At 46.5% G+C, this 144,179-nt stretch overlaps 1 protein-coding gene across 5 annotated transcripts; it reads right to left on the reverse strand.

Moving 5' to 3' along the window:
* Positions 1-1,127: 1,127 nt before the first annotated feature.
* On the reverse strand, positions 1,128-98,722 carry LOC144806533 (uncharacterized). 5 transcript variants are annotated; one of them, XM_078672873.1, is made up of 5 exons: positions 98,572-98,688; positions 85,347-85,455; positions 85,117-85,211; positions 84,905-85,000; positions 1,128-5,813 (listed from the first exon to the last, which is right to left on the reverse strand). In XM_078672873.1, exon 5 carries the CDS (start codon positions 5,173-5,175, stop codon positions 4,066-4,068), a length of 1,110 nt encoding a protein of 369 aa, XP_078528999.1. In that variant the 5' UTR covers positions 5,176-5,813; positions 84,905-85,000; positions 85,117-85,211; positions 85,347-85,455; positions 98,572-98,688; the 3' UTR covers positions 1,128-4,065. The 5 variants fall into 5 exon arrangements, with proteins under 5 accessions (XP_078528999.1, XP_078529000.1, XP_078529001.1 ...); XM_078672874.1 differs by lacking the exon at positions 84,905-85,000 and having other exon boundaries at positions 98,572-98,722; XM_078672875.1 differs by lacking the exon at positions 85,347-85,455 and having other exon boundaries at positions 98,572-98,682.
* Between the last annotated feature and the right edge of the window lie 45,457 nt (positions 98,723-144,179).

The following is a 144,179-nucleotide window of genomic DNA, read 5'->3' on the forward strand; positions in this document are numbered from 1 at the left end:
GCATTTAGTGTTTGTGGGCAAATACCTGTGGTAGTCATGTGTGGATGTGTAGCCAGAGCAGCCCCGCAGGTTTGACTGTCAATGTTCTCATTATGTATTGTGTTAGATTTCTGTATATTTTTACTAAATCTCTGTAAAGTTTGCACATTCCCGCCAATGTTAAAGCAGCAATGTTTGGATGGGGTGTGTATGAAGCTAAGACCAGCCAGGTCGCTCCTTCTCTGCTGAGCGGACCGAGTCTCAAATGTTTTGTGGAATGGGGTTGGGTGCCTTTAAACCAATTAATGTGCTCTTGGTAAGTTTATAGGACTTCTAAGTCCCCATATGGGAAATACTCATCAGGTGGTTCATCTTCAATGTATTCATGAAACAACCATGTGCATGCATCTGCAGGTGGGAATTTAACCCAAGAACAGAATACCTCTGTTCTGTAAGCTTCCTGTGCCTCAACCAGCAAGGTAACATCTCCATTTGTTGCCGGAAGGCCATGTTGTAACAATTTCATAGTAACTGCCTGTCTGCAATTTTCTGTAATATTTAGTCCAACTATCTGTTCTTCAATGTTTTCATCCTGTTCAGTCATTGTCACAGCATTAGTATTTAACTGATATTTTATAGAGATTGTTGTTTCACAATGCGGGAACTTTAAATCCTCCAAGCTTGATTTAACCTACAGCCAATACATAGGGTATACCTACTCCGCTGAGACGGATATGTTTCCCTTTCCACTAGGGGCGAATCCGGTTAAAATGTAAGTAGGGATCTCTGAGAAAGATCGACAGAACTACTCAGATTTGACCATTAAATAAGAGCCTAACTGATGTACGTGGTGCCATTTTGTGTTGTTCCTACCAATCTGTAGGACCCGCGCATTGTTTGGGAAACATGAACTAAGAGTAAGTTGTCAAGACTGATTCCGGACACCCCCGCAGGACATGTTTGACTATAGACCAGCTAGCTCACAGTGCCACAGTAAGCCTCTCTTACCGTACCAGGGAGCGAATGGTTTCTGGTAACCACTGAACATGACAACCCTGACTCTTCAGGGATCGTGGAAAGAGTTCAATACCTTTCACTCAGTCACTGTTGCTTACTTGTTCTCAGAGAAACATACAGAGAATACACAGTTTGACATTTTCAATAATATTTATTGAACCAACGTTATTTTTGCATAAAATGTGTACTGCAATGATTATGACAGAAGTAGATAAACGTGATTACAAGAAACAAAAGAGTAAATAGTAGATATAGTTCTACCATGGTGCTAAACAATTGTATATATACAGGCATATAAATAGGCAGTAAACTAGCATACTCCTACTATGTGAACACTACTCTAAGTGTACCTAAAGTGTGTGTAGGTCTAGAGCCAAGAATTCCCCCCAAGGGATGATCCAACCCATTACCTGATGGGATAAGGTGACGGACCCCATGGGGGCGTGGCTAGGTGCCGAACATGGCAGTCGTACTGTAGCGGAGCTCCCAGCCGGGACTTGAGTCATCCTGATATCCCCGTTGACCCTGGGAGTCTCCCTGCTGCAGAAGCTCTCCGCCAGCTTGCGAAATCCACTGGGGTCTCCTACCTGCAACGACAGGGCTGCAAATCCCCGGGAGGGCTGAGATCTGCATTTTTGGACGTTGTCGGCGCTCCTCGCCCCTGCGTCATCAGAGGAGAGGGCCGCTGGGGGCCGGCGCCTGGGAGCCAGCTGCCATCACTGCCTGCCGTGAAGGCGACCGAGGACATGCGCCCGGCCCCACATTGCCACAGTAGGGGGTGCGGATCGGCATTGGAATGGGGGCCCCGGAGGCAGAGGGCCCCAGCTTCCATACGAGGGCCTTCTGAATTGCGGAGTGCCGACTGCCCTGCTTGCGAGCCTGGCTCGAGAGGTTGGAGCGGCGTGGGGTGCCTTGCTGTGCGGCCTCTGCATCTGCCTTCTGTGAGGGTGCTGTGCCCTGGGCCCCGACCGCTGGACGGCCGGGTGTGTGGCAGCCACGCTGCTTGTTGGCTGCGTCACTGGGAGTGGCTGCTGTGTCCGCCCTGGGGCTGCTGTCGGTGCTCCCAAGGCTGCGTGGCTGGAGCCACTCTACAACGCGCTGAAAAACCCATTCGACCCTGGATGAGGGGAGGGGCCCGCCAGCTGGACATGGGCTGTAGTTGCAGTGAGCAGGCTCTATGGTCTGATGGCGGACTAGATGCACGCACAGCCGGACGGCCAGAATTGAGGACCTGTGCTGCGCTGAATGTGATCAGGGCCCTACGCTTGTCCCCCTGCATGGACGCGGACACACAGACTGGGACTGGTCACAGTGAGTACTGCTCGCGCTCTCCCTGACGTCTGCTCTTGCTCCTGGCTGGAGTACATCTCCTCGCCTGTTTGCGGCCTACAGACTGCTTCCACGCGGGCTGCCCACTTGCCCAGTGGTACATAGACTTGTTGTGTTGGGTGTGACGACTGCTGCTGACGCCTGTTGGTCCTCTCACTTCCTCTTCTCGCCATTGTCCACGTTGCCATGGGGCGCCAGCGGGGAAAGCAACTGGAGGGGCCCGGCACTGAGGATCCACATCAGGGGGCTGCAGACTAGGCCTCCCAGGCTTCCTCGATAAGCTGCGTATTTTTAGGTGAATACAAATGACCTGCTGTTCCTCCTCCTTCCATTTTGCTCTTTTTCTCCCCCTTTCTTTGTCTCTCTCGCTCTCTTTATCCCTCCCCCTCTCTATCTCCCACACATTCCTGAAACCTTCAGCTTCATAAATGTCACTGCCACTTCTGGCACTCATACGACAAATCCTTCCGAACATTTGAGGACAAGGGACAATCAGTGTGGAAGACGAATTGCTGGGAGTGCAACTGATTGTCCTACTCCATACATGCCTTTGATGTGGGATTTCACTATTTCACCACATTCTTCAAACAGTCTGCTACTTACAGTGGCTCAATTCTGGTAAAAAGAAGAGTTTGGCAAGGCACAAAATGAATAGGGAGAGTCAAGTTGGAGAGGAGCCACAGGTCACACTTTGTTATAAGGTCCGAGGCACGAGCTGATCCATTAACCAAACACAGTCTGTAAAAGATGCAGCAAATGTTTCTTAAAAACAAGGTATATGTTCTTTTATATCTAAAAACAGGTTATTTCTTGAACACCTGTGTGTCGCTTTAGTTCATTACATATACTGCAGTGGCATTTGTTAATAGTAATACATACATTTTACCAATGAAGTTTCCCATCTCCACAGCCGTGACAACATATCCACTCTGGGTGTGTTGGGTTTATAGGTTTTATCACTAATCCGACAAGTTAGCTGAAAGTACCGTTGTTAGTTCCAGTATTGTTCAGTGTTGCTTTTAGTGGTAGTGTGATCAGGTACGATAGAATGTTTTTCTTTGTATTTCTTCTTCACCAAATAAAAATCAAGAATGTTTCTTTTCTTTTCAACCACATTGTGCTAGCCTCCCACTGTGTATCCTGGTGCATCATGTCGCTTTGCTATGTGTACATTAGTGAACAATCACTGGAAACAAACGCTTCTATAATTCTGCAAATACTGTTATCTGTTTTTCTTCTTTACTGCTAGTCCGGTCTTCTATCATCTGGTATTTCATTGTCCCACATAATTAGAATTTTATCTTTTTCCGTAATTCATTCCTCTCACAATAACTGCACTGTTCTGCTCTTATCTATGTCCTCACAAGGGTTAATATTATGTTTGATGTTTTTAAGATCTCTCCGGAGTCTCTGCATCTCTAGGATTATTTCCATGTGAGTTAAATGAAGGAGTGTATTCACTAAGGGCTGTGTGGGATCGAAAATTGACAAAAGCCCTTCATACTTTCAGTGCCCTTATATGTTTTCCCCCTGTGTGTTCGCTGATGACTTTGTAGCTCTGATAATGGACTAAAGCTCTTCCCACATTCACTGCACTTGAATGGCTTTTTTTCCCCGTGTGTTTGTTGATGTCTTCGTAGGTTTGAAAACAGACTAAAGCTCTTCCAACATTCACAGCAATCATATGGTTTTTCCCGTGTGTATTCGCTGATGTGTTTGGAGGTTTGATAACTGACTAAATCACTTTGCACATTTACTGCCCTTGAATGTTTTTTCCCTTGCGTGTGTTTGAGTATGCGTTTGAAGGCGCATTAACCGACTAAAGCACTTTGCACATTTACTGCACTTGAATGGTTTTTCCCCTGTGTGTATTCGCTGATGTGTTTGCAGGTTTGATAAGTGACTAAAGCACTTTGGACATTCACTGCACTGGTATGGTTTTTCCCCTGTGTGTGTTCGCTGATGTCTTTGTAGGTTTTCTAATCGACTACAGCTCTTCCCACATTCACTGCACTGGTATGGTTTTTCCTCAGTGTGTGTTCGCTGATGTCTTCGTAAGTGATATAATCGACTAAAGCTCTTCACACATTCACTGCACTTCAATGGTTTTTCTCCTGTGTGTGTTCGATGGTGTCTTTGTAGTTCTGATAACCACCTAAAGCTCTTCACACATTCACTGCACTTGAATGGTTTTTCCCCTGTGTGTATTCGCTGATGTGTTTGGAGGCTTGATAACCCATTAAAGCTCTTCACACATTCACTGCACTTGAATGGTTTTTCTCCTGTGTGATTTCGCTGATGACTTTGTAGGTCTGATAACCTCCTAAAGCTCTTCACACATTCACTGCACTTGAATGGTTTTTCCCCTGTGTGTATTCGCTGATGTGTTTGGAGGCTTGATAACCCACTAAAGCTCTTCACACATTCACTGCACTTGAATGGTTTTTCCCCTGTGTGTATTCGCTGATGTGTTTGAAGATTTGCTAAGTGACTAAAGCACTTTGCACATTCACTGCACTTGAATGTTTTTTCCCCTGTGTGTATTTGCTGGTGTCTTAGTAGGTTTGATAGCCTATTAAAGCTCTTCACACATTCACTGCACTTGAATGGTTTTTCCCCTATGTGTATTCGCTGATGTATTTGAAGATTTGATAAGTTACTAAAGCTTTTCCTACATTCACTGCACTTGAATGGTTTTTGTCCTGTGTACGGGTGCTGATGAAGCTTGAGTAGTGATGACAAACTAAAGCTTTTGCTGCATGCGTATGATTCTTCTTTCTTGGTTAGTGTCTGCGGGTCGGGTATATATTGGTCTACATCCCATGACTGTATTTCCTGATGGGCCAACATGGCCCATCACTTTGTGGAGTATTTTGCACGTTTGTTTTCTGTTTTAACAATACATTGCAATAGCCACCAAATATTTGCCACACTATAAGGTGTCTTTGTAGGTGATTGTGCCTTTAGATTGGATTATGGCTATGCACGCAAATTGGGGCAGTCTTTTGTATTGTAGATAGAAGAAGTCCTCTTTACCCATCAGTTGTCCGGCTCCGCTCTTTTGGGCTTTTCTCTGGTTACTGTGGTCTGGCCAGAAATAGTTTACAATTCACCTAGAGCATGGAAAGATAGCTTGTCGTCATTTTAGAAAACAGAGCACTGCGATATTCACATCATACCGCTCCCATGATCAAAGCTGGTGTTAGGCACTTGTTTATATAGGAGGCGGTTTGTTATTGTTGTTGCCTTAATTTTCCTAAGATCATTTCTTCATCTCGTCGCATGGAGGTGCACAGCTCAGCCTCTTGCAATCACTGAACTGCCCTTGATGCTTGATCCGGGATCTGTCAGTTTGTGTGCAGGTTCATCTGTCGCTGACTGCGCTGATGTTTTGCTGAATACTGTAGCTCATTATTTCTGCTAATATTGAAGATTTACAGCATTAGCTTCATTATAGATGGTCATTTCATACATTCGAGGCTTGTTTTCTGTTGGATGTAAAGATATTTAACATTAATAAATTGAAACATAATGGAATGAGAATTCACAATGTTTAATTGGTTTTAAAAGACATTTCGGGGGAGATTTACCAAATTTCCACGCAATGCAGCTTGAGGCTGCACTGCGTTGCGTGACAGGGAGGGAGCAGGAGAGCACCATATTTTCAAAGATATGGCTCTATCCTTCCCTTCCCCTTGTGCCGGCACTGATTACAGCAGCCCTGCGCCATGCAAACACCTTAGCACCAGAGCGCTAGGGTGTGTGTGTGAATCCAGCATAGGTTTTGTACAGGACGGACACCCTTCCTGTACTAACTACTATGCCAGACACGAGGGAAAGCTTTTCCCATTTTGTATGCGTGTTTCACATTGCAGCAAGCATGCAAAGTCAGATAAGGAAAGAGAAATGAAAGCATTTCTCTTTCCTTGCGCCTAGTTTAAAAGGGTGCAGTTTTCTCACGCTAAAACCCAATCTACTGTATTTGGTATATTGGGTTTAGCGTGAGAAGCCTTGGGTGGTTGCACGGGAACACCCATGCACCACCCTTGGCAGGCCCCCATGGCACAAAGTAATCCGACGCAGTGCTATGCAATACTTCACATTGCTTTTACATTATTTGCTTGAAAGTAAATTAGGAAAAACTGATTTTGCACTGTTTTGTGCCACTTTTGTGACGCAAATATGGCGCAAAATCTTAGTATATCTCCCCCTTCTTCTTTACAGCCTTTGAAACTTAGCAAGGAATTTTTCATCATACACCGATATTTAACTAAAAGTTCTGTTGATCAGGTGATATCTTATTAATGTCTGAAAAGGAGGTGATTTACCAGTGTTCACAGAGTAACTTAGCACAGTAAGGGTGCTCACGGAGCACCCAAGTGCTTAGAGATATAGCTTAAGACAGACGCATATGGTCAAGATTTAATTTTAACTACAATAGATTTGAGAAAAAGCGATAGATCAGGTTGGGCTGCAACATTTCCAGTAACTCTTTACGAAGTATACAACAAAAGTAACTCCAGTCACACACTTCTTCTCGTTCCTTTGCTATTCACTTAAGATCATCTCAAATACCATCTCCTGTCTTTACCTCGCTGTTCATAAGTCACCTTTGACACTTTCAACAGCTCTCTTGGTTCAAGCATTTCTGGTTTCTTTGTACCTGGAAGACTAACATTATTGTGAGTTGAGAGGGGTTTCCTATCGCCATAACATCTGTCCATCTCCCTGAAACTAGTGCAGCCTACAGCATCCGGTTCTGGCCCTGAAAGACAACTTTAAAAAGCAAGTCTTTAGTTCTTCCTAAAGTAGATAAAGTTCTGTAAGTTGCAGCTCCTTCCGGGGCTTTTGTGTAAATCAGAGCGAGGTGTTCACTGTAAGGCCCATCCTATGCATTATAAGCGCAGATAAGGCAAACAAACGTTGATTCATATAATTTAATATTTAACAATATCAGTCATTTAGTATTTATAGAGAATCCATCACAACAAATAATTTACCTGACATATCCCCACAGCAGATGTGTGCATATTACTCTTTTTCCCCCCCTTTCCACCAATACATGGCATATGGCATGATGTTGTCCGTTTGGGGCCCTGGATGCCACTTTGTGACTGGATCGGCATTTGGAAGATCGGGAGGAGGTGTCCGTTATCCACAGGTGATGCAGCATTTCTATCTTCCCATATTTCTCATTTTCAAGTTTACTAATTTCCTGTCCTTCGCGCCCCTACTGCCCGGTGGCTGCCCACTCACTCTGTGGGGTTCATCAGAAGTCAGATAATGGCCTGATAGTCAGAAGGCCATGAATCTCACTTCTTCTACAACACTTATTGCAGACATAGGGCCTAGTTAGGAGATTGTCCAACAGATTAATGCCTCAAAACTAGGGGCGGTGGAAGATTTCCGCTCTGCCGGGGGAGCTTGCGAAGTTTTGCCCACAGGTGCGGAGTTCCAAAAACCTCCACAAAGTGATGCAGAACTGTGTTTTATTTCTCAAGCGGTTCTCCAACGGTAAGGTGGCGAACGCTTGTGAGAAAATATAATGCGCTAGACCTCCTCCTAACGAGATTGCTCATTGTGGGAGGTCGCGACCACTTGAGTGTAGAAATCTGCTATTCACGTTGATGAAGCGGCCACTCAATTAGAATGTCAATTCGAGCGGCAGAAAGCAGCAGCGCCCTCTGGCGTGACGCATAGTTCCGTTCATGCTGATATTACAATGCGGGACAAACTCCTGGCACTAAAGATCAGTGAGAGCAGCGCAACTTAACAAACTCTGCCACTTGCGGAAGTCCGCAGAGTGTGGAGTTTCGTGGAGTTCCGCAGAGTAAAACTCTGTGAACTACACCAAGGCCTATCAAAAAGTGACAGATATCCTGTCTGCCTTATTATAATTGCCACAGGATGTAATGCATTTTAATGGGGCGGGAAGGATACCTGTCACATTTGTGATGGAATAAACCATCCGCTGAAATCTAAATCAGGCCTTTGATGTACATTGTGTCCAGTATGGCTAGCTGGGCTTGAAGGATCTTGTGGTTTGTGGGTGTCTCACTGCTTTGAAGTCACCGCCAGGCAGAACGTCTGTCAGCAGTGACTTGTGCCGATCTTCCTTCCAGGCAGGACTTCTGTCAGCTGTGCCGTGTGCAGATCTTCCTTTCTATGAATAAACAAAGCAAATGCCAGTGCTGCAACAATGATATGAACAAATGCTGAATGGCAATGACTGAAACAATTGCCCTCAAGAAACCACTTTTTCCGTTTCATACAAAAGTCAAAAACTTTATTTATTTTTTAATTTCTATTTTCTTTCTTTAGAATGTATTTTTTATATAGGTCAAGAAACACAACAATTTTTTCTTTTTGTGCTTTTGAAAGCCCCTTTAGACACTCTGAAACATTCAACCTCTAAAATTTCTGAAAACCAAAACAACATCAATCATACTGTGTCAGAATCATTCACCTATTCTCTTCCTCTACACACACCTCTACTGTGCCCAATCACACTTCACTCATACACTGCCCACCCTAGTGTCCCTTATTAGAGAACAATTATTCTTTTTGGTGAGTCAAAGGAAAAATCGACGTGTTTTCACACATCTATATACACAAACAATGTATGTACAAGAACAGCAGGCCATCCTAACTATTTCCTGAATTTCATTCAAAAACCACTAAAAAAAACAAATTCTTAAACACAGATAAGCCTTAACAAGAATAGTCTACGCGTTTCGAATCACCCCTAATGTGGGGATTCTCCTCAGGACCCAAAAATTCTGAAAGACAAAAGAATGGAAACATGTCTTACTTCGCTTATTCACAATAATCACACTCAACTGCTCGACTAATCCTTAATGCAGGCTGAAAACAGAAGGAGGTCTTACTTATGTTTTGCTTGCATTCTGAGTCACAGGTGTGCAGGTCATCACCAAGTGCCGTTCTGTGGCTGTCAAAGTTAGAGAGAATATTTGGCTATTGGATTAAAGAACAACATATTTTCCATATTTTTCATACAATGCGTAGTATTTTTCATCAAGATTCCCCTAAATAACTACAATTCCCAGCATGCCTGTAATACGGCACTTTTTAAGCGCGTCACGATTTGACCGAGGGACGCGACTCCCCTAAATGTTTCCCGGTACTGAGAACCGCAAGGAGTCATCTGGATGCCCCAGCGTCTAAATTAAGGTAAGAATCATCGCACCCCAGCGATTCCACGTCGCAAGAGCGCTTTGTAAGAGGCGACTCAGTGTTCTTCCACTATTTCTAACGGTTGATTCGCAGCCCGCTAAGTTTTGAGAATCGGCGCATTTCACAGGCAATTTTGGTGCATATTGGCACTATGTTCGAAGATGTTCAAAGCATGATGCATTATGGCAGAAAGTTCAACGACGAATGTGGATTCGTTGAGGGCTGTTCCGGTAACTTTAGCCAAATACGACGCACAGCGCTATCTGTAGAAGACTAGACCGGCCTGATTAACTCAAAGGATATTATAATTTCTTTATAGACAGGGCTTCCACCCCCTCATTTTGGAAACGATATATTGAGCAAAGGATTTACACCAGAAGTTTCCAGGTACCCCAATTTTTGGTTTATTTGCTCCTATGCGGAAAATATGTTGGTCTTTAAACCGATAGCCAAATATTCTCTCTAACTTTGACAGCCACAGAACGGCACTTGGTGATGACCTGCACACCTGTGACTCCGAATGCAAGCAAAACTTAAGTAAGACATCCTTCTGTTTTCAGCCTGCATTAATGATTAGAGATTCAGTCCAACTTCCTTCTCACGAGTTTCTTTTACCAACAGACCTTGACAGAGTTTTGCCTGTATGAACGTTAAGGCAAGACGCCAATGTGTACAGAGTCGAGCAGTTGAGTGTGATTATTGTGAATAAGCGAAGTAAGACATGTTTCCATTCTTTTGTCTTTCAGAATTTTTGGGTCCTGAGGAGAATCCCCACATTAGGGGTTATTCAAAACGCATAGACTATTCTTGTTCAGGCTTATCTGTGTTTAAAAGAATTTCTTTTTTTAGTGGTTTTTGAAATACAGGAAATAGTTAAGATGGCCTGATGTTCTTGTACATACATTGATTGTGTATATAGATGTGTGAAAACACGCAGATTTTTCCTTTGACTCACCAAAAAGAATAGTTGTTCTCTAATAAGATACACTAGGGTGGGCAGTGTATGACTGAAGTGTGATTGGGTGCATGGATGGGTCTGTAGAGGAATAGAATAAAAAATACATTCTAAAGAAAGAGAATAGAAATGAAAAAACAAATAACGTTTTTGACTTTTGTATGAAACGGAAAAAGTGGTTTCTTGAGGGCAATTGTTTCAGTCATTGCTATTCAGCATTTGTTCATATCATTGTTGCAGTACTGGCATTTGCTTTGTTTATTCATGTAATGGTGCAGCCTTGATGCATTTAAGCCAAACCCTTGTTGTTGTTTCGATCTTCCTTGCTAGGCAGGGACTTCTGTCAGCTGTGCCATGATCTTCCTGCCAGGCAGGACTTCTGTCAGCTGTGCCGTGTGCAGATCTTCCTTTCTAGGCAGGGACTTCTGTCAGCTGCACCTTGTGCAGATCTTCCTTCCAGGCAGGACTTCTGTCAGCTGCGCCTTCTGCAGATCTTCCTTTCAGGCAGGACTTCTGTCAGCTGTGCCGTGTGCAGATCTTCCTCCCAGGCAGGGTCTTCTGTCAGCTGCACCTTGTGTAGATCTTCCTTCCAGGCAGGTCTTCTGTCAGCTGCGCCTTCTGCAGATCTTCCTTTCAGGCAGGACTTCTGTCAGCTGTGCTGTGTGCAGATCTTCCTTTCTAGGCAGGGACTTCTGTCAGCTGCACCTTGTGCAGATCTTCCTTCCAGGCAGGACTTCTGTCAGCTGCGCCTTCTGCAGATCTTCCTTTCAGGCAGGACTTCTGTCAGCTGCGCCTTCTGCAGATCTTCCTTTCAGGCAGGATTTCAGTCAGCTGCACCTTGTGCAGATCTTCCTTCCAGGCAGGACTTCTGTCAGCTGCGCCTTCTGCAGATCTTCCTTTCAGGCAGGACTTCTGTCAGCTGTGCCGTATGCAGATCTTCCTCCCAGGCAGGGTCTTCTGTCAGCTGCACCTTGTGCAGATCTTCCTTCCAGGCAGGGCTTCTGTCAGCTGCGCCTTCTGCAGATCTTCCTCCCAGGCAGGGTCTTCTGTCAGCTGCACCTTGTGCAGATCTTCCTCCCAGGCAGGGTCTTCTGTCAGCTGCACCTTGTGCAGATTTTCCTTCCAGGCAGGACCTCAGTCAGCTGCTCCTTGTGCAGATCTTCCTTCCAGGCGGGACTTCTGTCAGCTGCACCTTGTGCAGATCTTCCTTCCAGGCAGGACTTCTGTCAGCTGCGCCTTCTGCAGATCTTCCTTTCAGGCAGGATTTCAGTCAGCTGCGCCTTGGGCAGATCATCCTTCCAGGCAGGACTTCTGTCAGCTGTGCCTTGTGTAGATCTGCTTTCCAGGCAGGGGCTTCTTTCGTCCATGATCAGTTCAAAGGTCAGGAGAGGTGGAACTGGTCTAGGTCATCTTCTTTATTGCAGTTCTACTGGTCAAGCCACAGAGCTCGAGCTCTGAGATGAAGGAGAGTCTGGATTTTCTGAGCTCTGTAGAGCATTGAGACAGTTCTACCCCATCCAGCACATACCACAAGATTCCAAAAGTCAACACTACAAGTGCTGCTCCAAAGTTTATTTCAACCACCGTTTCTGAACAACCCGTGCAGGAAGCTTTTCAAAACTAGAGGTACCTGGGCTTTCTCTCAGTGGCGGCTGGTGACATTTGAAAGTGGTGTGGCATAAAACAATTGTTGTACTTCACTGTGACGAGCGAGCAAGACTGAACCACATACAGGGGGTGCAAATGGTAAATTTTCAAGCAAATTTAAGAGTGTAATCCCACTATTTGGACTCCTGCCTCATATTCGTCATTCCTACTGACGCACTGCACCAAAACACGGACAGACCACACCTACCCTACATTAAGATTAGGCCTTCCGCTACTACCACACACTACAAAGAGACAGATCCCACATACTACGTCACAACAAGTGATACCCGTAGAGTCCATGTTCAATGGCTTCCAGCATGCATAGACAAGCATGGGGGCAAATTCAAAGACAGAGCCGTATCGAACAGAAGAAAATATTTTTAAAACATGATTTTTTTAAAATGAGACCTGCCAGTTCCCATTCACTCAGCTTTTAGATGAGCCTCGGTGTGAGAAAACAAAATCCTAGCCAATGAATGAAAAGTTTTTCTGATGAATTGGTGTTATTCCCGACGTCATTGCGGGGCAGTTACAAAGACACGATTTATATTTCACAGACCAAAGTTGAATACATCGACAACTCCCTGGTATACAGAGGAGCTTAGGATGGAAAAAGCCAAATGCAGGCGATTAGAAAGAACCTGGCGGGCAAGCAAGGCTCAGGTAAATAAACTACTGTACAGACAGTCTCTGGCCAGATATCATCTGAACCTGAAAGCAGCGAGACGCACTTTCATTATCAAATAGATAGAACAAGCCAGTAACTCCTCGAAAACCCTGTTCAGTATAGTAAAAGACTTTTCATCCCCTAAAGCCTGTCACCAATCTCCACCCGAATCTCAGGACCTATGCAACTCCCTGGCAACCTATTTCCAGGATAAGATATCCAGAATCTACGATAACGTCCCTCAGATAACCCCCTCAGCCTCCAAAATTCTGTCAAATCTTGAGGACAGGGGAAGGGTAATAAACAGCTCCTTGGAGAGCTTTGAACTAACCACCATTGAAGAGGTCTTAAAAGGCCTCTCAAATGCAAAATCTGGGTCACCGAAGGACTTGTGCCCTCCAAAAATCATGGCTCTCTTAGCTACGAGCTGTACTCCTGCAATCTGTGATATCTTTAACAGCTCTATAACAACTGGTATCATTCCCCGTGCATGGAAAGAGGCGTCTGTTCACCCTATGTTAAAGAAGCCCACAGCAGACCCCTCAATCCTTAGCAACTACCGGCCTATTTCCCTGTTGCCACTCTTGGGAAAATTGCTGGAAAGCATCATCAACAGACAGCTAAGTTCCTATTTGAAACTAAATGAAATCTTGGACCCATCCCAATCGGGGTTTCGACCGGGTTTCAGCACGGAAATCGCCATACTGGCAGTGACAGATTCCTTCAGACAGACAATAGATGCAGGGGGCTCGTCGATACTGATTCTCTTAGATCTCTCCGCTGCTTTTGATACCATCTCTCATATAAAGATAGCGGAGAGATTATCCTATTGTGGTGTCGGGGGGACAGCCCTGAAGTGGTTACAGCATGTTCTGTCGGAGAGAACCCAAACTGTCAGTCTAGGCCCCTATTCCTCATCTAAAATGTCTCTGGAGAAAGGTGTCCTGCAGGGCTCCTGCCTAAACCCTACCCTTTTTGTAATATATACATGGCCCCCCTGGCGAGGATAGTGGAGCAGTTGGGCTTCGAGATCATCTCATATGCAGATTACACGCAGCTTATGTTCAACATCGGAAAAAATCCTGAGCAAGAAAAAATCCGTTTTGCCACTGGTATGAAGGCTATCTCTGACTGGATGACTGGAAACTGCCTTCAACTAAATCCAGACAAAAACAGAGATCATGCTGATGGGGACAGCCTCGGACATCTGGTCAGATGAATGGCGTCCCATCCAACTTGGCTCAGCTCCTACCCCCAAACTGTCAGTGAAAAACTTGGGTATAAAAGTAGATCAACAGCTATCCATGAAGGACCACATTGCAGCCACGACCAGCGCATGCTATTATAGCATACGACTCTTGCGAAAAACTCTTCCATTCATACCTACCCTGCATCGAAGGACACTAGTGCAGGCGATGGTAACTAGCCGCCTGGATTACGGCAATGCTCTGCTGGCAGAAGTAGGGCAAACACACCTGGCTAAACTCCAAGTGGTCCAAAACACAGCAGCTAGAATGATCCTAAACCGCCCTGCTGGCACCCCTTCGATTCCGTTGCTCAGAGAATTACACTGGCTATCGGGGAAAAAACTATCTGTTTTGAAAATCTGCTGCCTAACCTTCAATGCCTTGAATAACAGAGGTCCCCTCTACTTCAAAAGAAAACTCTTCAAATACTGCCCCTCTAGGAGACTTAGATCCAGCTTGCGGGGTCTTCTTCAGGTTCCCTGAATTCGCCTTACTCAGACTGGCAGAAGAGCCTTCTCATTTCTTGCTCCAAAATATTGGAACCAGCTCCCCCAAACTCTACGAGAAATCCCTAGTTACGGTATTTTCAGAAAATAACTGAAAGCCTTTTTGTTTTAACCCACTTTCCATCCCCTCCGTGCTCCCTTCACAGAATCATATTCTTCTAGTCAGCGCCGAGATGCCCCAGGGTGAGTTGAGCGCTCTATAAACGAATTAACATAAAATAACAAAGAAGTTAATAATTAATGAAGTAAGAACTGATTAAACAATTACAGACAAAGGTCGTTTCTGGTTTGGTAACACCTGTCACAATGCAGCCCCGATTTAAAAAAATTAACTCTTCACCGTTTGTACAACACAATAGCAGATGAAAATGATGTTTAATAAAACAAACACTTATGATTCTTATGTACGTACGCAGCCGGCGGTGTGATTCTTAAGCACGCAGCCAGCTCCGATACATGTCTGTTGAAAGAAGTGCGAATGCCAAGAGTAATGTGGTAGCTACGTTAAAAAAAAAACAGTCTTGAACTGACCCATCTCTTTGAACGATATGGGAAGTGAAAAACACTCGTATTCATGACTAACCTTCACGATTCCCACTGCTTTCGTACATTCCCTGCTGCTACTACACCAGGAAAAAGCCAAGATAAAAGTAGCCCAAACCCATGGTTATGTGCTCCGGTTCGGGAAGCCCCACAGAGGTCTTCTGGTGCCTCTGCAGCCTCTGTGAATGAGAGTCTAGCCACACAGCGTGTTAACAGGAAAAGAATAACAAAGTTCACATTCGTAAAGATTAAGGACTGAGCCACACATAACAGGCAGTGAGAGGGTGAGATGCCTCCTGCTTGTCTGGCATCTGGTCGACGACACTGCAGGGAAGACAATCCCTGGTGCACAGAGAGGTCCCTGGCAGAGTGGACTGGAGGACGGGTCATTTTGATCGCATTCCCAAGCAGGGGAGGCTATTAAGATATTATCAACATAAAACACGGCAGCATCTTTAAAACGGCAGATAATATGGAGAGAGATGCCGATTTCCAAGCAGGAACACAAGCAGCTTGGAGGGAATCAGAAAACAGGCAGAGGTTCTTGCAGGCCAGGACAGGCACTTCAGCGCTAAACCCTCTTATGACTCCTGAAAAGCCTGTCATCAGAATGGAATAGCGTTTGCAGGACACAACAGATCAGTAAATATGCACATGCTATGTATATTGTATTCAAGTTTGATTTGTTTTGCTCGGTTTTACAGTGCAGAGACTGTAGGATTTAGGATGCTAACGGTAATCCACAGTTCAGACCTTAGTAAAGAACTTTCTAAAAGTGCGGTTCTCGAACACAGGATTTAAAAAACACCTTTCCTAAAAGATCGGTTATCAAATTCTGAGTTCAGGGATACTAGAATTTTATGTCCTACCTCCCTCCTATGGGAAGATAGGCTGGTAGCCACGGTAGCCAGCCTCCCCCATGATAGCCTATGGAGCAAGATAGCCTTTCGATAGTGAACAACAAAGATGGCGGTCATTCACTACCAGAGCATGCCACTTGCACATACACATGCTCTACCTTCCACATACACTGCACCCTGGCCAAGGGGGGTACCTTGGGCCTTCCATAGGGGTGACTAATGTGTACCGAAAGGGAAGGGTTAGACCCGGTCAGTGGGGACACCGACCGGGTTGACACGGTAGTTCGCGGACTGCACACAAACACTGCGGTGGCAGGCAGATAACTGCACTAGATGTTGATAAAACCGTATCGTCTACCCTGGGTGGGCGGCTTTATGTGCACCATGTTTGAGTCTCACAGACTATCTTTATTAACCAATACTCAACTTGGGAAAATGCCATCTTTTTATTCCGGGGTTGTTAGAACTGGGGGTCTCTAGTTGGCACAGGTTTGGTACTTGTGACAAGTAGGCACAGGTTTGGTACTTGTGACAAGTAGGGTCCCTTGCTTCTAGTCAGGGCAAGGAGGAAACCCTCTGAGATAACCCCTGCTCACCCCCTCGGTAGCTTGGCACGAGCAGTCAAGGCTATTCAGAGACAATGTGTAAAGTATTTATACCAAGACGCACAGTAATACAGTGAAAACACCACAAATGGACTCAACAACAGTTTAGAAAAATAAAGGTATTTAATCTAAACTACACAAGACCAAAACGATAAAAATCCAACATACACGGCTTAAGATTACGGTCGCAAAAAGAGTTCTTGATGTTAAAGTTGTTACAATCCACAGTTGCTTGAAAAGTTCAAGGTTGCGGCACGGTTAGCCAACAGTACCTTTGGGTACGACAAAGTTCCTTAAAGTAGAAGCTGGTGCGGTGGAAAACAAGCGATATGTTGCTCCTGAGTCAGCCCCGTTGCCGTAGCGGGCGTGTTGCGACGTGTCCAGTCTGTACGGGCAGGAAGGCCACTTGTATGGATTCCTTTGCAGAGGTTCTGTAGGAAGTCTGTTCTTTGCACAGGTACGATGCGATGACTTCGTAGGGCTGCGAGGACCTCCGGAGCTCCGATGTGCGATCGAACGGTGATCTCTCTCTCACAGCTCTCAATGTGATGGCTCTGCGACAATATTCGCAGCGACGTGATGCGGCCCACAAGTGAGCGACGTGATACCTTTACGATAGTAGAAAGTTTCTCAAATCTTAGTTTCCCGCTTCCCAACATGGGTACACTTCCAGAGGCACCCAACGTGGGCCACGCACTACGGGAAGGACAGAGCTCTCTCATTGGAGCTCAGGGAAGCAGGGGGTGAAGTCCTTTTGGTCCTGGGACTTCGAAACAGCGAGCCAGCTCTTCTCAGGCCCTTGGAGATTCCTTCGAGTAGGGGACACAGTCACCAAGCAAAGTCCTTCCCCTCTCCTTGGCAGTAAAGCGACAGCAGGGCAATCCGGCGTAGTAACAGCGGGACAATCTTCCTTCTTCCGTCTTCAGCTTTCTCCTCGGCAGAAGTTCCTTCTCGATTCCAGGACGATCTAATTTCCTGTAGTCCAGGATCCTGTACTTATATCCCTAAAAGTCTTTGATCCCTTTGTGCAAGAGGGCCCGGAGCCCGGTCCGAACCAGTTCTAGGTGTTTCTTGAGCACTTTGTTTTCCTGGCTTCTCCTTTCCTTTCAGAGTGAGGGGCAGGGTCGTCAGCCGCCCAGCAGGAGGTGGAGCCAGCATTGTGGGAGGCAGGCACAGCCCTATTCAGGCCCAGGTGCGATCCCCTCCCACCACTCAAGATGCAGATACAGTCATTCAGACTAGGGCTGACTCAGCCAGCCTCCTGGGGCATCCCCGGCCCAGCTCACTCTCAAACCAGACAGTCAATCCACAAACCAGGCCAAGGCACACAGAAAGGTCTGTGAAATAACGAGGCAGGCGCTGGTAACAGGAAGGCGAGGAACACGTTTATTGCTCCAGAGGAGAATACATCACATCAGACACCGGGGCTATCGTCAGGAGGTGCTCTAACTGCATCTCTGTGGCCTGGCCTTTTATACTATTTTCTATCATTTATTACATGGTCAAACATTCCTGATATCAGTTTATTGCATATTCAAACATCCTTGGTATCCCCGCCTTAAGCTAGTTCCCACACAAACCTAGCAGCAATCGACCCCCACCCAGATGTAACAGATGATCGCTATCTAGCAACTGGACATTCCGACAGTATCTAAAAGCATGTGGGATCGGTCAGATCTAAGGGTTTGGGTTATTGATTAAGTCAGGCTCCTTTGTTGGTGAAGCAAGCCCTGCCATGTGTAGGCAATAAACAATGTCCACAGGGGTCGGTTAGTGCCTGGGACCGGACTGAGTGGCCAGGTGCAGGGAAGGGGGTTATAAAAGGGGGCTTGCCTGTGCATGGAGGATGAAAGGACAAGTGGGTTTGGCGCGGGAAGTAACTCCGGAGCATTGTCATGCTGACAAGGTTTTACAACCCTAGTACGTGTGTTTAGGCTTAGTCAGAGCGCAGGGGATGATGGCATATTCAGGGTGACACACAGGTGACCAGCAGTGTACGAAATGGCCGCGGTATCTAAAATGGTTGCCGTTTACGCGCTCGCAGAGGCCTACGTTACGCAAGATGGCGGGGGCAATGTTCACATTATTATTTCATTTTTAACAGTCACCACTTTGAACATTCCTAGCCAGCTTATCAGTTCACATTTATGTCCATAATGTCCTGTATCTCTCTATCATACATTTCTTTCATATTTTTGAATCGAGTGTCCAAAGTCTTTAGGCATAAAGAGTTCAAGCAGAGCGAACACAAGGTCGGTATGCATTGTATCCCCAAACAGCAACTACATACTACAAAAAATGGGACCAAGAGAAACATTGACATTTTCCAACCCCAGTCCTTCAAGATGTCTTATAGCTAAACATGTAGTTGGGCAGATTATTGTAGTTTTTGGTGGCATACATGTTGTACAGGCAGGTATACAGACAGTAGGAGAAGAAGATCGTTATCAGTACAAACAGCATTGTCAATAACTTATGCAGTGAGGGCAACAAACTGGGAGATGGTTCATACAAAAAGGGATTGGCTGTACCACAGTTTAAACTTGGTGATGAGCACAATTCTTAGATGAGGCGGTAAATTCTTTGTAACACAAAAATCAGTTTATCATACTTGTTGTTTCGAATGATCGGGACCATTGCATATATTTTTGAAAACTGCACTGTGGGGGGCAGGGGGGACAAAACTAATAAGCATATTCATGATGGCAATTGGCGTTGTATAATCCTTGTGATACATAGTTTACTTTTTCTTCCATATGGCATGACATTCCTATGCTATCATTAATACAAGGACACTACGAATGCGAGTGATGTAGAATTTCACAGAAAAACTTTTTCTTGTCCATTTGGGGCACAACTAATACATGGTGATTGGGAGAGAATTTTAATCTAATATAATCAATGAGCTCTTCTTTCCAGTGTCTTTTTACAGCGAGCCATCACTGGTAGGCTCCCAATGTTCATCTTAGCGATGGCGCTGTTGAGCACCGGCGATGGAGCTATGCGTCCAGCTCGGATCCAGATTCCACGTTGCAGGGCAGGGTCGTTCTTTCTCAGAGGTCACAATCCCTCTTCCCTGTTTAATACCTAATCTATCGCTGGTACCTTAGACAGGGTACCCGCACTCTATTCTTTATCCGTGAAGTCCATCCCTACTAACCCTATCCTATCTTTGTCCATTGTTCCTGCATCAATTTGATAAAAACCCCATGTGAAAAAAGGGGGGTTTGGGAGAGCCAGAAGAAGAGAGGGTGGAGTGGGGGTCAGACTGGAGATGGACCAAGGGGGACAGAGATTCCGCACAAGTGAGCCCACCAATTGGGCCCACTGGGTCGAGACTTCAGGCACAAGTAGACCAACAGGCTGGGGGCTTCTGAATAGCCCTTCTTTCTTTCTTTCTTTCTTGTCGGTGTTAGTGCCTCGTCCAGATTCTTGGCTCTGTGGCTCCGCCTTGGTTGTAGTCATAGGTGTTCCACTCCTTCCAGTCAGGCTGTGCATCGCGTCCGACCTCTCTATTCCAATGACTGGAGGGCATTCTTGAATCTAGCATTGAGTATAAAACTAATTTTTAGAGAACTGGCAGGAGAAGATGTTACACAATTTAGTTTTCTCTCCCAAGCAGCTGAGGAAATGCGTATCATTCACTATAAAGGAAGATAATGCGGATACTCCGAGTCTCTTTGTGTATATTTATTTTATTCCTAACTTTTACTGTTGTGCAGGTCTACGAACACCTATGGGAATTATAATCGTACATATTATCCTTTGTGTCCTATTTCTTTCACAAATGTGGTTGTGGCGGGAAATCTCAAATAATTAATCATATGGTCTGTCAAATTCAAACTAACTTTTCCAGGAAAAAACGTTGTTACAAAACAAATTCCTGCAGGGTTGCGTTTTCTTCAAGATTTGTTAACCACAATAAAAGGTGTGATGCGTTATTATCATGGGCCTACAGGTACCCTTCCTAGTATTGTGCACCATAATAGTACACAAGCTGAGCGTTGTCCCATCCTGTCAATGTTTCTTACTTTTAACAAAAGGACATTTCACAAAATTGGGAGAAGGACTACTATTTTACTTCGGGCGATGAGTGCGCTCCTTAGCAGAGAGTTACAGAACAGTCAGTAAGAACATACATAAAATGGCGATTTTTAAATTTGGTAGCTTGCCTGCTAATCACATTGTTTCCTGGAAACAATTGCTAACTATCCCTGTTTTGTAGAACGAGAAAAACACCTCCCAGCAATTTTAGTCGATTATCTTTAAAAACCAGGACATTTCTCGAAAAAAAAAAATTCTGGGACAGCTGGTTAAAAACTGGGACCATCCTGGGAAAACGGGGACGTTTGGTCACTCTACTTATGGGCAATGTGTGTGGTAACATGAACGATGATGGTGGTGCTACTAAGGTATTTTAAAACAAAAACGCCACAGACATATAGTTCCCCTTTTAAGGGCCAGATTAGGGGACATCAGTCGTCTTACCCGTCCTTTCATTTTCAGGCAATCAAATTCCATAATTTTTCACAGAGAGGAGGAGTAGTAACATGGCAAAATATGGTATTTCGTTTCTGTCAATTTTTTCAAACACTGTTGTGTTGAAGCCAATTAGACGTGTACTTGTGAGGTACAGTGTTGTCATTTATTCAAAAGCAAATTCACAGCATTCTTGTGAAGTGAACGGCTAAAAGTGAGTCCACCCAGTTGTCATGTGGAATTGATCCCATCATGGTCATTCCTGGACAGCGTAGGTAGGCTCAAAAGAGAGAGAGAGAGAGTGAGTGCACTACGACAAGTGTATCCAGTGCACTTACCACGTAGAACAGTACAGGACAATTCGTACATTTAAGCACATAAATCAAAGAAAAACTTAAAACGCACAGTCTCTGTACACACACAATACGCAATAGGACGTGAAAAACGCACCGTTAGTTACACAAAAAGGGACTTTTTCGTGCGCGACGCGCATCGCATGGCTTATCTCAATTTACCCAGGGGCCTGGCTCCTTCCTTCCCCTTTTGACCGTAGAGGATCTAAGCAGATGACCTGAAAATACGTACTTTCTTTTCCTGATGACTACACACAAGTGCAGTCGCACTAATACTTACAGTGGGGTCCCCCAATACCTAGCAGCGATAGTTCGAGTTGATGTAAAGGCGTAAGTAGGGGTACCAGTCAGATGTACAATGGCACAGCTTTTACATTTCTATGTGGATGGAAGAAGAAGAGGTAAATCTCAAACATGACAATGTTTCTAGCTTCTAGTTGGTGGGAGATAGTACGAACCCAAGCTCAGGGGCCCTTCATTTCTTCATTTGGTCAGTTCATAAATCGAAATTCATCATTCTCGCTAATGCACGTCACATTGTTAGCAGACCAGTCATACAAAAGCATTCTCACATGGGCCCATACGTACATGACACAAACACATGCATACTATACAAACATTTCACGCACTAAGATAGTCCCTACACACAAAGCGCAATTTCATAACACTAGCCTATTTTCGCCTAATGGACAGTGTGCTAAGCCTTTCCAACTTTCAGTTGAAACACCGCTATAACCTAAAGAAAAAGGGTGCGAGGGGCCAGCATCTAAAACGCATCAATACTCGTGATGACGAATATTTTTATCCCACCATGAATCAGACTCATCATATGAGATGCAGTCTTTGGCACGTGGGTATTGAAGCCCGGAAAGATTCAGTGCGGCAAGGTTAACTAATGGCGGAACGTTCACCACATGGATTATTCAAAGGGCAGCATTACAGACCGCGTTGTAGGAAAAGGTCAGATGTCAGATGCATTCAGTATAAAGTAGGGGAGGGGGGATGTATTAATGCTGTCATTAAAAACGATCTACGGCGGTTTGGGGTTGTCCCCATCCGCAAAAATAGGGAAACTATAGGAGGTGGCAATTTTCATTGGTTGTATCCTTGTTTTTAAGGATGCGCATCTTTGTTACAGTGGCAAGACCGCTAACAGAAATTCATTTAATATTTGCATGGAGATCGGTTTTCGGGCGAACGGGGGGAAGACAGTGCAGCTTTAGTTCAGAAAACGCGTGGGCACAATCGTGCTAGGGAACTATTGATTTGTAACTGCTATGGCTGGCTGACTTCTAAAACCGGCAATATGTGTCTTGCGCCTGACTCCTAAAATGCGATTGCTAGAAAAACATTTCCATGTCACGATCTAAAAAGATAACCTCTTCTTTCTGGGAGGTTGTGGGTTGTTAAAACAGAGCAAGACTTTCCTTAAATGTTCATTCAGGTCATGTGACTTGCGCATGGACAGAAAATGTTGGCACTTAAAATGCGCTTTTCTGGTCATGATTCTCCAAGCCCTTGTTTTGGCAATTAAAGCAATTTTAGGGAAGCCCATCTCTCTTTTTATTTACTAGATTTGCACCTTACTTCTTTCTAATGTTTGGCTGGATGGCATACCCCTGGTAAGGCTAAGGAACGTTTGAAAAACTCTTCTGAAAGGTGGCAAATATTATTAGAGTGGAACCTGCAGTCTTAATTTGGGCCGGCGCTTTTTACAATGCCTATGCATTTACTTCCTAAGATGACAGTTTGAGCCCTCTAACCTAGGGTGGGTGCACACAGCACGGGAGCCTATACATTTTGCAAATCAGTATTAGTGTATATTAGACCTGTCAGCCCTAGGGTGGTCTTTCCCTGTTTTTTTTCGCCCTTGCCTCATTTTTCCCACCTTGTTTTTGCTGGCCCTTAGCTCTTCTGGCCCCTTTTCACGGCTAATCCATGTTAGGGTGCAAGTGCTCTCTACTTCAAACATGGCTGCCACTGGCCCCTGCTCCTGCAGCGTGGTCTTTTAGTGTAGCACCCTAGTTGCCAGGAGCTGGCTGGATCCCCATACATTGTTGCAATGCCAGCCTGCCATCCCCTGCCCATAGGTAGAGTGGGGAAGCTCCTGCAACCTTCCAGAAGAAGGGCGGAGCCTATTTTTGCCACCTTAGAAAGTGGTCACCTGACCTGGGCATATATAAGAAAGGGAGGGAACTTTTTCTAGTCAGTTGGGGCATCACTGACCTGGGGGACCCACGCAGGAGATTTAGGCGGGAGGGCCTAGTCAGGAACTTATGCCACTGCGAGTGACAGGATTTAGGTGCTGCCTCTTAAGCTGAGTGAGGTATCCTAGGCTAGCCCCCTGATCTGGCCCAGCGGTAGGGGAACCCAGGGACCATCTTCAGTGACCTGAGGTAACTTGTAAGCCTCCAACTCAAACCCCCCCTTCAAGAAACCATCACTTAAGGGCGCAGAACAATCCAAGCGCCAGGAAGACTACTTGCCTTTGACCAGAGACTACTGGGGGATCAACCAGGTACTGGTGCTGTCTCCCCTCTGTGCCCCCAGCGCTGGCCTGAATGAACTACTTGCATTCCTGACTGAACCGCCTGGAAAGTGCTGTAAACTGACCCCCCCCTGCCAAGCACTGGGTCATAGACTGCCTGCACTGTCTAGCGCTATTGCCCTAAGCCCTGCCGTGCCACTGGGAGCGCCCCCACATCGAATGCCCTCAAGCGCTTCCCGCCGCTGTTCTGGCCCACGCGCTATACAGCCCACGTGTTTGCCCCCGTAGCGCTCTGGGAACTAAGTGTGCTGCTCAGGGTGACGCACCGCCACGGCCCGGAGCCGTTTGCGCCCTCCTGAGGTGCCGAGGAATCTCCCCTGTGGCCGTGGCGTCAATGCCGGTATTGTGTACCCCCCTCGGCGGCCCCAGTGTGCCAGGAGAGGGCCGCCAGAATCCTCTGCAGGCCGCGCTGGGCCGGAAATCATCCGCCTTCTAGACCCCCCAGAGCTCCGGTGAAGTGGCGCCTCTTCTTGCCTCCCTCGGCGGCCCCCGTATGCCAGGAGAGGGCCGCCGCATCAAGTGGACCAGGCCGCGTTGGGCCTGAAGCCTCTGTGGCCCGCATCACGTGACGGGGAGCACTGCCGCGTCATCGGCCGTGCCCCTGCCACAGCCGCGCAGCCAGTGGCTGCCTACACCGGGCCTTCTGCTGTGAGCCCCGGCGCCCGGGGAAGCCCCATCTCTTCGCGGAGAGGGCCGTGGAGCCTGAGAGCCCCCTTCGATCTGCCCCACACGTTGGTCCCGCCTCGCCCCCGGCGCCGGTGCTCGAAAGCTGACCCAGCACCGCGCCGGGTCGAGTGAGGCCCCGGGAGGGCTGGGACCCCCCCCCTCACCTAGAGTCCACGCAAGGGCCCCGGAGGGCCGAAGTTCACAGGTAACCCCCGAGGAGGAGGGAGGAGGGCGGTAGGCCGGACAGGGCCCTGAGTTCGCCCCTCCCCTGGGGAGCATTGAGACTGGGCCTCATTGGCCCCAATGAGCCTCCAATGACCCAGAGGCCTCAGTTAAATCCACAGATGCCTCAATACCGGTTGACTGTGCATGCCTGAAGCCAGGCTCATACTGAAGTGACTGTGCATGTCTGATTACCTGTTTTAAGCCTGCTGATGAAGTGGTATAATATTTCCCTGTAGTGAATTTCTTGCAGGGGCGGGCTTCTATGAATCCTGATGGGGTTATGTTATGATACTGAGTGATTTACTCCATTGATATTTCGACGACCTGAATACTGGTATTGAACTGTTGGTATTCGCAAGATGAAAATGTTCATAATTGCTTCCTGAAATGGTTTAGCCCTGTACAAGGGAGTTATTTGTCTTAATGAGAAGAATTGCCTTTATGTAAAGGGCCTGAATGAGCTGGTTATTATTTTAAGATGCAATGGATTAATGAATGAAATGCTTTACTGAAAAGGCTTTAATGAAAATGCATAATGAAATGCTTCCAGGAAATGCTTTAAGAAATGCTGATGAATTAATTGCCATGGTTTTAAGCCTATATAAAAGCTATTGATTTTTAATCCAAAGTATTGGTGTGGTCTCCATTATTGCGCCCACTTATTGACTCAGTGGATGAGTGTGTTGAGTAGCTACTTTACACGTAAGCCCCTGGCTGCCTTCCTGCTCGAGCCAAGCTACCCCCCGGAGAACTGGTGGTCCCAGTTCTTACAGTGTATGTCAAAGGAAACTGGCAAATTAAGCACTGGGAACGTGGGTGGGAAAGTAGGCGAAACATTTGGTGTGCAAACATAAAATTTCGATGTCTAGGACCTCAAGAACCAGAATGCACCTGGGGTTCACAGTTACCTAATATCTGGGACAGTACTCCCTTTGGGGACCATATAATAGTAGTACAAAAATGTTTCAACAACAATGTGTGTTTTTGCTCCGTCAAGGGGGACCGCGAAGTGAAAGAGGCTGAATTTACTATCCTCTTCATTGCACAATTCTAAAACGATAGGATCTTACAAAGTGCTTATGTTGTGGAATGAAACATATCTTAATTATTCTTTTAGCGTTGTTTCCACGTACTGCATCTTCCTAATCAATTACATTTTTGGATTGTATTACTTATTCTACTGGCCATTGAAAATCTAGTTTCTTCTTTCTTTTATGTCTTTTTCTTACTATTTACAAGCTTGGTGAGCTGCTTTTCGTATCTTTTTATCTAGTCTAGCTTTGTTTCTTTTCATTTATTGAGTGGCTTCTTTCTGCCATAAACCATAGTTGTCGAACATGGCTGGCGTAGTTCTCTTTCTGCGAAGAGCTTTTCCTAACGTTTCTATTTTGTCGTGGTCAAAAAGATCCCGTTAGTGGCCACGGATTTTCCCGGTCTTTTGTTTATGCCATAGTTCTCTATACGTTACAGTGGCTAATCCATATTTCACATACATGTCCTTATTAGGGGTGCCTTTCGGTGGTGCCAGATGACTGACCTCTAATAAACGGTCTGGCCAAAAACAATCAAACAATTGTGAGAAGACCGGCATGACGTAACAAAGGTCAACATGAATATCTCAAATAAATTTAGGCAAAAGCCCGCATTGCGTGTCCTTCACTGTCTGCAAAGAAAGGGAGTATTCCTAATCTTCGTTTGTTTGCACGCAGGGATTGTTTCACCTAAAGGGAATACTAGTATTTGGTCGAACTTATTCAACCAGACAATCAATCAAATAACAAAGTAAGAATCGATTCTTTACGACCTTACCCGGACCGTTGTGGACAGTTTCCTTGTCGTCCCCTTCCAGTGCACGTTTGTCCTCGGACTACAAAAATGCGGCGTTCCTGCAAGGTCCCAGTCAGGACCGCAGGCCACTCGAGAGAGGTCCGTTCGGAACCGGTGAAGGTCAGTTGATCGGCCGCCAGACGAGGGTCTCTTTCAGGCTCTTTCGACTCCGTCGTTAGGACCTCTCTCACTGGACCCACGTGTCGCTGATGGGCCCTGACGTTGGTGCGCCAATTGTGAAAAAGCAGCGAGACTCCCAAGACTTTCGATGCCGCTTGTGCAAACCACCTCTAATTCACATAAGAATAGCGATCAAATAACGAGGCAGGCGCTGGTAACAGGAAGGCGAGGAACACGTTTATTACTCCAGAGGAGAACACCACATCAGACACCGGGGCTATCGTCAGGAGGTGCTCTAACTGCATCTCTGTGGCCTGGCCTTTTATACTATTTTCTGTCGTTTATTACATGGTCAAACATTCCTGGCATCAGTTTATTGCATATTCAAACATCCTTGGAATCCCCGCCTTAAGCTAGTTCCCACACAAACCTAGCAGCAATCGACCCCACCCAGATGTAACAGATGATCGCTATCTTGCAACTGGACATTCCGACAGGATCTAAAAGCACGTGGGATCGGTCAGATCTAAGGGTCTGGGTTATTGATTAAGTCAGGCTCCTTTGTTGGTGAAGCAAGCCCTGCCATGTGTAGGCAATAAACAATGTCCACAAGGGTCGGTTAGTGCCTGGGACCGGACTGAGTGGCCAGGTGCAGGGAAGGAGGTTATAAAAGGGTGCTTGCCTGTGCATGGAGGATGAAAGGACAAGTGGGTTTGGCGCGGGAAGTGACTCCGGGGCATTATCATGCTGACAAGGTTTTACGACCCTAGTACGTGTGTTCAGGCTTATTCAGAGCGCGGGGGATGATGGCAGGGTCAGGGTGACACACAGGTGACCAGCAGTGTACGAAATGTCCGCGATATCTAAAATGATAGCCGTTTACATGCTCGCAGAGGCCTACCTTACGCAAGTTGGCGCCAGCAATGTTCATATTATTATTTCATTTTTAACAGGTCGGACAAGAGAACAGCAACTTTCTAAAAGTGCGGTTCTCGAACACAGGATTTAAAAACCACATTTCCTAAAAGATCGGTTATCAAATTCGGAGTTCAGGGATACTAGACTTTTATGTCCTACCTCGCTTCTATGGGGAGATAGGCTTGTAGCCACGGTAGCCAGCCTCCCCCATGATAGCCTATGGAGCAAGATAGCCTTTCGATAGTGAACAACGAAGATGGCGGTCATTCACTACCAGAGCATGCCACTTGCACATACACATGCTCTACCTTCCACATACACTGCACCCTGCCCAGGGGGGTACCTTGGGCCTTCCATAGGAGTGACTAATGTGTACCGAAAGGGAAGGGTTAGGCCCGGCCAGTGGGGACACCGACCGGGTTGACACAGCAGTTCGCGGACTGCACACAGACACTGCAGTGGCAGGCCTGAGACTCCATTTTAGGGCTACGCGCGTGGGTGGCACAACCAGTGCTGCAGGCCCACTCGTAGCATTCGTCATCACCAGCCCTGGCACACCTGGTGCACTTTACAATGGACTTCTAGGTGATACAAATATGCCAATCATGTTTATACAATAACAATTTACACAGGGAGCACTTACACTCTGGCCCTGATCAGCAGCGGCAGAGTGTCCAAAGCATCTAAACCAGCAGAACGAAATCCAGCACAACATCAAAAATACAGGAGGTAGAGGCAAAAAGACAGGGGAAACCACGCCAAAAGATGCCAGGTCTAACAGGGGTCTTTTTCAGCTCAACTGTTACGTGGCTATGCGGTTATGAAAAGAAAGTTCCTGAGTAGTTATCAACGACACAAGCCCAGGGCCGTAACACAGGCCCCCACATCCCCCACAGTACGGGGGCCCACTCAGCAGTATACTCACTCTGCAGAGCTCCGGATTAAATCTGGAGCAGGGGCCCCTCTGTGAACCTTGTCCCTTCAACTTTCGTTACGCCACTGCACAAGCCTTCTCTACAAAATGCGTCGGAGGATAAGGTACGCTGGAAAACTGTGATAACATCTTTCTTGTTAACAGAGAACGCTTTTGGTTTTGTCAGCTTGAGAAATGATGGTGATCAGTTGACACTATACGTAAGAACCTTGGCATATTAATACGCAAATTCATGCAAACAGGGTTACCATGCACTGTCAAAAAAAGAAGACCCTTGCTGTTGATATATAGCCCAATTGCTTTCAATGATAGGGTTCCATAATTTTAGGAAGAAGAAGCATTTATGGTGGGAAAGTTTAATCGAATCCCATGGTATCATGTAAACAGTCGTGTCTAGCAAAGTGGGTTGAGTTCACGCCAGGGGGAGGGGGGAAGGGGGGTAATCTATCAGTATCTTATCTATATAAATAATCACACGCCGCCGCCTCAGCTCCTGCTTGCTCTGGAGTCCAGGCACCCTGTTAGGCAACCTCCCGCTTCCTGTTCCCCTAATCCAATCACAACGATTTCTGATTGGTTAGGCGCAGCGGAGAGCGCCCCGGCAGGGCCATTTTCTCTATGTAGGCTGCATGCTGCCTACATAGACAAAACGGAGGAGTGTGCATGACTACTTTGTTTGACCCTGGGGCCGACCAGTCAGTACCTACAACAGTAGGTAAGCCACTCCCCCCCGCCCTCAAGCATGACTGCCCGCCCGCCCCCAACCAGGCACAGAGGCACTTCTGCTTTCTCGCAATGCAAGAAGGCAGAAACATAAATGGTAGTTTTTACCGTGTATGTTTCTACCTTCTCGCACTGCCAGAAAGCTGTGGGGCGATGCCCCATGCCCCAATGGGCGAGCCGCCACTGCGTTCTCTATCTGTCATTAGTCACGATGTTAATCCGTGGTAATATCTATCCGCTTTGGACAAGTTCCTCCATTTTGCTATCAAAATGTAACTCATCCTGCGCAGACACAAACCCTCAAGTCCATATTGCATGAAACTGGGTGGGTCTCACCCAAAAGAGGGCCATCAACAAATTGCCACAAGCAATGCAATAACACAGGGCAAGCACTACGAAAATGTGATGCAAACAATGCAGTAACACAGGGCAGGCACGAGGAGAATCTGATGCACACAATGCAATAACACAAGCCAGGCACTAGGAGAATCTGACGCAAACAATGCAATAACACAGGCAAGGCACGAGGAGAATATGACACAAATAATGCAACACAGGCCAGGCACGAGGAGAACCTGACGCAAACAATGCAATAAGACAGGCCAGGCATTGGGAGAATCTGATGCAAACAATGCAATAAGACAGGCCAGGCACTATGAGAATCTGAGGTAAACAATGCAATAACACATGCCAGGCACTATGAGAATCTGATGCTAACAATGCAATAACACAGGCCAGGCATGAGGAGAACCTGATGCAAACAATGCAATAACACAGGCCAGGCACTAGGAGAATCTGATGCAAACAATGCAATAACAAAGGCCAGGCACAAGGAGAATCTGACAAACTATGCAATAACACAGTCCAGGCACGAGGAGAATCTGACGCAAACAATGCACTAATACAGGCCAAGCACTAGGAGAATCTGACTCAAAAAAATGCAATAACACAGGCCAGGCACTAGGGAATCTGATGCAAACAATGCAATAACACAAGCCAGGCACTAGGAGAATCTGATGCAAACAATGCAATAACACAGGCCAGGAACTAGGAGAATCTGACGCAAACAATTCAATAACACAGGCCAGGCACGAGGAGAATCTGATGCAAAGAATGCAATAACACAGGCCAGGCACAAGGAGAATCTGACGCAAACAATGCAATAACACAGGCCAGGCACGAGGAGAATCTGATGCAAACAATGCAATATCACAGGCCAGGGAAGAGGAGAATCAGAGGCAAACAATGCGATAACACAGGCCAGGCACTAGGAGTGAAGCAAACAATGCAATAACACAGGCCAGGCACTAGGGGAATATGATGCAAACAATGCAATAACACAGGCCAGGCAGTAGGAGAATCTGATGCAAACAATGCAATAACATAGGCCAGGCATTAGGATTAATGCAAACAATGCAATATCACAGGCCAGTCAAGAGGAAAATCTGAGACAAACAATGGAATAACAGAGGCCAGGCACTAGGAGAATCTGAAGCAAACAATGCAATAACACAGGCCAGGCAATAGAAGAATATTATGCAAACAACGCAATAACACAGACCAGGCGTTGGTAGAATCTGCAGCAAACAATGCAATAACACAGGGCTGGCACTAGGGGAATCTGATGCAAACAATGCAATAACACAGGTCAGGCACTAGGAGAATCTGACGCTCAAAATTAAATAACACAGGCCAGACACTAGGAGAATCTGTTGGACACAATGCAATAACACGGGCGAGGCACTAGGAGAATCTTATGCAAACAATGCAATACACCAGCCAGGTACTAGGAGAATCTGATGGAAACAATGCAATAACTCAGGCCATGCACCAGGGTTTATGCAAATAATGCAATAACACAGGCCAAATACTAGGATTGATGCAAACAATGCAATAACACATTCCAGGCACTAGAGGAATCTTATGCAAACAATGCAATACACTAGGAGAATCTAATGCAAACAATACAATAACACAGGCCAGGCACGAGGAGAATCTGAAGCAAACAATGCAATAAGAGGCCGGGCACGAGGAGAATCTGATGCAAACATTGCAATAACACAGGCCTGGCGCTAGGAGAATCTGATGCAAACAATGCAATAACACAGTCCAGGCACTAGAAGAATCTTGTGCAAACAATGCAATAACACAGGCCAGGCACTAGGAGAATCTGACGCAAACATTGCAATAACACAGGCCTGGCGCTAGGAGAATCTGATGCAAACAATGCAATAACACAGGCCAGGCACTAGGAGAATCTGATGCAAACAATGAAATACCACGGCCAGGCACTAGGGTTGATGGAAACAATCCAATAACTCAGCCAGGTACTAGGATTGAAGCAAACAATGCAATAACACAGGTCAGGTACTGGGTGAATCTGATGCAAACGACGCAATAACACAGGCCAGGCACTAGGGTTGATGCAAACAATGCACTAACACAGGCCAGGCACTAGGATTGATGCAAGCAATGCAATAACACAGGCCAGGCAATAGAAGAATCTGATGCAAACAATGCAATATCAAACGCCAGGCACTACGGTTGATGCACACACTGCAATAACAAAGGGCAGGCACTAGGAGAATCTGATGCAAACAATGCAATAACACAGGCCAGGCACTAAGAGAATCTGATGCAAACAATGCAATACAAGGGCCAGGCACTAGGGTTGATGGAAACAATGCAACAACACAGGCCAGGCACTAGGACAATCTGCCGCAAACAATGGAATAACACAGGGCAAGTACTAGGAGAATCTGAAGCAAACAACGCAATAACACAGACCAGGCAATAGAAGAATCTTATGCAAACAACGCAATAACACAGACCAGGCGTTGGTAGAATCTGCAGCAAACAATGCAATAGCACAGGCCTGGCACTAGGAGAATCTTATGCAAACAATGCAATAACACAGGCCAGGCACTAGGAGAATCTGACGCTCAAAATGCAATAACACAGGCCAGGCACTAGGAGAATCTGTTGGACACAATGCAATAACACGGGCGAGGCACTACGAGAATCTTATGCAAACAATGCAATAACTCGGGCCATGCACCAGGGTTTATGCAAATAATGCAATAACACAGGCCCAATACTAGGATTGATGCAAATAATGCAATAACACAGGCCAGGCACTAGAGGAATCTTATGCAAACAATGCAATAACACAGGCCAGGCACTAGAGGAATCTTGTGCAAACAATGAAATAACACAGGCCAGGCACTAGGAGAATCTTGTGCAAACAATGCAATAACACAGGCCAGGCACTAGGGTTGATGCACACAATGCAATAACACAGGCCAGGCACTAGGGTTGATGCACACAATGCAATAACGCAGTCCAGGCACTAGAGGAATCTTGCGCAAACAATGCAATAACACAGTCCAGGCTCTAGAGGAATCTTGTGCAAACAATGCAATAACACAGGCCTGGCGCTAGGAGAATCTGATGCAAACAATGCAATAACACAGGCCAGGCACTAGGAGAATCTGATGCAAACAATGCAATACCACGGCCAGGCACTAGGGTTGATGGAAACAATGCAATAACACAGGCCAGGCACTAGGACAATCAGACGCAAACAATGGAATAACACAGGGCGAGTACTAGGAGAATCTGATGCAAACAATGCAATAACACAGGACAGGCACTAGGGTTGACGCAAACAATCCAATAACACAGGCCAGGCACTAGGAGAATCTGATGCAAACAATGCAATAAGTCAGCCAGGTACTAGGATTGAAGCAAACAATGCAATAACACAGGCCAGGTACTGGGTGAATCTGATGCAAATGACGCAATAACACAGGCCAGGCACTAGGGCTGATGCAAACAATGCACTAACATAGGCCAGGCACTAGGATTGATGCAAACAATGCAATAACACAGGCCAGGCAATAGAAGAATCTGATGCAAACAATGCAATATCAAACGCCAGGCACTACGTTTGATGCACACACTGCAATAACAAAGGGCACGCACTAGGAGAATCTGATGCAAACAATGCAATAACACAGGCCAGGCACTAAGAGAATCTGATGCAAACAATGTAATATCACAGGCAAGGCACCAATGAGATTGCGCCCAGTGGAGTTATTAACAGAAAGTGTTCAGTGTCCACCAACAGGAATACTTTTATTCTGTCTGTAAGTTCTCTTGACAGGTGAGCATGTAATTGCTGGCGGGATCCAGGGTACTGTGTGGACAAGAGGGTGGGAGGGCAAAGACTAGTTTCACAAGACTGAAGCCTGGGTAAAATGAGCAATATTTCAAGGAGGTATTATCATATAGTAAATCATGCAGAGTCAGGTTTTTTTGGGGGCCGGTATGGGATATTACGTACCAAGGGGTCAGAGAGACTTTGATCTTCCCTACAAGTGGCATGTGCTTTACAAAGAATTTCAATACGAGGAGTGACTCTAAAAAGCAGCGGTGGGGCACGCAGTGAGAGGATTCCTTGTTAAATCACTTGCCTGATATCGACGGACTAACGGATTAAAGAACCGAGGAGGGAGCTGAGGGAGCCTGTTGTTGCCTGCCTGCTTCAGCCGCAACGCCTCGCCGGACCCGCTTCGCGGGTCCCGCTTCGCGGCTAGGAGCGGTTATCTGGACTTTGGGAGGGGTTTGTTTGCTCTTCTGAGACCGGCAGGGCTGCGAGCGTGAAGCGGTGGACTCCAAGCTCCAGGAGTCCCCGCGCGCCCGTGTCCACCTGGGCTGCTCTCCCTGCCGGCTCCGCCCCCACCTGGAAGGATAAAGCGGCGTCCTGCCCTGTAATCTGTGGATTCCTTGTTAAATCACTTGCCTGATATCGACGGACTAACGGATTAAAGAACCGAGGAGGGAGCTGAGGGAGCCTGTTGTTGCCTGCCTGCTTCAGCCGCAACGCCTCGCCGGACCCGCTTCGCGGGTCCCGCTTCGCGGCTAGGAGCGGTTATCTGGACATTGGGAGAGGTTTGTTTGCTCTTCTGAGACCGGCAGGGCTGCGAGCGTGAAGCGGTGTACTCCAAGCTCCAGGAGTCCCCGCGCGCCCGTGTCCACCTGGGCTGCTCTCCCTGCCGGCTCCGCCCCCACCTGGAAGGATAAAGCGGCGTCCTGCCCTGTAATCTGTGGATTCCTTGTTAAATCACTTGCCTGATATCGACGGACTAACGGATTAAAGAACCGAGGAGGGAGTTGAGGGAGCCTGTTGTTGCCTGCCTGCTTCAGCCGCAACGCCTCGCCGGTCCCGCTTCGCGGCTAGGAGCGGTTATCTGGACTTTGGGAGGGGTTTGTTTGCTCTTCTGAGACCGGCAGGGCTGCGAGCGTGAAGCGGTGGACTCCAAGCTCCAGGAGTCCCCGCGCGCCCGTGTCCACCTGGGCTGCTCTCCCTGCCGGCTACGCCCCTTTTGACCAATCACACTGCAATAAAAGGGAAGCATTATCCCCGCTGCGCGGGAGCGCGCGGGAGAAGCCCGGGAGAAGCCCGGGACAAGGGCGGGACCGTCTGTGGCCGTCTGTGGTCGGACGAGGTTGGGTTGGGCCCGGAGTCCTGGTTCGTTTTATATCCTGTAATACCCCACCTAGCCATATTCAGTGGTCTATTTATAAGTCCTAACAACATCTTTTTAAACATGTCACTAAGATCTGGTAAACAGCGCCTAGTGCATATACAAACCTCAAAGGGTGTTGTCTCAGGTCCCCTCGATGCATTTATCTCTAGAGCTACAGGAATTCTAGAAAAAGAAATAGAACAGGTAGAACATAGACTGTCCCTGGATTTAGTTACTGGGAAGCGTTCCTCTATAGGTGCCCTGGCCCGTGCTAAAAGCCCCATAACGAATGCAGCGTTTAACTGCATTTCAACCTCAGAATCAGAAGTAATAGTTCACGTTGATGGGGATGGTGCTCCAATAGCCACGGCCAATGTAAATATGGAATTGAATTCTGATATCAACTTGTCCAGCTTAGAAGTTGATAGTCAAAATTTTGAGGATGACGAGAGTAGCACGGGTGGCACCCCTCCATCAAATGTCCCCACTTTACCCAGTATGCCAGCTTCGCAACAAGTCACCACCAATTACATCTCTCGGAAAAGAAAACATGCCTCAAGTCCACAGGGAGACAAGGAACAAAAACAACCCAAAATAGACTACGTCAATAGGACTAGCCCCTCTCACTCACAGATCAATCCCGAACTCCCAATAGTGTATTGCCCCTCACTAGCTCATTCTGGGTCCTCTAACCCTTGTCCAACGTGTTTTAGCAGCGACGATGTCTTGTTGGCCAAGATGGAAACAATGTTTCAAACCTTATTGCTCCCGGTCCTTGAAATAACAAGGATAATGTCCGCTAAAATAGATGTCTTGGAAGCGGCAGCTAATATCAACATGGACCTTCTGCACAAACTTACATCTTCCAGTCCCAGGACAGGGGGTCCTAATTCCGCAGGGGGTGTCAACCAAAAAGGGGGGACAGCCACAATATTACCCGTAGGGACATCAACCAGCCACAATATTAAGAAGCAAAATCCGGGGGCAAAATCGGCAGCACCTACATCGATCACTGCCAGTAGAGCATATAACCATGAAACATCGAAAGCCAAACACCCATTGGTTCCTAAAAACGTGCCAGTAAAACAACACTTAGTGAATGGCCCGTCACAACAAATTAATAATACCACAGTGCCAACACCATTATTGGGTAAAGAGAAGAAAACCCCCCACCCAGAAAGGCATCATAGGACTGTTAATAGCAACATACAACACCCTCCCAGAGCTAATTTACCTCCAGAAGCGGCACAATACACTATCGTTTTAACTGGGGTGGCCCCCCTAAGAGAGGGCACCAAAGAGTCACAAGGGGACCTACGGAATAAGGTCACATTTTGGCTAAATAAACACCGTCCTCTCCCCCCATCATCCCCCACTGAAATCCTTTATGTAAGGAGAGTTGACTGGGTAGGAAAGGGTGAAAAAGATCTGGAAGGGGATTGTATTTTGATTTCTTTTAAAGACCCTTGGGTGGTGGAAAGAATTCAGAGGAAAGCTAGATTTGCCCATTTAGGTGATGTTCAGACCCTGCACCTTGGTTATTTTTACCCCCACATGCACCACAATTATTCAATGGGCTCCAACCACTGGAAATTTCGAGGGGGGAGGCCTCGAGAGCACTTAAACCCCTACCCCCCATACTACCCCCCACTCTTTAATCATTTCGAGGCACTGTCAGATTTGGAATGGGTTGACTGACTATGTGCACCGACCCAGTTACCAATTCCAGTAACAAGGATTGGGGAAGGAGCGTCTACTCCATCCATCCCCACCTCGGACCTCACAAGGGTGCAACAGATTTCGCCCTATAACAAAATTAGAATACAGGGGGAACTATTTGGGGAAGAGGTCTCCATCTCTAATGTAGAAGAAATTAGGCTAACAAGTGCATGTCTATCGAGTCCCCTTTCCCCCCCGACAGTTAGTAACATTTCTGTAGAATTGGACATGTTATCTTCATATATGGTGTCTTGGAATGTTGCTGGAGTTAAGACACGTCTGGTTTCTGAGGACTGGTTGGAGTTCATAGGTAATTATCAGGTCGTGCTTCTGCAAGAAACTTGGGCCACTGCCCCGTTTTTTATGGTTGGTTATGTAAACTTTTTTAAACCAGCAATAAAAGGTACTAAAGGGCGGGCGTCAGGGGGGCTGTCCATATGGGTTAAACAGGCTTGGTGTTACTCTGTTTCTGAAATTTTTGTGGACAACCCTGATATACTGGCCATAAGGTTGAGTAAAGCAGGGGGGCAGGATATGCTTATTATCAACATATACTCTAGAGGCCTCCCGGGTGGACGATGCCCCAAGCTGATAGGTGCCTTAGACACCTTACTATCAGGTTGGAACAAAGGGACATTCAAAATGTTAGCAGGTGACATTAACTGTACAATTGAGCCACTGTACCTGCCGAAGGATAACTGGGGGCTTGCAGAAGACGTGACTTGGAAAATCCCCGATCTTTCAAACAAAAGCCTAGTTAAAGTAACGGAGGCTGCTTTGAATTGGTCCGCCTTTTGCCTTACTTGGGGACTAAGGGCCGTAAACGGCCGTACCAAATCGGACATCGGAGCCAACTTCACCTTCGACAATGGTGTTAGAAAGAGTCGTATTGACTATATTTTCTTAAAAATGGAATACTGGTGCCTAATTGTTGACATGGAAATTGTTATGCGCCCGGAAAGCGACCACAACCCACTGTCCCTGAAAATTAAAATGCAAGATCAGACAAGTTTAGCAGAATCTGTTCCTAGGGGTCAGGGGGCTGTAACCATATCAAACGACCGGAGGAGACTGAAATGGTCAACCATATCAAACGATGTAGTGTTACAGGCTAACATAGAAAATGTGGTGATGAATGCTTTAGACAATTTGAGGTCTGTTGATGCTGAAAGGGGTAATACCTATTTAGATAAGACTATGGGCATACACGATAAATGTATCCCATTGCAAACCGGGTGCTGGTCCTTCTGCGCGTATTTGTGGTGGCAGTTATGGCAGAATTTAAAAGGTGTCTAGTCCATTCCAGCGCTCAGGGGGCCCCCTGTGTGCGCATTCTCCGTTGGACGTCGAAGTTCTCGAAGTTCTCCTTCGTCGTCCCGGCTTGGTGGTCCTGTTCCTCGTTGCCTTCTCCAATATTTTCTGTAAAAAATACATCCTTTTGTGTCTTCTTTTCTCCAAAAACTCTGGAGCCTCTCTGTGACGATCCAGACTCAACGGTGGATAAAAGAATCTGAAGATGGCGCACAAAAGTGGGAGCTTCTGCAGGAAGCATGCCAACGTCACAGGAAGTAACACCAGAAGGTGGGACCTCGACGCCCACATGGGCTCCGAAAAAGAAAAAAAAAGAAAGAAAAAAAGACTGCGATTCCGGACCCAACCACTAGACCGCGGAATAATGCACAGCATAGTGAATACAGAAAGATTCTTGCTGCAAAACTGTAATTATTTGGTCAATCCTAGTTTTTTAGGTCTCGCTGAGCCAACGAACATGCGTTGTTCAGCGAGAGTATAGTAAGGGACTTTAAAAAATGCTCCCAAAGCAGGCGGATCGGGTACAGTGCATGTGCGCCGGGCGCGCGCACCATTTGTCCACCTGCTCATCAGCCCCTCCCCCGCCATATCTCAAGTCAATTCGGCTTACAAGCACTTTCACTTTTGCCGTCTTGTATCTAACAAGGCTTTCACTTTTGCCGTCTTGTATCTAACATGGCTTTCACTTTTGCCGTCTTGCATCTTACAAGACTTTTACTTTTGCCGTCTTGTATCTAAAAAGGCTTTCACTTTTGCCGTCTTGTATCTAACATGGCTTTCACTTTTGCCGTCTTGCATCTTACAAGGCTTTCACTTTTGCCGTCTTGTATCTTACAAGGGCTTTAACTTTTACCGTCTTACACACAACCACACCCAACCACAACTACAACCACAACTACAACCACACCAACAACCACACACACAACCACACACACCACTGCACACAACCACACCACTGCACACAACCACACCCAACCACACACACAAAACCACACACACAACCATACCCACACAACCACACACACACACAACCACACCACCACACACACAACCTCAACCACACACACAACCTCACCCACACACACAACCACAACCACACACACAACCACACACACCACCACACTTTTTCACGCCGCTCCTGAGTCAGCGAGAGTGCGAGGAGGACGTGAGTGAGACGCCGGCAGCGCTTGTCTGAGCTCACCGGTTTTGGTATTCTGCGTCTCCACCCGATTCCCAGCCCATAGCTCCCGGTCTGCTACCCCCCACCCCCCGCAATTTCCACACAGCGGGGGGCGAGTTAAAAGCTAAGCTGAGGTACCGCCGCCACCGAGGGAACACGGAGTGACGGCCTGCGCCTCCCCCTGCTAAGCGAGCTGCGAACGCCGAGAGAAAGGCGGGCAGCAGGCTGAAGGCAGAAACGGTAGAAACGGTCTATTCCTTTCCTCGGCACAGTCCAGCGCCAGGTCCTGGCATTATCTGCAAGTAAGCACAGCGCAGAGCTGCTCACCGGATCAAGGGAGCTCAAAGTCCCTGAAGATCACAAAGGACTCCGAGGTGAGGAGCACTTAGAGGAGCATTGAAGGGGTAATGCAGGCACAAGGCGGAGGAGGAGGTGTGGTATCCCATGCACATTGAGAACAGAGAGCGGAGCACGGCTGGGAGCCACGGCAGGTGCGTGGTGCATGCGGGCTTCGACAGCAGAGGTGAGCCGAGGTGAGGTGAGCTGAGGTGTGCCACTTACCTGCCCACCCTCCTACCACCCTCTTACCACCACCCTTCTACCACCCTCTAGCACCCGTCATCACGCTACCGCCTAACCCCTACCCGACGCTCCATCACTCATTCTGCTCACCTGTTTCCCGGTCTCTAGCAGCCCAAAGGGAGCAAAGCTTCAAGCCTAACGCCTAACGCCCACTGAACAAACCCGCAGGACGAACCGGAAGGGCAAGACCCGGCGTCTAGGGGAGTCGCCACACCTTCACCTAGCCGTCGCCAAGCCACTACCAAGTCACCAAGCCATTGGGGGGGACGAGGGGGGCCACCAGTTAACAGGCGAGAAGCCCTGTCCTGGTCCCTATTCCCTGGCTCTCTTCCTAAACCTCCGTGCACTTATCCCTCCTGATAGGTTAGGAGGAGTGCAGTCTCCTCCACCCCCCCTGTTAAACCGCCAATAAACACCTCGGGGCCCACCATGGAAGACAGCAAGCAACTCAGAAGACTCCCACGGAGGAAAGGTACTACACTCCGCTCCGCTACGCCTCCCCTGGAGGGGCCCAGCAGGAGTCGCCCCCATCCAAAGACGAGACGTCAAATACAGGCGGCTTATCATCGCAAGCGCAATTGCAACCTCGGATTTGCGACTTCTTTATTAAAACCCCTGTCCAAAAGGACTGCTCCTCTATCCAATCATCTCAGCAGGATACAGACTTAAAAGATGACACCCAGATGGATAACCTCTGCTCCCCCGGACCTGCCTACGTTAAAAACTCAACCCGGAGAAACCCTCTCTACCCTCACCCGGCCCCTCCATCACATACGAGACAATCCACGAGTCATTTCACAAGACACATCAGCTGCTCATCCTCTCCCAGGAGGTAGCTGTCACGACTCATGACAGCCCTCTTCTCTCATTGTCCGCTTTCTCTGCAACACCAGGAAACTCATCCTTACCAGCCCTCAGCTCAGAATCCACAGACACCACGATTTTAAACAACGCGACTAAGCTAGAAGTACAAGCCCAAGTCCACGGCAGTGTCCTGTTGTCACCATCTAAACACACTGACAATTGTTATATTGCAGACTTAACATCGAAGGTTCAACTACAACCCAGTCCAATTGTATGCTCAGGGGCCCCTTCTACTAGCCGGAATGTCTCCCTACCTTCAGACAAGAGCCCAAAAAACAAAGGCCTCTCATTATCTCACAAACTATCCAACCGATTCCTGGCCTCCTTAGAAAGTCGAATTGAGGAATCACTCGCCCATTCACCAGGCTTCAGTCCCTCCTCAAACTTCTTCAGAAACCCTCCAGAGGACCAGGAATCATCCGTCTTCACTCTGTCGGACCCCATAAACTCCATTTCGGTCTCACTGACATCCCTCCATGCAAAACATGACGCGATTGCCAAGGCTACGCTATGGCAGTCACAGAAAATGGAGCTGCAAATCGATCTAATGCAAACTTTGGCATCAACATTGTCGGATCTGGGCTCCAGGATACGCACCCTCGAAGACCTGGCGGGGACAACGGGCAATCGGAGCTCTTGTCCCTGCAGCCCAATAATCAACAAACTCTCGTCCCTCCCCGAAATCATGGGCGCAATCCTGAACAGCGCAGTGTGCCACAGCAGCAGACAAGGAACATCTCAGCCTACGCTCATGCAAGAGTTTCAAACTTCACCTATCCTTGAAGACCCTTTACGCTCCGCCTTACTAGCAGGCCCATGCCCTGTGAGAAAAAATACACGCCCTTGTGCCGACCAAGCCATTAAAAGTTCGGCCAGCCTTTCATTAGGGACCAGCCCCGGCCCGCTCCCAGCGGGTTTGGATCTCACTGAAACCACATCGACGCAAGTATCAACTACGCGATCCGACCGCCCCAACAGTACCCACATGGACCTGATTCACAGCGTTCCTACGCCTCCAACAAAAACCTCACTGTCAAGGCGGGAAAGAAAAAAAACAAAAAAACAATCTAAAAAACAACGCTTACTGAAAAGAAGATCGGGGCATGAAGGGTTAGCGGCATTCAGTCTACCAGTTACTAAATCAAGGGGTCTCCCCCACTTCCCCATTTTCAACCCAACTGTAAAACCCAAAATAAAATACATCGAGAAAAGTAAGTCCCCTGCTGGCTCAATGGTCACCAGCGAACAGCACGGGTCATCAACCCTGGGCAGCTCCGGGATCACAAGAGCCTCAGAAGTGCATACCTCAACTACAGTAAATGTATCACTGCCAAACAAATCTATAGGAACAAGTACCAAAGACCACAGCGCTGGGAACCAGAATTACCCCGCACAGATCACTGAAGCGATAATGGAAGACCGGAATAGTCCACCTCAACCCCAGGGAATGGCAGAAATCACGAACACGGTTCTTCACAGCCCATTAGTGGGCATTGCCACAGACCGCAGTGCGCCCCATCAATTAGAAGACTTAACTGAAGCCCGTTGGGACCTCCATCTGCAGCCGCAAAGGTATTTTCTGCCTCAAGTGCCACAGGCTTCGGGTATGACTAGCCAATCGGGGGGTCTATTTACCCACCTGAAGCTCGCTTCCAACTCCAGATGGCGACAGCTCCTTTACTTGGTACAGCCAGAAGCCCGGAAAGGAGAGCAGAACTAGTATTTTATCCACACTACGAGCACAAGGGCCCACATGATACTCTTAACAGACGCAATCTCCTCCGCCTGTTTAACTGCATTCCAGCACTGGCCGGGGTCACCTCCTCAGACCTTACATCAGTCAAGTTCTACACAATACCAGGGAGAGGGGACTTAGAGGCCACCATTACAACATGGTCCCAGAAATCCATCAGGAATGCAATTTTTAAGGAAGCCAACCAATTTGAAAACTGGGGCATTGAAACGTGGGTCCCCACCCAACAAAAATACCCTCACGTCCTTCTCCCACAGGCCCCTGCGAAACAGCTTTCCAGCGTACTGAAGGGGTCCCGGGGCGCAACCCATGCCTGGCTTCCAGAAGCGTCGAAAGCGGACAATCTCCTAAACATTGCATGCTATAAAAACCAACGTATGATAAGCTGTAAACTTAATTGCCCTGTCCCCCATGCCAACTACATGCGGTACGGAGACTCAGTCCCAGAGTCATCAACCAACTTTGCCCAGCAACAGCGATCCTCCTAATAAGAACACCAACTGGCCCGATTCCAAACTAACTATCACAACTTGGAACACGAGCGGGCTAAAGTCAACCCTAGCTTCAAAATCAGCCTTTGAATTCCTGAACAAAAGCGACATAATCTGCTTTCAGGAGACCTGGTCTCTATCCCCATCGCCTCTCCTTGGCTATCATGAACTTTTTCAACCGGCCGCTAAGGTCAATTCTCACGGAAGACCCTCAGGGGGCCTCTCCATTTTCATCAGCCACAGGTGCAAGTTAACGGCCACACCTATCACTCGGAACCTGACGGCAGGGCAGACGGTTCTGATTACCGGTCTGTCTTTTTCAGGCAGGGCACGCTCTATCCTCCTAATTAACATTTATCATAATACAGCAAAAACCGCAAAATCGTCTGCAACGGATCTGATGATAAAACAACTGGAAGACCTTCTAGCGTAATTTGCATCCATGGAGGTACTGCTACTAGGAGACTTCAACATCAAAGACCTCGCATCCAACGGCCTCTTAGCCAGGAAAACCAAAGAGCAAGAAGCGATGATCACTTTTCTAACAACCCATAACTTCCGCTCGGCTCAGCAAATCTCGCAGGAACTGCTCCCGGACGCTCATTTCTTGCCAACATTTAGGAGTATCTCTACCATTGATTACATCTTTCTTTCCCCGCTTCTGGGTAATCGTCTTGCAAGGATGGAAATTCCCTACCGTTTGGAGAGTGACCATAACCCCATAGTGGCCACACTGGACCTTCAAGTGCAAGTCGCCCTCGAAACGACAGAGGTGGGGCATTCAACGCGAGCTGAATTGCACACTATGGTTAGGAGAATCAAATGGGTCTCACAGGGATCCGCCAAGGTGGGAACCTGGCTCAAGGGCGAAACGCGTAACTTCAGATACAGTGCCCCGATAGAATCACATCACCGGTGGGATAACTCCATTGCTAAGCTACAGGATCTCCTGGCAGGGCCTGCGCGCCATCATAGAACATCCAGGCCACACCTGAAGCAAACCCATGACCCACTGCTAGCCTCCCAAAGAAAAAACCTCAGGAAGGCCGTCCGACTGCACAATCTGATTGGAACTGTGCACTCCGCCAAAAAGGTGGCACTGCTGCGGACGACGTACAAGAAATCCTTATGGGAGACCAAGAGACTCAAAGAACAGTCTGAGTGGGTAAAAAATGTTGCCCTTCTCAAGAGCAAAAGTCAGTCCCAGTTTTGGAATTATATGAACAAACTCCGCTCCACCAACAAGACGAGAGGAAATGCAGTCTGTGAAGAAGCCTGGGCTCTGCACGTGTCCAATCTATATCGCAGTGACTCTGGCGACCCCGCGGTGATAGGACTAAGAGATCGTGCTGCTCCCACTCAAATAGAAACTCTCGAACTGACCACCGCAGCCGAGGTCATCAAGTATCTGTGAGCCATGAAAAAAGACGGAGCTCCAGGGCCCAACGGTCTCCCAGCTGGGATATTTAAATGCGCCCCGGAAGAGTGGGCTGACCTTCTGACTCCCCTATTTAACAACGTTTTCGCGACAGGCCAGCTCCCAGATTCTTGGTTAGGTTCGACTCTATACCCCATATTCAAGAAAGGTGACCCTGCGTCACCGGCTAACTACCGCCTCATTGCCCTATTAGACCTGGAGGCAAAGACATAGGCTCGATGTCTTCTTCGGTGCCTGGAAAAATGGGTCGAAGAAAATAATATACTACCATACTACCAAACTGGGTTCCGGGCATCAGCCTCCACAATAGACAACATCATTACTCTAGCCGCTCTGAGTCAAAAAGCTGCACAAAAAAAACATCTTCCACTCTATTGCTGCTTTATAGACTACAGCGCGGCCTTTGACAAAGTGTCTCGGAACATCTTGTGGAGGAAGCTGAACAAATGGGGGATCCCGCATGACCTGCTAGGCGCACTAATTTCCCTGCATAAGAACACGTGGGTGCGAATTAAAACCAGCCCAAAGACACTTTCTTCAAGAATCGCCGTTGAAGAGGGGCTAAAGCAAGGCTGTGTTCTCGCCCCACTGCTGTTCAATCTCTACACAGCCGACCTGGGAACATTCTTGGAGAATAGCAATCTTCTCCCGCCAAAATTGGGTCCCGCTGAAAAGTCTCTTCACATATTACAATATGCAGATGATATTGTAATAATGGACCAAGCAAAATCGGATCTTCAACGGGCATTAAATATGCTTCATACATATAACTCCGCCAATGCCCTGAAAATCAACCAGGCAAAGACGAAGGTACTGGTATTCGGCAGATGTAAGAACAAGAAAAGGCTGGCATGGAACATCGGACCCGCCAGGATTAATACAACAGTAAAATATAATTACTTGGGAGTCTGGTTCAACGAGACGTCCAGGCCTACAGCTCACCTAGCCGCCTTGCAAAAGAGAGCAGGCGCAATTACATACTCCCTGACCCGGCTGAACCAAACTCTGAGCAGCCCCTCTGCAGAAGCCATCCTGAAGGTGGCTAAAGCCACTCTAATTCCCGCATTAACTTATGGACACCAGGCCTTTCCTGGAGCGTGCTCCTCTAGTCTTGAGCTCGCCCAAATCTCCACCTATAAAAAACTTTTCCATCTGCCAAGCTTTATTCAGCGGGCAAGACTACGACTGGAGTTGGGCCTACAAAGACAATCTTTTTACTGCGAGGCAGACACCCTGAAATACTTTATCAGGACCCTAAAAGCAGGAGATAACACTCTTAAATCCCAGCTAAAAGGAATCCTGTGTAGCCCCGGCAATCCCTGGAACACCCAGATTATAAAGGCCATAAGAGTGTTAGAGATCGACGAGTCATCTCTTCCCTCAGTCACTATCCCATACTCGGCCTGGAAACGCACCATCAATAAGCAAGTCAAACTTATTTCTCAGTCCATGGATCTGCAGGCTTTAAAGGCACCAACCATCCTGCTCCCCTTGAACTCTTCGTATCTACTTGGGCGTCCACAAGCATACTGCCAGGAAAACTTAAGCAAAGTGGCTCGGAAGAACATAATGTTTATGCGACTTCTGGGCCTGCGCTCGACGGTCTTCAATAAATGGGCCCCAACAAGCGAGGGGGGAGCATGCATGGCTGCATTTCCTGTGCTGCTGCCCGGCAATAGCAGCCCCTAGGAGGTCCCTTTTGAAACCCTTGTTCCTAAAATGGGGCTCCAGGACGTGCTGGGAGGCCTCGGTCTTGTGTTTTACATCTACTGACATTCAAGCACTTGCTAGGTTTGGAAAATTTGTGAAACTTTTGGACAATCTTTTATTACCTCCCTTGGTTTCCATGCTTCCTCCCCCTCCCCCTCAAAGACTGATCACAGACTTTTTTCGTCCCTTGGCCCAGTACACTTCGTCTTAACTATTTTATCCGGCCAAATATAGCAAAACGCTCACATAGGCAACTATAATGCTGCTCCTCAATAAGCATATTGGTCACTAAGCTTTGTAAACTGTTTTTTAGCCTTGTTTTTATTTGATAAATGTGCTAAAAACTAAATTTTACATTCATGCTGAAGTAGACTTTGTACAGCAATAGTTTTAAGTAACTGTGCTAAACTAATAAAACTTGAAACACACCACCACACAACCACACAACCACCAGCAAACACACAACCAAACACACAACCAAACACACAAATACACACACAACCACACACACAACAACCACACACACAACCACACACAACCACAACCACACACAACCAAAAACACAACCACACACACAACCAAAAACACAACCAAACACACAACTACACACACAACAACACACATAACCACACATACAACCACAGCCACACACACACAACCACACACACACAACCACACACAACCAAACACACAACCACACACACAACCACACACACAACCACACACACAACCACAACCACACACACACAACCACACACACAACCACACACACAACCACACACACAACCAAACACACAACCAAAAACACAACCAAACACACAACCACACACAACCAAACACACAACCACACACAACTACACACACAACCACACATACAACAACACACACAACCACACATACAACCACAACCACACACACACAACCACACACAACAAAACACACAACCACACACACAATTACACACACAACCACACAACCACACACACAACCATATACACACACATCCACATACAACCACATACAACCACACACACAACAAAAAACACAACCAAACACACAACCACACACAACTACACACACAACTACACACACAACCACAGACACAATCACACACACAACCATACACACAACCATACACACACACAACCACAAACAACCACACACACACAACCACAAACAACCACACACAACAACACACACACACAGTAGTATACGTAAAGAGGATAGGTTTGAGTTAATGGACAGGAAGATCTGGCACTCTGGCGTGTGCGATTTTGAGTAGTTTTTGGATCGAAGTTATAGGGTGCAAACAGGTCAGAGGCAACAAACCCAGACAGCAAAACAACCCCTGCCAAAGTGTAGGACAAGCCTACACTAAACAGATAAGTACAACTGTGCACACGCTGTAGCGTAATGGGTTCTGAAGTCAGAACTCAACAATTTATGACATTGTCCATGACAAAAAGAGCTAAAGAAAGGTCAAAGTCCATAATATGGTGAAGTTGAAATTTATGTAGCAATCTTGATCAGTACAACAGACATGAACCAGCCGACACGTGTTTCGTCACACCGTGTTTACGACGTGACTCTTCAGGACTGTGTAGTTCTTGTGTAGAGTGGTGGATCGCAGCACCGGTGACAATTCCAACCCGGCTGCGAAGGGTAAAGGATGGGGGGAACACCAGTGACTCACTTGGGAGGTCGCCATCGGGCGGAGCCGTGAGGGGAACGGAGGTAGCAGGCGGACGCGACCAGGGACTACACTTCTCAGCGGTCCCTGAGCCAGGCAGCGCGCTCGTGACGCGCCGAGAGCGCCCGGAGGCGCCAGTAAAAGGCTGACCCCCCGGGAGCCAGCGGGGGAACACCAGAGACTCACTTGGGAGGTCGCCATCGGGCGGAGCCGTGAGGGGAACGGCGGTAGCAGGCGGACGCGACCAGGGACTACACTTCCCAGCGGTCCCTGAGCCAGGCAGCGCGCTCGTGACGCGCCGAGAGCGCCCGGAGGCGCCAGTAAAAGGCTGACCCCCCGGGAGCCAGCGGGGGAACACCAGAGACTCACTTGGGAGGACGCCATCGGGCGGAGCCGTGAGGGGAACGGTGGTAGCAGGCGGACGCGACCAGGGACTACACTTCCCAGCGGTCCCTGAGCCAGGCAGCGCGCTCGTGACGCGCCGAGAGCACCCGGAGGCGCCAGTAAAAGGCTGACCCCCCGGGAGCCAGCGGGGGAACACCAGAGACTCACTTGGGAGGTCGCCATCGGGCGGAGCCGTGAGGGGAACGGCGGTAGCAGGCGGACGCGACCAGGGACTACACTTCCCAGCGGTCCCTGAGCCAGGCAGCGCGCTCGTGACGCGCCGAGAGCGCCCGGAGGCGCCAGTAAAAGGCTGACCCCCCGGGAGCCAGCGGGGGAACACCAGAGACTCACTTGGGAGGTCGCCATCGGGCGGAGCCGTGAGGGGAACGGCGGTAGCAGGCGGACGCGACCAGGGACTACACTTCCCAGCGGTCCCTGAGCCAGGCAGCGCGCTTGTGACGCGCCGAGAGCGCCCGGAGGCGCCAGTAAAAGGCTGACCCCCCGGGAGCCAGCGGGGGAACACCAGAGACTCACTTGGGAGGTCGCCATCGGGCGGAGCCGTGAGGGGAACGGCGGTAGCAGGCGGACGCGACCAGGGACTACACTTCCCAGCGGTCCCTGAGCCAGGCAGCGCGCTCGTGACGCGCCGAGAGCGCCCGGAGGCGCCAGTAAAAGGCTGACCCCCCGGGAGCCAGCGGGGGAACACCAGAGACTCACTTGGGAGGTCGCCATCGGGCGGAGCCGTGAGGGGAACGGCGGTAGCAGGCGGACGCGACCAGGGACTACACTTCCCAGCGGTCCCTGAGCCAGGCAGCGCGCTCGTGACGCGCCGAGAGCGCCCAGAGGCGCCAGTAAAAGGCTGACCCCTCAGGAGCCAGCGGGGGAACACCAGAGACTCACTTGGGAGGTCGCCATCGGGCGGAGCCGTGAGGGGAACGGCGGTAGCAGGCGGACGCGACCAGGGACTACACTTCCCAGCGGTCCCTGAGCCAGGCAGCGCGCTCGTGACGCGCCGAGAGCGCCCGGAGGCGCCAGTAAAAGGCTGACCCCTCGGGAGCCAGCGGGGGAACACCAGAGACTCACTTGGGAGGTCGCCATCGGGCGGAGCCGTGAGGGGAACGGCGGTAGCAGGCGGACGCGACCAGGGACTACACTTCCCAGCGGTCCCTGAGCCAGGCAGCGCGCTCGTGACGCGCCGAGAGCGCCCGGAGGCGCCAGTAAAAGGCTGACACCCCCTCTCGCCCCGCGAGTCGCGCGCGGGAGCGCCTGGGGCTAAGCCCGGGCAAAGGGTGGGCCCTCTGTGGCCCTCAGAGGCACGAGGTGGCCGGGACGGGCCAGCTCTCTTGGCTTCACAGCTAAAGAAGGTATAGTACTGCATACCATTTACAAGACTATCCATGGACTTCCTGGCTTCTCCTTCACTGTCACTAATTTTGTTCAGACCTTACATTTAGTGTTACATAAGGGGGCATACCAACCTTCTATACCACAGCCAGAGAATGGAAAAGCTTATTCTGAGCTATGCATCTCCCACCTCTATCTGCGAAACAAATATTGATGATCATCGCCAATCGCTATCCCCGTCACATACCCCCGTTTGTTTGCCAAACTTGTCCTACTGGGAGGAATTAAATGCTCTGTGCGGGACTAAGTTTATTCCAGTAATATCCCCCTCCCCCGTAAAAGGACTTAGCATCAACACTTCCCCTGACAGACCCGGTGAACCTTCCCCACCACCTAATGAGGATAACATCCAGGCTACTGCTTTGTTGCCGGGGCAAAGTGTGAAAAGGAAATACGAAGGGGCAAATGAATATGAACTCCAACCCAAAATACAAAAACGCTGTATCGATCCCCCATCGCCTGTTATAAACTCTATCACACCCAGGGGGGTTGGTGAATGTTTGGATGATAAAATAACATCGTCTCAATTGCAACTACTGCCCCAACTCGAACTGTTGTTAAATTCTGTAATAGCACCCTTGCTAGAACGAATCACCGCTTTAGGGGATAGGCTGACAAGTATAGAGTCTGCTATTAAAGCCAACTCTTTACATGTTATAAACATGGCAACACCCAATTGTTCTATTCCACTAACTATACCTGAAGTGCTAACGTTAACTGACACAACAAAAACTGTCTCAGCTCCCAGTATGTTACCTTCAATTGTTACTAAAACCACGCATAAACCTTTGTTTAATACAAAAAATGTCCAGATTGAAAGACAGCCTCTTAAGAGTCAACCCCCACTGGTTACTAAAATCGCCCCTAAACCTTTGTTAACAAATTACTCCGCTAATAGAGCAGAGCCAAACAGAACAGCACGTATAGATCTACCTCCGGAAGCCGCACCCTTTGTGCTTGTTCTTTCAGGAGTACCAGTTCCCGCTCACAGGAAATCCGAGAGTCATCAGGACCTATTATACAAGGTCATTTTCTGGTTAGCTAAATATAGACCCCTGCTACCCAATATGGATGCTGGTATCCTGAGTGTTAGAAGGGTGGGCTGGTTAGGGTCACTACCAAAGGACATTCCTGGGGACCTAATCCTTGTTAAATTTAGGAACAGAAACATCGTCCCCTACTTAAGATCCTCCCAGCCCCATGTAGGTGATGGCCCCATCTCCATTTGGGATTTGTATGATTTTTATCCGTGTACCCCATACTCTCCCTTACCAAGATCTAAAGTAGCACACAATTTTCTGCTTGAAAGGGGTGGTATTAGCACACCGGCTCTTCATAGATAAACACTGCAATACTTGAATAGCTGTTATTAAGGGTCAAGTTTACATTTTAACTTAACCAGTATTGTGGTTTCTTAAGCAAGGCAACTTATATTATATGTAATTATGTAGAGCCAATAGCTGAGTGTCAAACTTAACTAATTTTTCTTGGGAAGTATTCCTGAATTGACCTTTTATATTTGTATTAACATTGACATAAACGTCTTTCCATGTTATTTAATTGTTTTTTAAACAAGATTCTTAGAAAAAAAAATTTAATTGTTTGTACAAACCTGTACATATTGGTTGTGTGTTTTGATTATGAATTTTATATGTATGTCTTTTATGAAGAAAAACTTCGAAATAAAGACGTTAAAAACTGAAACTGGTAAAGGATGTTGCAGGCAAAAGGCAAAAGTACAGATACCAGCTCCCTGCTGGACAGAGCGTGGCACCCCCGGGGTATTGGGGACGGGTGCGTCCTCAGTAGACTTGCGGGAGTCGTGGTGTTGGTTTAAGCACGGATGTGTGCGGCGAGCCGTTCCTGAAGGTCCAGTTGTGTGGAAAAGTCAGCCCATAACGCACCTGATGCCCAGGCTGCTGGCGCAGGACGCCTCTTAGTTCCCATCTTGAACAATTACCAAATAAAGAGACGGGCGCTGGAAGCAGGAAAACAAGAACAGAGTTTTATTTCTCATGAGGAGAGCCTGTCATTTCGGACACTCGCATAGTGTCTTCAGGAGGTGCTCTAACAAGTTTCTCTGAGGCTTCGTCTTTTATACACATGTTTATGATGCACAAACATTCCTTATTGCAATAAAGACGCTTTGAAGTAGGAAAAAGCATGCTTGGAATCCCAGCTTCAGGCCTATTCCCATACCAGTCGCTCGGAGGTCATCCTCCCCTCCTAAATGTAACAAGAGATTGTGATCTCTCAGCCGGACATTCCTACAGGACACGAGGGCAGGAGGGGATGATCAGATCAAAGGTTGGGCAGGCGATAAGATCGGGCACTTCGGTTGGTGTATCACGGTTTTGTTATGCTGGGCAGGAAAAGGGGGGGGGTGTACATCCACGAGGCTTGGTCTTAGGACTTGGGACCGGGTCGAAAGGCCAAGTGCAGCTGGGGGGGCTCGTCAGCTGAGGGGAAGGGTGTTCTTGGGAGGAAATGGGGGGTGTGGGTCAAGCAGGAGTGTTACTTCTAGAGCAGGGTCACGCAGAGGGAGAGGGTTTTATGGCCGATGCATGAGCAGTGCGCGCGGGGAGGGGTGCCGGGGGTTTAACAAACGGGCAGAGAGGCCATGGTGCCTAAAATGGCTGTCGTGTATGTGTGTGCATGGGTCTATGCTGGCGGGATAACACAGTCAGTGTTTCGCGATATCCGTTCTGCTTACAACAAGGGGTACAGTGAACACAAATAAACGCCGCTTATGTGCATATACATTGCCATTTTCAACAGTCGCCGCTTTTTTACATAAGCTAGTTCATTTCGGTGTTTACCTCAACTGACGGAGTGTACATATAGCCATGTGTGGCCAATGAAATAGCGTTTGTCAATACTAGCAGATTGCGTGTAACCATATACAGTCGATACGATTGGCGGAATGCGGTACGTATGAATTTACATTTGTTGGGTTATTCATACAAGTCTAGAGATCGGCATAATACTTAGTCGGGGTCAGTCAAGAAAAAGGTTCCGACACATTATAGAATCAGGTTCTGACTTTCTCTCCGGTGACATTAACATACAGTAAAAAGTGCTCTGATACCTTCGGGTCTTGTCAGTGCTATAAGAGACTTTTGGAAAACGAAATACATGAGTGACCGATGAAACATTTTTGGAAGCAATACAAAAATGGTTGAGGGAGGAATTCAGTTCGATACAAGCAATTTAGTCAAGGGGTGGGTAGAAAGTTCAGGTAGGGGGGTCTTCGTCACAATGTCTTTTTAACAGCGAGCCATCACTGGTAGGCTCTGGTAGTCCGTCTTCTTTCGTTGGCGCTGTTGAGCACCGGCGGTGGAGCTATAGGTCCAGCTCGGATTCATCCTTACGCGTTGCAGGGTGCGATCAGTCCTCTGCTGTTAGATCACAGTCCTGTTTCCTAACTGATCTTCTTAGGGGTGCCTCATGCTGGGCACCTGCGTGTCTTTCTTCTTCCGTGGCAAAACCTTATTCTATCTAAATGCTGCTCTTCTTTTCTGAGTCAAAAGTTATGCGAAAAGGGTGATGTTGTTGAATAATCGAGGGAAGAGAGGGTGGAGTGGGATCAGATCTTTGAACACACCAAGGGACCAAAGGAGCAAAGGACGATGAGCAGGCAGGCCCATCAGTCGGGCTCAAAAGGGACGGGGACTTCAGGCACGAGTGGGTCAGCAAATCGAGGGCTTCAAGGCAGCCCTTCATTCCTTCATCTGCCGAGTTTGAGAGTGGTGCCTCGTCCCGCGTCTCGTTGCTCTGCGACTCCACCTTTGGTTGAGGTCACACGTGCTTCATGATCTGTGGCCAGGCTGTGAGTCACGTCCAGCTCCTCTCCTCCAATGATTGTATCTTTGAATGGGTACAAAACAAGTTTTAGAAAACTGGCAGGAGAAGACATTTATACATCTCAATTCCGTCCCCAATCCTAAGTAGGTGGGGGATAGGTTCATCGGTCACAGTCAGAAGTCATCACTTATGGAGTATGTAGGAGGGCATTTCCACTGAATTCGTAAGCCTATTTGGCGTTCATTCGTGACGTACGTGGAGAGAAATCGGACTCCCATCGACAGTGTATTCTATCAAACTCGAAATCGAGTCCTTAGGTAGAGACTCGCCCTTTTTTAACCCAAGTACTGACAATCTTACATTTTCCTTCGGGGTCGGCTAACTCTTGCAAGCAGGGGGGCTATCATCATGAGAGGGGGGCAGAGGTTAAACATGCTTTTCTTGGGGAGCGACGGTTAATCAAGGTCATCAATTACGCTTCGGGGATAGCTGATATGGAGCTGGGGTTAATCGGGAGAAGCGAGGACGCTTTGGACAGGGAGCTGGGGTCAATCGGGAGAAGCGAGGACGCTTTGGACAGGGAGCTGGGGTCAATCGGGAGAAGCGAGGACGCTTTGGACATCCGCACTTAAGTGCAGAGGGGTGAGGCAATCTGGGCATTTGGGGATTGCATTTCTAACGAACTGAAAAACATAAGACCATTGACGTTATAGTCCCCCTATAAAAAGGCCAAATTAGGGGACATCAGTCGTCTTACCTGTCCTTTCTTTCATTACCAACTCAGGTTCTATCGTTTTGCAGAAAGGAGAGGTAGTAATATGGCAAGTTACAATCGTTTTAGTTCCTGTCAATTTTGCCGAACACCTTTGTGTTCGAAGAGACCCAATTAGGCTTGTGCCGGTGGGGCACAACGTTACCACACAAGGGACGAGGGAACAGGGGGACCCTCAGAGAGAGAGAGAGTCGTCCGCACTCTAAACGAACCATTCGGTACACATATGACATGGAGAGAGAGAGAGAGAGAGAGAGAGAGAGAGAGAGAGAGAGAGAGAGAGAGAAACGTGTACAATAATAGGCCATTTAGTGCGCACACAACACAGAACAGCAGGGGCCAAGTAATACGGAAACACAGGCAGAGGGACGACGTAGATCCATACATTACGTACACACAAACTCAGGCGGGGGAGACAGTACATGTATTATATACAAAAATCCAAGACAAAACATAGAACAGTTATTGGTATTATACACAAAAATCCAAGACAAAACATAGAACAGTTATTGGCCCAAATGATCTCTTCCTGTATGCTGCGCATCCTTAGCATCCTAAGCTCTTTTTACCTTTTTCTTCTCTTTTATCGTCGGCTGCCTTCCCTGGTGGCTTTGGTTGCACACACTTACGCCTTTGGCAATTGGTCAAGAACTAACCTGGTCGGGCTAATGCTCACGGTGGGCTGAGGCAACAGTGGGTGTCAGTTGGGAGAACAATGGGGCAGCTTTGAGTTTCATGTCTATGAGGGTGCGAAAAGGAGGTAGTAGATTTTAAACACTGCCAACATTCCTAGTCCTCCAAGCGGAGGGTACTTGGGTAAACCTCACCTTGGAATATTCCTTAAACTTTCCCTATTTAGTTAAACGTAGGAATTTATTCATTAGTGCACGTCATTCTTGGTTGTATTATTCGGGGTGCCGAGCGAAGTCATATTTTGTAGTTTCCGCTTCAGGCTGTCCTCCCAAGCGCTAAGTTGAGGGAGAGAAATAGTCATTGTTTGCTCGTCGTGTGTAGGCACCATAATCGAACCCCTTTTTCCCATCTCTTCGTCCGCTAGATCACCATTTTTTTTCGTACTTTAATCGATGTTCCGATGTGACCTGCAGAAAGAGGGAAAAAGAAGGGGGGGGCGGGGCAGCATTTAAAAACACATTAGCGCGCATAAACCCAAAAAGGCTTTTACTTACTACATACTCGGCCTATCTCCACGGGATGCAGTCCCTGCCAACTTGGCGTTTAAGCCCAGGTGGACCGTTTAGTGTGGGAGAGATGATTATCGGAAGCCTGTGGATAGCATAGGTCGCCCAAGTGTGGTATTACGGATCGTGTGCAGGGGGGGGTCAGAACAAAGGGCAGTCGGTGCAAAGTGGGGGGCGAGCTCGTGCTCTTCTTTGAGGAAAAGGGATAACCTACAGTGGTACGGGGTCGTTGTCGTTCGTACTAGGGGGGTCAGGTGGCACTCCTTCGGGGCGACTTAGGGGCATTTTAAAACAACTTTCCTGATACAGGTAGCATATAAAGTATAGGCTAAATACCAGGATCTTTAGCGGTTGCTTTAGGCTGTACAAAAATGAAAAACACATACAACAAAAACCTGGACCGTTCATATTTGCAATATTTCTGCATACTATACTTTTTAACCCTTAACTAATCGAGCTGAGCCATTTCACCTGTATTTTAGTTATATCGGAAATAGTGGTCATTTATTCGAAACTTACCAATCTACACGTGACAACTACGTTTGCTTTTTCCAAAAATCTTTAATAAGAATGTCGGTGCACAAATACGGGCCTACAACCCCGTGGGCCGGCCGCGGAGCAGGCTGGAACTGTACATGTGGGGATACTTATTAGTGGAAAACCTAATGGAGTCGGTGGTCGTTGATTTCATAATAAAAAGTGCGACAAGTGCAATAAAATCATATCGAAACTTCAGTGTGAGCGAGTATCCTAAGTGTTGAAATTCGAACTTTCAATAATCATGATGCGCCAAAACTTAACAACAATTCATTGTCCGAATGTTCAATCAGTACCCATCTCATGTCAATTCATTGTCCGAACACATAATCAGTACCCATCCCATATCAATTCATTGTGTTTAAAAAACTGCATACATATCTCATGACACCAAGGCTGAGCAATCGGGGTACAACAAGGAGTTGAAAGTTTCATTTGTACCAGCGCCATTTTGGGTGCAGCCAGGCAGATCCAGGCATAGTCAAAATCTCCACCAACTCGTGGTTGGCCCAGAGCCTCTTTCGGCAGTCCAAAAGTTCCATTAAAGGGCAACAGAAAGGATCGGCGGTATGAACCATCAGTCAAAAGGGGGAGGGAGGCAACAATTTTTTCAACCGGGTCATACTGGGTTTTCACCGGAACTGATCCGAACTGTAGTCTGCAGGATTTTAGTCATTCAAACTGAGGCTGGCGCCAGCATGGGAGCGCCGACGTCTCGCGGCTACATTTTCATCGTTCCGCGGGCAATCATGGCAGTCATTCCCCATCGGGGGTGTCTGCGGGGGTCGGGGGCCCCCGTGGCTCTTATAGAATCTTCAAAGTCGAGGAGAACACTTCTGATTGTGGGACTCATTTCTTAATTAACAAGCAACCGGGCCATCCCTTCACGCCGGGCCCGCTCCTGCAGGGTCGACCGCCATTTTACGAGTTCCAGCAGTCACTGCATCACAAGAGTGGACGAACCCTTGTCGGGTGAGTGGAGCGTTGGGGGTGCCACTGGGGGCCTCCACCTGGGGAGGTGGGAGAGGCTCGTTCGCGCCGCCTCTCCCTCCCAGCGCACCCCATGCTGTTTTTCTCGGCATTAACATTCATGATGGCTGGACCAGGCGATGAGAGGGGGGGGGTCGGAGGCATAGGCAAGACATCCCCCCCCCCGGTGGCCTGCAAGGCGCCGCTTCAGGGCCGAACGGGGAGCTCATACCAAGCCGGGGCTGGACCAGGAGATACGAGGGGGGGGGGGTCGATGGCATGAGCAAGACATCCCCCCCGGGTTGTCGCAGCCATTATTGAAGAAAGAAGAGGAGGGGATGCCCGGATCCCGTCGGCCTCGGCTCCTCTTCTGGCCCACCTTATGAGACGACTTCCCCGGCCGACGGCTGGCAGCAGGACCCGCCCTACACGTGCCGAAGATCTCGTCTTCCGGAGGGGCGTAGCCGCGGACCTGTTGCACTTCGGGAGTTTCCAGAATGGGGGTAGGTATCTGCTGACTTGTATCTATCTCATGTTATCATTATTGGGGCGTGGCAGGCGGTGGGACAGACATGTTTGGAGCAGTGAGGGGTGGCAAAGCCTAGTTGCCTCGTGGCCGTCGCGATGTCAAGCTTGGCTTCTCTCACCATTTTCATGTTTCTTATTACGGGCTTATTTCTAACGTTTCTTATTTCTAGCGAAATCATGTGTTTTATCGTGAGCTATTTCTAACGTTTTCCTATTTGTAGCGAAATCAAAAACTCATCAGTGGCCTACTGATTTTGCTTTCTTATTTCTTTCTTTTTTTTTTCTTTCCTTTCTAGCGTGTTTCATGCTAAAGTTTCTGTTAACAGGATACGGTGATTACTTCGTTATTGTTGCATATGTCCTTTTTATTAGGGGTGCCCTCCGGTCGAGCCAGATGACCTACCTCTAATAAATGGTCCGGGTGGAACTAGTTTACCAATCAGTGGGGAGTAGATAAGCACGAGAGATTACAACGGGGGACAAAGGTTCACATTACCTACCCTTCACTACTTGCAAAGATTAGACAGAATATTTATTTTCTACGTTATTTGCAAACAGGGAATGCCTCAAACAAACTATTCTTTGAACAATAAAATGTCCAAGTAATCAATCAATCAGTGGGGAGAAAAAAATGGGCATGACGGATTACAATAGGGGACAACAATCTGCATTACCTATCCTTCATTATCTGCAAAGGGGGGCAGAATATTTCTATTCTTCCCTGTTTGTAGACAGGGAATATCTCAAAGAGCAATAATCGATAAAAATCGATAACAAACAATCAGTGGGGAGAAAGATAGGCATGACGGATTACAATGGGGGACAAACGTCTGCATTACCTATCCTTTACTATTTGCAAAGAGAGAGGAACGTTCCTATTCATCGCTGTTTGCAAATAGAAAATGTCTCAAAGAGAACCAATACTTCAAGTACAATCAATCAATCAATCAGGTGGATAAAGCCATCCTATCAATCGGACGTAAAGATGTCCTACTTAACCTTACCCGGACCGGACCGTGTGGGCAATTCTTCGCCTTCCCTTTTCCAGCGCCCAATCGTTCTCTTTCTCCATGTTTTTACCGCAGCATTCCTGTGGGATTCCAGTCAGGACAGTAGGTCACTTGAGAGAGGTCCGTTCGGAATCTGTGAAGTTCATTCAATCGGCAGCCGGACGAGGGCCCTCTCAAGGCAGGTATACTCCAATCGTTTAGATGTTCACCCCATCGTCTGGACCTCTCTTACCGGACCTTATGTCGCTGATGGACCCCGCGTTGGGACGCCAATTATAGAAAAGTCAGCCCATAACGCACCTGATGCCCAGGCTGCTGGCGCAGGACGCCTCTTAGTTCCCATCTTGAACAATTACCAAATAAAGAGACGGGCGCTGGTAGCAGGAAAACAAGAACAGAGTTTTATTTCTCATGAGGAGAGCCTGTCATTTCGGACACTCGCATAGTGTCTTCAGGAGGTGCTCTAACAAGTTTCTCTGAGGTTTCGTCTTTTATACACATGTTTATGATGCACAAACATTCCTTATTGCAATAAAGACGCTTTGAAGTAGGAAAAAGCATGCTTGGAATCCCAGCTTCAGGCCTATTCCCATACCAGTCGCTCAGATGTCATCCTCCCCTCCTAAATGTAACAAGAGATTGTGATCTCTCAGCCGGACATTCCTACAGGACACGAGGGCAGGAGGGGATGATCAGATCAAAGGTTGGGCAGGCGATAAGATCGGGCACTTCGGTTGGTGTATCACGGTTTTGTTATGCTGGGCAGGAAAAGGGGGGGGGTGTACATCCACGAGGCTTGGTCTTAGGACTTGGGACCGGGTCGAAAGGCCAAGTGCAGCTGGGGGGGCTCGTCAGCTGAGGGGAAGGGTGTTCTTGGGAGGAAATGGGGGGTGAGGGTCAAGCAGGAGTGTTACTTCTAGAGCAGGGTCACGCAGAGGGAGAGGGTTTTATGGCCGATGCATGAGCAGTGCGCGCGGGGAGGGGTGCCGGGGGTTTAACAAACGGGCAGAGAGGCCATGGTGCCTAAAATGGCTGTCGTGTACGTGTGTGCATGGGTCTATGCTGGCGGGATAACACAGTCAGTGTTTCGCGATATCCGTTCTGCTTACAACAAGGGGTACAGTGAACACAAATGAACGCCGCTTATGTGCATATACATTGCCATTTTCAACAGTTGGTGGACCTTCAGGAACTGCTCGCCTGGTATCTGTACTTTTGCCTGCAACATCCTTTACCCTTCTCAGCCGGGTTGGAATTATCACTATAACGTGTGCACAGGATTTGTACTTAACCACACACACACAACCACACAACCACACAAACAACCACACAAACAACCACACACACAACCCCACAAACATACACAACCACACCCACCACCACCACATCCACATCCAGCACCACTACCACCACATCCACCATGTCCACCCCACCACGTCCACCCACACCACGTCCACCATACCACGTCCACCATACCACGTCCACCATACCACATCCACCATACCACGTCGTCCACCACCACGTCGTCCACCACCACTACCACATCGTCCACCACCGCCACTTCCACCACCGCCACGTTCACCACCGCCACCACGTCCACCACCATGTCCACCACCACGTCCATCCCCACCACGTCCACCACCGCCACGTCAACCACCATGTCCACCACCACCATGTCCACCACCACCACCATGTCCACCTCCACCACCATGTCCACCACCACCGCGTCCACCACCACCACGTCCATCCCCACCACGTCCACCACCGCCACGTCAACCACCATGTCCACCACCACCATGTCCACCACCATCACCATGTCCACCTCCACCACCATGTCCACCACCACCGCGTCCACCTCCACCACCATGTCCACCACCACCGCGTCCACCACCACCACCATGTCCACCACCACCACCCCGCCGTCCACCACCACCACCCCATCCACCACCGCATCCACCACCACCACATCCACCACCGCGTCCACCACCACCACCACCGCCACCACATCCACCACGTCCACCACCGCCACAATTACCATGTCCAACACTGCCACGTCCACCACCACCACGTCCACCACCACCACGTCCACCAACACCACGTCCACCAACACCACGTCAACCACCACGTCCACCACCACCACGTCCACCACCACGTCCACCACGTCCACCACCACCACGTCCACCACCACGTCCACCACCACGTCCACCACCACGTCCTCCACCACCACCACCACCACCACCACCACGTCCACCACCACCACCACCACGTCCACCAGACCCACCTCCACCACCTCCACCACACCCACCTCTCTACATGTACATCCATGGCAGGCCACCAATATGCTTACCTGATCCTTTTATTTGTCTTGGCAATGCCAATGTGCGAGGCATGAGCACTCTTTACTAGCTTATCCCTTAGTGCAAGGGGTGCAACAAACTTATGACCACGCATGAGGAGACCATCCACCACCACCAGATCTTCCCTAACTCACCAAAAGCCTTCGAGGACCTCTTCACAGTCCTTCTCACACCAGCCACCTGTGACCATGGTTAGGACTTTCTGCAAGTCTAAATTGTTCATGTGAGGTTCCTTCCACTATCTTTTGGAAATCAACCCTTCACTAATCAGACACACATTAATCCCTTCCTCCAGTTCTTTACCTCCAAACCACTCAACATCATCTGTCATTTCAAACTTCTCACCCCCGAGTCTTGACAGACAGTCTGCCAGAACTGTAGAGCCACAACCCACTTCCGTATCCCTTGGGAGACAAAGTCATTGTCTTTCTTGGAGAAGACCTCCCTAAGAGGTTTGTGGTCAGTAAGATTTCTGAACCTTTTCTCCCACAAAACCTTTCTCAGCTTGCGCACCACCCAGAAAACACCCAGAGCTTCTTTCTCCACAACAGAATAGTTGCATTCAGCACCCCTCAAGGGCCTAGAGACAAAAAGAATGGCTTTATCCTCCCTATCAACCATCTGCAAAAGAAGTGCTCCTAACCCCTTTGAGCTGGCATCAATCATGAGATAAGATGCCTTTGTGGGGTCAAAACTTCCTAGACAAGGTGTTTCATTCAGAATCGGTAGAATCGCTGCGGCAAGAAACCCCCAGAAAGAAACTTTCAAGGTCCTGACAGAGCTAAGGAAAAATAAGGAGCATAATGTTCCTTCACTCAGGATGACTGTCACAAATTCCAGTCTTTCTTTACCAATAAAATATCGGATCTTCTGTCAGAAATACATCATACCCCGAGACTTGACTGCTCTATTTGCCCCTCATTGACAGCTCCTCTGATTGCCCACCCCCTTAGCATGCTGCCTCCGATCACTAAGGAGATGCTGGCAGTCCTGATAGGTTGGGGTAAAGTCAGGGTCACCAGCGGACCCCTGCCCTCCCAGGATATTTAAGCTAGCCCTACCAGGAATAGAGGACGATGTACTCTCCCTCCTCAACAGCTCCCTGGAAACAGGACAGGTCCCTACTAATTTTAAGGAGGCTCGTCTGATCCTGCTTTTGAAGAAGCCGGGTGCAGATTCTAAGATTTTGAAAAATGTTAGGCCTGTTTCACAGCTACCTTTTTTAGCTAAAATACTCGAACAGCATGTTCTCACACATCTCTCTTGCCATCTTGAAAACAATCAGTTGTTAGAACAGAACCAGGCTGGCTTTAGAGCCCACCACAGTACCGAATTGCTCAAGCTTTCCATGCTCGATGATCTGAGATGCAGGGCAGACAAAAAGACCCTGTGCGCCCTGGTGCTGTTAGACCTTTCCGCGGCATTTGACACGGTGAACCACGACCAGTTATTGTCACGGTTGGGGGACTTCGGCATCCAGGGAACTGCGCATGCCTGGCTAACCTCATTTCTTCAAAACGGCTCTCAGAGAGTCCAATTGGCAGACCTGGTTTCGTTGCCAGACGGCATCACTTGCGGAGTTCCCCAAGGTTCGGCACTTTCACCTCTTATTATTAACATTTATTTGCAACCCTTGATCTCGACATCAAATCAGATGGAGTGCCGGATTTATAACTATGCCGATGATACTCAAATTATTATCCAAATTGATAACTCATCCTCGGCATATGTTAGATTGCAAAATATTTTGAAATTCACGGTTAATTGGATGTCCGCCAATTCATAAAAGATAAATCTGGACAAAACAGAGGTGTTGCCGATGGCCACAACATCCAGCCTCTGGAATGATTTATTCTGGCCTACTGAACTAGGGCCCTTTCCAGAACTAGCAGTGGCTGTGAAAAGCCTGGGCATTTATATAGATGGCAGGCTGTCTATGATAAAACAAGTTTCATCAGTCGTCAGCACTTGTGTAGGCCTATTGAGACAACTCAATCAATCAATCAATCAATCATAGCATTTGTCTAGCGCGCTACTCACCAGGGCGGGTCTCAAGGCGCTGGGAGGAGGGGTCCGTTTACTGCTCGAAAAGCCAGGTCTTGAGTTGATTCCTGAAGGCGAGATGGTCCTGGGTACGCCGAAGGTGGGTGGGGAGGGAGTTCCATGACTTGGCTGCCAGGTAGGAGAAGGATCTTCCTCCGGCGGTGGCTCTGCGGATGCGCGGAACGGTGGCGAGGGCGAGGTTGGTCGATCGTAGCAGGCGGGTGGGCGTGTGGAAGGTCAGCCGGTTGTTGAGGTACTTGGGGCCCAGGTCGTGTAGAGCTCTGCGGAGAATATCCCGACTTCTGACTTTGGCCACCATCAGACGTGCGGTATCAGCCATGATCCTGTCGCGTCTAGATTATGGCAACTCATTGTATGCTGGCCTCCCCCAACAACTGCTGTCTGGACTACAAACAGTTATGAATGATGCAGCTAGATTAATTTTTTTTAAACCAAGACGGGCGCACGCTACACCTCTGTTACGCGAGCTCCACTGGCTGCCAATTAGGCAGAGAATAATGTTCAAGTGCCTTTGTATCACACACAAAGCCCTGTATGGACAAGCACCAAGATATAGCTCCCTATGTCCCCAGTAGGACACTCCGATCGGCAGATGCCACCCTCCTGGTTTGCCCCGTTTCAAACTATCTGCTATGGGAGGGCGTGCTTTTTCCAATGAGATTCCAGTGGCCTGGAATAATCTGCCAATGCACCTGCGCAAGGAACCGAATCTCCTACCCTTCAGGAAGATGCTTAAAACCGTGCTCTTCCTGGAGGCTTGGGGTACGTCCTAATAGCTCCTCGCCCCTTCATCAAACCAGTGTGTACCTCTGGGCAAGCACTTAGAGACCTCTGGGTGATAAGGCGCTTTAAAAATCTAAATAAATAAAAATAAATTCAGATGTTTCTTAATACACTCACAGCCCTTGGACCAAATAAATGTGCTTCCCTTCTGGAGGAGAGACCTCGAACAAAAGGTTTTCTCTGCAAAGTTCGGAACAAACTTGTGATAAAATTCGGCTATGCCCAGAAACTTTACAAACTCTTCTTTGTTTAAAGGGGTGCGTAAATTACAAAGGTATTTACCAATGACATTTTGGATTTGATGCCCGCAGCGGACAAAAAATGCCCGAAGACATCCAATTTGCACTTGTCTGCCCTAAGAGTGTGGTAAGTATCATGCAACTTCTTCAATCCTGACTTCATTCTCCCATCAGGCTCCTCATGATCCACACCAAAGATAAGCACATCATCTGGGTACACCATGACACCCTGAAGGCCTCAAAGAATGCCCTCTGAAAAACTGAGGCCGCAGAAATCAGTCCAAAAGGCATTCTTAGAAATCTAAAGGTATCTAAGGGTGTTACAAAGGAGGTAAGGTCCTGGGAAGAGGAGTGAATGTTCTGAAGAGGAGTGAAGCCTGGCCTGGTGATAGGCAAAGGTCAAGTCCAAGGATGAAAAATGCCTTCCCCTCAAGAGAACACAGCATTATAGTTATGTTGGGTAAAGGGCAATGATCAACAATAACTGCTTTGTTGAGCTCCCTCGAGCCGACACAGAGCCTGGCCTCCCCATTGGCTTTGCGGGCCATAACAACAGGAGAGACCCACTCCGTTGCTTCAACTTATTGAAAGTTTCCCTTGGCTAAGAGATTGTCTAATTCAACTTTCATGCTCTCCCTTACTAACAGACATGCATTCCTTACCTTAGCTGTTTTTAGAACAGCGTTAGATTTGACCTATATCCGATGTACACAGTCTCGATTAGCATTACTAACAACCCTAACTGGTGGTAATTCTTGTAGGCAGACAGATCTCATGGGGATCAACACAGATATGTAGATCACGTTGATGGAACCAACTTATGAGTGAGTCCCCTTTCATCAAGACATAGATTTTACCAGGGATGACTCTCCCTTTGAAGTCAATTGTGCCACAGAAATAACCCAGCAACTCAATAGTCAGCCCACCTTAACCTTTTGATCTAATGTCTGGCTTCAACAGGGTGACTTTGCCCTGAGGGTAATCATTAGCATTCCCTGTGACTGGGTGAATATTGATTCCTTCCAATTATTCTTCATACAGATCAACTTCCCTGACTTTTTTATGCCCGTTGCCCGTTCTGCAGCTCTTTGAGACGTGACCTTTTCTCTCACACGTTTTGCACATGGCCTTCCAGCATGGGCAGTCTTTAAAGTTGGTCATATGGCCTGGTTGCCATACCTGAAGCACTTCCCCTGAAAATTATTTGTGTTATAGCACTTTGAAGTGGTGCTCAATTTGGGTTTAACAAATCTATCCACCACCACCTTGACATCAATGTTCTCCTTTTCATCTCCTGAACTATCTTTGTGCATAATATCAACACACGCTTTTGAATGCTCGTGACTTTGGCTATGGTCAGCACTTCTTGAAGCGATGGCGTGTCTTTTTGCCACAGGGTGTCTCTCGTTTTATCGAGGACTCATCCCAACATGAACTAATCTCTTAAGAGCTCATCTAAAGCTGCACCAAAATTGCACGTGGAAGCCAATTTGCGCAAGGAAGTTATGTACTGTTGGACCGACTCATCCTGCCTTTGCATCCTTCTCCCGAAGGGTTATCGTTCAAGGAAAGTACTCACTTTGGGGAGGTAGTGCAAGTCCAACTTTTTCATGCAGATCTCATATTCATTAAGAGTGGCAAAGTAACTATCAGAGAGATCAGGAACGTGTTCAACGACTTCTTGTCCCTCAGAACTGAAGGAAGTGGCCCTTAGGGGCCACCCGGGTTACTAAGAACCACCTGCTATGCCTCCCCAGGAATGAAGAGTCGTTCAGACAGTAGAGAATATAAACAGGATTTATTATCAGTTCTCTGCAGAGAGAGAACAGGTCAGACCTGAACCCTAAGATGGATGCTGAGGGGACTGCCTTCCCAACTGGTTGCAGTAGGTAAAGAACCTTCCCAGCCATCTCAAACCCCGCCCACCATGGAAACGTACTGGCTCGAGCTGGACCTGAACAATAGGGGCACAGAGAGATGAGCTACTACTTGCCAGGTGGGTACACCTTATCGGCAACTCGTGGTTACCGTGCTAGGCCTCAGGGTCTCTAAACGTGGGAGAACAGCTACGCGCTCAGTTTGGTATTTGAAGGGAGAACACCTTATTCATTAGCAAGTCGAGAAACCACCTTGGGCATAAAAGAAAATAACAGTGAAATACAGTGTTCTGCTGAGGAAAGCAATTCTGGATACATGGGCCTAATGCTGGTGCAGCCTAGGCAGTCTAATAAGTATTACGATAAACAAAATGGAGTCACACTGGCTAACTGAGACTTGCACATTACGGGGATAACTCAACGGGTTGCATACAAACGTGGCTGCGGCTACTAACTTAGCATATGATGCTAATCGAATGTAGCACAGTGCAAGGATAACATAGCTAAGGGATTTATCAGACTAACAGATCCTCCTTTTAGCTTTATAGGCTAATTAGCTTTATTTGGCTATCCGGTATTGTCTTTACAATGATATGGGGAAAAGGATATATTTATCTATCCATAGTCAATGTGAAAAGAAAGCAAATGCAAACATCATAAATCGTAATCAGTATTCGAATCATCACGGAGTTCGCTTATTATTACTTTTGGGTAGTGAGACACTGTGAGTGAGTCTGCTTATGCAATACGTGCAGCAAGCTGGATGGCAATTTATGCATAGACAGCATGTGAAAACCAACCCTGCAATAGCTATCAGGAAAAGGAGTATTTTCCAACCCCATAATGTCAATATTCCCCAGACCCATCCCGAGAGGGACCAGGTAACATTGTCTTCGTGAATTTCTGAAGCCAGTCTATACAATTTCTTTATTGCAGATTTTACAGTCGGGCACTGACAGGTATGTACACGCAGCAGCTGCTGCCGATGATGTGGCAGGCTCCACCCCTGTTAGCTAAGATAACATCTAAAACCATCCGATTTCGAATCGAGACAAGTCTTGTAGCCTGGAGCTCAATTGTAAAATTAGTCAGTATACCTGCGGTGGTGTTAAAGGCTCCCTCAACTATTCTGGTCAGGCATCGGATATTGCGGGAATTGAACATGGGACCCCAAAATGGTATGATACCCTTCATTATGTAAGCAAACTGCTGCAAGGAAGTATCTGTTTGGTCAATGTCATCTGGGCATGTGTTCGGTGGTAGGCGGAAGGGGCTACATAAACGGGGGAAGGAGGTAAGAGAGGCAACATGGCCCGGACCATCCCTTAGGTAGCCACACATAACCACGATCCCCACAAACAAAATAAACACTGGGTGGTGGGATCATTGGCAGGCTCTTGGGCATTCGCAGCATGGAGGTGACATTGCATCTAGTGTTCCCTACCTCGATGTCTCATGTCCCATGAACACAAAAAGGTACCGGTACATCCACTACTGCCAAGGGTATAGGCTCATCGTCAGTGACATTGTGGGCCTGGAAGGATTGATAAATTCAGATATATTGAATAATGAGAATCTATCCCTTTCCGCCCTTGTTCTGTTTACTGCCTAACCCCCATTTACCACTCTGAGGCAGGAACTCAAAAATACTCGATCGAATCGTCTCTCGTCAGAGGAAACACAATGTGGGGATCTGTGCTGAGGATACACCTTTATGGTCAGAGAATGAGAATTGGTGCCCTTGTGTTCCAAGGAGTCAAGCTGGGAAAATGAAAGGATTAAACTAAGCAAGGTGAACCAACCCTCACAGCGATCAACGTAAGATGGAGGCATAGTGTAGGAAGGTGGAGTCTGACTACATGGTTGCCCCCACTGGTGTTTAGATGGTTTTTTACTTAGTTTGGCTAGGAACCTGCTATTCAGGTCCCCAGCTTATCTGCTTTCTCTCCTAAAAGTGATTCCATATACTATAGGTACACTCCAGTTTGGTTACTGTGGTACCCTTGTGAGTCCCTAGTATATGGTACACTAGGTACTAAGGGCATAGGTACCCCAGAGGCCTACCAGGTGCTGCAGCATGTAATGTGCCACGACGGGAAGCCTTCCAAAATGACACCACAGAACTGCTACTGCAGCCTGGGTAAGGTGGTGCATGCACCCCTTACTTAGATATAGGCTAACGATATCTACCTTAAATCACTACACATATAAAGCTATCATTCACCCCTATAGAAGGCCTTAATAATCCTGAAGGCACGGGCTGGGTTTTGTGTGAGATGGTGCCCATGCATGAGCAGGGCCCCTCTGCAGCCTTCGGAATCTATTCTTCGGGGTTGTTCTGTGATGCAGCCAGACCATATACTCTTAAGTGCATTATAACCTCACAGTAAATGCAAACTTTGGGATGGCTGCACGGAAACATGTCATGTTTGGTGTCAAACACTTTGGAATCATACCCCCCCACCCTGGACCAGTCCTGGCAGCGGGGATATGGTCCCACCCTTCTAGAGGGAGAGGCATGTAAACACTGGTACACCCGGTACCATTTTAAAAGAGCCCTGGCATCACAAAATGGATGCTGCAGCCACAGACACAAGTCTGGCCTCCAGCTGCCGGACGAAACTCCGGCAGGGGAGGAATGGACAATAGGTTTCCTATCACAGGGAGGTGTAACCACCTCCCAGATAGGCTTTAGTGTATTGTGGCTGGGTGGGTGCACTCCAAGAGTGCTTTGAATTCTGCACTGGGGGCACATTTGCTGTCCCTGTGCACAGTCCAGTTCAAACCAGTTGCAGGGGCTACCAGACCCTGCTCTGGTGTGAAACTAGACAAAGGAAATGGGTGTAGCCACCACTCTTTCCAAACCCTCCCATAGGTGGGTCCCCAGTGTATGTCCAAACCCCTTCTTTGGGTATAAGTAAGGAACCACTGGCAACAGGACTTTAGATTACACCTGGACAAAACTCTGCTACAGAAATCCCGGAACTTCGACAATCTACACGACTAGATGAGTGAAGAATCTCAGTTAAGAGTAAAGGAGTTACTCCCCTGCTTGGCAGGTACCACCAAAGCTTTTGACGGTCTGCATCTCCGAAGCTCCCGCCACACTCTGAAGTATTTGCAGCCCAAGAGGTGTATTTCCAGACTTCTCAGAGGCCGACCCAAGCCCCAAGCAAAGCTGAGATCCGCAGTGCTCGTGAATAACGTGGAACCGGAACTCCTGGACAAGGTGCACATTTGCAAGTGCATCAGCTTCTAGACGCTCCTTGAGGCTGTGCTTTGGCTTACTTGTAGCCCAAGCCCCAAGCACCATTTTCACCAAAGATTGCTGGCTTACACTACACGAATGTTCTGTGAGCCAGTCCCGAGTGCGTCCGCTCAAGGCCCCTTCGTGATCCCTGGTCTGTCAACTGGTGGACTGGAAACTCTGACTTTCCATGGGCTTTCCTGGTTGCTCCAGACATGCCCTGACTCTCCACCACTTGGTGAGTCCCTCGGACCTTGCTGTTCCGCACCGAAGCATTTCTTCTCTTCCTGCATGGGTTGCTGTTGCTAAGGTTTGTTGGGTCCAATCCGGGCTCCGACACCGCAGCACTCAACATCCTTCGCGGGACAGCTCGAATCCAGCTCCTGGTCATCGCCGATGCCTCCTGGTCCTCATGGCTGCAGAGTCAAGCCTCACCTCTTCGCACCTGAATCACCCGACATCAGTGGGCATTTGTCTATCGTGCCCCTGATCACTTGCTAGTGACCCAGACTCTGTCTCCTCTGCTCTCAGGTTCTTCTCATCATCGATCCAGGCTTGGATCACACTGGACACTCTCCTCCTCGACTGCAGCAGCACTTGCAGCAGATCGCCAATAAAATCAACTACGATTCTCGACACCAAAAGACACCTATGCACCCAGCTTCTCTGGGTAAGGTAACATGAGTACTATGGTGCTCCAGTGGGTGTTGGCCCTAGAACCCCTTAAGTCTGAAGGGGTTTGCTCAAAGTCCTCTCCGAAGTGCTCCTAATCTTTAAATTTTCAACCGCGACTTTCCCCATAGAAGTTAACGGCGATTCGCGGCTGTGTTCTCACACACACTACATTGTGTCACTACCTTGGGTGGTTCCTTGTGGTCCCAGCACTTCTACAGGCTCTAGGCCTTGTGTCTAGTTAAGTCATGGTTTTTATACCACTTTATTGATATATGGTTTGGTTCGCCCCTCGGGCCTAATGTATATTGTGTAATTTACTGTGTGATATTAAGTGTAACGTATGTGCTTTGACCTCTAGCCTCATATATATATATATATATATATATTCACTGAAAAAACCATAGGTTTCAGGCCTTATATAGTTAGGAATTAGCATTTAAAAAACCTTTAAAATTCACTAAAAAAACTATAAGTTTTAGGGGTGTTATAGTGAGCTGGACATTTCACTCGTACAAAACCATTGAAATTGCTCCTATATAGTTAGTTGTACTGTACCAGGAGAGGGAGATGGTAAAGGATGAACAAACCATAGTGAACCTCTCCGAGAGAAAACTAACTGCCCATAAAGAAAATGTCTTAAAAAGAGGATTGACCTTTTGCCCTACGGCAAAATTTGATCCGGTACAAACGAGAATCGACATCTTTAAGTTCGTCCGGAAGTTAAAATTGCAAAAAATATTTGCTTTGAAAACCCAATCTGGAACGAATGTGCCCCCGTAATCAATTGGGGCTACTGGCAACACTCTCAGGGACAATGACTTACCACTCCTCATGACCACACATGACTTGGCAGGAACGGAGGAGATTCCTGGCTTAATGGAAGTATTGCGGAGAGAGGAGATTGTGCAAGTTAGAGATCCCAGCAATTTGAAACGTAAATCCAGATTTCTACCACATGCCACACACAACGCAATAGACGTCTTCAATGATGCTATCCTTCCAGACCTGGAAAAAATGACCAACAAGAATATGGAACTGAATAGAAAGAACTCGAACATTTCTCGGCTGGAGTGGGAGGAAGTGAAATCACTGAAAGAGGACACTTCTATTGAAATTAAACCCTCAGATAAGGGGGGGAACATTGTGATCTTCAGTAAGACTAAATATAAGCAAGAAGCCCTGCGACAACTTCAGGACAAGAACTGTTACACCATCATCAACAGGAAAGACTTTGTGAAGTGCACAATAGATTATCATGCTTTATTTGAGGGGTGGAGGGATGAGGGGATGCTCAATAAAAATGAATTCGAATATTTACATTGTGAGCACCCAATAATTCCCACGTTTTACCACCTCCAGAAGGTGCACAAGGATATAAAAAATCCTCCGGGGAGACACATCGTCTCCTCAATAGGAAGTCTCCTGGAGAACACTTCGAGGTTTATTGACACCTACCTGGCCCCTTTTGTGAGAGACTTGCCTTCCTACGTCAGGGATACCCAAGATTTTATAAGATTGATTGATTGCATCAAGTGGGAGTCAGACATGCTTCTGATCACCCTTGACAATTCTGAATAACTTGCAGTTTGTTTGTTGTCACCCCTGGAGCTCCTAGATACAGATAATTTTTGTAGTCGAGGCGGGAGAGGATCAAGACCTGGACCATGAGTTTCCTTGCTGAGAGGGGGAGGAGCGGGAGGACTTTAAGGAGCATCTGTAGGATGCCATAGCAGGATGCGGCCAGTTTCGTCGCCTGATAATAAAATGTCAGTGACCGATCTAGCCACATGCCAAGACTTTTGATCTGATTTTTGGGTGTGGGTGGGGAGCCGAGACAGTTTGGCCATGCTGAACCGATATCAAATGTGGGTGACTTACCCAGCAGCATAAGCTCCGTTTTATTTCCATCCAATTTAAGGAAGGAGGGTTCCATCTATTTGGAACTCTCTCCAGGCAGGGGCCTAGGCATGGTGAGGAGTTTTCTGGATGATTTAAGGCCACCACTAATTGGGTGTCATCGGCGTAGGTGACAATTTCTATCCCAAAGGGAGAACAATCTGTGCCAGGAAGCTCATATAGATATTAAACAGCATCGAGCTCAGAGACTAGCCCTGAGGAACGCTGCAGTCAAGTGGGATCCGGTTTGAAATGTTATCCCCTTCAAAGACTTGGAAGGTTCTATTCTCGAGAAAGGATTGCAGCCAGGTGATAACACTGCCTGATAGTCCGACATTCCTCAGTCTATGGATCAGGATGTCATAGTTAACAGTGTCAAAAGCGGCACTGAGGTCCAAAAGGATGATAGCTGTCGATCCACCTTTGTCGATAATCATTTTGGGCTTTTCAACCAAAGCCAGTAGCGCGGTTTCGGTCCCATGTTGGCGGCAGAACACGGTTTGCAAGGGGTGAAGTATGTTGTGAGATTCGAAGAAGGTGGAAATAGCTGAATCAACATGCTTTTCTAGCATTTACTGAACCCAGAAAGGAGGGAAGTAGGGCGGTAATTCCCAAGAATGTCGGGGTCAGCGTTGGGTTTCTTCAGTAGCGCCTTCACCAGGGCGTGTTTCCAAAGTGGTGGTACTAGTCCGGTCGAGATGGAGGAGTTAATTATCTTTAGTAACACCGGGAGGACTACTTCCCCAGCCTTGCTTGGGAATTGAGGGGCTGCCTGGTCACAGGGAGAGCTGGATTTTACTGAGGCACAGATGTTCACTAGTGTGTCCATAACCATACAGGGAATTTCCTTGGGAGCATGCTCATCGGGCACGGAGTTCTCCATGGAAAGCGGATTAACAGGGGAGGCCGGAGGTGGAAAGAAATTGGAGATATCCTTGATTTTATTGGAGAAGAACTCTGCAAGTGCATCACACCATGCGTGCGAGCCCTCAAGGGGGGCATCCCTCTTCGGTAGTTTTAGGAGATGCTTAGCAATTTTAAACATTTTGTGTGAGGAGTTTGAAACGGAGTTAATTCTTTCCTCATAGTAGGATACTTGTGCCTCCTTCACTTTGGTTTGATACATTTTTATGGAGTCCCTGTATTTCAGTTTACTTGTTGCGTTGTAGTTTCTTCTCCATTTCCTCTCAAGTCTTTTGCAGGTTTGTTTGTACTCATGCATCTTGGGGAAGTTCCATGGAGCGGGGTTATTCCTAGTTTTTTCTGAATGTGTTTCGTAGTTATGACTAGGTCCAGGGAGGAATCGATCCAATGGTTAAATTTGTTATTCGGGACAGGAATCTAAAGAAGGTATGGAGTTTTCCAGAGCTGAATTCCAAGAGTTCAACGGAAGGTTGGACAAGAGCATTTCCAGCTACTGGTCGTGCCGGTAGTAAGAGCGGGTTTCGGCAGATCCTGGGAGAAAGGGACCAAAAAGTCGTCAGACCATGGCACTGGGACTGGGTCTCCTACTGAGAGTTCCTTCCAATTGGAAAAGATGGGGTCTAGGAGGTGCCCTTTTTCATGAGTGGGGCTAGTAACACTTTGCTTCATCTGGATACCTAGGAGATTCTGGATTAGTTCAGTCACTACTGGGTCAGAGGGATCGTCAAAATGCAAGCTGAGATCCCCTAGTACAGTGAAATTGGAGGGAGAGCTTGCCATGTTGGTAACAATTTGTGGTAAAACTTTGAACAATTGTCCATGGGGTCAAGGGGGGTGGAAAATCAGAATACCCGAAAAGGTGTGGGTGAGGGAAAGCGTGATGGAGAAAGAAAAGTTTTCACAATCCGGTAGGATGTTGGAGACGATGTGACATTTACAACCCTCTTTTAAAATAATGGCATTGCCTCCACCCCTCCCCTCTTCCCGGTCACTCCTCAGGACGTAGTATCCCGGTATGAGACATTGAGAGTTCAATCCATTGACTCCAATCTACTGACGAGAGTTCAATCCCTTGACTCCAATCTACTGACGAGAGTTCAATCCATTGACTCCAATCTACTGACGAGTGTTCAATCCATTGACTCCAATCTACTGACGAGAGTTCAATCCATTGACTCTAGTCTAATAATGAGAGTTCAATCCATGGACTCCTCATTACAAGGGTCCTGTGCCTGTGGCCCTATAATCAACAAACCAAGCTCCCTACCGGCGGTTCTAGAACAGATAATCAGTATTAAAAAAGTCCGGTTAGTCCCTTTTCTACTTCCTTTAATTTTGTTGGAAATACAGCCGTGAAACTAACTGTCGTGCATGCCACTGCATACAGACACATTAATTTAGCCGGTTCGTAATGGAACTGTAAGAGACTACGCGGTTTGTTTCTTTAGTTTACTTTAACCCAATAACGACAAGTTCGGATCGCTTCAGCTCTGGGCACTTTGATTTTCATTTTTATCACAAACGGAAAACTTTAAGCTACCGCACTTTGGTTCCACACTTTGCTTTAATTTCACATTTATATTCTACTGAACACCTTTGATCTGGGCTGTTTTGAGCATGTGCACACATCCAGAACTACTCACACTTGAATAATGGTGCTACTCCTTTTTACCTCAAACTCACAGGACGCTCCCAATTTGCATAGGCGGTTTACTATTGGAAACACCACGGTGGATGTTTTTCTTTGTTTCTTTACCTGAATTTTCCATTTGGATCTTTGAATATACGCATTTCTATTACCTTAAAGGAAAATCACCCCTGAAGAAGGGTTGTGTCCGAAATTCATTGGGATTGATTTAATCAATGAAAAAGGGATTTACGTCTGGAAGTGTGATCATTAAAAACGATGAACGTGACTGTTAGACTTGGCCCTTTTTCCCTGAAACTTTTCGCTTTTCACCCCCCCCAATTGGAGGATATCTCCCCCATGGTAGAGGAATGTAGAGGCCCTGTGTGGTGTGAGATGCCATAATACATGCTGCGCAATGGTGGAAGTGGAGTTGTGGCGTGGCTTCCGTGGTGATGAGGGAGCCCCGTGTGTGGAGAGAGACCGGAGCGGGAGCGCACCCCGCCGGTAAGTGCCCCGGCAAGTAAAGCAGCACCGGAGGCGAGGGGAGGGAGGCCCTGGAAGCCGTCTCGAGCCTCGCGCCCACCCTACTGAAGTCCCGGGTCCCAGGAGTGGGCCCGGGTGAAGACAGGAGGAAGCAGCACGAGCAGAGACCAGAACAGCCGGTGAGTGGGGCCGCCTTGTGGGACTGTCGGGGGCCGGCCGAGGCATTCTGTCAGTGCTAGAGGCCCCCAACGTACCGGGAGGGCCTGCACTGATCACCGGGCACAGCTGCGCCGCACAGGATCAGGCAGCTGCATCGTAGGCGCATGGATGGTGTTCTTGAGCCGTGACCCGCGCCTCCTTGCCTGATTTGTGGACCCCAGCTGCACTGCATGTAGCGGGCAGCTGCAACTTGGGGCATACATGAACCGAGTCCCTGAGTGGGGCTCCGACATCCCATTGTTGGGGGGTCTGTCGGGGCACAGTACTGTTACCCGCCCCCTGTGCCCGTATTCTTTTACAGGCAGCTGCCGTATTGTTGGGCACCCTCAATTGCAGAGTCCAGAAAAGGGACTCCCACGTTCTCAGGACGGCCCAGTGACTTGGTGACAGCATCTTCCACAACTGCCCTGCTGGACAGTGGGCAGTTGCGACTTGGGGCATTGTTTGGACCTGTGAGTCCCAAAGGGGGCTTCCCAGGCGCAGTGGCGCAAAGGACCAATCCGCAGAGAAGAGGGCAGTAGTAATGAGTGCAGCTTGCCCCTAGGGCATTTATACTGCGGGGTTGTTGCCTAATGTATTGTTCAGGTAGCAGGTCCCCTTTGAGCTGTGCAAATGTGATGTTGCCTCTAAAGTGAAGGCTATTTTCCCTGCTGGGGCTTGTGCCTAATGTCATGCCCAATGTTATACCTAAGGTTATGCTTTATACCTTGTACCCCCTGGTTCTAGGCCTGAAGTGTATGCCTAATGCTAACTAGATACAGGCGTAATGTACATATGCTAATAGGAGTAGGCCAATAGGTTTATGCCTAATGGGAGGCTGCGGTAATGATGCCTAATGGTATTACCCTGATGTTCTAGCGTCATGCCTATTGGTAATATCCCTACTAATGTGGCTATGCCTCATATGCGTTGCACTTAAATAATGTGATGTAGACATGCAGTGCTGATTCCTTGCCCATATGTTCCCATGCTCATACTTTGGTGGTGATATGATAATGCAGGGATGTCTTCCTTCTAGACCTCGTGTGTAGGTCCCATGCGACTGGTGTGCATTTATGCCTAGGGAGGAGCCTACGACATTTATGCAAATGTGTGGAGGCCCTTACACTGATGTTCGTTGTGCATAATATGCCCCTAACGTTCACATGTTTATGCCCACAGGTGTATGCCGATTGATAATGCTTTATGTTTATGGCAATGTTGCTAAGGCTAGGCATAATGGACTTATGATAATGCTGTGGTGTTATGCTGATAATGTTTTTCCCCTAAGGCTAAAGCTGATGGACTCTACATCTATTCCTTAGACTTATCCGATTGGCCCTGCCTTGTAAATAGTCCCATGTGAATTATTACCTAGGGCCAGCTGGCACAGTTTATCTGCACCTGTGATTCCCTTCTGATGTGTTCATTCGACAATACACATACTGTTTTCCACCTAACCTGGTGTGGAGTCTTTTTGTAGTGTGCCTTGTGTGTCGCCTGTGTGTGCTGCGCGGATGCTTTACACATTAGGTTTCATCCACCAGAGAGTGCCACAATCCAGATTAATTTTGCATCTCTTTAACTACCAGGACCGCGACTACATTATGCAAGTCGCCAGGTCCAAGCGCCCCAGGCAAATTGCCCAAGGCTGAGTGACCATCTATCCAGACTACACTACAGAAGCGCAGAGACTGAGAGGTTCATTCTTGCTGGTAAAACAGGCCTGGAATGTTCTCTTATGTACATGGCTACATTGCTCGTGGTGGACTCTGAAGCCATGCTATTTTTCACAAAACCAGCAGATGCCCAAGGCTGGCTGGAGACTAAAGAGGTGTCGCCAGCGCCCTGCGGCATTCAACCGAATACAGACTAGAAACCTCCAGATCACAAAGGCATGAGCACAGGAGCAGGCCCTCCAGCGAACAGGCGGTCCAACAACGCACTGTTAACATTGGAAAATACGACATCAATGCACGTCATGATACATGCACGTACAATAACGGACTCGCGTCACCCCCTCAGAGATATACAGAAGGCGCTGTCACTCTCTTGGGCAGAGATACAACGGCAAAAACGTTTATCGCATTTAAGTGCAGAGTTTTAACTTGAAAGAAGGTTGGGCGCTTTGTCCAATCGTCATCTCAGGGATCAAACCTGCAGGTTTTCAGAAGTCTTTGGGACTCAGTAGCTCTTCTTATAATGTTCATAAATGAAACTAGTCACAGGGGAAGTGGTGCCAAATAGAAACTGGACACCTCATTGGGTCGGTCCCCTGCTACTCTGTTTCCAGTTCAAACACCTCTTAGCCAAAAAAATCACATTCAAGCATTTAAAGGACCCACCCAAGCGACTTAAGTACATTTTATGTATGTATTTGAGCTTGTAAAGCGCACTGCTACCCGTAGGTTTCCTGGCGCTGTATAACGCTGGGGAACCTGTCCTGGCTTTCCCTGTGGGATGGTCCGTGCTGGGAGTCCCCAAGGTGGAGCCAGGCATCCCTGGCGTTGATGGGGCCGTTGTGGAGATTAGGCAAGCTAATGCCCAGAGTTGCCGAGTGGGACCCCTGATTAGAGTAAGCACCGAAGCGAGAATTATCGAGTCCGCTGACCCAAGTCCACGACCCTGCCGCGTCTGGAATTGAACCCTGGTCGCGGGCCGACTTCTGCTCCCGGGTCTGCCGCCTCTAACCAGTGAGCCACACTACTCCACACTATGTCACCAAGCGCCTCAGCGTCTAGTCAGAATGCCTTAGATGGCCCCACTGATGCCCGACAGCCACATATAAAATGAAACCTGCCAGGTTTGAATGTATTATCACTGTGTAATTCTTAACTAGGCATGCGTAGAATTGCACAATCGTAAATGCAGCGCACGCGTGGTTTGCCTTCTCAGTTTGTGAATGGCCACCAGCTTGCGAGTATATGAGCATTCACAAACTCAAATCTGACCTTTCCCCGCGCTGGAAATGGTTAATTCTACTGCAGAAAAGGCTGAAGAAGCTCTCAGTGGCTGGGAAACCTGGTGGCGGCATAGAAGGGGCATTTCATGGGAAAATGGAGAAATGACAATGGGCACAACATTTCCTCTACACATACTTTTACACTTTGGCCCCAGTATGTCGAGTGCTGCAAAATAAGTTGTAGAACTGGAATTGCCATATAAAGGAAGCAATTTCAGTCATATTTCTTTCTTGTGAATTCACATCGTCGAACAAATCACAGTAATGTGTTTATAATTTACATATTTATGTACATGTGTATCTATCTATCTGATCTATCTTAAAGCATGCAGGGTTGTTTGCACATGTTCCACACATTCTAAAACTAACTGCAGGAGGCCCTTCAAAAGGTGTTTGCCTTCAAATAATAGGCTGCAGATTGTTTGCTTTCTCCTTATCCCCAATTTAAATTCCAAGCTTGTTGTCCATATCTGCTTCTGAGGCTCCTTTAGACAGACGGGGTGACATCATTATATTAAATGGTGTAGAGTCAGTAGGACGGCTAGGTATGTTCATGCATAACATATCTCTTGCAATGGAGAATGTAAAGCATCTTGGTGCCACGTGACCTTCAAAGGAAAGTAACAACGGGCTTGCTTCCCTTACTTGGTCAAGGAATTCTGCTGTTTTTGTTGTAGTAAAGCGTACAATTAAATTGTCATCCTTCCTGGTCCGTGACACCCCAAGCAGACTTTCCTCCTTTGTGCAAATTGCTTACATCTGTGCTTGTCTGTGTGAGTGCACATGTGGGTGTTTGTGTGCACAGGGTGGTGTGTGTGTGTGTGTACAGGTGTGCGTGTCTGTATGTGTGCACAGGTGGGTGTATGTGTGCACACAGGTGGGTGTATGTGTGTGCACAGGTGGGTGTATGTGTGTCCGTGGGTGGGTGTATGTGTGTGCACAGGTGGGTGTATGTGTGTGTACAGGTGTGCATGTCTGTATGTGCAGGTGGGTGTATGTGTGTGCACAGGTGGGTGTATGTGTGTGCAGGTGGGTGTATGTGTGTGCAGGTGGGTGTATGTGTGTGCAGGTGGGTGTTTGTGTGTGCAGGTGGGTGTATGTGTGTGCAGGTGGGTGTATGTGTGTGCAGGTGGTGTGTGTGTGCACAGGGTGGTGTGTGTGTGTACAGGTGGGTGTATCTGTGCACAGGTGTGTGGGTCTGTTTGTGTGTACAAGTGGGTGTATGTGTGTGGGTGGGTGGGTATATGTGTGTGCGTGATTGGGTGTATGTGTGTACAGGTGGGTGTATGCGTGTACAGGTGGGTGTATGCGTGTACAGGTGGGTGTATGCGTGTGTATGCATGAGTGAGTGTGTGTACAGTTGGGTGTGTGCGCGCACAGGTGGGTGTATGTGTGCGCAGGTGGGTGTATGTGTGCGCAGGTGGGTGTATGTGTGCGCAAATGCTTTAGTTACATTAAAACATTGTGCACCTCATGTCCATTAAAGGTAGGTGGGTCGCGAAAATTTGTGGTTCTAAAATTGGGTTTGGGGAGCACTGTTCTAAGAGGTACAGGCACCATGAACCTTCCTCTGGTACATTGCTTTAAAAGGGCCGGTACTTCTTTATTTTGAGAGGTAGAGTCCCTGCACTTATCACAAGTGATGTAATACTTTTGATTGGAGAGTACCTGCACTTATCAAGATTGACGTAATACTTTTGATTGGAGAGTACCGGCACTTCTCAGGAGTGACGCAATACTTTTGATTGGAGAGTACCGGCACTTCTCAAGAGTGATGCAATACTTTTGATTGGAGAGTACCTGCACTTCTCAAGAGTGGCGTAATACTTTTGATTGGAGAGTACCGGCACTTCTCAAGAGTGACACAATACTTTTGATTGGAGAGTACCGGAACTTCCCAAGAGTGACGCAATACTTTTGATTGGGGAGTACGGGCACTTCTCAAAAACAAGCAGGTACCTGCCCTTATATTTTTCAATTTCAAGCCCTGCTCTGGTACAAGTCAAACAACCTGTGGCCCTGACAGAGACTGTGGGACTTCTGGGTCGCCACTTGATATATCCGGCCTGTGCCGGCAGTGCAGGGGGTTTGATGCCTGTGCGGATGGAAGGTGAGGGAGTGCCCCCTCCAGCACCCCAACCTCAAGGTCCCTGCACTTCTCGGGAGGGCCCGCTGGTGCTTTGTGGGGAGGAGGGCATTCATCCCACAGAAGAGCAGCGATGGCATGAACCCACCGAGCTATCTCCATGGAGGTTGTACAGAGTATTCTTTAGGGCTTGACCCTGTGACCCGCAGATGGTGCTTGAGACATCACTTCCGGAAGGATGCTGACCAGAGCTGGAAGAAAAGTGATGGGGGCGGCGGGGTGGGGTGGGGAGGGGGGAGGGTTGAATAAATATCGGCGCCTCCCTCGGCTCGGGTACAGCATGCTGTATTACTGGGGAGGGGGAGGGGAGGGGGAGGTTTCACCTCGCGTTAACGGCTGTGCCCGCCCTCCCCCTTCACTCACCTTTGAACTTGGCCATGCTGGAGTTCGGGGGCCAAATTTCGGCAGCCGCCCGACACGGGAAGTAGCCCAATATGGCAACACTGACCAGAAGTGACATCAGCACCGCTGCTGCTGCTGTCGCTGCCACCGCTGACCCGGAAGAGGAAACCCTTTTCCCTTTATGGCTTCTCAGTCGCGGCTATTGGTCCCTCGTGGCAGCATGGCGTTTCTGATTGGTTAACATGCAGCTTGTTCTCATTGGCTGCACCTGTGGAGGCTTGCGCTGAGGAAGGTTCTGATTGGACGGCGGCCAATCATGGGGGCCATGCGACCTCACCTACGGAGCCCTGAGGGGCCATGCGATGGGGGAGGGGCTGATGCCCCAGGTCACCAGTGATGGGGGAGGGGCTGTGGTCACCAGTAATAGGGGAGGGGCTGTGGTCACCAGTGATGGGGGAGGGGATGAGGCCACAAGTCACCAGTGATGATGATGGGGCTGTGGCCCCTGAGACCCCAGTGATGGGGGAGGGGCTGAGGCCACGGGTCACCAGTGATGGAGGAGGGACTGTGGCAGCCCCGGGTCACCAGTGATGGGAGAGGGGCTGTGGTCACCAGTGATGGGGGAGGGGCTGAGGCCACGGATCACCAGTGATGGGGGAGGGGCTGCGGGTCACCAGTAATGAAGGAGAGGCTGTGGCCCTCGGGTCACCAGTCCCTATCGTAACCAACTGACATAGGTGCAAATTCAGGACAGTGAGTGCACGGGGGGCAAAGAGGGGCACTTGCCCTCCCCCCCGGAGTGCCTCTCCTTGCCCCCCCCTGCACACGCCCATGTGCACAAATGCATCCCAGAGGGAGGCCTGACGCCGGGGCTCATTTATCATGGTTTTGTCTAAATGTGTATAGAACATCGTCTGTTCTCCTAGCAGTTGGCTCTGTTGACGCCAAGATGAAATCATCATTGTGATGCTAATGAAAATTCTCCTTATTCACAATTGAGAGAATTCTGCACAAGCTTTGCCTTTTATATGCACGTTATCCCTTTCACTCCCTGGGGCACCACTGTCACTCGTTTTGAAATGTAATGTTTACTCAATGAATTGCTAAACACAGTGTGATTAAATAACAGTGTGTTTATTCTATATTTTCTTTTGTATATTTGTGTATAAATGCATATATGAATTTTTCTTCTTTCTATAAAAATACTGTTTACTGGGACCCCTCTCCTTCTGTACCAGGGCTCATCCCCAGGTAGGACATCATCCAACCGTCCGTAAAGAGGATCCCTTTTACAGACGCCTTAATTGTAGGCATTGCAGGGAACAGAGCTGTTCCCCTGCAAAAGGCCTCAGCTCCCTGATGGGACCACCTCACACTCCCCTGAGCACAAGAGCAGCCCAACCCTGCCCATTATCATTCTGTGTGGGGATGATTGCCACATACAGAATGACAATGGGGCAGTCTGGGCTGGCACAGCATGTGGTGGCCTCCTACAGCCTCAGCCCAGGGCAGGGCATTCTGTCACATGGAAGTGCAAACACGCCCATGCTGCTGCTAGGTGAGAATCCAGTTAGCCAAAGGAAGGAGGTGAAAGAAGTTGAAAGGAGAGGATTATAGTTATAGTAATATAGCAGCCATGTGAGAACTGTACAAATTTTGTTACAATGTCCTAGCACACATAAACCCTTATTCTGTTTTGTTCATATATATACAAAAAATAGCAGTAAACAATCTCTGTATTCGTATTTTCTTTTCTTTATTCCAGTAGTTGTTGCCAACACGTGTTTCGTCGCTGCCTGGGTAGTTCACCCGCGACTTCGTCAGGGCTGTAAAACATTTATACAATGCGATGTAACAACATCACACATATGCATGAACGGGAGGACGCATAGTCCGCGAGATTTTATATATTACGAGCACTCGCATATCCTCGAGGCCACCGACGCCAGCATCGAGACCCGTACTCGGGTTGGAGAAAAAAATCACTGGGTAAGCTTGGAGAAACAGCGAGATAACGGGGGATGGGGCTCTATAACATGTAAAATGAAGTTGTACTAAGATATGTTCTCCATATACTTGTATGCAGAATCCGAATTAGGCCTTTGGGACACAGTTACTAATATTACTGGGGAAGACGACGCCACATACAGCGTTCCGCCTTCTCCCACATCGACTTACTACGAGCCTTCTGAGACACACGCAAGTTATCTATACGAGCAGTTTTGTGCGTAGATTAACCTAATACATGGGTTACAGTGGTTTATATTACTAAATGCAGTATAAGACTTGATCTCGTATAATAATAAGGCATGGCAAGTTTAGATATACTGGTACAACAGATGAGATATCTATAATTTTAATAATACAGACCGGTTTAGTCGGTAAAATGGGATCAGCACAACGATTCCATAACTAATAGTTGTGACGGAATCCACTGCCATTTTTAGTTTTTAAGGATAAGATGATTCACAATAGGTTGGAGATTGCTTTGGTGGAGTCGGTAATGGATGAGTAATATGGTGCTCAATGGAAATGTTATGAAGACTGGAAATAATGGACAGGTATGATTCTGTTTCAGAATTTCTGAACATACGACATACGATACCTACATCCTCACCAGGCCGACAATTGGCCGGGACGGAATTACAACCGGTCGGAAGGTAGGCTCTTTTGGTGACATTTTGATTATATGTCAACTAGTTAGGAGTGATTACGTTTTCTGATGTTTGCCCGAATACTCATATTGGTCTTATGAATTACAGGCCAGCTGATCTCGATTCCAGTATCTCAGGTATGCCACTCCTGGGGTATACACTGTAAGCGCTACAGATAGCATGAAGAATATAGACACTATATACAGGAGATATGACCCCTAATATTCATTGCACAATACCCCTACCACTGGGACACACAGGGAATAGAGAAATAAATCTCAATTTTGAATGCAACAAAACCAAAATTGTGCCGTATTTCTGTCTCACTACACTCACACTTTTCGGGTGCTTATCCTCTACCTTAAAAGGGGACTGAGGGACTATGTACACATATGCATAGATCTTGAGGCAAAACATATGTGTGATGTTGTTACATCGCATTGTATATATGTTTTAAAGCCCTGACGAAGTCGCGGGTGAACTACCCAGGCAGCGACGAAACACGTGTTGGCAACAACTACTGGAATAAAGAAAAGAAAATATGAATACAGAGATTGTTTACTGCTATTTTTTTTATATATATGAACAAAATGGAATAAGGGTTTACGTGTGCTAGGACATTGTAACAAAATTTGTACAGTTCTCATGTGGAGTACTGAATGATGAGGTCAAGGATGAGGACCCCCTCCCTAAGCACCATAACACACTAAATAGTATAGTACAGATACACCGATAATCAAGTGAGGCGCCACTACCACTAGACTATACTCATCCTCCCGAAAAAGAATATAGCAGCCATGGTTGCTGTTTTTTTATTTTATTCAACTAACAACCATAGACAAAGCCAATAGTTCTGGCTTGTTACAAAAACACATGATGGCATTGGTACACAACAGCCAGCATCTCCGTAAAAGGTTGCCACAAAGTTAACAAGATGAAGCGGATATTCTCCAGCGTGCTCAGTGCCAAGCACTGTGCCATCCACAGTGCTAATCTATATGTAGAAAGTCTTCACATAGCAAAACAATAATCTGAATGACAGAGCACAGCTCAAACACGTTATAAAAGGGACTCAAGTGGGTCCACAGCTCTGAGAACAATAGTAGCACAAGTCCAATTATATATGCAACGGAAATATTTTATTCATAAGTCTTCTCAAATGTTGACACGTAGAGACAGAAACAAGAACAGCCGACACGTGTTTTGTCTTGGGACGACTTTTTCAAGGCTGTTTAACAGAATAATACATTTAATTCATCACTTTTTAACCCCTTCGGGCTGATGACGAGCTCAGCTCGTCATGGGCGTAACCTGCGCTACGCTGATGACGAGCTGAGCTCGTCACGTAACGCGGGTTTTTCAAAATCGCAGCGCGCAGCGGGAAAACCGCTAGCGCGCATGCGGTTAGGTGTTATTCACAAATAATGTTTTTGTATGTAGAAAAACTTATTAAGATTCTAATAAAAACATGCCTGTAGAAGAAACAAGAAGGGATAGAAAGGAAGGTCTTAAAGGGTTGGTTAAAAAAGGGAAACGAAGGGAAAATGTTGGGAATATCCAGTGAATCACAAAGACACCCAAGTACGCAAATTGAAGCTCCAAGTGAAAGAAAGAAAAAGTAAATTAAAATGAAAAATAGACCCAATCTCCATATAGTAAGCCAATTCCAAATCCAAGGATAATTAGTGACTGACCACTTCCAAAGTGAAAAAATTCCAGAGAGAAACATATAAGTAAATACCTAAGTTGAGAATGTTATGAATTTCATGTGAGGTGCTTCTAAGCTTTTCAAAGGGTATTCTGATGAGGTAGTATGGCTGCCAAGCTAGAAGATGTTCTGCAAATACGTAGTATGAATACTAAAAATAAAATAAAGGCGAAAATCCACGTGTTATTCCTATACAATCTTCTTATATGTTTTACAACTAGCTCCTCAAAGTCCTGATTGATCTCATCAAAACATAGATCCACATGACCTTTCATACCAGCTAAAAATATATTTACTGGAAAGGTATATATGTGATGTAGTATAGTCAAAACTATATATATATATATTGTTTTGACTATATATATATATATATATATATATATATATATATATATATATATATATATATATATATATATATATATATATTGTAACTAATGCAAGATACAATGAATGGTTTAACTCATGTGGGCTGCTTAGTAACAATCCAAAACTTACTAAATCCAATGAAGAGTACTGGGCCCGCAGTCTAATAACCAGCAGTAAGATGGAGCATCCGAAATATGAGACCCCTCACAGCGTAAGTACCAGCAGCTAAAGAGATCAGTATAGGTGATAGTAAATGTAAAGTATCAAAATATTACTTAAATCACCTATTTCTAAAAGCCAGCTATACAGTGACCCCAACAACCTTTCTTCCCAGCACTTACTTTAGAGAAGAGTATCTGTGGCCCAAGTAGTCGGTCAGAAATATTTTCTCTGTGTCGAGTGAACCTTCGTAGTAGTTATACGTAAGTAAAGAGTCCTGGAACGACAAGTAAGAAGAAACCAGAACATTGGTATGCAAACTATTGGACAACAGGTAGTGTGCTCTTGCACTTGCCCTAATCGTCAAACATCGAAAAGCCTGAAGAAGCCATCAGATACAGGGAACACTTACTTATAAATATTCAGAACGATCTTCTACTTCAATATCGGTGAGAGCGCCCTGATAGCGAGCATAAACCACTTAGTAATGGTATGGTCAGAAAGCCTCCGGGTGTAGGCAGCTAAATGGAAAAACATTTAAATAGGCCATTAGGTCAGTGGTAGTATCGAGCATATAGAGTGCCTTGAAGGCACCAGGTTGAACAAGCAAACCAATGTTGAGACAAAACAAGAACAATACAAACTCATCATAGAAATAATAAGTAGATGTTACGTCCTCTGTAGTTGTGTCCCTGCGTGGACACCGTTCTGCCATTGCTTTCTTGATGTCCCTGTGCGGATACCGTACCAGCCGTGAGGTCATCAGCTGACAACTGTCCGTTGACAGCTGATCCCTGCACTGCTTTGACAAGTTACGCTAGAGCTCCCCTGGAGCCTGTGTTGGCGATTATAAATGAAGAACTTCTTCGCTTATTATCTGGTGTGTATCGGAGTTCTTTACAAAGTGGCGACGAGCACCAACACTAGAACTCAGCACTTAAGGAAATATACAAGGATACAGTCATAGAAGATACGCGATTTCAAGTACTTCGTGTCAGGTGAATTCCAAGATTTGCAAAGAATAAATTGATGTCGTTAACATCAGTGCACTTAAGGTCGGAGAACAGTCAAATATGTAATTAAGGTGAACACAGTAAACTCAAACGAGTAAAATTTCTGAAGAAAAAGAAACTTGATAAAATTTGAACATGCAGAAATGAACTTTGGCTAAAATACTTACTTGGAACTTGCGATCGAAATAAGAAGTAACAAGGAAAAATTATCGGAAAAAAACGTACTACAACAAAGAAACCAAGCAAGAATTTTCAGCGAGCCACAAGCCAAACTTCATCTAAAAGTCTAAACAGCAAGTAAGCTTCGAGCAACACATTTCAAGTTAATTTTTAAAAATTTGACACTCTCTCTTCAACTTTTAATATTGCTGGAATTACATTCTGACTGGAAAATACACTTGCTGAGGTACACAACTGCCTTAACGAACACTCACCAACTGCCGCATTGAATTATTCTTCCTATGTCATCAGTCCATCTGTGTAAATGTCAGCGACGTAGTCGAACGCCTCTAACGTCAAGCGGCCATCTTTAAAGAAATAAATCAGCAGTCCAGTTTACCTGCCTTGTACGTCAGTGCCAATTTAAAAAAAATAAAGAAGGAAAAATAAACGCTTCTCATCCACACAGCCGGAGTGTAATTAAGAAGCATCTTACTAGCAGAAGGGATCCTCAAGGATATATAAATAAAGAACTTATTCGCCATTATCTGGTGTGTATCGGAGTTCTTTACAGTAGATCTCTGGTGGAACAGGTCACCCACCCCACCCCCATCGAGGAGCGAAAATCCTTAGTCACTTGGCAGAACTTTGCTGCCATCTCAGAGGTTGATCTCCTCAAATGCATCCGCGAAATCAAACCCTCCAACCATTCTTCTGACCCCATACCCAGTGGCATCGCCATTGATTTCTATACTAGAACTCTCTCCTACTGGACCAGGCTAGTCAATCTCTTCCTCAGTCAAGGATCCCTCTCAATTGTCCTCAAAACTGGACAGGTTTCCCCCCTTCTAAAAAAAACCTCTGCAGCTGCAAATGACCTCAATAACTTCCGCCCCATCACCAATCTCCCTTTTCTTCCAAAGATCACAGAAAAATGTGTTGCAAAACAACTCTCCCAACACATTATGGACAATAATCTCCTCAACATGTTCCAGTCAGGCTTTATACAAAACTGCAGCACTGAAACAACCCTGCTGCAAGTGATCGATGCGCTGCATATTCTCGATTCTCGGGGGAATCGTGCCTTCTGATTCTTCTTGACCTCTCTGCAGCTTTTGACACTGTTAATCACAACACCCTCCTTAACATTCTCCGACAGAGATTGGGTGTTGAAGGCACAGCACTCAAATGGTTTGCCTATTTCCTCTCGGACAGATCCCAAATGATCAAGATTGCGAACAGTCTGTCGTCTCCACTGGTGGTTGGTCAAGGCGTACCTCAAGGTTCTATCCTTGCTCCCACTCTGTTCAATCTCTACCTGGAACCATTAGGGAACCTTCTAAGCATATCTGGAATCCTCTACCATCTTTATGCGGATAACACCCAAATCTACCTCAAGGTGTCTTCCCCTCATGATCTCTCACTACTCAGCTCTACTCTCAATGCTATTCACAACTGGATGTTAGCTCACCAACTCGTTCACAATCCCTCCAAAATGGAATTCCTCCTCTTATCTAGCTCTCTCTCTCCGCCTCCTGTTCAATCCTGGATGGATCAATCAAATCTACTCAACAGTAAACCCATCATTGTGGACTGTGCTAAATCCTTAAGTGTCATACTTGACAAAAGACTCAACCTAATCTCACACATCAATTCCATGGCCAAGAGCGCACGTTATCAGCTGCGCCTTTTATGGGGGATTCTCCGGTTCTGCCCGGAGAATGACCTAAAAACCTTGGTCCAATCGCTAGTTCTCTCTAGACTGGATTATTGTAATTCTCTTCTGACTTGGCCTTCCCAAATCTCACCTCTCCCCCCTCAAATCCGTCCTCCATTCAGCAGCTCGCTTCATTTCAGGGTCCAAACGAAGTGACCACATCACTCCTATCCTATCTTCTCTCCGATGGCTTGCCATCGAGGCTAGAGCTATCTACAAAACAGCGTGCATCACCCACAAAGCTTTGCACTCTTCCTCCCCTCGCTATCTGGCGAAGGAACTGAAATTGGCTGGAGGCTCAAGACCTTCTCGGAATGCGGAAAAGTTCCTGCTTGAGCCCCCTCCTTCAAAAGGCAAAAATTGATGGCACAAACGTTCTCAGGTAATGCTGTGAGAATCTGGACCTCGCTTCCTCCTTCGCTCCGCTCCGTGCCATCACCTCCATCCAGATCTTCAAAGCGGACCTCAAATCTCTTTTATTCCAAAGACACTTTCAGAACTAATTCCCTCCTTCTCAGACCTCGCCAGGAAGTTCTTTAATCATTGTAAATTTGTCACTTATATTTATATTTTTGTTTGTACATCCTGTGCTTGCTGCGTTTGATATTGTGCTCCTTTTGCCTGCGTTGTTTTGATTCTATGGCCTGCTATTTTTGCCAGGAATTCCTTTAGTAGTGGAGTCCGGGAGAGTTGTTCATTTTACCCGCAATCCGTCCTGCGCGCCTACCAACGTCCCCTCTCTGCAGAGCCCAGTATTCGTGGAAGCTCTCCCATCTGAGGAACTGACACAGAAGGTTGGAAGTCGGCATAGCAGCATAGCAGCATAGCTCACACCTACCTACTTTTTTGTTCCCAGCCCTTTTTCCAGCCCTCTATTAGCACTTCACCCACCCCATTATTAAAAATAAAAGGAATAAGCTCTAAAACAGCCGCGACCAGCCGATATCAGTGCCAACTCGCTGATCTGTCTGCTACAGAAACGGAAGGTTGGCGTGGAAGCGTGGGGATTGTTTATTCTGTAAATTGTACGGTGGAGAGACCTACGTACCATCCGGTCTGCAGTTAGAGGTATTCACTAGCTGCACAACTGTTGCCCCAGCTGATGCCCCAGTATACGATTGTCGACATAGGAGAGGCAACGAGGAGGGAACAAGTGCTACTAGGGCATTGGCCACGGGGAGCAGTAGCTGGACCTTGGAAGTGGCTACCAAATCACCGAAATGAGGTCAGGAAGAGTCAGGCAGACCCCTGCCCAGAAACCCAAGAGCGAAAAACAAATCAATAAAAAAAAAACAAGGTTCAAAATCTGAAGGTTGTGACTCAAAGTAAAAAAGTCCACTCTTATCGCCTCTCTTAACAATGTTCAGAAGCATAGAGAAAGGCACTAAAAGAAAGCCAGCCCCTAAATGTATCACGTGAAACTAAAGTACAATTCACTTTTTATAATTTTTTGTTATCTCAACTCTAAGAAAAAAATATCTAAAAGAAATAAAAACATATATATTTCCAATATGCTCTGTAGAGTCTACTTGGATTGACCTTGTGTTTGTTGTGTGCAGTGTCAGCTTCGAGGTTAATCACCCCTTTTTATATACCTTTTGGACCCTCTAGCAAGGGCCATTACATCCCTAGGCAGGGTACTTTCTTTTGTTCTATTCACGGTGACATGTAATGGTACCTGCTTTGGAATGACAAGTAAAGAGGACCCATGTCTGAGCATTGATCACGTTCAGGTGGACAGAACAAAAAGTGATGACATTATACACACTGTTTACCCACGATCAAAACCTCTGTCTTCTTAGCATTGAGCTGAAGACAGTTATCTGTCATCCAGCACGCTACTGCCAAAAGTCCAGCCCGAAACTTGGGGGCCTCAAGGTCGGCCCTCCCACTCAGTGTCACCGCCAGCTGCGTGTCATCAGCGTAAGAGACCATATTCATGTCCCAACGCTTGCCGACCGCAGCCAGCGGTTGCACATACAGGTTAAACAAAGTGGGGCTCAGTGCCGACCCCTGAGGCACTCCCTGTTCGAGTGCACAGGATTTAGACTCAAAGGGCGGAATCGCTACCCTAAATGAACGATCAGCTAGAGACCGGAACCAGTCAAGTACAGTGCCAGAGATACCAGCCAGCTCCAGACGTTACAGCAGAATCGAGTGTGAAACCGTGTCGAACGCGGCACTGAGGTCAAGTAACACCAGTGCCGCGGTCTGACCAGAATCAAGCACTGACCGCAGATGTTCCGTCATCGAGAGCAGAGCTGTCTCCGTGCTGTGACCGGCACGAAAACCATTCTGGGTAGGATCTAAGATTTTGGCCCTCTGAAGATGTTACGACAGCAAGCCATTGACATGGGCCTCTGCCACCTTTGCAACCCATGGCAGCAAGGAGATAGGTCGATAATTCTCCAATTTAAGGGGGTCTGACGTAGGTTTCTTTAAGATCGGGGTAACGAAAGCCTGTTTCCATTTGATTGGCACAATGCCCGAGGAAAAAGACAGGTTCATGAGCTGACGTAGAGGGGGGAGACAAAGAATGGAAGGTTCCCTAAACTGCGCCGGTCTAAGAGGGCCCGCAGGAGATCCTGATTTTACTTTAGTAGCCAGCCTGTTAAACACCTCCTCCGATAGGGAGGGAAAGGTCGATAGGACTACATTCACGGGCGAAATAGCTCTCGATACCTTGCTCGAAAGAGTAGAGCAAGGAAAAGAACGATAAATAGCCTGAACCTTTTCCAAAAAAGAAGGCCACTAGATCTTCACAGTGGGATTCAGAACAAATTTCTACTATGGGAGCTCTTTTCACAGTCAGGTCCTTCAAGACTTTAAAGATCAATTTCGACGCATTAGAGCTATTTTTAAACTCCTCAGAGTAGTAGGCCGCACGGGCCCTGCATATGGCTCTATGATAGCCTTTGAGTTTAGCGAGGTATATGGTCTTTCCCCCAGCTTCGTAGGTTTTCCGCCAAACCCTTTCTGCTTGTTTACATTCTTTCTTCAGTAGTGTCAAGGCACTTTCGTACCATGGGCTAGGTTCAGAGGAACGGCATTTGCTCCATGTGGCAGGAATCAAAATATCTAGGGCCCGGCTGATCCAGGCACAGAAGATATCATATCCAGATTCTACCTCATTAAAGGAACCAAGCGGGTTTTCAACGAGAAAGCGATGAAAATCATCAAGCTTCAATTTTATCCAAGGACGTTTGAAAATGACTCTATCTGAAGGTTTAAAAGGAAGATCACCGATCATAAGATGCAATTTCACTAAAAAGTGATCAGACCAGGCGACCGGGCTTGGCTGCAACACCTTGGCCCCCTCCAGATTCGAAAATATGGGGTCCAATATATGTCCACCCACATGTGTAGGGTGAGTGACCAACTGGCTTAACTGTAGTGCCTCCAGATCTGCAATGAAGCTGTTGATCGATGAGGTGATGTGACGATCCAGATGGAGATTGAGATCTCCAAGAATGCTAAAATTGGCAGAGCCCACAGCAAGAGAACTAACCATTTCAGGAAAAGCTTTCCTGAAGGCAGTGTCATTGCTAGGCGGGCGGTAAACCAAGAGTCCAGAGAACGAAAAATTATGGCTGACCGTGACCTTGAAGTGTGCACTCTCGCAGCCAACCAAATTCAGTGCCTTCCAGACACAAGGATAACAAGACTTAGCTACCATAGCAATCCCCCCTCCCCTCGAATTACGATTATGGGTACAGATGGAATATCCCTGCGGGACTGCCAGATTCACTACAGCTGTAGCCTCCTCCGATAGCCACGTTTCAGTCATGAGGAGAACATCTGGGGCCTCATCCATAATGAGATCATGGATCGCAGCATCATTTTTAACCATCGATCTCACATTAAGGTGTAAAACACTAGGTTTTCGGTGGGTCCAAGACCCTGCCTGTGGTAGATCAGCATTAATAAGCTCAGAGGACGCTGAGACGGGAGTTGGGGACCTAAGGGAAAAGTTGCCACAAGCGCAACTGAAAGGACCACATAGCGGGTCAAAAGGCCCACGGGCACAACATGGGGACAGTTGTCTAACGTTCAACAACTCCTCCTTAGAATACGAACCTCCTGTCAATGGAGGGGCAGAGTCCCTGGCGCCTAGCGCCTCCTTAGCGCTGACGGGCGCAGACGGGCCTGATTCTGGCTCGACTCCCGCGCGATTACGGCGCGATTACGGCGTTCCCGCAGCGCGTCACCGCTGCGCATCTTCATGACAGGTTTAAATAGGCGACTCGCCTGCACGCATGGGCAGTAGAGCGCAGACCTAAATGGCGTCACAGCACGTCCCTACCCCCAAGATGGCCGCGAGGCGTGAATACCTGCCGAAAGATCCGCAAAAACAGCGGTGAGTATGACGATTAAAGTGCAGGTATGCGCTAAAGATCTACTTAAAAACAGGGAATAATAAAGTAAATAAAAGAAAAAGTAGACGAAAGAGGGAGTTTAAAAAGATGCACTCGCAGTTTCAAATTTTATCGCCCAGCACCTGATGTCTAAGTATCCAGCGTCAGCGTTATACAAGCATACCTTATCCAAGGGCAAGCTGGCAGTGAAATTCGTCTTAAATAGGCGACTCGCCTGCACGCATGGGCACTAGAGCGCAAACCAAAATGGCGTCACAGCACGTCCCTCCCTACCCCCAAGATGGCCGCGAAGCGTGAATACCTGCCGAAAGATCCGCAAAAACAGCGGTGAGTAGGACGATTAAACTGCAGGTATGCGCTAAAGATCTACTTAAAAACCGGGATTAATAAAGTAAATAAAATCAAAAGTAGACGAAACAGGGAGTTTAAAAAGATGCACTCGCAGTTGCAAATTATATCGCCCAGCACCTGATGTCTAAGTATCCAGCGTCAGCGTTATACAAGCATACCTTATCCAAACATGGATCAAAAAACATACAAACAAGAGTCAACAATAATCCCTTCAGGGAGATTAACGACACCAGCTATCAGTTTAATCAAGATCAAAAATTCAACCAAGAATCAAAATCGCAGCCTCGACAAGGAGAAATAGCCATCGATCAAAATGTGTTCTCGGAGATCTCTAAATCTTTACTGAACACATTAAAGACAACAATAACGGCATTTAATATGCAAAGTGATAAAAATGGACATACAAATAGACCTCATGAATATTATTGCATCACAAATTGCAGGGATTAACACCAAACTGGAAAACATGAACAACTTTATTTCAAGAGTACAGGCAAAGTACTCTGCTCAGTGCGCTTGTAGCCCAATAATTGACAAATTAAGTCTTCTGCCTGTACTTCTCGAGCAGATAATATCAATTAATAAATCAAGCTTGGGAGGTAACAAAAAGAAAGAAGAACCAACAAACGATAAGGGAGTAAACATCAAAGTTCTCCTAAATTCAAGATCTAATAAAGATGAAACTGGTAACCATGAAGACTTGTTTGGCAACAGGAACTCAGAAATTGTAGATAAGGACAAACCAGTAGAAGTTAACCAGACAACAGAACGTGGTGGAGAGTCACCCGGGAATTAAGCGAATGTACCGGGGACCAAAGGAACACTATGAAAAGAAAAGTAGATAACAAACAAGGGCCTAAGAATAAGCCCACTCGAGCGGGGACTACAACCGGAAATTCTCAAATAATGACGCTAAAGGAGTCTAAAGATCACCAGAGCAAAAGTGGTCACGACATTGACTCCATCAAAGGTGACCTGACAAATCACAAACAACTCGGACTCAGGGCGAGTAACATACCATCTCATAATGCCCGGCTCGAAATAGAACTGGGAGATAAAGCTGTAAACATACGAGGTCAACACAAATCCCATACAATAAACACGGAACATAACATTATAGGAATTTGTGAGGTTGGAAGGCGTGAGAATAAAAGTGTTCTTGACAAACAAGAAAACTCAAACCTGGAGACCCAAAAGCGCGGAGATAGCATGATTGAAGGTAAAAAAATAGATTTCCCAAAGGTGTCTGGTCATGCTGAAACTCAGCCATGGGTTGAAAATCAAATGATCCCTCTATCAAAACAGAAAGGTGATAACATCCGAATGAATGTGCGCCAGGAATCGGCAACTCTGGAATATTCAGGACGCAGACAGGGTGACATCCTTGCCTTGGCCCCTGAGCTGGCAGACAATATCCAACACGTAAACATAAAAGTAGAAATAAAAGATGACATAAAGCAAATTAAAATCGAAAAAAAGAGGGGAGACGCACCACAACAGTCATGTGACCGCAATATTTCATCGAAATGGCAATTATTGCTAATTCCAGAATATGAGTCAAAAGGTTTGCATGACATTCTGAATAGGAGGAATATACTGAAATTAACAGCAAATATACCAGTCTTAAATTATTTGACAACAGCAAATCTACTGGCAGTAGAATTCATAGCAATGACAAACCAGAAAAACAAGGAACAAACACTGACAACTTGGCAGACTGAAATGGACGTTCAGAACATCATGAACGCTAAGGCACAATTCGAAGCCTCGGGAATTAAACTATCAAGACCAATGAAACCTCGCTACCCGGAACCTTTAAACAGCAATTTAAACATCAATTATATCAGTCAAAGGCAAAAAGAAATCTCATCGAATAATCAAACACTACTTAAAGGAGCAATTGGCAGCAGCCTTCCTACAGCACTGAATAGAGCCCGACAGAATGACCTGGCATTTAGAACGGAGGGGCCTAAGGATGACTGGGGCTGGCTGCCAGGATCACTAAATACGAACTCACGCAATTGACCGATGGAAAAGGAACCAGCCGTTCAAGACTTAAGAAACAGACTTAAGAAACATACAAATGCTCTCATGGAACATCGCGGGGGCAAATGGGTCCCGCCCAGACAAATGGGAAAATACGACATTATAGCATTGCAGGAAACCTGGGCACTAGACGACCTTCCTCTAATAAATTACATACACTACAGAGTCCCAGCAACCAAAACTAAAACTTATGGTCGGCCGAAAGGGGGCCTGGCAGTCTACATATCCACAGAGCTACAAATTGATTCCAAACAGATGGCCTCAGTAGGACAAAACATCCAACTGATCAAACTAACTGCCGGGTCTGCGCAGACATCCAAAACTGTCCTGCTGATAAATACATACGCGCATCCGTCGGCTAAGGAAAAAGCAGCGCACAATACGCAATTAATTATGACCATCACAAATATCAGGACTACTTTTCCTTCATGGGACCTGATACTTACAGGAGATTTTAACTCCAACTTAATTCATACCCCGGATGAGGATGACCTGCTAGCATCGGACAACAATACCAGCCAACGATGTTTAAAGTGGATCAAGCAGGACAAGGCTTAATTAATGCTCTAGAGTTTCTCGGGTTAAGAGTAATAAATGGCAGAACCCCAGATGACTTTCCACCTAAACACACATTTCACGGGGGAAAGATAAGATCAAGATTGGACTATACAGCCATTTCAGTATCATTGATGCCATTCCTCTCCCACTTTTCTATTGAGTACACAACCAAGAGTGATCACTCACTACAACTCATACACTTCAGGTTAAAAATCACTAAACATCAGGTAAATACAATAGTGGAAGGAAACACACAAACGGTTGACCTAAAGCGCCTCAAATGGTCAAATGAAACAATGGAAACACTTCAGCAACAAATAAAAAAGAAGATAGGTGCAAGCAGAGCAGAAGCCCAGACTTTCATTCAAGCCTGGGAAAAATTGACAGCAGATTTATCTTCTCTAATGTCGTCTGGACAAAGGCAGACAAGAAATCATGGCCAATAAAAGTCCTCGGAAAAAAAAACAACTGAAGGGCTACAATCCTTGAAATGCAATCTCAAAAAAGAAATAAGGAGGCTAAAAAGAACAGTACCTGACACAGCAGCCTGGGACAGTGTACGGCAGCTAAGGAAACGGTATGAAAAAGAACTCTGGGAAGAAAAAAGAAAAATGAATGACAAATTCTGGGCAGAACTGCTCTGCATCTCTAAGAAATCAAACTCAAAACAGTTTTGGCTTACCATAAATAAACTGCAGAGACCAGCGAACGTATTATCGTCAAATATCCAAGAAGGCGAGTGGGTGGAATTCCTGACCTCGAGGTTTTTTTAAACAAATGCCCAAGATGCAGCAGAAAGAAACCGCCAGACTTTAGCCGAGGGAAATGACAATTCCATCAGGATCATAGAAACCACCAGCTCAAAAGAAGTCTAAACCTCACATAAGGAAAAGAACCCATCGATACCAGCGACAAGTTACTCATTCCTGTCAAGCGAAGGAGCTAGACGCACAATAAAGAATGCCCAAAATGACGGCGCTCCTGGCCCTAAGGGAATCCCCCAAGCAATCTTTAAACATGATACATCGTTCTGGAGCAATTACCTACTTGGCCTATATCAAGAAGTAGAGCTCTTAAACTATATACCAGCAAATTGGCAAGGTTCGATACTGACCCCTATATTTAAAGGAGGAGACAAATCAAATCCAGCACACTACAGGTTGATAGCCCTCCTGGATGTTGAAGCCAAATACTATGCTACTCTGGTGTTAGAAGAGCTCAAGGCTTGGTCTGACAACCTCAATCTTATCCCGACCAACCAGACAGGCTTCAGGAAAGGTATAGGAACGACTACTAACATCTTAGGTCTATCAATAATGGCAAACAAATATAAGCAGAGGAAACAACATCTCTACCTCTGCTTCATAGACCTAAAAGCTGCTTTTGATAGTGTTGATCGCCACCTCCTGTGGAAAAAGCTCCGAGCATGGGACATTCCTGAAAGGCTATTTAAAGGCATACTGTTATTTTATACAAATATGTGGTTAAGAATGAAGATAGGCGATGGGTCCTGGATATCGAGGAAGTTAACAACTACCAGAGGCCTCAAACAAGGGTGTGTCCTGGCCCCTCACCTTTTTAACCTGTTTTTGTTGGATCTTTCTCAGAGGCTGGACTGTACCAACTCCCATCCACCGAAATTTGGAAAATTGAGACTCTCTCAGCTCTCATATGCCGATGATGTCGTGCTAATGAGCAACACAAAAGTCGGTCTTCATAGAAGTGTGAATGAAATGTCAGCTTACATTTCAGAAAACAAACTTGAAATAAATACATTGAAGACCAAAATAATGGTGATAGGTAGCCAACTGAGGCGTAAACATATAATCTGGCTTAATGGTAACCAACTAGAGGAGGTAAAAAAATACAAGTATCTGGGATTCTACATTGACGACTCAAGAAATCTCACGGAGCAAAAAGGGTATACGGCACAGAGAACAACCGCCCTTACATTTGCCTTCAGCTTACTGGCTAAAAAGTTGAAGGGTCCTTCATATAAACCTTTGCTTGCCGTAATGAAGGCAAACATTCTACCTACAATAACATATGCCAGCATTGCTTTTCATGGAGAAGACGGAGAGGTTTTAAATCAACTGGTAGCTTCAATCTACAAAACAAATTTCAGATACAAAGGTCGGCCTCCCCAGCCCAAGTGTGCCTGGAATTCGGCATACTAAACGAAGTCTTGGGCAGAATGTATGCGACAGTCAAAACCTGGTATCATTTAAAACTAAATGTAGCTACCTCACAAATCAACGAAGCACTTTGGTCGGAAGTAAATGAGGACAAAACTTACCCTTTTCATCAATATCTATTCAAATCTCTCTCAATTACATGTACAACAGAATTATGGAACAAAAACCTCCCATACCAATCATTCAAACAAGCAATAAACAAAGTTTCAAAAATTCATTCATCTCAGCTGGACAAAAATAACTTTAGAACAAGGTCACACGCCTGGATGGTGATAAATGACTATAAGTCCCTTGTTCCGGCACCTTATTTGAGCATACCGTTCTCAATGAATGTAAAAAAACAATTAATGACATTACGCTTTGGTAAACTTCCATCTTTGGCAGACCAGCCAGCCTGGGCGCACACAGGTTCTAAATTATGCCGGCTGTGCAACTTCCACAAACAAGATTAATGTAAGAGGTATTAGGTCATGCAGAGCGGCAATAACAGCGTGCCTAAATCCGGAAGATCCCCTTCTGAACGGCAGACTGATTAAATTCCTTAAAGCATTTACTAAGCTTGTTAAAAAGTCTGGAAACTCGGTCAAAGAGGAAGACGGTCGATCCTATTGTATTGTATTTTTCATAATGAATTTTTAGAAGTATCAGAAGAGATTAAATGAATGTATGGTTATTCTTGTACTATAATGATTTTCTCTCTTATTGTTGGTCTTTTTAAATGCGGGTTTTAAATTGTTTAATTAACTAAACAATAAACTTTTGATTTGGTTCCTTCGCGGCCCGGCCGCCGTGCCAGCGCAGCATCAATTCCGCGCCTGCGCGGCGCGTTCTATGGAGCGGGCAAGGCCGTGACGGAACCACTCCGTCACAAGCACAGCGCGCCTGTGGCTCGTGACGGAACCACTCCGTCACGAGCATGGCGGTGCCGCGCGGCTCCCCCCTAGCGCTGCCGCGGATTTACCGCCGCAGCCAAGGGGTTAAATAAATAAAATAAATAAAAACAAACACCAGTAATCAGACACCAGGGACATCACCTGGTATTTCACAAACACACACACGATGAATGGGATTACATGGAATTGTTTGACTATGGCGATGACGTTCATTGTCTCTATTTTGTTCTTCATAAATAACAAAAAAAACACAACAACAAAAACCATAAGATCCAATAAAAATATTATTAAACACACACACACGGTTGGGCGCTTTGAGGACACCTCACCTCTCCTTGTGCACCGGTCAGTGGGGGCTGCAGGGCCTGTGGGAGAGGGGGGTCACCGGGTCCGGGGGCCCGGCTGCCTGTGAGGAGTGGGGCCCGGTGTGTTATTCCGAACAAAATATGGCGACTCACAGTTGCGCAGCCGCAGGACCGCGCGTCACAGCTGCGCATGTGCGTGGAAAAGACACTACCACCTGTTGCAGAGCAATCAAAAAGTGCTGGGCAATACACTGACTGCAGGTGTGAACAGCCCTAGACAGAGGACGCTCAGCGTCACTGCGCCTGCGCAGAGGAAAGACACTCCCCCCTCACAGAGGAATTGAACCGAGGAGCTTTGCACTTCCATACCTCTCACCCTGTGCTGTGGCGCGAGGCGCCTCGTGCTCCCTGGCGCGAGGCAGTTGTATCTCATTCATTGTGTTCCCGCGCGGACACTGTCATTCTTGTGCTTCTTAGTGTCCCGGCGAGGATCCCGTCCCACCTGTGCAGGCCCTGAGCTGTCGGAGCCTTCGTTGCGCTCCGTACTGTCGGGGCCTGTGTTGTGAACTAAATAAAGAAATATTTCTTGCAATGACTTCTGGAGTTCGATTGCCTTAACAGCGGTGTCTGTCATTAGCGCATGCGCAGTTCACTATGATTACTTTAACCCGCGCTGTAGAAAGCAGTCTATCCTCAGGGCAGGAAACTGTGTCTGTCCTCAGCGCATGCGCAGTTGTTCACCCGAGGCCCATCTTTTAACCCGACCACAGCAAGGATCACAGCAGCCACATTGAACCCAAGGTGAGGTCCAGAGTTACAAAGATTGTCTGCTGCTGGAGGGTCTCGAGCCTGCTCTCCGGGGTTCTTTTGTTGTTGCATTGATCGATGATTATTTTGTGTGAACAATGCTTATTGGCCCTCACTGCTGGAGTTGGGTCTCTTTTCAAGGCCTCAGCAAACGGGGACATTTGTTTCACCTGAAAAGTCTGTGATGAGAAGATCGACTTGAATCCCGTTTGTGGCTTTCACCAGAGTGAAGGGGGGCAGCCCCGTCAATCGAAAGTGAAAGAACGCACTCCCGGGCAGCACCGACCGCGCCTCAGGTAAACAAGCATTGGCAACGCACTCCCAGGCAGCACCGACTGCGCCTCATTGTATCTAGGCCTGCAAAGCATCATCTGATGAGGATAAAACTCCCCAAATATGTCTCAACCTCACTAGGGCCTCAGTAACCAGGCAGCGGTCAGCCAATGCCCATCAGGTAAACAAGCATTGGCAACGCACTCCCAGGCAGCACCGACCGCGCCTCAGGTAAACAAGCATTGGCAACGCACTCCCAGGCAGCACCGACTGCGCCTCATTGTATCTAGGCCTGCAAAGCATCATCTGATGAGGATAAAACTCCCCAAATATGTCTCAACCTCACTAGGGCCTCAGTAACCAGGCAGCGGTCAGCCAATGCCCATCAGGTAAACAAGCATTGGCAACGCACTCCCAGGCAGCACCGACTGCGCCTCATGTAAACAAGCATTGGCAACGCTCTCCCAGCAGCACCGACTGCGCCTCAGGTAAACAAGCATTGGCAACGCACTCCCAGGCAGCACCGACTGCACCCCAGGTAAACAAGCATTGGCAACGCACTCCCAGCAGCACCGACTGCGCCTCAGGTAAACAAGCATTGGCAACGCACTCCCAGGCAGCACCGACTGCGCCTCGGGTAAACAAGCATTGGCAACGCACTCCCAGGCAGCACCGACTGCGCCTCATGTAAACAAGCATTGGCAACGCTCTCCCAGCAGCACCGACTGCGCCTCAGGTAAACAAGCATTGGCAACGCACTCCCAGGCAGCACCGACTGCACCCCAGGTAAACAAGCATTGGCAACGCACTCCCAGCAGCACCGACTGCGCCTCAGGTAAACAAGCATTGGCAACGCACTCCCAGGCAGCACCGACTGCGCCTCAGGTAAACAAGCATTGGCAACGCTCTCCCAGCAGCACCGACTGCGCCTCAGGTAAACAAGCATTGGCAACGCACTCCCAGCAGCACCGACTGCGCCTCGGGTAAACAAGCATTGGCAACGCACTTCCAGGCAGCACCGACTGCGCCTCGGGTAAACAAGCATTGGCAACGCACTCCCAGGCAGCACCGACTGCGCCTCAGGTAAACAAGCATTGGCAACGCACTCCCAGGCAGCACCGACTGCGCCTCAGGTAAACAAGCATTGGCAACGCACTCCCAGGCAGCACCGACTGCGCCTCATTGCACCTGGGCCTGCACAGCATCATCTGATGAGGCTAAAACTCCCCCAAATATGACTCAACCTCACTAGGGCCTCAGTAACCAGGTAGCAGTCAGCCGATGCCCATCAGGTAAACAAGCATTGGCAACGCACTCCCAGGCAGCACCGACTGCGCCTCATTGCACCTGGGCCTGCACAGCATCATCCGATGAGGCTAAAACTCCCCCAAATATGACTCAACCTCACTAGGGCCTCAGTAACCAGGTAGCAGTCAGCCGATGCCCATCAGGTAAACAAGCATTGGCAACGCACTCCCAGGCAGCACCGACCGCGCCTCAGGTAAACAAGCATTGGCAACGCACTCCCAGGCAGCACCGACTGCGCCTCATTGTATCTAGGCCTGCAAAGCATCATCTGATGAGGATAAAACTCCCCAAATATGTCTCAACCTCACTAGGGCCTCAGTAACCAGGCAGCGGTCAGCCAATGCCCATCAGGTAAACAAGCATTGGCAACGCACTCCCAGGCAGCACCGACCGCGCCTCAGGTAAACAAGCATTGGCAACGCACTCCCAGGCAGCACCGACTGCGCCTCATTGTATCTAGGCCTGCAAAGCATCATCTGATGAGGATAAAACTCCCCAAATATGTCTCAACCTCACTAGGGCCTCAGTAACCAGGCAGCGGTCAGCCAATGCCCATCAGGTAAACAAGCATTGGCAACGCACTCCCAGGCAGCACCGACTGCGCCTCATGTAAACAAGCATTGGCAACGCTCTCCCAGCAGCACCGACTGCGCCTCAGGTAAACAAGCATTGGCAACGCACTCCCAGGCAGCACCGACTGCACCCCAGGTAAACAAGCATTGGCAACGCACTCCCAGCAGCACCGACTGCGCCTCAGGTAAACAAGCATTGGCAACGCACTCCCAGGCAGCACCGACTGCGCCTCGGGTAAACAAGCATTGGCAACGCACTCCCAGGCAGCACCGACTGCGCCTCATGTAAACAAGCATTGGCAACGCTCTCCCAGCAGCACCGACTGCGCCTCAGGTAAACAAGCATTGGCAACGCACTCCCAGGCAGCACCGACTGCACCCCAGGTAAACAAGCATTGGCAACGCACTCCCAGCAGCACCGACTGCGCCTCAGGTAAACAAGCATTGGCAACGCACTCCCAGGCAGCACCGACTGCGCCTCAGGTAAACAAGCATTGGCAACGCTCTCCCAGCAGCACCGACTGCGCCTCAGGTAAACAAGCATTGGCAACGCACTCCCAGCAGCACCGACTGCGCCTCGGGTAAACAAGCATTGGCAACGCACTTCCAGGCAGCACCGACTGCGCCTCGGGTAAACAAGCATTGGCAACGCACTCCCAGGCAGCACCGACTGCGCCTCAGGTAAACAAGCATTGGCAACGCACTCCCAGGCAGCACCGACTGCGCCTCAGGTAAACAAGCATTGGCAACGCACTCCCAGGCAGCACCGACTGCGCCTCATTGCACCTGGGCCTGCACAGCATCATCTGATGAGGCTAAAACTCCCCCAAATATGACTCAACCTCACTAGGGCCTCAGTAACCAGGTAGCAGTCAGCCGATGCCCATCAGGTAAACAAGCATTGGCAACGCACTCCCAGGCAGCACCGACTGCGCCTCATTGCACCTGGGCCTGCACAGCATCATCCGATGAGGCTAAAACTCCCCCAAATATGACTCAACCTCACTAGGGCCTCAGTAACCAGGTAGCAGTCAGCCGATGCCCATCAGGTAAACAAGCATTGGCAACGCACTCCCAGGCAGCACCGACTGCGCCTCATTGCACCTGGGCCTGCACAGCATCATCTGATGAGGCTAAAACTCCCCCAAATATGACTCAACCTCACTAGGGCCTCAGTAACCAGGTAGCAGTCAGCCGATGCCCATCAGGTAAACAAGCATTGGCAACGCACTCCCAGGCAGCACCGACTGCGCCTCATTGCACCTGGGCCTGCACAGCATCATCTGATGAGGCTAAAACTCCCCCAAATATGACTCAACCTCACCAGGGCCTCAGTAACCAGGCAGCACCGACTGCGCCTCATTGTACCTGGGCCTGCACAGCATCATCTGATGAGGATAAAACCCCCCCAAATATGACTCAACCTCACTAGGGCCTCAGTAACCAGGCAGCACCGGCTGCGCCTCATTGCACCTAGGCCTGCACAGCATCATCTGATGAGGATAAAACTCCCCCAAATATGACTCAACCTCACTAGGGCCTCAGTGACCAGGCAGCAACGGCTGCGCCTCATTGCACCTGGGCCTGCACAGCATCATCTGATGAGGATAAAACTCCCCCAAATATGACTCAACCTCACTAGGGCCTCAGTGACCAGGCAGCACCGGCTGCGCCTCATTGCACCTGGGCCTGCACAGCATCATCTGATGAGGATAAAACTCCCCCAAATATGACTCAACCTCACTAGGGCCTCAGTGACCAGGCAGCACCGGCTGCGCCTCATTGCACCTGGGCCTGCACAGCATCATCTGATGAGGATAAAACTCCCCCAAATATGACTCAACCTCACTAGGGCCTTGTAGTAGCGAGTAAGTTACGTTCATTTAGTTATTTCTCTAGAGTTTAGAAGTTTATGTGGCATTTCATTCTAATGTCATGTCATGTACATTCCATGGGCTATCCATTCTGGAAGTGGTTTACACTTACTGGGATCACAACTGGATGCATGGATTCCTACAGCCCTTTTCATTTAAACCGACCGCTCCATTTACCTTTTAAAATTAACTCTTCCCCCTCCCCCCTCTGCCCCTAATATCCTTCCACTGCCCCAGCCAATTAAAACAAACATTCCAATGAAATAGGTCTCGAATTTGTGAGAATTTGAGCCATTTGGCATTGTAAATGACAATGCCTTTTATTTACGTATTGATTTTGAAAATATAAATGAAAGGCATTGTCATTTACAATGCCTATAGCTTAAACTCGTGCGAATGTGAGACCTATTGCATTGCAAATGCTTGTTAATATTTACAATTTCACGACTGGTGGCATACTTAAAGATATACGTCGACAAGTCACTAAGCGGTAAACAAAACTTAAAGACCTAGAACAACGATTTGAGACTACCCAAGGCATGGTCATACTGGGAGAGATTCGTACCGTAATCTCTGAGTACCAAAAGTTTGCTGAACTAGAACTTAAATACGTCGCTAAACGTGGCGTGACTCGATCTTATGGAGAAGGGGGTAGACCGGGAAGAACATTAGCTCATATAATTTGCACAGGGCATACCACACATATTGTGATTAAAATTGTAGATCGTCTAGATAATACACACTATGACACAACGGGTATTTTACAAGCTTTCATGGACACTTACAAAGACCTCTATACTTTGCGTAACGTAGCTACATCACCAGACCTATTACGATACCTTGACGATGTGGCCATAGCCTGGCTTTCAGATTCCCAACGGGAATACCTTTCACAAGTAGTTACAGTAGAAGAGATAATGGCCGTGATAAAAACACTACCTAATGGCAAAGCTCCAGGCCCAGATGGCTTCACCATCGGATTTTACAAGGCATATGTTGATTTAATAGCCCCACATATGGTTGAGATGTTTGGCAATGCACATGAGAAACAGATACTGCCCCCTACCTTAAGAGAAGCTATGATCATTGCTCTGTTAAAGCCGGATAAGGACCCATACCATTGCGATTCCTCAGGCCATTATCACTGATTAGCACTGACACTAAAATTTTAGCTAAATTGATTGCTACCAGACTCCAGCCCCTGATGCCTAACATCGTCTTCCCAGACCAATCTGGATTCATACCCCACCGATCCACCGCCCATAACATTCACACCCTGTTTGCCTTATCACACCAGCTTAACCCCGACTTACAAGCCGCTGCAGTCTTATTAGATGGTGCAAAAGCTTTTGTTTCAATATAACGGACTTACCTATTTTCAATATTACAAAAAATGGGATTACCCCCCATTTTTCTACAGTGGATTAAAATACTATACACAAGACCAGTAGCTAGGATACGGGTCAATCAATATGTGTCTGACGCAATAAGCATTACACAGGGCACTCGACAGGGATGCCCATTATCCCAGCTTCTATTTGCCATAGCATTGGAACCACTGGCGTGTAAAATAAGGCAATGACACAAGACCACAGCCTTGCAATTTCCGCAACGCCCCTTGAATATTTCACTATATGCTGATGATATGGTGTTATATATCAGAGATCCCACGTTTAACCGATCCCCCTAATTAGGGAATATATTAAGTTCGGAGGACATTCAGGACTCTAGATAAATTGGAGCAAATCAACAATCCTACCTATAACTGACGCTACACGGTCCTGTCCAACGGAATTCCCATTGGAATGGCAGACAGATTCCATTAAATATTTGGGGATCTGGTATCACAGGCAGTGGTGGTTGTGTGTGAAAACTATGGTGTGGTTATAAGTAAGCTAGAGGATAAAGTAGAGAGGTGGATTAAATTGCCTCTATCACTGGCAGACCGCATGGATGTTGTTAAGATGGTTATACTGCCTAAACTTCTTTACCTCTTCAACAACATTCCCATCACACCGCCATCGTCTGTATTTCGTAGGTTGTCATCCATGATTACCCGACTCATATGGGCTGGTAAACAAGCGCATATCGACCTCTCTACACTAACTCTGCTCTACTCAGAGGGCGGCTTTAAAGTTCCCGATTATTTTTACTATACTACCTGTGTGCACAAGAACACTATGCGCACTACTAGTACCACCCAATTATGTAGCTGCCACACATGGCAGTTGAGGATGGTGACACATACCACTACATATTATTCTACCACACCTACACACACATGTGGGCAAACACGAGATAAATACAATCCGCACCACCAATCTGGCCTGGCAGAAGATGGGCAAATTAGCGAATAGATTGCTGCCTGCTATATACACCAGCACTACCACTGCAACACCATCCAGAGCTATCTGTCACCCAAGACAAGGTGGGAATGGAACTACTTCATAAAGTGTAAATAGGCAAGATGGAAGATCTATTCGACGATTTCGTCTTCATAGACCTTTTTTTTCTTCTTTTTTTTTTATTTCAAAAACCTTTATTATGCAAAGGATAATGTGATACAATCTCACTTAGAGCAATCTGCTCCCAAGCAGCCTTTAAATTTACAATCAAGTATCAAAAAAGACAAACACCCTCCCTCCCTTCCCCCCAACTCTAACATTGCCCCTTTCCACCCCAGACTCCCCTCCCCCCGGCACACTAGAGAGCATAGTTCAGCAGTTCGGCCGTATATAGTTTCAAGGTCTGATAGTCCACTCGCCTTGCGAGAAATTGTCTCCGTTTCCTCGGCCAACAGTACAATAGGGTCTGCGGTCTTCCCACCCTACATCCCTCCCCCGTTGTCTCCCCATACCCATTCGCTCTTCCACCTCCTTCCAGCCTCTCACCACATCTCAATCATTCTCCCTGCGCTTGAGGTACTGGGTTTTTAAGAACCGGCACAGAACCGGCAACCCAGCGGTGTCAGGGTACACCCAGAGACCTCGGGTTCTTCCTGATTCAGACCACAGAAACTCGGAGTCTTCTAGGTGAAGTCAAAGATCGATTTATTGGCTGCAACCAAGGTAACAGGTGTCCTAGAAGTACAACACACGGGAAGTATATTCTCAGGAGACTGCTTCCATTTACAAAGTCAGCCTTCTCTCTTTCTACAGAATATTCAGCTTCAGGCAAACATTCTTCGAATTTGCAATACATCATTTACAATCCTTGGTTACAAAGGAAAAGCAGAGTCATGATGACATATACATTTCCTTGCTAAACGATTCAGTGAGTCTCTCTCTTGATAGTCAGGCAGTCGACTTCGCAACTGTCTGCGTCCCATGTTAGGGGTCGTGGTAGGCGACCCGAAAAGAGGCGAGAAAAGGTTAGTGACAGTGCTGGCCATTTTCTGCCAAATGGAAGGTGAGACTGAAGGAAGAACGGGTGGAAAAACTGGGTGAGACAAGGCAGGGTCAGAAGCAATAGCAGAGGGGTCATTAGGAGAAACAGAAGGTGCACTAGGCGAAGTGGTAGAAAGCATAGGTAAAACAGAGGTGATGGATGTGCTTTGAGAAGGCTGCACAAAAGGAGCAGAAGCCAGCTGAAGAGTAGCTGGTGGGTGCTGTGGAGAAATAGGAGGTAGTGCATTTATAGGTTGCGCAACTAGAGGTTGCGGCGGTGCCGTAGCATTTTGTGCATAGGGGGGTGGCGAAGTTAATAAATGTGACATTAATGGATCTTTTTCGCGTTCTTTTGTTGCATCTTGCTTAGGAGTCGGCAAGACTGGATAACATTTATCTATTACCATTTTACGTTGCCTGTGCAACTGCTCACTCATCTGTTCTTCTTCATTGTCTTTATACTGCATAGCAGCTTGCATTACTGAAAGTCCCCCTTCTCTCTTATTTTTCTTAGCTAATTTGATTTCCTTCTGTTTGGCCTCCTTACGCCATAGGCGGAAAGAGTACATTGCCGGCCGGGCTTTCTTCTTAAAAAGTTTAACTTCAAGATTATCTAGGATTTCAGTGTCAAAACTACCGTGTTGGGGCCATTTTAAAACACCATCTTTTCTGGTGTATTTGATCCATACTTCGTTATATGTGATGGGGCCTACTCCATGCTTCACGTACAACTCATAAGTTGGAGTTCCAACTGGAGGAACCGGACACGAGTCCTCCAATCGGGAGTCCCTATTATTACAACCAAGACAAAACTAATTTCCAAGTCTAAGACCAGGCATTTTCGCTCACTAGTCTAGTTCCAAACTTCAAAGGATTATCGATTACGATATTTCTCGTGAATACACGAGTCCCTTGGTTTTGGTGCTTGCAAGTACCAAATCAAAACCCACTAAGGACTGGGAGACGCTCCACTTATACTTAACTGAAATATCGATGACGTCACCAGAAGACTCGTCTTAGTGTTTCGCTCTACCAAACTTCAAGGGTCCAAATCAGGGCGATAGCCAGGGCAGCAGTCCTTCGTAGCCGTTGGGAAGCGGGGAACCTCGCAGCAAAGACCTTCGGACCACGTCGACATGCAGGGGTCGATGAGGTGGTTGGCCGTCCTCCGGAATTTTCACACGAAGCTCCTCACAAACCTCTGGCTGACTGTCACCACTGGAATCGCCCAACGTTGGGCGCCAGCTGAGGTACTGGGTTTTTAAGAACCGGCACAGAACCGCAACCCAGCGGTGTCAGGGTACACCCAGAGACCTCGGGTTCTTCCTGATTCAGACCACAGAAACTCGGAGTCTTCTAGGTAAAGTCAAAGATCGATTTATTGGCTGCAACCAAGGTAACAGGTGTCCTACAAGTACAACACACGGGAAGTATATTCTCAGGAGACTGCTTCCATTTACAAAGTCAGGCTTCTCTCTTGATACAGAATATTCAGCTTCAGGCAAACATTCTTCGAATTTGCAATACATCATTTACAATCCTTGGTTACAAAGGAAAAGCAGAGTCATGATGACATATACATATTTCACGTCGTGCTGCCCACAACAAATCACCGGCAAAACCCAACATTTCATCAGATATCGGTGGACCCCCAATAAAAACGGGCACCTCCCCATCATAAAATAAGTGGAGCGAGTAGAGACAGATGGGAGCAAGATACGGCAGGTGTGTGCGCTGAAATGGTTTTATGGTTTGTTGAACCTTGATGCTATCTTGTTCGGCCACTGGGAGGGGAACTGACCTAACGAGTTCGGCCTGGGGCAATGGTTCTAACTCGCATAGGTCATAGGAAAGTCGATTAAGGAGTATGTGTCCTTGTGGAATTGAATTCAGCTGGATTAAGGCCTATGTAAAGGGCAACACATAAATGGAAGTCAAGGGTTCAGAACGTAAATGACGATTTCGAGGTGAAATCGTTACTCGATTATGCTGAAAATATTTATACAAGGTGTGTTCGTCATTCTCGGTCTTTTGATACCAAATTCGTCAAGTTTCGGAGAGTTTTAATTCTCGAGTCCAGAATGATCACACGAGTCCAGAATCTTCAGAACCACAAACCCTCCTTTTGCCCTTACATAGACAATTAATCTATCCTCATGCTAATCTGAGTCCAGATCTATATTCCTAAAGTCATTGAGATGTTGCTGTAACATCATTCTAGTACTTAGTTCATCTCTTGACACAGGCTTCCTTACACATGATGTAACACAGAGGCCACATATTGCAGGAGCACACTGTATGCACAGACAGAACAGGAAAAGAATGGCTAAGACCATCCCAATGACCATTAGAATTTTCCATCCCCAGGCAGATATCAGTTCCCAGAACCATCCCATTAACAACCAATCTCCTTTATCCACATGAATAGATTCGGAAATCTTATGTAGTTTGGAGATGGCCTGGTATACTGTTGGAGCGTTATCAGGGATGAAAATACAGCAATTAGATTGGATCAATCTGCATACCCCACCTCGGTCTGCAAGTATGACATCTAATGCGACCCTGTTCTGAAGGGTCATGAGACGATCCGACTGGAGCTCAGCAGTCAGGTTACCAAGGGCACCTGCAGTTTCAATCACGGTGGATTCAACCACCCTTGTCAATTGCCTTATGTTCCTGCTGTTAGCCATGGATCCCCAGAACGGCAGAAAACCCTTTGCAAAGTCCCCAAATTCTTGACCTGCAGTGTCTTCTTTACTCAAGACACCTCTAACTACCCTTGTCTTGTGGTAATCTGCCGATGCTGTGTAGGTGGGAGGCAACAGGAAGGAAACAAAACATGAGCCCGAAAAGTCAGGGGGCAGCCATGTATAGGCTCTATCGTGGCAGATGAAATAGGTACCCTTAGCTGCTAAAAACGCAGGGGAAGTCTGAGATCCAAAAACATACATCTCTGTACAGACACTTTTCCCTAACTGAGCTCTGGGATTCCTGCCAATACCTTGCAGACACAGGTGACCCTGATGGGGTACAATCCAAATCGGGGACGATCTTTTAGTTTGCTGTTTCTCACTTAAAGTTGCTCCATATCCGGTCACGATCCAACCTATATAGGCAAATATCTCATCTTCCGGGGTATTTTCATAAGAAATTTCTTCCTTAATCATGTCAACTATGCCTTTGACTAGGGCGCTAGTCTTGAGGTTATCTTTTACAGAACGTAGGGGTTGGACTTCACGTGCGTATATGAACATTGTTCTGAATGCCCACACAGAACCATTATGGCTGAAAGGCAGGACTAGATAAGGGATACCTTTGTCAGTAGTGTGAGGCATAAGGCCACAAACCCAACAGTTAGTTGTGTTCATTACCAGTTGGTTTGGTGTAAAAGCTGAACAAAGGAGTTATTAATAAATTCTAATCTCCTAGCTGATTCGTGTTCAGGAAGAGGGTGGAAAGAATGGGAGGAAACAGTAGGAGGAGGTGTGGGTGATGCAGTGGGTGTAAATGTCACACAAAAAGAGAATAAAACATAACTTATTAAAAATACCATTACACTAAATAGCATAAAAATGCACAATATTATAAAACTTTTCTTTGTCATCACGTTGCACAATTCGCTCATAAAGTTTGTTCGCTTGGCAGGTCTCCCCACATCGGGAAACTCCATCCTCTCTAAAGTGCTGCCCGCGGTGGGAGGTTGCCTCTGCTAAGGGATGCTTCTGTCAGTCTAGGGCAACTCCCTTGGACCAACCAGAACTACCGACCTAACGTCGTCAGCTGCACCCCAAAGACTTTAATCAACCGCGGCCCTAGCAGCGGAACCCGGATGGCGGTTCGAAAAACAAAAATGAGCAAGTTTCTTAGATGGGAGAGCTGCACTTTCAAAAATAGTACTTGGGAGGAAAAAATGATATATTTATTAGTTCATAGATCTTGGTCTTGAATTGCAAAAGAAATTACTTTTATTAGTTCGTTTTTCTTGGTCTCAAATTATATCGTTGTCTCCCAGGTATTGTCTGATCCTGGAACAAAACTTTAGACTCTGTAGTGTTCAATCGATTGGATGGCGGCACAGCCCTGTGCAAAATGTTTTTGTTTTAATGTGTAAAGTCAGTTCCTTCTAGGTGTGCATCACTGAAAGGTGTGACATGTGGCACGATGTTATGTTCTGGGTCAGCGAATACCCTTCTGGACCCACTGGTCATAAGGCAGAGGGGAAGGTATTTTCTTGCAATGGATCCCGTGGACCCAGTTGACCTTCCCCTCCACCCGAACAGCTGACCTTGTGGAAAGAAGAACGAGGTGCGGTCCGGTCCACCTGGGCTGGTCGTTCTTTGTCCGTTGAAAATTTCTAACCAGCACCCAGGATCCAGGATCAATGGTGTGGCCTGGAGTTTCAGAGACCGGAGGCAGGGTGTCGTGAACCTGTTGATACAAAACACGCAATTTAGCCGTCAATTCATACAGATAGTCGAGCAAAACAGGTTGCTCAAGCTCACTAAATTTTGTGGGTCTAGGCACTCCCCATATGTTGGCTGGCCGGCCAAAAACGATCTCATAAGGGCTGAGTTTCACTTGTGAATGCACAGTCATTCTGGTGGACAGGAGTGCTAAGGGTAGAGCATCAGGCCATTTAAGACCTGTGCTCGCTTGGATTTTGGCCAGTTTGAGTTTTAAAGTGCCATTGTAACATTCTACTAATCCAGCTGATTGGGGGTGATTTGCAGCGTGGAACTTTTGCCGAATACCTAGCCCTTCACACACTCTTTTCATCACACGATCCACGAATTCACTCCCGTTGTCAGACCAGACCATTCTAGGCATTCCGAATCTCGGGAAGAACTCTTTCACAAGGGCTTTCGCTGTGGACATGGCAGTATTGTCTTTTAGGGGATAGGCTTCTACCCATTTTGAGAAAGCACAAACAACAACGAGTACGTATTTTAAGTTGTTGCACCTCTCCATGTGGATGAAATCTAGCTGCAAAACCTCGAACGGATACGTAGGAGGTGCAAAATGACCCGCTGGAGTTGGGGTTCCCCTACCAGGATTGTGCTTCAGACATACCATGCAATTCTTGACGACATTCTCTGCACACTTGGGAATTCCTGAATTTTGCCATACAGGAGCCAACAACTCGCAAATCCCTTTCGCGCCGATATGAGCCATCCCATGAGCCATTGTAACCACTGCAGGTACATATGCATCGGGTAACAACCATCTCTGATGCTCTGTCAATCCAATCCAACAACCATTTGTATCCATTCTACCCGTACTTTCTCTCCACGTGCTCAACTCTTTCTCTGTGGCCTCAGCTTGGATGGACTTTACACTCTCTATCGTTTCTTCACATATTCCAACATCACCAGTCCATCCTGCAGGGCCTGCAACATACATTCGGCTCATTACATTCTTTGCCGTTTCTTTCGCGATCTCATCAGCAAATGCATTTCCACGACCAACATCATCAGTCACCTTCTTGTGAGCACTACATTTCACAATCGCCATTTGCAGGGGCAGGGTCAGTGATTCAAGAAGCTCATTCACCAACTGACCATGCTGAATCTTAGCTCCATGCGAAGTCAGGAACCCACGTTCTCTCCACAGTCGTCCAAAACTGTGAGCCACTCCAAATGCATACTGGCTGTCGGTATAGACAGTCACTTTCATTCCTTTAGACAACACACATGCTCTCGTAAGTGCAATTAATTCTGCTGCTTGAGCTGAATTATGTGGGACACGTGCAGCCTCAACAATTGTATGCAAAGTCGTGATAGCATATGCTGCAGTCGTGTCACCATTCCGGAGTTTGAAGCATGAACCATCCACCCATAATGTACCATCACATTCAGCAAGAGGAATATCGAATAGATCTACTCTCCCTTTCGTCTCTTCCTCTGTTCTAAGAAAACAACCGTGCTGTTCTGAAACATCTGATTCCCCTGCAATTGGCAACAATGTGGCTAAATTCAAAGTACTGCACCTTTTTATGTGCACATGACTCGCTAATAGTGTCAATTCGTAACTGGACAATCGAGCACTAGTTAAGTGCTGTGTTTTGGTTCTATTTAACAACGTGTCTACTGCATGTGGGACCATCACGACTAGTGTATTATTCATTACTAGGCCCTCAGACTGTCGAATAGAAACAGCTGCTGCTGCTGTGGCTCTTAAACAACTTGGCAATGCTTTAGCTACTAGATCCAAAGTCGACGAAAAATAGGCACATGGACGCTGCCTACCTCCAAACAACTGAGTCAACACAGACAATGCACAGCCCTCTTTCTCGTGGACATATAATGTGAAAGGTTTACTGTAGTCGGGGGTACCTAACACAGGAGCCGAACAAAATGCTGTGCACAATTCGAGAAAACTTTTCAGACACTCTTCAGACCAAGGAATGGGATTGGGCGTATTTTTACACGTTAATGCCACCAAAGGTTTGGCCAATAACGAAAAATTTGGAATCCACTGTCTACAGAACGATGTAATGCCCAAGAAAGCACGCACTTCTCTCTGTGTTTTTGGCACACTCAATTTCGCTATTGCCTGAATTCTTTCTGGGGTCAGTTTCCTTCCCTCCTTCGATAAGAGGTGACCTAAGTAGGTCACTTCTTGTCGGCAATATTGTAGCTTGGAAAGTGACACCTTATGATGCAAATCACAGAGATAACGCAATAATGACAGCGTTGCCTTTTTACATATTTCCTCAGTATCTGCAGCAATGAGCAAATCATCCACATACTGCACAAGGGTAGCACCTTCAGGTAGAATAATCGTATCAAGCTGTGTTTTTAGAGCTTGACTGTATATTGATGGACTTTCACAGTAGCCCTGAGGAGCGCGTTTAAAGCGGAAGCTGCGACCTCCTAAACTGAAGGAAAAAATATCCCTGCTCTCCTCAGCAATCGGAATGCTAAAGAAAGCATTCTTCAGGTCAATCACCGAAAACCAGGAGGCAGATGCTGGGATCATAGTCAATAATGTGGTAATGTCGGGGACAACTGGAAATTGTGGCACAACTATTTTATTCACTTCTCTGAGATCAATCACAAATCTGTACACAGGTGGCTGAGAGGGATCAGTTCGTTTTAAAACAGGCAGAACAGGACTATTGCAAACGTTGCCTCGTGTTTCTTCAATCACATCCTTTTCAATCAATTCGTAGACAACCACTAGCAAAGCTTTTTCACCCTCACTAGATATCATATATTGTGGAATTCGTGGCATTTGAACATTGGCTTTCAATGTTACAACATATGGTGGAATTTCTAAAAGACCCACGTCATTAGGACCGGTGGCCCAAAGAATATCTGGAAGAAATGACAATTCTGCTGGAAGTTTATCCCTCGACAAATACATGGGAGAAACCACTTTTCTACCTAGAGTAAGTTGTACTCCTGAAGGAGAACAGTACAAAGTTGCATATAATCGTTTTTAGCAAATCCAATCCCAGCAAGTTTTCACCACAACCTGTTGTCAGAATGAGGGGTGCTTCGAATTCGCAAGGACCAACAGAAAGAGACAAAGGGTCAGAAATTGGATTTCTAACTGGGGCGCCAGAAAAACCTACAGAAACGTTCATTTCGCCAGACAAAGGTGCGCCAGGGAGTTTGGAGTGCATAATAGAACTCTTTGTAGCACCAGTATCCAACAGACAAGGCTCTGACACACCTGATGTAATCACCTCAACGTACGGTCCACTCTGATCTACTGGAACTGACTCCCTCTCTTTGTCTATGGCTGTCCTAGCAATCGTTACCCTCCAAATACTCATCTTCTGTATAATAATCATCAACATAGTATTGAGCTGTCCTGTCAGATGCGTTGTTCTGCTGATCAAACCTATTCATAGAATTTTGTGGTGGAAGGGGACGTGTGTTCTGGGGGACTTTTGCACGTCCTCTACCTCTAGGTGCTTGCTGAACACCACAACCTTTTACACCAGAAGCACCATTTGCACGTTGTAACAAAATAGGACAACTATACTTGAAATGACCCTCTTCTTTGCAATATGAACACTGGTTGGGGCCTACAGGGACACGTGGCTGAGTGTACTCGACTCTTTGCAAGTTCCTATGATACTGTTGAGGGTGCTGAAAATTATTCTGATAATTATTCTGATTATTATTATTATTTTGACTACCGCCACCGCGTGGCAGATATGCTTACTGCAACAAAACCTTCGTTTTTAATTCCTTAGTCTTCTTTTCTGCTCTGTCTTTCTCATCCTTGTCCCTATTTTCGTAATATTGTGCAGTAGCTAATATCTGTGCTGAAGATGACACAGCCCAAGAACTTTCTGAATCCTTTAACTTTTTACACAACTCTGGAAGTAGATTGTGCACGAATTTATCGACAAACAAACGCTGACCACCTTCTGTGGTCATATCCTGACCGCTGTGGTCGACAAATGTTTCTTCAAACCTGGTGAAGAAATCTGAGACTGTCTCTTCTTTCTTCTGCTTGCATGCAGACAACTTATCCCAATTTACGCGTATTGCAGGCATTATTGTTTTCATATAATGAACTATTTTACCAGGCAATTCTGCTATCAAAGGCTCAGGTTTGGCACCACCAATTTGTCGGGCATCTGTAGCAGCAATATTAGCCCATGAGTCACCTAATTCCTGATCATGATCTACATGACGAATTTTACCCCATATAGGCTGTGGAACCACATTCCCAAATAGCATATCGATATCGGCTAAATTCATTATACATGATCCAGCAGTCTGTGACAACTCTTTGTAATACCCTGCAGGGGATCAGGTAATGTCTGTTTGAGTGCTAGAACTTCAGCTCGCTTCCATGGGACATGTACCCATACACGCTGAAAGTGTGGCAGAATAGGGGGGTCAACAGTTGTGTTGCCCTCTCTCCATTGTGGGGGAACTTCTCTCATGGGGTATTGTCGCGCCTTTTTCCTACTAGATGTACCAGACTCAGATTGTGACCCAGAAGCGCTCCCCTTACTCCGATATGATAACAATATTTCAACCGCTTTCTCGACATCTGGACCTACGATCATACCCTCTCCAAACTTGTATCGCACACGACACAATTCTTGCGGGTTGCATTCTAGATCATTGTCTTCCAAATCCTCACAAAGAAAGACGCACATTTGTTCAAAGACATATCTTTGCGTCGGTGCTTCCCATTGATGGAAGACTTCCATGACAGACTGTACATCATATTTTACAGTGTCCATAACCCATTTCCTTGCTAAACGATTCAGTGAGTCTCTCTCTTGATAGTCAGGCAGTCGACTTCGCAACTGTCTGCGTCCCATGTTAGGGGTCGTGGTAGGCGACCCGAAAAGAGGCGAGAAAAGGTTAGTGACAGTGCTGGCCATTTTCTGCCGAATGGAAGGTGAGACTGAAGGAAGAACGGGTGGAAAAACTGGGTGAGACAAGGCAGGGTCAGAAGCAATAGCAGAGGGGTCATTAGGAGAAACAGAAGGTGCACTAGGCGAAGTGGTAGAAAGCATAGGTAAAACAGAGGTGATGGATGTGCTTTGAGAAGGCTGCACAAAAGGAGCAGAAGCCAGCTGAAGAGTAGCTGGTGGGTGCTGTGGAGAAATAGGAGGTAGTGCATTTATAGGTTGCGCAACTAGAGGTTGCGGCGGTGCCGTAGCATTTTGTGCATAGGGGGGTGGCGAAGTTAATAAATGTGACATTAATGGATCTTTTTCGCGTTCTTTTGTTGCATCTTGCTTAGGAGTCGGCAAGACTGGATAACATTTATCTATTACCATTTTACGTTGCCTGTGCAACTGCTCACTCATCTGTTCTTCTTCATTGTCTTTATACTGCATAGCAGCTTGCATTACTGAAAGTCCCCCTTCTCTCTTATTTTTCTTAGCTAATTTGATTTCCTTCTGTTTGGCCTCCTTGCGCCATAGGCGGAAAGAGTACATTGCCGGCCGGGCTTTCTTCTTAAAAAGTTTAACTTCAAGATTATCTAGGATTTCAGTGTCAAAACTACCGTGTTGGGGCCATTTTAAAACACCATCTTTTCTGGTGTATTTGATCCATACTTCGTTATATGTGATGGGGCCTACTCCATGTTTCACGTACAACTCATAAGTTGGAGTTCCAACTGGAGGAACCGGACACGAGTCCTCCAATCGGGAGTCCCTATTATTACAACCAAGACAAAACAAATTTCCAAGTCTAAGACCAGGCATTTTCGCTCACTAGTCTAGTTCCAAACTTCAAAGGATTATCGATTACGATATTTCTCGTGAATACACGAGTCCCTTGGTTTTGGTGCTTGCAAGTACCAAATCAAAACCCACTAAGGACTGGGAGATGCTCCACTTATACTTAACTGAAATATCGATGACGTCACCAGAAGACTCGTCTTAGTGTTTCGCTCTACCAAACTTCAAGGGTCCAAATCAGGGCGATAGCCAGGGCAGCAGTCCTTCGTAGCCGTTGGGAAGCGGGGAACCTCGCAGCAAAGACCTTCGGACCACGTCGACATGCAGGGGTCGATGAGGTGGTTGGCCGTCCTCCGGAATTTTCACACGAAGCTCCTCACAAACCTCTGGCTGACTGTCACCACTGGAATCGCCCAACGTTGTGCGCCAGCTGAGGTACTGGGTTTTTAAGAACCGGCACAGAACCGCAACCCAGCGGTGTCAGGGTACACCCAGAGACCTCGGGTTCTTCCTGATTCAGACCACAGAAACTCGGAGTCTTCTAGGTAAAGTCAAAGATCGATTTATTGGCTGCAACCAAGGTAACAGGTGTCCTACAAGTACAACACACGGGAAGTATATTCTCAGGAGACTGCTTCCATTTACAAAGTCAGGCTTCTCTCTTGATACAGAATATTCAGCTTCAGGCAAAAATTCTTCGAATTTGCAATACATCATTTACAATCCTTGGTTACAAAGGAAAAGCAGAGTCATGATGACATATACATATTTCACGTCGTGCTGCCCACAACAAATCACCGGCAAAACCCAACATTTCATCAGATATCGGTGGACCCCAATAAAAACGGGCACCTCCCCATCATAAAATAAGTGGAGCAAGAAGAGTAGAGACAGATGGGAGCAAGATACGGCAGGTGTGTGCGCTGAAATGGTTTTATGGTTTCTTGAACCTTGATGCTATCTTGTTCGGCCACTGGGAGGGGAACTGACCTAACGAGTTCGGCCTGGAGCAATGGTTCTAACTCGCATAGGTCATAGGAAAGTCGATTAAGGAGTATGTGTCCTTGTGCAATTGAATTCAGCTGGATTAAGGCCTATGTAAAGGGAGTATATCATGTGTATACCCTCAGCTTTCGCTAACCAATTCCACGCCCGGACTGTGCAGTCCACTGTGGAGGAGTCTTCCTGTCGCTCCCTAGAGGGCGTGTATCCATACTCGGGCGCAGGAGTAGGGGCCATGTAGCCGCCCTCTACCGCGAGGTGAGGCATATATGGGGGTGGGTGAAACCAGTATACCACAAAATGTGCCTGGGCACTATAATAGTATTGTTCAAAATTAGGGACATCAAAGCCGCCCACGCGGTATGGCAGCATAAGTGTGGTCAACTTCAATCGGGCCTGTTTACCCCCCCAAATGAGGCGGGCTAGTTTTGAATTAAGAGTATGAAAAAAGAAGGCTCCGGGGTAGTACGGAATGTTTATGAATAAATATAAGAATTTCGGGAGTATGTTCATTTTAATCAATGATATCCTGCCTGCCATTGAAAGGGGTAGTTTAATCCAGTTAGAGACATTATCTGTCACCTTGTCCATGGCCTGCCCGTAATTAAGCCTCATCAGGGTGTCCTTATCCTTTGAAACGTGGATGCCCAAATACTTAAAGTCATCCATCTCCCACCACAGGGGATAATCCAGCGGATGTGGCCTAGTGTGATCAGTCAAGGGGCAAACTGCCGATTTATTCCAGTTTATTTGCACTCCAGCCACTGCACCGTACTTAGTGATTTCCCTCAATACTGGGTTTAAGTTGTCCTGTGGCTTGTGAACATACAACGTTATGTCGTCTGCATAAAGTGATACCAGCAGCTGCCTGGATGGTATATGAGGCTCCTGTGGTTGTGGTGCTGTCGTAACTTCGCAGCAAGGGGCTCTATTGCTAGGGCGAATAAGACTGGGGAGAGTGGGCATCACTGCCTTGTGCCTCTGGCCACCAGGAAGCTAGCAGATCCAGAGCCGTTAAGGAGAACTCTGGCACATGGCTGGGTGTATAATAGCTGAATCCAATTGACAAAGGAAAAGGGCATCCCCATTTGGAGAACGACCCCTATCAGGTAGTCCCATTCAACAGAGTCGAACGCTTTGGTGGCGTCCAAAAAGACTGCCACCCCCGCGCTATTCGGGTCAATGTCTTGTAGGACTGCTAAGAGGGTGCGTAGATTATGAGCTGTAGCCCGATGGGGCACATAGCCCGCTTGATCAGGTAACACAAATTTTTCTAGAAGTAAATTAAGGCGCGTTGCGAGAACTTTAGCCAGGATTTTGGTATCACTATTTAGTAGCGATAAAGGCCGATATGAGTCGCAAAGCTGCGGTGTCTTACCGGGCTTTAACAGTGACATTATTTGTGCCTCCCTCATTGTGGTGGGTAAGCGACCTTCCTCCAGGGCTGCATAAAACACTGCCTTAGTACAGGTGCCAGGGTAGTCACAAAGGCTTTATAAAAATCTTTAGGAAGCCCGTCAGATCCCGGTGCCTTCCCTGACGACATGGACATGATAGCCTCCGTGATCTCGTCAACCTCTAGGTCGTGTGCTAAGAACCTACACTGCACGTCCCCAAGCCACGCCAGCGCTACGTCCTCCAGATAGCTTTGAAGGTCTAGTGGAGTGCCCCTCTGTGATGTATAAAGCGTTTTGTAATACCTCATCAATATATCCATTTGGTCTGGAAGATTTTGACACACGCACCCCTGTTCGTCTTGCAATTCCGTGACGTAGTTCCTGAACCTAGGAGCTCGTATCGCGCCGGCCAGTGCTTTACCTGGTCTATCCCCCTCGCCATATACTCGGGCCACGTGGTGGTTCCCCCGGAATTTACACTCCCTGGTCGCTGCCTCCTCATCCTCCAAAATGTTCTCTCTCATTCTAGCGCGCAGTTCCCCAGAATCTCTCCCCTATCTTATGTCCTTTTCAGTTCCTCCTCTAACTTATGTAGCTCCTGCCTAAGGTCTCGAAGTATACCACCTCCCTTAGCCATGCACCACCCCGTACTGTCACTTTAAATGCCTCCCAGACTCTTGTGAGGTTATCAACCGAGTCAGTATTCCTAGCAAAAAAATCCTGAATGTCTAGTTCCGTCTCCGTTTTGAACACTGCATCCTGTAAGTGTTGTGGATTCAGCCGCCAACCCAGATAGGAGGAAAGATCTACCAGGGGGTTACTCGTCACAAGTAAAGGGGAGTGGTCCGAGTAGGTGCGGGCCAAATGTATTGCTTTGCCTATCTAATGCGCCATTACCAGTGCCGTCAACACATAATCTAGTCTGGCCCACGTGTTATGCACTGCTGAGTGATGCGTTCCTTCTCTCCTGGAGGGGTGCAGGTGACGCCACGTATCTAATAAATAGTCTGACTGTACAATGTCCTGTAGTGTACCGTGCGTAGTGGTATAATGTGGCGCTACAGCATGGGAGCGGTCAAATTTGGGATCTATGACAGTGTTAAAATCCCCTCCCCATATGACATAGGTGATTCCTAGCGTATTAAGCTTGCCTCTAAGCGGAAGAAGGGGGTGAGCGTCATCAACATTAGGACCGTAGTAATTCGCAATCGCAACCTCATGAGGGTTCAGCCTCCCCCACAGCAGACAGTATCTCCCTTCAGGGTCGAGATCCACGCCTCCCTTCACAAATCGCATCCCGTTCTTAATAAGGATGGCGACCCCCCTGGAATAACTGGAGTAGGAGGCAAAGCAGCGGTGAGAGGCCCAGCGTGAGGCGAATGGAGGCGACCCGCCACGTGGGTGAAGTGTCTCCTGTAACAGGGCAATATGGATTTGATGGCGTTCTAAATATCCCAGTACCTGCCTTCGCATACGTGGGTCATTCAGCCCCCTAACATTCCAGGACATTACATTCATATCATTAGAAGCGCCGCTGCTATTGGCAATGAGTCGTGCCCAACGCAATCATTCTGTTGCAGTAAGCAGTCCTGTTGTGCCCATTCCCATAGTGTGTCTGAGCCCTCCCTCCCCCTTCCTACCCCCACCCACACCGGCACCCCCAACTTGCCAGGAATGTCCGCCCCCTCCCCATTCATCCAACACATCAACATTCATCTCCACGTTGCCCGAATCAGAACTCTAAGTCAGGGGAATGCTCTCCAAAGTGGACCGCTAGGGGCTCCCGCACTTCACTCCACCGCACTATTTCACCCATCCAGTCCCCCGTTGAAAGCGGGGTACTCTAAGATGGGGCGACGGCGAGCGCCCAGGCGGAAATATTTATCACAACATTCAACATAAAATAGTGATACATCACCAACCTAGAGCAGCAGTTAGGAGTCTGTACAGTTCAGGACAACTATTGCCCGCTGCCATAGGGATATTCCATCAGCCAGGTTCCGACAAAGGAGAATGGGATCTGGATCTCCTCCGGGTAGCTTCTTCCCTCCGCTCCACGTTGCTATCTCGCTTCAAATACTCTTCAACTTGCTGGGGAGAGTTGAAGAGGTGCTGGCGTCCCCGGTGGCTGATCTTCAATCTTGCAGGATATAACATAGCGTACGTGATCTCTTTAGCCTGTAGCTTTTTCTTCACAGCCGTGAACTTTCGACGGGCTTCCTGCACAGCCTGGGTAAAATCTGGGTAGAAGGCCAAGGTGGTGTTGTCATAGCGCACTTCCCCTTTCTCTCGGACCAGGCTTAGAACAGCGTCACAGTCCCGGTAATTGAGAAATCTCACTTTCACCGGCCGAGGTGGGGCTCCGGGAGGGGGTCGCGCCGCCAAAGATCTGTTTGCCCTCTCAATAGTCATATAGGCGGAGAAAGAGTCTTTGCCAAAGAGCTCCCCCAGCAGCCGTTCCATAAAGTCCTCCAGTCTGCCAGTGTTGGTCGATTTGACCAGGCCCAGTATCCTCACGTTGTTATTTCGGGAACGCGCCTCCAACTCCTCATTCTTTTCCGCGATGACCCTTAATATTTTATCCATTTGCAGCATGTGCTGCTTAGTTGTGCCTGCCCCATCCTCCAGTGTTGACACCCTTTGTTCCATCTCCTTAATTCGCTCCTCATGCTGATCCAATTTCTACACCACTTTTTCCAGCCGGCTATTCATGGCATCCATTTTGGAGTCAATGGAGGTGAGGCTCTGCTGCATTCCTATCAGGAGGGTTTTCCAGTCCTCATCTCGTTCTTCTGGGGGATCCGGGTCATTTCGGTCCTTGGAGCTGGAGCCCGTTGTCTTCCTGGCATCAAAGGATAGCTTCGCCTGTTTGGGCTCCGTGCGCCCCATGGTGTGCTGCAGGGAGGGTATAATAGGGTAGACGCAGTAGGGGATCTTCTCCGGCCTCGCTCCCCCCCTTCACGGGCTGTATCAGCTTCCGGGATCCGTGATTTACTTCTCCTCCTTCTCAGTACAAGGTTAGTGTCTGACCCACTACCCCCCAGCACAGTCCTCCAGGCTTAGTGGCAAGCTATATCCGCAGCCGGAGGAGAGGCGTCTGGTTTTCTCAAATGTCCGCCAAATGCGGGTGCCATGTCTTGCCCTCATAATGCTGTCCTGAGGCTCCGCTGGTAGCGCTGATGTCACTAAGGTCTTCACCGCATGCAATATTCACCTCTCGCAATTTCTGCCTTCCGTTAAGCCTGTCCCCGGTTCTAAAGGCACAGGGCCCATTCAGTAGTGAGGGCTTCCCTCTCACCTGTGGGCTTCGTCACAGCGGTAAACCCTCCTCCGCCGCACCGAGACCGGGCCCATAAATCCCCAGCCTCATGTAGTGTCTGGCCGCAGGTGGGCTCACCAGCTCCTCCGCCTCCTCTGCCCGCTTCTCAGTGTCCGGGGCTCTCTTCGTCGCGCAGCGGCATCGCAGGGGCTTCAGAGTCAGTGCTCCGGCAGCTGCAGATGTTCTGCTGCCCATTGGTGGTACACCTCTCCAGTTATGTTGTTAAGGATGGGGTTTATGTGTATAAAACCGCCCGAGTCGGCGGGAGCCTGTGTACAGCCCGGCCATGACGGTCAAGCGCCACCTAGGGCCCCCAGTGTCTTCATAGACCTTGTATAAGCAACCCCACAATGCTATTTAGATTCACATATCATAGGCTACAGTGAGCTCCCAAACGATTATACCCTACGTTCCCAGATGAACCACCCACCCTACAGGCTTTGCAAATGATCATCCACAATCCGCATAATGTGCACCTTGTTAAGAAACTGTACGCCTTGCTTCAGGTGGATAGCCATCTAAAGCACTTGACAGGTGGAATACACACCTGGACGTACACCTTACTGAGGAGGAATGGCATACATGCTGCTCCCTAACAGACATGCTCACTCCAAATGGTAACTTAAGAGTTATACATTATAAATATTTGCATCATACCTACTATACCCCGCTAAAGTTACATAAATTTGGGCTTCGAACAAATGTATACTGCCAACGCTGTGGTATTAACAATGCAGATTTTCTCCACCCAACGTGGCGATGCCCTGATATTGGAGTATACTGGGAAAATGTCATCAACCTGCTTAGTACGATGCTAGAAACATGGATAGAATGTAAGGTCCGGGTTTGTCTCCTTGGATTAGTAACAAGTCTGAGATCCCTTAAACGAAAAGTTTGTGTAATTGCATTGCTTTTAGCTAAAAGGAGGGTATCCTTGCATTGGGGGGGAGGGGAGGGCAAAAGTCATCCTACCCTTAAACAGTGGCTTCGAGGCATGGCATACTGTAGGGACACCTTACAGACTTATGAGGAAGAACTACCTTCTGGCTCCAGGCCCAGAAACTTGTGGGGACCTCTATCTGCTTACCTTCAAACTTATCATTGTGCAACTGCATTATCAGACGACTGAACTGTTCTACACCAATCGACCACACTGTGAATTGATGTGAAATGCTGTACTGTAGAAGATGAATCTGTATTTATGGCTGCACTGTTTTGTTTTTGTAAGATTGTATGTATGCTTTCTACAAAAAACAATAAAAAAAGAAAAAAAAATATTTACAATTTCAAATTTTTTTGTTTGCTAGACTCTTATGCTAGTGTCCAACAGGAAGTATTTGACACATGAAGTAACAGTAGATGGTGTAGCACCCAGGATAATATGCTGCATGGCTAAACACTTATTAGGTCCAAAAAGCAGGACCTATTGACTATGTCAAAGCTTGTTTTCAGTAATTCCACATGGTTCATTTAGTTACTTCTGCTCTTCCTTAGGAAAAGCATTTTTTGTCTTGCCAATAACTTTTGGACCGTTTTATGAATCTCCACTAAACTTTCCAAAAAGGTCCTTGCTTTTGACTAGTTTTTACATAGAAAGTTGGGGGATGATTCATCAGGCGATGGCCGATAAAAAATGGGTGCGGTCCCAAAATGCAAAATCCCCATGCTTTTTCCATAGACTTCTATATAAACTGCTGAATGGAATTGCCTCAAGTTCAGCAGGAAGCTAGACCATGGTCCGCTAATTGTGCTTTTTAGGATTTGGTATAAATCTGTTCAGTAGTTTTTGTGAAATGATGGTTGTAAAATAATTGTATATTATCTGGACTGTTGGGAGCAGCAATTTAAAAATGAAGTTTTCTGATTGGCCCAACAAACTTTTCCTTGGGCTATCTCGCTCCCACGGGAGTCAGACTCCTGCAAGAGCGAGCACTATGATTGGATACCAGCAACATGAGAAAAATGTTGCTTGGCAGCCATTGCAGGAGTGAGGAACTTAGTAACCTGCCCTGAAGTAAAAAAAAATACTATAACGGGGCAGGACAATAAGAAAAAAATCGTTAAAAAAATACCACGATCCCTCGAGACTCGTGGGAACCGGAAAATCAAAACACAAAATGGTAGCTGGTGACACAGGGATGAGCTCCTGATTTTGCCTCAAGGTGGTGACGCAGTGAAGAGGATTGAGAGTGGACGGCGGGAGCATGTAACTGGGCAAGGTGAGGGTGATGAGTGGTGGATTGGGGGTTGACAGAAAAGGAAGGAGGTAAACACCCTGGACTGGTGAAAGCAGCATGGAGGAGCATATTTCGACATATTGCAGGCTGGCCTCCGACATCCGTGTAGTGGCAACTACAAAGGAAATGGTGAAGCCTAAAGGCCCTCTGACAACCCAAAGAAATAAAATGGATAAATACACTGCCGCAAAATCAGCAGACGTGGGAGCCTAGATGGCGGAAATGGTGGCAGCAGAACCATCACTAACAGCCATCATGGCAGCATTAGCATACCTTAAAGGATCTCTCAAGCCTAAAATAGACACTGTCACAGTGGAAGTAAATCTCTTAAGAGCGGACTTCGGAAAATATCCGAAAAAGTAACAAATGCAGAAGGAAATATCACACAGTTGCAGAATGATGCGCAGAGTCTTGAGGAACAATGCAACACCTCAAGCGTCAACAGGACGAGTTAGCAGCAAAACTCGAGAAGCAAGAAGGGCAAGCGTGCCCAAATAACCTACGAGTGGTGGGTATTCCAGGAGGGATGGAGGGACCCAGTGAATTGATGTGAAATGCTGTACTGTACAAGATTAATCTGTATTTATGCTTGCACTGTTTTGTTTTTGTAAGATTGTATGTATGCTTTCTACAAAAAACAATAAAAAAAGGAAAAAAATATTTACAATTTTAATTTTTTTTATTTGCCAGACTCTTATGCTAGTGTCCAACAGGAAGTTTTTGGCACATGAAGTAACAGTAGATGGTGTAGCACCCAGGACCTCATCCTAAACCATCTGCGCCCAAAACGGATGTCAAACTTTTTCATCATTGAACGGGCACACAGAGCCCGGGTCTCAAAAAGTAAAGATAAACCTCCTACAAAAAGGAGACTGTAGGAAAGTAGCGTTTTCTGGATTTCTTATCTTTTGCTGTAATGCTATATTTTTACTCGCTTTAAATCTCTGTGCAATTTAACCCTGCCGACCAGTGGTAAAGTGTCTGTGTGCCCCCTTTAAACATGGTCAAATTGGTATAGTCCTAAATGGATTATTTACCTTGTCTATAAGTTGCTAAAAAAATAATTAAGCAACTATTTTTAACAGCCATTAAAAATTCAATCTATTGGTGAAGTTGGATTTTTAATTAATATTTATGAAAAGTAACTTTTAGTTTGGACTCTTTTTTTATTGTTATTAGATTCTTCAGTATACACACAGTTGCAGTTCTACATCGTAATGCGTGGTTAACATCATAACGTTTGTATATTTCAAATACAGCTAGCACTGCAGTGACATGTGCAATCAGCATATTGCACCCGGAGCTTGTGAAACACTCCGTAGTCATGAACATAACCCATGGAGGTGGAACTTTCCCCCAGAACATTAAACGATAACCCCTCCTCCCTTCCCCCTGAACTGGTATGCATAGTTCTTACGTCCTTGATATACTGACGTGAAAGCAAGTACACCCGGTTAGCGTTCAAGTTCCCTCTGGAGAATCATCCGTTGCTGTCAGGCGCAGGAGGCAGAGGTATTTCGGGCAGGTAATTTCATTGAATTCGGTGGACAACAGAGACAGAAGGGGTCTCCAAACCTCTTTAAATCCGGATACAGAGCCTGAGAGGGAGGCATGAATGCGATTCGTACTCAAAATGTACCACAGCCTATGGAGATATCCTACATAGGTGGGGGTTGTGTGTGTACCCCAGTGTGTTAAAATGTTTTGAATCGCCGCCCCTAGTGCTAAGCCCATCTGTTTTCCTTTGCGAGACTTCAGTGGGAACGTTAGAGGGTTGGGTAAGCCTAATATAACATAGACCGGGAATCTTGGGATCCGTGTTTCGAACTGCCCATCGATGTCATTCAAGATTTTGGGCCAATATTTGGACAGTACAGGACAATCCCACAACAACTGTAGCAAGGTCCCAACCTCCCCGCACCCCCACCAGCATGTGGGACTGCGGTCAGGGTTTCCTTTGTTTAGGCGCACAGGTGTCAGGTCCAATAAGTATCAATCTTGAAAGCTGTTTCCTTGCTGGCTGTGTTTCGCACAGTGTGCTTGGCCCTTTAATTAATGTCCCCCCATTCTTTCTTTGGGAGATCCCTCCCAAGTTCCGCCATTCAGCGTCTCTGACCAGGGCTAGGCTGTGTAGGGGCTGGTAAGCACAGCATTTAGTTTAGTTTCGGAAATCAACTTTTTATCCGATACCTTTGTGACCAACCATTTTTCATATTTTGTTAACATCCTATTAACTTTGGGGCGGATGTTGGGGTGTAGAAGTCAGTGTCTAAACTGCGGGTTATGAAACCTTTACGTCTCTTGAAGTGTATAGTCCTGTCGTAGTTGTGTGGAAGGGAATAATCCCGTCCACATCAAACAGGTGGCACTGCTGTACAGCTTGCCAGGCTGTGAAAGCCCCAACCTCTAACCACGGCTTTAAGTCCTTGTTCTCCAGTAAGGGCGTCATTGGCGAGGGGAATGCCATGAGCTCCCTTTTCGTCACCACCTCCTCCCATACGACCATCACCGCCCTAGTAATTGGTGACCCCTGTAGGCCCAGTGGCCTTTCAGCTTTTTAAAAAAAATGGTGCTTTCCACAATGTTTTGTGTGTGTGAGAGTAATGCGAGGATTGTGATGTGTGAGGGTGCACCTCTCTCCACAAATCCACTAACCCATAGACTGGAGCCATTCTCTACCTACTTGTGAAATCGCTCCAGCCTGTGAGTATCTATTTTCTGACCGGTCCTTGGTTCCGTCCATAACCATGTTTACGTCCCCTCCTATGATCGTCCTACGCTCATGTCTGTGCAGTATCTCGGATACAGCCAACCTCAGGGCTTTCTCCTGCCATGTGTTTGGTGCGTATGTGGATCCTATCACTAGGGTATGTTCAACTATCTTGAATACGTGGGCTAAAAGTCTTCCTTTGATTTCGGCTACCTTTTAACCCACTGTCCCCTTAAACTGTTTGGCTACTCAAATAGCCACCCGCCTTCTTTTCCAGGGTAGATGAAAGAACTTCTAGGGAAAGAGTCATGACCTCATTCCATGCCAATCTTTGGAGAGAAGCTGTGTCTCCTGGAGGAGGCACACATCTGCCTCCATGTTATCCAGGTAGGAAAGGATGGTCCTCCTTTTATTGGGATTGTTGAGACCTCTCGCATTGAGAGTGAGAGTTTTCAGTGTGGGCTGGGAAATAGCGTGTCATAGTGAGTGCACCAGCTTTGGCCTGTGTTGGGGTCCCTGTGATCTCTCTTACCCCTGAGTGTCGTGTATTTCTATAGGTTCTGAATCAGTCCCCCTATTCCTGACCCTATTCTGGTTAAACTAACTATCAAGTTAACTAACAGTCAGCCCATGAGGCAAGAAAACCCCCATGATGCAGATACCGTTATCTGATGCAGTCACACTACGGCACAGGAACGTGTTATCTGATTAGGTCATAACACTTGAGATCTAATTAGACAAGCGACATTCCTCCAGCCCCTGATAAGGCATACGACGTTCTCATAACAAATCAAACCTATGACAACCTGGATAATCCGTGCGGCCATTGTTTTGATTTCACAGAGAACTTTAGTAAAGAATGTGCTAACAAGCAAGTCGTATGACATCTTTATTGACGTATCTATGTCCATCCTTACGTCAATCTCGGCACCTTTAAGGTATAAATATTGCCGACCTTGCCCTATGCAAACACACGCGTGGTGACAAGACGGAGCAGCCATACTTGCCGAAGCCGAGAGCAGAAGCAGACCCCGCTGGCAGCAGCCCCGCCTTCCTGACGCGCTGAGAGACGCGCTGCTATCTCAAGCCGAGAGACCCAGCACCGACGTTTCTGGGCAGCCCTCGCAGGCAGCCTGGAATATCGAGAGCAGAGAAAGAGATACTATTCCTCATCCATCCTAAATTCCAGGTACAGAACTGAATAACCCCTCACAGAGAATTATTTAGTTATTCACTTGGCAAAAACAAACTTAACTTAAACTGTAACTTTCTATTCCCGCCCACGCATTAGACTTAGGTCAGGTACACGGGGTAGGCGTATTTAGAAACACCAGTTGAGTACGTTTAGTCAAATGTATATGTGTATGTAAATATATTTTAATCATTTTAAACATCATATGGCTCAGAAACCATATCAATGTTTTTACAGTATTATTTTATACTATTGCTTTTAATGTATGCACTTTACTTAACTATAAGTATTGCAATAATATCGATCCATTTCTCATGTATGAGAAAAGAGACTGATCAATAAATAACACCTTTTTATTGAACACGCCCGTCTCTTCCTTTTCTCTACAATCTGATGAGACTAAGAATGCACGTACTGACTGAGTAAAATAATTGCCTTGTGCTCACACGACTCTCGAGATTGACTCTTGATTAGGGGAGAGCAAAGTTGTCATGTTCTATGGTTGTCAGAAACTAAATCCCTTCTTGTCTAATCAGGGGAGTTAATTCCTTCCTTGAACATTCGAGAAAGTTTCTAGCGAACTCTGAGCTTAGCTGGCAAACCCAAAAATTAAGTCTAGTATCGACAGTAGTAGACCTAGTTAACGTCTGGTCTAGGCCTTTACTGCTGTAGGTACTATTCCAATGCGCAGAGCCTATTGGGAAAATAGGAGCTACACTACATGGCGCCCAACGTGTTTGGAAAGGGCGATAAAACTAACGTAAGACATTTAGAGTAACTCAGTCGTGCTTTCTCACTCAGACCCCTTTTCCCAAATACTCCAAAGACGTCTGGAGTGGGTGAAAGGTTATATCCTCCAAAACCTCGCAGGAGGGAACTCCTATGTATGGTTCTTGGTCAAGTCAACGTTGAAGGATAAACAGTTCCAAAATATTGTGCATCTAATCTTTGTTCCACAAAGAAACCTGATCTGCAAATAGACATAATACCATCCTGTCTGTAAAATGGGAGACAGTGATGAAGAAAGAGAAACAGTTAGATTAGCTACTGAACTCGCAGATGCTGATGCTACCATGCAAGCAGCAGACCCGAATATAACACTCATTCCGGTCATTAAAAGGAGATCTATAACCTTAAAACTTATAGAAAATGGACTGACACCTAGAGGTGGCACAGTCATATTCGTAATTGAGGCACACGAATATCGGCAGACAGAGGTATACTATACATGGATACATTTTCCAGCAGCAAATGCTGTAACAAAGTACTTCCACTATTACAAAATAGAGGTTCCACCCGACATTTACACTCCTTTCGAGGAGGTGGAAGTACCACTCAAATTCCAAGAGCATTTGCTCTTATTTGATGGCGCCCTAATACATAATAATCACATCACCAGGCTCGGTCCTTTAGGTAGACCAGGAGCAACGTGGCCGGTCTTAGCCGGATACACACCACATCCAGACATCGAAAGAATGCCTGCAGCAGAGCTGTTAATACAGCTAAAACAACTACTAAAAATTCATAGACAATTAGTTCAGTATGTAATGCGGACTTCAACAATTCAGCCAGCGATTAAACTTCCACAGCTGACCCCTCACCAGGGGAACACAAATAAAATTACACCACAGAACATCCAATCCTGCCTAGGTAAAGTTCCAGCTAAACGGGAACAGATACCATTCTGGTTGGCACAGAAAATCACCCAAATAGAGGCGGTGTTTCCTGACACCACCCCATTAGAAAAACACAGGATTCTGACTATATGTCTCCCAATGGGAATCGCACCACACATTGAGGACTGTGACACTTGGGGTACAGTCTTTGCTTCCATCTACACAAAAACGCACGGTGTTCCATCCATTTCGGTAATACCAGATGTGCTAAAACAAATTCAAGATGAATACGGTCCAGAACCTGCTTTAACTCTTGGTATGAAATTACTAAAAGACTTCAAGCAGGTCTCGGCTATATTATTAGCCAACATAAAAGGTGAGGCAGCTAACGTGGCGATCCGCCAGAGGTTAAAAGAGACAGATATAGCAGACCAACCAGCTGAAATTGCAAGAATCATAGAAAAATCCTATGAAGAACTAGGCAGAGATAGTCTAGGTGGAATACCAGTAAAACCGCAACTGACTACAAGTCCAGAAAAAATATTTTTTAATAATAATAATTCACCAAAAAAGAACTGGGATGGAAACAAACAATCCAATCCTAAAGAAAAGAAATTCCAGTCCCGAGGAAGGTCTCCTAGGCGAAGAGAGAAATCTCCAAACCAAAGACAGAGGTCACCGCAGAGTGACCCCTCGGGGAATAGATATAACCTTAGAAATAGGGATAATATTAAAAAACCTGATAGATATCAAGACATTGATACACATCCCTCTCAACCTTTTCTGAATTCCTCGCAGAAATCGGAAAGAAGAGGACGATCAGAAGAGCACGCCAAGTCCAAAGACAAGGAACCTGCTCAACAAAAAAAGAAATTACAATTTCCAAAAAAGAAGGTAGCCAGTATCAAGGTAGTTAAAAATGCCGAGAATACTGAGGACACAACTGAAAAACGGAGAGTGGGCTCAGACAATGCTAGACAGCGCAGCAGAGGTGAGCATAGCTCGCAAAGTCCTTATGAATCATCTGGAGACAGTGGACACGAATGAATACCTTCAAGTGGAAACTGCAGACACCAGAGTTAGCAAGTCCCACAAGATATACGAGATAACATTACGTATAGAGGGAGATAAGACTAGGAAAATAAGGGGACTATTTTGGGATAACCTCTCCAAAGGCTATGACATCCTTCTAGCTGAAAAAGACTGGCCACCAGAGTTTGTCAGGGAGTGCCCTCATGGCGAAGAAGTAATTATGCCTGCCTTCTCGAATCAAATACCGATTCATAAAAAATACACACTTGCTAGAAAGTGGGCAGTGGCCTTAGCACCTGCTTTATATAAAAATCATGTAGGATGGGATGAGGATTCTCCTCCTCACAAAATCCAGTTAAAATCACAACCTACTGCACAAAGGCAGTACCCAATTAAGCAAGAAGCTAAAAAACAGGTAAATGAAATACTAGATCAGCTAGAATACAAGGGGGTGATTGAAACTTGCACCTCACAAATGAACAATCCTTTGTTTCCGGTCTCCAAACCAGACAATTCATATCGTCTAGTTTTGGATTACCGACATCTTAACACATGTTGCAAAACCTTTGCAGTGCAAAACTCACACAGTGCTGCACTAATGAATAACATAGTGCGCAAAAAATACAAAACAACCTTGGACATCTCCAATGGATTCTTTTGTCAAAACATAGCACCAGAGAGCAGATATTTAACTGCATTCTCAGTAAATGTCACTCAAAAACAATTCTGTCGGTTAGCCCAGGGGTACAAGAACAGCCCGGGGGTATTCTCAGCGAGAGTAACAGAATTACTACAGCTATATGATGATGAAGCATTATCTTATGTCGATGACATTTACTTAACAGATGATGACTTGGAGACTCACTTGAAAAGAGTGAACATCATAATACTTGGGTTCGCTGCAGAGGGTTACAAATTCAACTTTAAAAAATCCAGAATTGCCCATCTGACAGTCCTATTCTTAGGATATGAATTATCAAGTGAAGGTAAAAGCCTGGCAGACAATTTCCTAGAGAAATGTGCCGTAATCCAAGCTCCTAAAACACTAAAAAACCTACAGTCAATTCTAGGCTTCCTAAATTTCGGAAGAACATACATTGCAAATTACGCAGAAAGGGTCAAACCCCTTTATGATCTAATTAAACCAGACTTTAAAAGATCCAATTGGACTCAAACACACACAGAAATTTTGAGATCCTTACAAACAGACATGCTAATTAAAACAAAATTAGAAACACGTGATAACACACGCAACCTTGTGATCCGAGTCATCCCAGGGAGATGCGGATTCACATACCTGACCTCTAATGAGGGAGAAACGGTACCAATTGCATTCAAATCACACATGTACACAGAAGCTGAACAGAAATTCAGTAATACAGAAAAAATAATTCGTGCAGTTCAAACCGCAATAGCTAGAGAAAAAGACATGGCTGACGGTAGACATATCACAGTCAGAACAGCAGAATCAGCCTTTGAGGCACTAACAACACCGTGTAATTTACCAACAACAACATTGAATCCGGAATGGATACAATGGGTGAACTCAATCACAACGGACAAAGTATACTACTACTTTGATCCAGAACTAGAAGAATTAAAAAATCTAAAATATGAAAAGACGTATCCTCTGCCAATCGACATTCTGCCTCTACGACATTACGCCTGTGTAATCTATACAGACGGACATGCTCAACCCTCCGTTTGGGGAGAACAAGCATACAACCCCACATGTGAGATTACAAAAGAAGTGTGGCGCGGAGGTATATTAAAACCTCTATTAACAAAATCACACTCAGTAGAAACTAATTCAGAACAACAAACTGAAATAATAGCATTGAAAATGGCGCTAGATAATGCGGATCGCGAATTCCGACACTTATAGTGTCAGATTCATATTACTGCGTCAAATCATATAACAGCGATTTGCAGACATGGATTCAAAACGGTTACAAAGATGACACAGATGCACAAATAAAACAGAAACTGCTCTGGGAACAAATAGCTCTTTTACAAAAAGAACTACCAAAGACTCACGTGACTCACTCACTGAGTCATCAACGTGATGGCGTTCACGTTGTAGGGAATTCATTGGCTGAAACAGCCGCAGCGGCAGCCACTAAACCGGCTCCCGTAGTTCGAAAAAAGCGTACATTAAAATACATTGACGGTGAAACATTGCTGGCGGTAAAAACGTCATTAAAAGGCGACTGCTCAGCGTTACCGATCAACTATCCACTCAATTATACATACATAATCGATGCAAACTCCGTCCCTTTTGCTCGAATCCCTGGAGTGGGGGATAGAGTGATTCCAAACATGGACAGGAGAAACTTGTTAATCGCAGACGCACACATGGGCGAGGGTCTCAGACACCTTAAATTAAAAGATTCTCTGGAAGAATTACAATCACGGTACTGGTGGCCAGGCATGAGCCTGCACTACACCATGTTTGTAAAAAACTGCCCAAACTGCAACAGAGATCGCAGTGGGGAGAGAAGCAGTTTAATACCTCGTCGTATCAAGGCAGATAATATTACCAGCAAAAAGAATGGCTTGCGATTAACATATACAGGCTAGTTTCCACTTATAATGTAGATCCTCAGCACTCGGCTGATGTCCGGACTATTATACAAGATTTGCGAGTCTAAATGGCATATACGCTAAGAGCATGCTACGTTCGACCATTGTTTTCACTCAGGCAATCCAGTCTGGGGGGAAACATGGCCAAATGAGCACAGCCCAGCGGGAATCTTATCACTTCCTTCCTGAGGGTACGGGATGGTGTAAAGAAAAAACCAAGGCAGAAAGCAATCTATAATGGAAAGGATATTAGGTTCGGGAGCTGGGTGGGTCAAACATCTAATAAGTGTCCAACGTAGTCTAAATAACTTGCCAAGAAATTCTCTGAAGGGATTCAGTCCGTACGAATTATTATTCGGAACTAGGATGTTGATCTCTGACCTTGATAGTCAGACTTCAGTGGTAATAGAAAAAACCTTTGATGTCAAAGACCGTTTGGCTATTTTGCAGGACTTAAACAAAACAAGAAAAGACCTGAGCAACATACAGTTGAAACAACAGCCAACGACCACTGAAGAATCACCACCTGTCCCAGCAAGACCTGTCTGGATTCCAAAAGTCGGGGATCTAGTCAGGGAGAAGATCGCGGTAAAGAAGGAATTTGGGCCTTCTTACAGAAAAGCAGTTCCTGTCTTGTCTGTCAACGGGACAAGATCAGTTGTACTACCGCCACTTGCTGGTAAAAAGGAGAACCGAGTTGTATCCATCGACCTGGTAAAACCACAACATGTGGCCAATAACAAACAGTAGGCCAAGTGGACTCCCAATAAGTAGCAGAACACCAAGGTTTGCTACCAGCACAGAGGTCCTAACAAAAAGGCTCATCACATTCGAAACGCCTAAAGAAGAACAAGAAGGACTATGCAACAATGCAATAGAACTCAGACCTCTGAAAACCCAAATAAAGACATTTAGCAGAGACACACCAATCTATACTGAAGTACCAAGTGAAAATGCAAAAAACAGAAATCCTGAACCAATTGGAACAATTGACAGAACTGCATCCGGTTACTTCATCAACTTCGATGATTCCTCTGACGGCTTCAGTGAATCAAAGACACAGCCATCATCAAAATCCTTTAAAGACAAAGCTAAGGAACTTTTGAAACATCTGAAAGAAACATATCTGGTTTCTCCATGGATTGAATTTTGGGTGGGTTTTGGTGCATTTATCCTCATACTTTGGCTCATCATGGTATTTACTTTGGGACGCTTCATTGAGGGAAAATATGCTAAAATGGACACAGCAAGTCAGAACATCAACTTGATCCTCAAACCACACACATCTTCACACGTCGAGAAAAGAGAACTTTCTTCAGAACTTTCTTCAGCCAACTTCACAGCCAATCCGATACCTGGTGGGGTAGCCTGGGACAACACTGACTATGAAATTTATGGTCCGGTCGAGATCCTGAAATATCCACACCAAATCAAGATCTCCTTGAGTGACTTTGCAAAACCAAACTCATTTGCTGATGATTGGGACTTCGAAAGTATTAACAACATGATGTCTGACTTAGTAATGTCTGCTAAATTTACAAAACATGATTATTTGCATGGTTCTACAAATTATGATAGTATGTATTGCTATAACCACTATGGTAACCATTTTTTGCATAAATCCGCACAACCTAGAAATGTTTTAAATTATAATCAATGGGAACATTGTGCTACACCTCCAAAAGGGAGCTCAAGAACCATTTATGACAAATATTCATATTTTTCAGGTTTTTACACAAGTAATGCTGAAACTTTATTTTAAATTGTCAAACAAGACAGGGATGAAAACCATGATAACCAACACAAAATTGATATATTCAGATTCATTCTTTGAAAAAATGAATACCTTTGGATTTGATTATTGGGACAAAAATGTTGATTTGAAAAGTGTTTGGGGTACAAAAGATTGGCAAGTACAGGGTTTAGAAGCTTTGTTTAGAGCCTACATGATCCCAGAACAAATGATATTTTTAAATGACACTGTTCAACAAACCACCTGTCTTGGCTTAGCCAAAATCAAAGATTTAAATAAACCGTCTATTCCAAAGCCAACAATGTTTAGCAATAGCTCTGATACAGATGAAGAGATAGACGTAAACCATATATTAAACCAAAACAGAACACATCCTGATTGGAAACAATGGTTGATCTGGCCCACAGATACAAATCACTGTCAAGATAGATTCCTGAATAAAACACAGGGTTTCAAAATGACCAGGCCAGACCCTAGATATCCCCAAAGACATCACCCAGGGATAATAACAACCTACAGTGTGGGCAAATTATGCCTTCAATGGCTACAGACTTCCACACTGCCTGAAATTAAGCAACACCTAACTTTACTTACTGATGGTGCTGACTTGCGTGATTTCATACTGGGACCACGCAAACAGCGTCAAAAGCGTTTCATAGCAGCCTCTGTATATGCAGCATACAATGAGGCCTGGAAGGTTACTCAAATTGAGACAGCAGAAAGAATACGGGAAATTGACCGTATTAATTTGGAAAAATCACTATCTGTAGTGGACAATGGGTTAATGACTCTGTCCTCCAGAATTTTTTCTTTGGACAGCATTGTGTCTTCAGCAATCGACATATTATCGCAAGACTTACTGTTATTACAACATGGTCAGTCACAATTGCGTTCTATTGTACAGCTTGGCTGGACGTTACAAAATCTGCGTTCAGGCTATGTGCCTTGGCGTTTAATCAACACAACGTCACTATTCCAAATCTTTAACCTTACTGATAGACAAATCGGTATGGCGCAAAAGGGTCCTGATTATACAATCTTGAGCATTGAAAAACTAGAAAGATTACCGTTGACAATGTCAGAACGACCTGTCAGTGAATGGATAATCCACGGAATCATAAATATTCCAATCTCAACCTTCAGGTTTCAATACTGCCAAAAATATATACAGGCTGGCATGTACGAGAAATTGGGAAAAGGGTACCTTAAAACAACTTGGAACCTACCCTATTCACATGCATTTGTCAGTAATAAAGGACAGAAAGTGTTTCTTAGTGGCAACAATTGTGCTATGTCACTAAGCGGCACGCTTCTGTGTAACGGAATTAGTTTGCATGGAGCCTGTGAAGGGAATTCATACAACCTTTCATGTCACCAGCAAGGCGCACCTGCAACTGAAATAGAACCATTCTTTCAAAGACTCTATAATGGGAGTTACATTCTTATTGTAGACCGCAGATGTTGTAGTCTTATGCCCGGGACTCCTTATCTAGTCACTACAACGGCGAAGGTCAAGTGCTGTGGACGTTCTTTGTTCCCCAGCTCCTTCCCAGACAGGGAGGCAAGGGCATGGCCCAATTTGAAAATTACTTCTATTCGAATAGATACTTTAAGCAGAATGAAAACAGTGCTTCTACAGACACCTACAAGGCTCACGTCATCAAAAGAAACGTATGATCTACAAGTCGCAAGGACGACTGCAGAGATACATACATTATTATCGACTAATTCCCCCGTACATTTCGCGGAAATCCTGAGCGAAATCTTAAATATTTCTGATACCACTGGGGTCTCAAGGGAATTTAAGACAGTATTTTCGATGGCATTAACACCATTCAAAGCCATACTGGGTATTTTTCCAGATTTCGTCCATTTGATTTTTGGCAGACTTCCCCTGATCCTGGGACTAATTGCAGGAATCCTATTCCTAGTCCTTATTTTTCGTTATGGCAACCCATGTCACAGATCAAACTCTCGCGACAATGGAAGATACGATCCTAGCCATTGGATACCGGGACCGGATATCAAAAATCCTGGGACTATCCCGGCTTAGAGACCTGAACATGACTTGGTTTCTATCATTTCGACCAATGTGGCAAAGGTGTGTTTTACCTGTACTAAGGTGTCTGCTATGCGGAGAAGAATGCGTGTTAGACACCTGTCTGACGCTACAATCGGATGCGCCAGTGGATGCAGATACACTGTTGGTTCCTACCAAGGTTCACGCTTTGTGCTGCCCTCAAAGGCTGCCAATCCTGATGACGGCATTCCTGGAATCTTCACCACTACGATTGAAGAGTAGTGAAGTTCAAGATGAAAGCAACATCGAACAGGTACGACCTTCTGTCAGCAATGCGAATCAGAATGTCAATGGAGACAATCATGCGCACGAATGCATGGTTACCCCTATTTCCGACTTAGTGGAACTTTCCCATGAAGCTGTTGACAGTTTTTTCGAAAGCCTGAATGATATGATGTTCTCTCCAGAACAGAAATAGAGACTTTTGAGTAAACTCGCACACGGCGTTCCCTGAATTTGGCCTTCAACTTTAAAAATAAAGTTACATGAACAATTTCACTCCAGCTCACGGACAGCAATATTTTTCAGCAAGCCCCTTAAAATATTTTTCTACATATTTTTTTCCCGGGACACTGATCTTCTGCTTAAAGTAAGAAACTATTCCTAGAGAACTAAAAAATTTCTGTTTTTAGATACTTTATAGACTTTAGCTGCTCGCTGGTATGTTCACAAATATTTTATTATGTGATGAAATGGTCTCGAACTTCCTTTCTGTATAGCCATATTGAGAGCCATTTCATGTGTATTTCTCATATACCAATAAGCAATAATGCATAAAAATGCGTGTTTACTTTTGCATTTAATTCATAGCTTAAGTGCATACAATATATATGACTGCAATTTTTCAGTATATTTGAAAATTTCGAAATGCATTTATGTATTTTGGGGTGGTAAGGTATACACTATACTCTATAGTATGTTGTACTATGTTATACTATGCATAGATTAGTAGATATGACCATAGTTAGCGTGGAGTGGGTGTCGTGTATTTCTATAGGTTCTGAATCAGTCCCCCTATTCCTGACCCTATTCTGGTTAAACTAACTATCAAGTTAACTAACAGTCAGCCCATGAGGCAAGAAAACCCCCATGATGCAGATACCGTTATCTGACGCAGTCACACTACGGCACAGGAACGTGTTATCTGATTAGGTCATAACGCTTGAGATCTAATTAGACAAGCGACATTCCTCCAGCCCCTGATAAGGCATACGACGTTCTCATAACAAATCAAACCTATGACAACCTGGATAATCCGTGCGGCCATTGTTTTGATTTCACAGAGAACTTTAGTAAAGAATGTGCTAACGAGCAAGTCGTATGACATCTTTATTGACGTATCTATGTCCATCCTTACGTCAATCTCGGCACCTTTAAGGTATAAATATTGCCGACCTTGCCCTATGCAAACACGCGTGGTGACAAGACGGAGCAGCCATACTTGCCGAAGCCGAGAGCAGAAGCAGACCCCGCTGGCAGCAGCCCCGCCTTCCTGACGCGCTGAGAGACGCGCTGCTATCTCAAGCCGAGAGACCCAGCACCGGCGTTTCTGGGCAGCCCTCGCAGGCAGCCTGGAATATCGAGAGCAGAGAAAGAGATACTATTCCTCATCCATCCTAAATTCCAGGTACAGAACTGAATAACCCCTCACAGAGAATTCTTTAGTTATTCACTTGGCAAAAACAAACTTAACTTAAACTGTAACTTTCTATTCCCGCCCACGCATTAGACTTAGGTCAGGTACACGGGGTAGGCGTATTTAGAAACACCAGTTGAGTACGTTTAGTCAAATGTATATGTGTATGTAAATATATTTTAATCATTTTAAACATCATATGGCTCAGAAACCATATCAATGTTTTTACAGTATTATTTTATACTATTGCTTTTAATGTATGCACTTTACTTAACTATAAGTATTGCAATAATATCGATCCATTTCTCATGTATGAGAAAAGAGACTGATCAATAAATAACACCTTTTTATTGAACACGCCCGTCTCTTCCTTTTCTCTACAATCTGATGAGACTAAGAATGCACGTACTGACTGAGTAAAATAATTGCCTTGTGCTCACACGACTCTCGAGATTGACTCTTGATTAGGGGAGAGCAAAGTTGTCATGTTCTATGGTTGTCAGAAATTAAATCCCTTCTTGTCTAATCAGGGGAGTTAATTCCTTCCTTGAACATTCGAGAAAGTTTATAGCGAACTCTGAGCTTAGCTGGCAAACCCAAAAATTAAGTCTAGTATCGACAGTAGTAGACCTAGTTAACGTCTGGTCTAGGCCTTTACTGCTGTAGGTACTATTCCAATGCGCAGAGCCTATTGGGAAAATAGGAGCTACACTACATGGCGCCCAACGTGTTTGGAAAGGGCGATAAAACTAACGTAAGACATTTAGAGTAACTCAGTCGTGCTTTCTCACTCAGACCCCTTTTCCCAAATACTCCAAAGACGTCTGGAGTGGGTGAAAGGTTATATCCTCCAAAACCTCGCAGGAGGGAACTCCTATGTATGGTTCTTGGTCAAGTCAACGTTGAAGGATAAACAGTTCCAAAATATTGTGCATCTAATCTTTGTTCCACAAAGAAACCTGATCTGCAAATAGACATAATACCATCCTGTCTGTAAAATGGGAGACAGTGATGAAGAAAGAGAAACAGTTAGATTAGCTACTGAACTCGCAGATGCTGATGCTACCATGCAAGCAGCAGACCCGAATATAACACTCATTCCGGTCATTAAAAGGAGATCTATAACCTTAAAACTTATAGAAAATGGACTGACACCTAGAGGTGGCACAGTCATATTCGTAATTGAGGCACACGAATATCGGCAGACAGAGGTATACTATACATGGATACATTTTCCAGCAGCAAATGCTGTAACAAAGTACTTCCACTATTACAAAATAGAGGTTCCACCCGACATTTACACTCCTTTCGAGGAGGTGGAAGTACCACTCAAATTCCAAGAGCATTTGCTCTTATTTGATGGCGCCCTAATACATAATAATCACATCACCAGGCTCGGTCCTTTAGGTAGACCAGGAGCAACGTGGCCGGTCTTAGCCGGATACACACCACATCCAGACATCGAAAGAATGCCTGCAGCAGAGCTGTTAATACAGCTAAAACAACTACTAAAAATTCATAGACAATTAGTTCAGTATGTAATGCGGACTTCAACAATTCAGCCAGCGATTAAACTTCCACAGCTGACCCCTCACCAGGGGAACACAAATAAAATTACACCACAGAACATCCAATCCTGCCTAGGTAAAGTTCCAGCTAAACGGGAACAGATACCATTCTGGTTGGCACAGAAAATCACCCAAATAGAGGCGGTGTTTCCTGACACCACCCCATTAGAAAAACACAGGATTCTGACTATATGTCTCCCAATGGGAATCGCACCACACATTGAGGACTGTGACACTTGGGGTACAGTCTTTGCTTCCATCTACACAAAAACGCACGGTGTTCCATCCATTTCGGTAATACCAGATGTGCTAAAACAAATTCAAGATGAATACGGTCCAGAACCTGCTTTAACTCTTGGTATGAAATTACTAAAAGACTTCAAGCAGGTCTCGGCTATATTATTAGCCAACATAAAAGGTGAGGCAGCTAACGTGGCGATCCGCCAGAGGTTAAAAGAGACAGATATAGCAGACCAACCAGCTGAAATTGCAAGAATCATAGAAAAATCCTATGAAGAACTAGGCAGCGATAGTCTAGGTGGAATACCAGTAAAACCGCAACTGACTACAAGTCCAGAAAAAATATTTTTTAATAATAATAATTCACCAAAAAAGAACTGGGATGGAAACAAACAATCCAATCCTAAAGAAAAGAAATTCCAGTCCCGAGGAAGGTCTCCTAGGCGAAGAGAGAAATCTCCAAACCAAAGACAGAGGTCACCGCAGAGTGACCCCTCGGGGAATAGATATAACCTTAGAAATAGGGATAATATTAAAAAACCTGATAGATATCAAGACATTGATACACGTCCCTCTCAACCTTTTCTGAATTCCTCGCAGAAATCGGAAAGAAGAGGACGATCAGAAGAGCACGCCAAGTCCAAAGACAAGGAACCTGCTCAACAAAAAAAGAAATTACAATTTCCAAAAAAGAAGGTAGCCAGTATCAAGGTAGTTAAAAATGCCGAGAATACTGAGGACACAACTGAAAAACGGAGAGTGTGCTCAGACAATGCTAGACAGCGCAGCAGAGGTGAGCATAGCTCGCAAAGTCCTTATGAATCATCTGGAGACAGTGGACACGAATGAATACCTTCAAGTGGAAACTGCAGACACCAGAGTTAGCAAGCCCCACAAGATATACGAGATAACATTACGTATAGAGGGAGATAAGACTAGGAAAATAAGGGGACTATTTTGGGATAACCTCTCCAAAGGCTATGACATCCTTCTAGCTGAAAAAGACTGGCCACCAGAGTTTGTCAGGGAGTGCCCTCATGGCGAAGAAGTAATTATGCCTGCCTTCTCGAATCAAATACCGATTCATAAAAAATACACACTTGCTAGAAAGTGGGCAGTGGCCTTAGCACCTGCTTTATATAAAAATCATGTAGGATGGGATGAGGATTCTCCTCCTCACAAAATCCAGTTAAAATCACAACCTACTGCACAAAGGCAGTACCCAATTAAGCAAGAAGCTAAAAAACAGGTAAATGAAATACTAGATCAGCTAGAATACCAGGGGGTGATTGAAACTTGCACCTCACAAATGAACAATCCTTTGTTTCCGGTCTCCAAACCAGACAATTCATATCGTCTAGTTTTGGATTACCGACATCTTAACACATGTTGCAAAACCTTTGCAGTGCAAAACTCACACAGTGCTGCACTAATGAATAACATAGTGCGCAAAAAATACAAAACAACCTTGGACATCTCCAATGGATTCTTTTGTCAAAACATAGCACCAGAGAGCAGATATTTAACTGCATTCTCAGTAAATGTCACTCAAAAACAATTCTGTCGGTTAGCCCAGGGGTACAAGAACAGCCCGGGGGTATTCTCAGCGAGAGTAACAGAATTACTACAGCTATATGATGATGAAGCATTATCTTATGTCGATGACATTTACTTAACAGATGATGACTTGGAGACTCACTTGAAAAGAGTGAACACCATAATACTTGGGTTCGCTGCAGAGGGTTACAAATTCAACTTTAAAAAATCCAGAATTGCCCATCTGACAGTCCTATTCTTAGGATATGAGTTATCAAGTGAAGGTAAAAGCCTGGCAGACAATTTCCTAGAGAAATGTGCCGTAATCCAAGCTCCTAAAACACTAAAAAACCTACAGTCAATTCTAGGCTTCCTAAATTTCGGAAGAACATACATTGCAAATTACGCAGAAAGGGTCAAACCCCTTTATGATCTAATTAAACCAGACTTTAAAAGATCCAATTGGACTCAAACACACACAGAAATTTTGAGATCCTTACAAACAGACATGCTAATTAAAACAAAATTAGAAACACGTGATAACACACGCAACCTTGTGATCCGAGTCATCCCAGGGAGATGCGGATTCACATACCTGACCTCTAATGAGGGAGAAACGGTACCAATTGCATTCAAATCACACATGTACACAGAAGCTGAACAGAAATTCAGTAATACAGAAAAAATAATTCGTGCAGTTCAAACCGCAATAGCTAGAGAAAAAGACATGGCTGACGGTAGACATATCACAGTCAGAACAGCAGAATCAGCCTTTGAGGCACTAACAACACCGTGTAATTTACCAACAACAACATTGAATCCGGAATGGATACAATGGGTGAACTCAATCACAACGGACAAAGTATACTACTACTTTGATCCAGAACTAGAAGAATTAAAAAATCTAAAATATGAAAAGACGTATCCTCTGCCAATCGACATTCTGCCTCTACGACATTACGCCTGTGTAATCTATACAGACGGACATGCTCAACCCTCCGTTTGGGGAGAACAAGCATACAACCCCACATGTGAGATTACAAAAGAAGTGTGGCGCGGAGGTATATTAAAACCTCTATTAACAAAATCACACTCAGTAGAAACTAATTCAGAACAACAAACTGAAATAATAGCATTGAAAATGGCGCTAGATAATGCGGATCGCGAATTCCCGACACTTATAGTGTCAGATTCATATTACTGCGTCAAATCATATAACAGCGATTTGCAGACATGGATTCAAAACGGTTACAAAGATGACACAGATGCACAAATAAAACGGAAACTGCTCTGGGAACAAATAGCTCTTTTACAAAAAGAACTACCAAAGACTCACGTGACTC

This window comes from Lissotriton helveticus (assembly GCF_964261635.1).
Source record: "Lissotriton helveticus chromosome 1_1 unlocalized genomic scaffold, aLisHel1.1 SUPER_1_unloc_80, whole genome shotgun sequence".
Taxonomy (NCBI): Eukaryota; Metazoa; Chordata; class Amphibia; order Caudata; family Salamandridae; genus Lissotriton; species Lissotriton helveticus.

Excerpts from the sequence above, each read along its gene's own strand:
- LOC144806533 (XM_078672874.1), bottom strand. The coding sequence starts at position 5,175 with ATGTTGGCCCATCAGGAAATACAGTCATGGGATGTAGACCAATATATA.